Source organism: Helianthus annuus, chromosome 8, assembly GCF_002127325.2.
Source record: "Helianthus annuus cultivar XRQ/B chromosome 8, HanXRQr2.0-SUNRISE, whole genome shotgun sequence".
In the NCBI taxonomy this organism is placed as follows: Eukaryota; Viridiplantae; Streptophyta; class Magnoliopsida; order Asterales; family Asteraceae; genus Helianthus; species Helianthus annuus.
Genome location: NC_035440.2, coordinates 95541194 through 95685372, shown reverse-complemented (window position 1 = coordinate 95685372; position 144179 = coordinate 95541194). Strand labels below are relative to the sequence as shown.

Sequence of the window (144179 nt, the reverse complement as noted above, 5' to 3'; positions counted from 1 at the left end):
TTGAATTGATCAATGGGTTTGGATACCCATAGTGTGTCTTGAGGTAATGCGTTTTGTTGGAGAATCATGGCGCTGATCAATCTTGGGTAAGGAATCATTTTGCGTTTAAACGATTCTCGTGTATCCCATGTGTTAATCATAACAATTTGACACCACACGAGAGCTTGGGCGTCCCATATAACAATGCATGCACCACCCGACAGTCGGGTGCCTTCACCGTTCCACGGTCTCCAAACCGTACCATAATGTTCTCCAACGAGATACCTTGCAATATCTTTCCCATCAGAGACATATCTGCCCTTGCGTTACCTGAACCCCCAGAACCGGGTAATGTATCCTCCAAGAGAGTCACTGGGTCAGCATCATTCCTCTTGTTATCCAAAAACTGATCATACCCATAATAATCGTATGCGTCGACCCCAAGCGAGTCAAACCTCGCTATAGCATTCATATGCTCGAAGGACATCACCATTTGATTTTTCCCAATGTTCCCAATCAACTTCCACCTATGGGCTGGTCTATCGGAATGTTCAAAACGAAGAGTGGATAGCCACTCACAAACTGCCGCCAAGTATACCATATTGGTGATATCATCACACCAATCAATCACTCGCTCCCAACCGAGTTTCTCGAACCTCTGCACTATCCCAATCTTCCTAAACTCTTCGACATCCACCGTACGTTCACAAACCGCCCTGTCGGGTACGGGTTTTGAAATGCCCGTAACCATTTTCATCTTCCACATCTTGGCTTTCAACTTCTTATTATTGTATCTAGAAAGAGCCTTTGTTTTCTCTTCCTTCCATTTCGAAGCCGACCCACTATTCTTCGCCTCTTCCCAAGCCCAATCTTGTCTTTCAAGTTGACCATCGCCTTCTTCTACATTACTAAGTTGTTCCCATCGTCTTTGATAAACCCCAGAGCCCGAACCGGCTCCCGAAGATGAACCTTGACCGGAGGTCTTTGCCTTCTTGCTTCCACGCAACATGACTACAATCACAAGACAAACAATAACAACAATTAGTACATTCCAACCTTCAACAATCTCAAACTTTGAACATGATATGTAATGTTGAACTTTAATCCAATTTTGGATGAAAAATCGCTTTTTAAACTTCTAAAGTCGCTCATTTTATCATCTATATTGACTAACACGTTTATTCCTAAGATTTTTCAAGAAAAAATCTCGGTTCAACCATGTTCAACATCACTACTATGTTCAATCATGCCAAAATCTTAGTGTAATCACATCACTAAAACTAAGCATGCTCAAATCCCACCCAAATCAAGCAAACACCCTTGAATTTATGCTTAAACATCCTACATTATGATAAACAACCTACTCTTAAACAATAAGTCTAAAATTTCGGAAGAAATCACAACAACATATGAAAATCATGCATAAATGGAGTGAAAGTTCATACCTTTAGTGAAGATTGACAAGAATAACCAAAGAAAAGTGTAAAAACAAGAACTTGGATGAACACTCTTCAAGAACCCTAACACACACGTCCAGAAATCTTACAATCAAGCAAGAATTGATGGAATTGGTTATGGGGGTTTTGTTCTTCTCTGAAAATCACTCAGGATGGACTCAAGAATCAAGCGATTTGGTGGAGATTTGAGAGAGTTATGAAGAAAAGAAGATTTAGGGTTTTAGAAGGAAGTTGGAGAAGAAGATGAAGTTAAAAGGCAAGAGATAGAAGAAAGAACGTATGAATCTGAAGTGGAAGTGACATTAGGTTAATTTTGGGTCAAATGTGTGGTTAAAATTCGTCTCGGGTCAAGTTGGAGTACCAAATGCTAATTTGGATCCAATTAAGAGCCACAAAACACGACCAGCGTCGGCTGGATATTGAAGAACCGTCGGCGACGGTGAGGATGTCCGTCGGCGACGGTCGTTGGAATTGGACCCTGTGGCGACGGCTTAACTCCCTGTCTACGGAAGAAATGGGGCGACGGAGAAATGCAGGAACCGTGGGCGACGTTGGGACCTGCCGTCGGCGACGGCCCTTATATATTTCATTTTTTTAATTTAATTTTTTAATTTTTTTTTTTTTTGAAAATATGAGGAAAGTTATGAGATTTTAATAAAGAGACTATGTACACTAAAAATTCCTAAAAATTATTAAAAATCTTTTTGTGAGTTTTTATAAGTTAAAATTTTTAAAACGGACATCGTTAATGGCCCTACCACCCCCCAAAAATTCGTGTATTGTCCTCAATACACATAAACAAGTCTAAAAACATACCTTGTATCTTCATGACCCGTTCGTAGTGTCTAGACTTCACACAATCAAGAAGGATTAGTAGGAATTGAAACGATAATCCGGGAAGCACGCAAACAATTAAACAAGTATACATAACTTTACAAAAAGTGTTACCGGTCCTTTTACTTCACCTCATATGTTGGCACGCTTACCAAAAAACATACCAACTCCGCATTTGCGTCCTTTTTCTCTTCGTTACCATCAAGGAACGGTTTAAGGCGGTGACCATTAACCGTTTGCTTCGACCCGTCCTTCGGGTCCTTGATTGTAACATCTCCAAGTCTTCCGACCCGTGTAATCACATACGGGCCCATCCACTTACTCTTGAGCTTTCCGGGAAAGTATTTAAGCCTTGAATTGTAGAGCCAAATCTTTTGACCCACTTCAAACTCCTTGGGCTTCAACTTTGCGTCATGTGCCCTCTTCATGTCATCCTTGTATTTTGATGCACACTCGTACGCTTCTTCCCTAAGCTCCTCCAACTCGCAAAGCTTTAACTTTCGCTCCTTTCCTGCATTGTCATATTTCATGTTAACCTCTTTTATAGCCCACCAAGCACGATGCACAAGCTCAACCGGTAAATGGCAATTTCGCCCATAAACTAAGCGATAAGGAGTGGTTCCAATAGGTGTTTTATGAGCCGTTCTATAAGCCCATAAGGCATCATTCAACTTCGTTGACCAATCCTTTCAGTCGGGTCGAACGGTCTTTTGCAAAATTTCTTTTATTTGCCTATTGGAAACCTCAACTTGACCGCTTGTTTGTGGGTGGTAGGGAGTAGCAATTCGATGGTCAACACCATACCGTTTCAAGAGTTTGCCAAAATTAAAGTTCTTGAAGTGAGATCCCCCATCACTAATGATAACCCGGGGAACCCCAAATCGAGAAATTATATTCGTTTGAACAAAATTGCAAACAACGGTGTAGTCATTCGTTTTGGTGGCAATCGCTTCGACCCATTTGGATACATAATCGACCGCCACCAAAATGTATAAATTGCCATGCGAATTAGGGAATGTGCCCGTGAAATCGATCCCCCATACATCAAAAATATCTACAATGGGCATTTCACCCCTTTTTGATATACTCCCTAACTTTTGACACTCAACACAATTTTTAGCGAAATTAAAAGCATCCTTAAAAATAGTCGGCCAATAAAGGCCACTATTGAGCACTTTGTGCCCGGTTTTGTGACCACTAAAATGGCCCCCACAAGCAAATGAATGCAAGTGCATCAAGACACTAGGAATCTCCTCGTCGGGTATGCATCTTCGAACGACTTGATCCGGACAAAACTTGAATAAGTCCGGTTCTTCCAACGTGTAATACTTGATTTGAGACAGGAAGTGCAACCTCTTCCTTCTATCCCAATGAGCCGGCAAGTCACCTGTAACCAAATAGTTAACAATATTAGCATACCATGGTAATATTCCAACTTTTAAAATTTGCTCATCTGGAAAAGTCTCATTAATTTCTTCACGGGAAGAATCCTCTACACTCAACCGCGACAAATGGTCCGCGACCACATTCTCGCTCCCTTTCTTATCTCGAATCTCTAGGTCAAACTCTTGTAGCAAGAGAACCCATCGGATTAGCCTCGGCTTCGCATCTTTCTTGTCCATGAGATACCTAACTGCAGAATGGTCAGAATAAACAATGACCTTAGTACCCCATATATAAGCACGAAACTTATCCAACGCATATACCACCGCAAGTAGCTCTTTCTCGGTGGTTGTGTAATTCAATTGTGCATCCGAGAGAGTCTTACTTGCGTAGTAAATGGCAACCGGTTTCTTGTCTACCCTTTGACCCAACACGGCCCCCACCGCATAATCACTTGCATCACACCTAATTTCGAATGGTAACGACCAATTCGGTGATTGCAAGATTGGGGCCTCAACCAACTTCTGTTTTAGCACATTAAAGGCATTTTGACAATCTTGGTTAAACTCAAACGGTTGATCTTTTAGCAATAATTTACATAGGGGTTTGGTTATATCACTAAACCCTTTTATAAATCTTCTATAAAACCCTGCGTGACCCAAAAACGATCTAATACCCTTAACATTCGTGGGATAGGGTAAGGTAGAAATAACTTGCACCTTTGCACGATCAACCTCTATCCCACGACTCGACACTACATGCCCCAACACAATCCCTTCTTGAACCATGAAATGGCTCTTTTCCCAACTCAAAACAAGATTCTTTTCAGCACATCTTTTCAAAACTTTTTCAAGTTGGTCAAGGCATGTATCAAACGATGACCCAAATATTGAGAAATCATCCATGAAGATTTCCAAAGACTCCCCCACCATATCTGAAAAGATACTCATCATACACCTTTGAAAGGTGGCGGGGGCATTACAAAGTCCAAACGGCATTCGCCTAATGCGAAAGTACCGTATGGACAAGTAAAAGTAGTCTTTGCTTGGTCTTCCGGATGTATAGCAATTTGATTGTATCCGGAATAACCATCCAGAAAACAATAAAATTTTTGTCCGGCCAATTTCTCAACTATTTGGTCAATAAATGGCAAAGGGAAATGGTCTTTGGAAGTTGCGGCATTCAACTTCCTATAGTCAATACAAATACGCCACCCGGTTACCGGCCGAGTGGCGACCTCTTCACCTGCGTCGTTTGTGACGACTTGAATACCCGCCTTTTTAGGAACTGTTTGTGTCGGGCTCACCCATTGGCTATCCGAGATAGGGTATATAATACCCACATCTAGCCACTTCAATACTTCCTTCTTCACCACTTCTCGCATATTCGGGTTTAATCTTCTTTGTGTGTCGTGAGAAGGATTCATACCGTCTTCCGTGATGATCTTGTGCATCACCACCGAGGGACTAATTCCCTTCAAATCCGCAATGGTCCACCCGATAGCAGCTCTATGGGTGACCAATACCTTCATCAACTTTTCTTCTTGCTCCCCGGTTAAATTGGATGCAATAATGACCGGGAGCGTGCTACCTTCACCCACATAAGCATATTTAAGATGCTTGGGTAGCACCTTCAACTCTAATGCCGGAGGTTCTTCCAATGACGGCTTCAACTTCGTGTCTGTGCTTTCCGGAAGACTTTCCACTTGATGTGTCCAAGTGGGTCTTCCTTCTTTTGCCGCCAAAACCTCCAACTCTTTCATCTCTTCATCCATGCTCCGATTTGTTTCTCCTTGCAACCTGTCAAACATGAAACACTCCTCTATTGTGTTTTCCTCTTCGACACTAGTGTCACATAGAGGTATACACTCGTCAACGATGTCCGCCATATAACATTCATCGCCAACTAGAGGATCCGTTAATCCTGAAAAGACATTTAACCGCAACCGACGGTTACCAAAAGTCATGTCGACCGTGCCCGATTTGCAATTAATTTGGGCATTCGATGTTGCCAAAAATGGTCGACCAAGGATCACCGTTGGTTGCTTGGTTCGGTCCAAAGAAACATAATCTAATACAAGAAAGTCCACCGGATAGTAAAAGTCCTAGACCTTGACTGTTACATCCGTGACTATCCCACGGGGTAGTTTAGGGGTCAAGTCGGCTAACACCACGGTGGTGTTCGACACTTGAAGTGGACCAAAATCATATTGGTCATATAAACTACCCGGCAAGATACTCACACTCGCCCCAAGATCCAAAAGTGCCCGTGTTATTTTGAATTCACCCACTTGTATTGAAATAATGGGCGCCCCCGGATCTTGAAGTTTTGGTGGAAGTGCACCCGAAAGAATCGAACTCACATTTTCGGTTAAATCAAGTTTTTTAGGAAATTTGTGAGTTCTCTTTTGGGTACATAAATCTTTCAAGTATTTCGCATATGAAGGAATTTGTTTGATAGCATCTAAGAGTGGTAAGTTAATTTTAACTTGTTTAAAAATTTCCCACATCTCTTCTTGATGTGGGCCTCTTTTGTTTACCACTTTCTTAGATGGTCCCAAAAGAGCTTCGGGAAAAGGGGCGGTATTACTCTCCACACCCTGGTCCTTAGCCTTTGGGATGGGAACGGTCGCAACGGGTGTATCTTTGTTGAGTTTTAATTCATTTTTATTTTGACCCGTTCGACCGTTATTCTCTTCATCATCACTCGCATCTTCCACCACCCCTTCAACAAACTTGGGTGGTGGTGGCTTAACACCATTATCTATCACTCGACCACTACGTAAAGAAATTTTATTTATTGGTACCTCACGTGTGTTTTTCGAGCTCGACCCATGATGCTTAGGGTTCACCGTGGTGTCACTTGGAATCCTCCTCCGCTTCCTCGAACTTGAGCCATCTCTTGAGCCAATTGCCCCACTTGCTTTCCCAATGCTTTTTGGGACTTGTCTCTCACCTCGAACTCTTTTTGCATCTCAATCTTTATCTCTTGATTTGAATTCCGCATTTCCGTTCGAAGTTCTTGATGCGAATTGGTGATAGTGCTCATGATAGCATCTAGTTTCGAGCTAATTGAATCGTCACCTTGGGAGTTAGATGTACCACCTCCATTACCACCTTGGTTGTAACCCTTTTGATAATTGCCTTCACGATTTTGATGTCCTTGGTTACCACTTTGGTTGTAGTTCCTTTGGTAACCCCCTTGGTTACCACCTTGACGATTGTTGTATAAGGACCCACCTTGACCACCTTGATTACCTGATTGGAAATTCGGATTCATTTGATTTGAGGCGTTACCATACCGGAAATTAGGGTGATTTCTCAAACCCGGATGGTAAGTGTTGGAATTCATGTCGTATTGCTTCCGATCCCCATACACTTGATTTACCTCCTCGGTGTAGTCACTCGATCCCGTTGGGCATTGCTTGGTGCTATGCCCAATATCACCGCAATCTTCACACACTTCAAATTGAACCGCGTTCACCTCCTTCTTTTTCTTCAATTGAGCTATTTCCCGCTCTAAGGTGGAAATCCGATCCTTGAATCGAGATCGGGAAGTGACCGGGAAACCGGATGCCTTTTTGCTCTATCGGCCGATTCTTTTTGTTTGGATCGTTTGCTCATCCTCTCCAAAAATTCCCAATCGTCATCCTCATGATTGCTCAAGAGTGTACCATTGCTTGTCGTCTCAAGCCGATTCCAAGTTGCATCATCCAAACCCCGTACGAAACATTTCACCAATTCCCATTTTTCTATTTGGTGATGTGGGCATCTCCTCATGAGTTCTTTGAATCGGGTGAATGCTTCATGTAGAGGCTCACTTGAAAGTTGACGAAATGACCGAATTTCATCTCTAGCATCGTCGGTCTTGGCCATGGAATAGTACTCATCCAAAAACGCTTGTTGCATTTGTTCCCAAGTTCGAATACTATTGGCCGGAAGTGTAAAGAACCACTGTTTTGCTTTATCTTTCAATGAAAATTGAAATAGCCGAAGCTTCACTTCCTCTAGTGCGAAATTATGTCCTCCAATAGTATCACAAATAGATGAGAACTCCGTTAAATGGGTGTACGGCTCATCATTGGATCTCCCGTTGAAATGAGGAAGGATGTTGATGTAATGCGGCTTACAATCAAACATCCTCCTTTCGCATACTATTGGAGAGTTGTTCTCGGTCACTATTGGTCGGAAACGGTCATTTACTCCCCGTGGAGGTTGTTGACGACGTTGTGGCCCTTTAACTTCTTGATCGACCGGTCTTCGATTATCCCGTCTTTCATCCCTTCGCTCCTCTCTTCGATTATCCCTCGGGTTACCACCTCCCACAAAATGAGGAATCCGGTCAGGGTTTACATTGTTGTTGTTATTGTTGTTGTTGTAAAACCCTTCATTCCGGTTCCGTTGGTTGTTGTTTTGTGGTTGACGGTTGTTCCCATAACCATCGTTTCTTCCACCTCCGTACCCATAATCATCTTCCCCAACATAATTGGCGTTTTGAGACCCAAACTCCTCATCGTCGTACCTTCGAGCATTGTATACGTTTCCCCTATTCACGTAGCCCCAATCTTCATCATCATTAGCTCGATCATCGTAATACCCCCCATCGTCCGAATTTTCCGTATGAATGCTTACGTGTTCCGGCGATTGATAACCGGGAACACTATATGGTTCGTCATCGGGAATTGCATTCCTTAAATCGTCGATGTTGAAAAGCGGGTCTTCATTTACGGGATTGCCGCGATCACGGTTACCTCTTCGATCGGAGTTGACATTCCGATCATCAAGGTTAATAGGTAACGATGCTTGTCGGTGAAGAGGTTGTTGTTGAGGTGTTCGTTGGGTGTTGTTGGTGTTTTGGTTTCGGAAAGGTGGAGTGGGTGGTCTTGCATTGGTGTTACCACCCGGTTGCTCTTGAGCGGGATAAAAGGCTCCTCGGGATTGGAATTGATTTGGGTGGAGGTTTTGGTTTGGGTTAAATTCTTGGTTGGAATTGTGGTTTGCCATTGAATCGGTTTCAATGGTCGGTGTGAGTGGTGGTGTTTGGTTGGTTTGATTAGAAGGAAGAGTTGCTTCTAACCGGCTTGCTAAGTTTCTTCTTGCGAGTCTTTCAATTTCCGGTTCGTAGACTAGAGGTGAAGTCCTCCTGGAATTTCGTGTACGCATGCACTACCTGTAACCTGCACAAGTAACACACCCCGCGTAACAAGAAAAAAGACAATACAAAAAGAAAGCAAAACAAATTAAACAGTTAATCACACAAAATCAAACAATATCCAAACACAAAGCGCACGCACTCCCCGGCAACGGCGCCAAAATTTTATCGGAGAGTCGCACTCCGGTCAAAGATAATATTTATATACCCTAATTACCCTTAACAAATAGCTAGTGGTAGCAAGGGGTCGAACCATGAAGAGTATGTGGTTTGTGTGCGGATTTGATTGAATTATGAATAGTTGTCACTTTTATGAAGCTTGCTATATTGTTTTTGTATGTTTTTGTTTGATTGGAAGTTGTGAATTAGAATAACTAAAATGATTAGCTAAATTAATTACTCACGATTACTAAACGCAAGAAGTGGAAATGATTGTTTGAACAAAAATAAGAAAACAAGGTTCACACCCGGTTCAGTAATTGCATTCCTAGGGTTCCTACACGTTTTAAGATTGATTCAATTGCAAAAACGATTAACGAGTTTAGTGTTACACGGCTTAGGTGCCAAGAGCTATCAACGTTATAAAGAACAGACCACAATGCACTTCGTTACCAAGAACATGTAAACTCTAACCTAGACAAGGCATAATTGCACATAAACATTTCATAAAGTCAAGTTTAATCTTCACTCGACGGTTTACGAATTCAATACAAATGCAAGACAATTATCATAAGTTTCAAATCAAGAAGCAATTTGTCACAAAATCAATCCAAGAACAATGTTTTAACCCTAGACTTACAATTAACCTACACCGGGGTGAAACCTCCGAGGAATTAGCCGCGCATGATCGAAGAAACTTGATCACCGGATGTTGTAGACTTGAATTGGATCATCATGAAGCTTTAAGGTGAAGGAATGGTTAGGGTTTGTGGTGGAGAAATTGAATGGATGGAAGGTTGAAGAATGATTGTAATGGTGATGAAACTAGGGTTTTGATTCGGATGAGAATTCGGGTTGTTGGATGGATGGTAGATGGAATAGAGATGAAGTGTGATGAAAGATGAAGTGGTAGCTGATAGATGGCTCCAAGAATTGTTTTTCAAAACCAAAATAAGGTGTAACCCCCGAATTGATGGCCAACAACCCCCTTTGATTCGTTCCAAACCCCCAAACAAACAAAATTCGCGATCCAGCAATTGACGAGCCGTCGCCGACGACCTGAAGCCCCGTCGGCGACGGTGCCTGTTTGTTCACTTCTGGCCGACGGCCTAACTTCCTGTCTACGGTGAAACTCAGCCTACGGGCATATGTGAAAACCGTCGGCGACGGCCCCTATGGGCGTCGGCGACGGTGCTTGGATGTTGATCTTTCTGTTTTTCGCATTCCTTGCTTCCGGTTGACCCGTGTCGCTTCCCGGTGTTTCTGTTTTCGCTCCGGTGACCCGTAAAGCTCCCGAAAAGCTCCTTAAACTCCAGTAAACCTGTGAAACACAAATCTAATCAAGAGTAGGCAATTCGAAACTAAAACTTGTGTAAAAACATCAAATTAAACAATCACAAGCACCGGTTTTCAACCACGTATCACTCGGCAATCTATCAAACGAAATTACGGTACCAAGACCATATATCCGAGAGATGTGCCACACACGTTACGCAGTTCATTATGTTTATATACCAAAGACAGGTTCTTATTTACGCGTAAAACCTACCGAAGCAACGTATAATGAAGCTGTCATAGTTAACGGTTAATTTTATATATATAACCATAGTCCTGCACCAGATACGACTAACCGATGTACTATCATTTCCCTTATATCTCAACACGACTTCATTTTAATTTTTTTCAAATGTTTTTGTATTTTTCTGAAATTTATCCTACAACTAAGTAAAATATTTTTGGAGTTTGTCAATTTTTCGAAAGCGGTAAGAACTGTACAGAAAAGATAAAATAAAGTTTCTATGCGAGTTTAGAAAGCATTTTACTCTGGGTTGATCATGCCAATCATTCAGACCAGATTTTCAAATCTAGCCCGATCGAATGTTTTCGTAAACAGGTCGGCAAGATTATCCAAGGTGTCTACCCTAACCACTTCTATTAAACCCTTTTCAGCACAGTCTCGAATAAATTGATGCCTAACGTCTATGGGCTTAGTGCGTGAGTGATTAACTAGATTGTTTGTTATGGAAATGGCAGAGTTGTTATCGACAAGGATAGGAGTTCGAGTAAAATTCAAACCGTAGTCCCTCATTTGCTGCTGAATCCACAAAACCTGAGCACAACAGCTTGAAGCAACAATGTACTCGGCCTCGCACGTGGATAGAGAAACGGCAACTTGCTTTTTGCATTGCCAAGAGACAAGACGATTCCCAAGAAGTTGTGCGCCGCCAGAGGTTGACTTTCTGTTCATCGGGCACCCTCCGAAATTTGCGTCAGTATACGCCATCAAATCCAGACCACCTTCAGCTGGATACCACAATCCAAGCTTAGGCGTCCCTTTCAGATATCTAAAAATACGCTTGACTGCTTTCAAGTGAGACTCCTTTGGAGTTGATTGGTACCTAGCACACAAAAAAACAGAGAACATAATATCTGGTCGTGAAGCAGTAAGATACATCAGTGAACCTATCATTACTCGATATAGAGTCGGATCCACTTCAGGATCTTTCACATTATCGGGTGAACGCTTGAGATTTGTTGGGAGAGGCGTATCATAGGGTAAGCTATCTTCCAATCCAAATCTTTTGAGAATCTCGTGGACATACTTTGTCTGATGCACGTACGTCCCAGTTTTTCCTTGACTCACTTGAAGACCAAAAAAGAATGATAACTCGCCCATCACGCTCATTTCAAATTTTGACTTCATCACCGCCTCAAACTCACGACACAATTCTTCATTTGAAGAACCAAAAATTATGTCATCAACGGAAATTTGAACGATCAGAAACTAACTTGTAAGGCCTCCTAATCCAAGATCTCACTCAGCTAAAGCCACCAACAGGTGTGCGGAATCCACCTGATGATTAACCACTGCAGATGAAACACTAGTATGCAAAGATTTGTGAGAGAAATCAAGAACACACTGAGTATTCTTGATGAGGAAGATGAATGACGTCACTCACACAAAGCAGCCGCCAGACAAAACACACACAATGATTAGGGTTAGGTGCACAGAATTTCACACGGAATCGCCACCTTGTCTATTCCACATAAAGGTATATATACAAGGCAAACCCTGGACTTTCAAGACAAACTAGAAAGCCCGGACAAAACAAACTACACAAAGCTCAGACTTTTTGTCCTAAACAAAACTCAGACAAAGGACTATTCTAAAACTTGGACAAAATGTCCAAGGTTAAAACTAGGACTATCTTTCAATGAATGTACAATAAAGACCCTACAAAATGGGAGACATGCACTTATCACCTAAAGTGCATTAACAAACTCCCCCTTGATCAGTGCATGGTCTTCATTGGTCTTGAGATCTTCATCCTCTCTTCGAGTAGTTGCTTCCTGCCCAGACCTTGTTCTTCACACAGAACTGAACCACCTTGATGAACTAGTCCGCTATAACACGATCTTCTTCAAGGTATTTTAAAGGCAGGCGTCGAAGCTTCTTCAACTCTTCCATCTTGAGATGAACGATCCAGACGCACACAGCTTCTTCAAATCTTCCATCTTGTGATGAACGATACACGCGCACACAGCTTCTTCAAATCTTCCATCTTGTGATGAACGATCCAGACCTGAAACACTTAACACCGTATTAAGAATCTTAACTTCGGAGACATCGGCCCAAACCTGGATCCCAAAAATAAATTCCAATACCCCAAAGTAAACAATTGAAATATTAAACAACCAACATTTAATAACTTATTTAAATAATTTTCACAACCCTAGAATATACTTAATAAAGATAACTCGCACATAGAAACTAGAGAGCAAAATCTTGTTGTGGTTTTTCAATTTTTGACTGAAATGGAGATAAAACCTACGAACGTATTTACACTAATTATCTTTTTGTGAAATCGGAGCAAAGGAATCATATCGGTTTTACTGTCAGTATCCGACACAAGAACCATAGCATTTAAATTTAATCTTTTAGAATGATATTGATAGTTCAAGACGTTCAACGGTATTATGGTCCACTTAAGTTTTAGCACGCTTTCGAACACTGTTTTCGAGATACGGAATTAAGTGTATTAATAGCTGACAGTAACTATGTTCACCCACCTCAGAATATACTCCCGTATCAAGGTATGCACGAGAGATCATCTTACTGGTGAGTATACCATTTATCATCTGTTTTTGACGTATAAGCTAATGTGAGATACTCACTTATTTGGTATTGAAAACAAGTCCTTTGTGATAGAATCACTTATTGAGGAGGAACTTGAACTTCAAATGCAAAGGGCACAGGAGCAAGTCCGTGAACAGGTTAGTACCATCATATAGACAAAGAGACGAACTTGACACCCGCATGATTTTGTGGGACATGTGATTGTTTATCACTTATTTGGGTCGAATGCATCATGAATTAAGGATATTTACACGTATGTATGGTATCATGGAAGATCTAGACTTGCGTCCCCGTTATGTTCCGGTAAAAGAAACAACCATGATACCCAGATGATAAACAGCATAAAGACCACGTATCTCAGAGCCTCGGCAATCTATCAAACGAAATTACGGTACCAAGACCATATATCCGAGAGATGTGCCACACACGTTACGCAGTTCATTATGTTTATATACCAAAGACATGTTCTTATTTACGTGTAAAACCTACCAAAGCAACGTATAATGAAGCTGTCACAGTTAACGGTTAATTTTATATATATAACCATAGTCCTGCACCAGATACGACTAACCGATGTACTATCATTTCCCTTATATCTCAACACGACTTCATTTTAAATTTTTTCAAATGTTTTTGTATTTTTCTGAAATTTATCCTACAACTAAGTAAAATATTTTTGGAGTTTTTCAATTTTTCGAAAGCGGTAAGAACTGTACAGAAAAGATAAAATAAAGTTTCTATGCGAGTTTAGAAAGCATTTTACTCTGGGTTGATCATGCCAATCATTCGGACCAGATTTTCAAATCTAGCCCGATCGAATGTTTTCGTAAACAGGTCGGCAAGATTATCCAAGGTGTCTACACTAACCACTTCTATTAAACCCTTCTCAGCACAGTCGCGAATAAAATGATGCCTAACATCTATGTGCTTAGTGCGTGAGTGATTAACTGGATTGTTTGTTATGGAAATGGCAGAGTTGTTATCGACAAGGATAGGAGTTCGAGTAAAAATCAAACCGTAGTCCCTCATTTGCTGCTGAATCCACAAAACCTGAGCACAACAGCTTGAAGCAGCAATGTACTCGACCTCGCACGTGGATAGAGAAATGGCAACTTGCTTTTTGCATTGCCAAGAGACAAGACGATTCCCAAGAAGTTGTGCGCCGCCATAGGTTGACTTTCTGTTCATCGGGCACCCTCCGAAATATGCGTCAGCATACGCCATCAAATCCAGACCACCTTCAGCTGGATACCACAATCCAAGCTTAGGCGTCCCTTTCAGATATCTGAAAATACGCTTGACTGCTTTCAAGTGAGACTCCTTTGGAGTTGATTGGTACCTAGAACACAAACAAACAGAGAACATAATATCTGGTCCTGAAGCAGTAAGATACATCAGTGAACCTATCATTGCTCGATATAGAGTCGGATCCACTTCAGGATCTTTCACATTATCGGGTGAAAGCTTGAGATTTGTCGGGAGCGGCGTGTCATAGGGTAAACTATCTTCCAATCCAAATCTTTTGAGAATCTCGTGGACATACTTTGTCTGATGCACGTACGTCCCGGTTTTTCCTTGACTCACTTGAAGACCTAAAAAGAATGATAACTCGCCCATCGCGCTCATTTCAAATTTTGACTTCATCACCGCCTCAAACTCACGACACAATTCTTCATTTGAAGAACCAAAAATTATGTCATCAACGTAAATTTGCATGATCAGAAAATCTCCCCCTTTCTTCAAAATGAACAGTGTGGAGTCAATCGCACCATGCGAGAACCCATGCTCCAATATATTCTTTGACAACGTCTCGTACCATGCTCGAGGGGCCTAATGGAGACCGTAGAGAGCCATGTCCAACAGATAGACCTTGTTGTCTAACCCTGGAGCTTCGAAACCCGGTGGTTGGGACACATACACAGTTTCATGTAATTTCCCGTAAAGGAACGCGCTTTTCACATCCAACTGATAGACTTTGATACGCATGTGTGCAGCAAAGGCTAGAAACAAACGAATAGCTTCCAGTCTTGCCACCGGTGCATAAACTTCTATATAATCAATCCCTTCCTCCTGATTGAAGCCTTGAACAACCAACCGTGCTTTGTTTCTTACAACGACACCCTTATCGTCTTTCTTGCACTTGAAAACCCATTTCGTGTTGATTGCATGCTGGCCCTTTGGAAGATCGACCAAATTCCACACCTTTAACTTGTCGAACTGAGCTAACTCTTCTTGCATCGCCTCACACCAAGAATTATCCTTCAGAGTCATTTGATAGTTCTTCGGCTCTATCTGAGAGATAAAACATTCATGCAGGCTAAGATTGTAGATTTCTTCTTTCTTGATAGCAGAGAACAGACATTGCATCTCTGAAATACTCCTTCGTGTTTGCACTCCCGCATTTGGATTCCCAATAATATTATCAACAGGATGATGAACATTTGTTCTTGGAACTGGGATTGCCGGAGCTTGAAGATTGTTTCCTAAATTCGATTGAATCTCCCCCTCAGCATTTGCATTACTACTAGAAGCTTGATCATTACCAGAAGACGCATTAAGGGATATGCTGAAAAGTCAACGTATAGATCTCCACTTGTAGTTTGTGCAGCTGCATTGGGGATCTGCTCAGCAACAACATCATTTTCGTTCAAAGAATCAGCGACTGGAACATTCGAAGACACATTAGTAGGAATACTAGCTCTCCAACTCGCATCCACTTCATCTTTGTTCACAAGATGTGTGTATACAACCTCCGAATCTTCTTCTGAAACATCAGGAAGATCAAACGAATCAAATAATTTATCATAATCATAACCACTTTTGGGACCGAATTCGGACGGTGGAGGATCAAAACTCAAAGGAGTTATATCAAACACGATCTCCATTGTTCGCTTCTTTATGTTATAAACGCGTTTGTTTGGAGTCCCATTGGCATATCCCAAAAAGAACCCCACTTCACCAACTTCCCCCATTTTAGGAGTATCTTTGGTGCGTTTGATAACACACTTAATCCCAAAAGGTTGAAAACCAGATAAGTTCGGTTTCCTGTTTTCAAGTAATTCATAACACATTTTATCTTCTCTTTTGACAGTAAGCACATGATTTAACACATAATATGCAGTGTTTACCGCCTCGGCCCAGAAGAAAATTGGCAATTTAGATTCAGAAAGCATAGTGTGGGCCGCCTCAATTAGGGTACGATTCTTCCGTTCTGCAACTCCGTTCTGTTGAGGAACATATGGAGCGCTGAACTGATGAACTATTCCCATTTCCCGACATAACTCATCCATATAATGATTTTTAAACTCAGTGCCGTTGTCACTTCGGATTTTCTTAATAGGAAGTGAATAATTTTTCTCAAGTTGTTTGAATAAGTCTCTTAAAATACCAGCAGTTTGATCCTTTGTTTTTAAGAAAAATACCCATGAGTAACGTGAGAAATCGTCAGTGACAACTAAGCAATAAGACATCCACCAATGCTAGCAACATGGATCGGGCCGAAAAGATCCATGTGAAGCAATTCAAGTGGTTTTTGGATTGAGTTAACTGTTTTCGGTTTATGAGGCTTTCGTTTGATTTTTCCTTTTTCACATGATTCACATTTGTTGTGCATATTGAAACTACGTAAAGGAACCCCCAACACTAAGTTGTTTTTCACTAAGCGGTTCATTTTTCGCAGATGCACGTGGCCCATTCTCCTATGCCAGAGACACGATTGATCTTCAGTCGCCTTCGAAAGTAGACATGTCGCTGGAGCAGACGAGTTAACCAACGGGCGCATGTCCATGACATATGTGTTATTCACCCTTGGATCCCTCATAACGATCCAATCTTCAGGGACAGCAAATCCCGGACGCAAAACGAAGCAAGCTTTATCAGTGAACAACATCGTGTACTTGTTATCACAGATTTGAGAAACCGACATCAAGTTATGCTTCAATTCTTCAACGTAGTTCACTTTATGCAGCGTGATTTTTCCATTTGACACAGAGCCTTCACCGGTGATGTATCCACCCTTTTCACCGGCAAAGTTCACATAACCACCACGAATTTGTTTAAAATTGTTCAATAGCTCTTTATTTCCTGTCATGTGTCTGGAACAGCCACTATCGATATACCAAATATAGATAGCCCTCTTCAGCTGCTCCTACACTCCCCAACAAAAAAAATTTAGTTAGAGTGTGGGACCCAAGCCATGATGGTCTTGGGTCGTCCCGATTCGTCAACATAAGAAAACTCTTTGAAATAACCATCATCGCCTCTGAGTCCACCATTTCCATTTCGGAAATTGTTGGAATGAGTCCCCGCCAATCATGGATTATACGGAGTTGACGATCTGTTGGTATAACCAGAGTTTCCATACCCTCGGCTTCCATAGTTTTGGTAACTGTAATTTTGATTCCTGGGTGGCTCAAAATTCCTACCAAATCTAGGAGCATCTTCGTGTCTTGAGAATGATCGTGGATGATTATCTGAATGCGGTCTTTGATTTGGAAATCGGGGGGGGGGGGGTGACGCAGTTTGACCATTCACGAATCTGTTCTGTGCATGAGGTCTAACATAGTTGTTGTTCGAACCTCCAGAGCATTGGTCATTCTCAACTGTTTGGAATGTAACATGATTTTGTCGTCTGTGAGGGGTTTTCTCACGAGTATCATGTCTTCGAGATGTATTTTCCGATCTGTCCCCACGGTTAATAACAACAGGTTTCTCCTCTTGATCCTGATTTTGTTGTGATTTAACATTTGGTTTGACAACTGGTTTTACTTCTTGTTTAATCACTTTGTTTTTCTCAACCATCTGATTGTTACCATTTTTCTTTTCAACATTAACTGCTTCATTTTGTGGTTTTTCAACAAAAGGTTTCTTTTGATCAGGATCAACGATTTACCCCTGTCATCTGGACAGTCTGCTGCTAAGTGTCCTTTCCCACGACACTTATAGCATTTGCGAATTTTTGCAGCATTCTTTGGGCGTTCCTCATGAGTGGTCGAAGATGATGAGTCGTTGGTGGAATTTTTCAAAATTTGCTTCACAAACTGAGAGTTGGAACCAGTTTCGATCTTTACCTCTTCTTTGACAAAATCCTCCCCTTTAACAAACTCAATTTTAGGGATATTTTTCAAAGCCTTTATAGATTTCCCACGTGACTTTGGTTTTGACTTCACATTTTGAACTTGATTAAACATTTCCAAAATCTTATTGCATATCAAATTTTCAATCTTTTCAAGATTTACTTCATTTTTCTTTGAAACTCCACTCATCTTCGACTGATCTGAGTCAGTAACTTCATCTGGCTCAGATTCTGACTCACTTTGCGGTTCAACCGTCAGAGGGGTCTTTGGCACAAAATTTGCCAATTCAGGATCAATGCTTGGCATCGATGTATAGTTATGGTTTACCGGTGGAGGCACCTTACTATATCCAATGCCGAACATTTCTTCCTCTGATTCTTTGAGACGTTGGCTGTTAATACAGAAATTCATCACTTCGGATGAATCCCCGAACTTCTCAATCTTTCGTTGCAAATCTAAAATCAGATTATCTTTTTCCAAAATGATTTTGTTCTTTTCCAAAACACAATTTTGATTCATTTCAAGTTCAGATTTTAATTCCTGATTTTTAAGATTTCCCTGAGCCACAAGTCTCTCAAATTCAGAGATATCATTTTTCAGCGCTTTTATCTTAATTCGGTGTTCTTTATCCGAATTAGACAAAACAGCAATGAGTTCTCTGGATTTTTCTAAATCTGCAATTAAGTTTGTGTAATGAAGTGCATATCTATCAATCTTAGTCACAAACTCAACACATCTAGCACAACGCTTATCTACAGAAGATGATTTTACCTCAATGCCAGCCATGAATGCACAAGCCTCGTTTTCAATGGAGTTTTCTTCCAACCTTTTAGCTTCTGCATCCGCAAATTGCTGCATTTCGGCTGTGGAGATGTTGAATTCAAAGCGTTCTCCTTTTTCTCCATCTTCTGTCTTGTTTGACTTTTCAACAGTCTCTTCAATCGACGGATTTTCATTCTCAGCAACATTCCCCGAATCCAACTCTTCCCCAAAAACCTCAGCTACAACCGCAAGCTCCTCAATACTGGTCTCTTCGACAACCTCTTCATACACTTCTTCGTTCACAATTTCAGCTATAAATGCTTGTGACACAATAGCTCCTGAGATGTCTTCCAAGGCACAACCCCAGTCATAAGGCTCAGTCACACTCTGTAGAGGTTGAGCCACCATAGCATTGTTTGTCGAAGGTGTAAGATTTTCAGACCTACTCGAACGAACACTTGAGTTAGAGGTAGCAGCTGATGCATTGTTGTGAGGTCTTGAATTATTTCCTCGAGAGTTGTTGTCTCTATCAGATCTTTCCATTTTCGGCTTTCGACAATCACGTGCGAAATGCCCGTAGATACCGCAGTTGTAACATTTTACTTTGGACATGTCGATTCCCATTCGAGTCTTTGTCTGACCTCCTATGAACTTCCTACCCGTCTTCAACAGAAACTTCTTCGCTCTACGGACTAACAGTGCCATATTGAGTTGTAGATCAAGTTCTTCCATTTCGTCTTGATCTATCTGATCAAAGTCCTCATCGAGACTTGACGGTTCAACGAGCTTTCCAAGACAGAAGTTCTCGTAGGCAGTCATGAAGGACGCCAACAGACTCATGTTTTCTTCAATCAACTTCAAACAGCTTGCATCTATCTTAGGAATGTTCAAGCTTGTTCCTTGAGATTTCTGAGCTCCACTAGAAGAGTACATCCCTTGATTGGAATTGGTTGTTCCACCTGAACTGTCATTGTTGCTTATAAAGGCGTGTTCACTTGCAGAACCTTCATTCTCCGAATACAAAGCAACACCGACTCCACCATTACTACCCTTCTCCGTTGGTTTCGAAGCCTTGTATAACTGATGATCTTGGATCTTCTCGAAATCAGATGCTTGATCTTCCATATTCCACGCATAACCCCTCAGTTTTTGGACAACTTCTTCCAATGAAAGCTCCTCATAGAGAACACCCTCTCTAATCAAAGCGGTGTACATATTCCATTCTCTGGAAAGACAATTCAGAAACTTTTCAACCTTCTCAAATTCAGTGTAGATACCCTTTTGACTTCTATCAAGTTCGCTCAACAGATGATAAAATCGGTTCACTGTGTCATCAAATGATTCATTTCTTAAAGCCTTGAACACAATGAATTGAGTCTTCAAACGTTCGAGACATCGCTTCTTGTACATTTCATTTCCTTCATATCGCTGGATCATACTATCCCACAATTCCTTTGAGCTACTTCTCTTACGGAACGTATGAAGTATAGATTGTGTCATAGCCATCGTTATCATTGACATAGCTTTCTCTTCACAGTCATAAAATTTCTTTTGGTCTTCAGTGAGTGCCAAATACGTATCAATCGTCAACGTACGTACTGGAGTAGCTCCACATCCTTTCACGATACACAACCAGATTTTGATGTCTTTTGCTCGTACATATCTTTCGAAACGCTCCTTCCACTCAGGAAAATCAAGCTCGTTTATCAAAAAGGGAGGTTTGTCGTTACTTCCTACCTCAGCATTGTGCTTGAGGTTTTGCACCATTGCAGTCAGATTGTTGTTTGCCATTTCAGAAAACAACAGTAGGTTTCCAAGTAAGAACTGTGTTACAGAAGAGATTTTCTAAGTCCAAACTCGGAGAGAAAACACGGAGTGAAATGTCTGAGCTTTTAATCAGAATGTAACACCCGGATCACAAAAACCTGAAATAAAACACAAACAGAAAACCTTGGACACTACTGTTAGTAATTTAAACTCAGACCACCTACTAAAAGATCAGACTCCCTAAGAACATAAAATTCGGACTCTAATGAGGTTAAAATACGGACACAGTGAACTTTGGACTAAAAATCGGACTTAACTAACAAATTCTATAAAATTCGGACTCCTAAGAATAATAAATAAAGAATGAAAATCGGACTAATAAAAACCTAAGACTCAGACTCAAAGGAACCAAGTAAAAGTCGGACCTAATAATACTAAATAATGACTCAGACTCAAAAGAACTAATAAAAGTCGGACCTAATACTAAATAAAAAACTCAGACTCAAAAAGAACTAATAAAAGTCGGACCTAATACTAAATAAAAAACTCAGACTCAAAAAGAACTAATAAAAGTCGGACCTAATACTAAATAAAAAAACTCAGACTCAAAAAGAACTAATAAAAGTCGGACCTAATACTAAATAAATTCGGACTAACCTAAATAACTAAACAAGAGTTCGGACTAACCTAAATAACTAAACAGGAGTTCGGACTAACCTAAATAAATTCGGACAAAAAACTCAGAGATAGTGACCAAATTTGGACTAACATAAAACTAAAACTCAGACTCTAATAACAGATTAAAAGTCGGACTCAAGGGAAACAAGTAATGATCGGACTAGACAAAATTCGGAACTAAATAAAGGAGAAAATTCGGACTTAAGCAAACTTAAAACTCAGACCCAAGTAACTGAAACTCGGACCAGAGTAAACCTGAGGTTAAAATTCGGACTACTAACCTAATAGCATAAAGTTCGGACAAGTAAGGAGTTTAAAAATCGGACAAAAGTTGAAGATTTGAAACTCAGAACAAGTAGAGTTTCTCAAAACTCAGAAGAACCAATCTCCGGACTATCTCCCCAATGTGACTTCACACTGGTTCAACAATACCCCGGAGACACAAACACAGAATTTAAACCACGGACAAATCTTCCAAAGATCAAACTCAGGAATCTTTTTCAACTTTCAACACTGTATGAACAAGAACCAAAACCCCTGTAAAACCCAGATGAAGAACAACACTAAAAATCACCAAACTACTCAAAATCCATCATCAAATCACTAGAGATGAATGAAGAATCATGAATAAAAAACAAAAACTCACTAAACACTCACTAAACCCTATCAAAGTTTGAGCTTTTCTCACAAAAACCTTCAAACTAAGAAACACATACAGTAGTATGAGCACACTGCTCTGATACCACTTGTAAGGCCTCCTAATCCAAGATCTCACTCAGCTAAATCCACCAACAGGTGTGCGGAATCCACCTGATGATTAACCACTGCAGATGAAACACTAGTATGCAAAGATTTGTGAGAGAAATCAAGAATACACTGAGTATTCTTGATGAGGAAGATGAATGACGTCACTCACACAAAGCAGCCGCCAGACAAAACACACACAATGATTAGGGTTAGGTGCACAGAATTTCACACAGAATCGCCACCTTGTCTATTCCACATAAAGGTATATATACAAGGCAAACCCCAGACTTTCAAGACAAACTAGAAAGCCCGGACAAAACAAACTACACAAAGCTCAGACCTTTTGTCCTAAACAAAACTCAGACAAAGGACTATTCTAAAACTTGGACAAAATGTCCAAGGTTAAAACTAGGACTATCTTTCAATGAATGTACAATAAAGACCCTACAAAATGGGAGACATGCACTTATCACCTAAAGTGCATTAACATTCTGATATCGAGAACTGTCGGAGAAGGCTCATCGTTTACCGTGGAATGCATCCTTAAACTAAAATCTCGTAACTGTGAATCTCTTCCCTCTAAAACCACCACCTTGTTACGTATGGTCTCCTTGAGCCTAGATTCTTGCTTAAATGATGTTCTGATATCGAGTTATACGTTACTTGTAAAAGTTTTCTGGGACTGTTAAGACTTTGGGTGATGATGAAGGTTCGTTTGGGTAGATTGTTCTGGAAATTGAAGGAAAAGGACTTTGTTATGGTTTGGTAGGTTTTATTTTGAAACGTTGTGTTTAAGGTTTCTTGTTATGAAAAGTCCTTAATTAATGTCCATGAACCATGAAACAACTCATCTCCCTTTTGTTACACATATATACCCACCCACGCTAAGCTTTTGGTATTTATATAATATCCATTATCCCCTTGGTGGTTTCTGTACCCATCCCCTGGCGACATGGCGTCTAAACCCTTCAATCCCAACGCTTCTCCTTACATTACTCATCATTTCCTAAATTCGAGTTCGTTAAGAAGCAATGACTTCTGACTAATTGCAATACTGTTTGTCGGGCTTCCAACGCTCACACAAAGTGATAAACAACGCTGATCTGGAATTGGAGAACCGTTGTGGGTGGCAGTTACCCGGTCCTCTGCCGCCTTGGTAGTTGTTACCATATCCACTATCCCTTTGGTAGTTGTTACCATATCCATTATTTCATTAGGTTAAGCTTGATCTTATCTCATATTCTGACAATTTATAATGATGAACGATTGAAACTGTACAATAATAATGATTCAACTGCTGCTATTAAGTCTTCCATGCTTGTTGATTGATGAACGGTTGAAACTGTACAATAATAACGATTCAACTGCTGCTATTGAGTCTTCCATGCTTGTTGATTGTTGAATGGGTTAAAACTGTACAATAATAATGATTCAACTGCTGCTATTGATTCTTCCATGCTTGTTGATTGATTAATGATTGAAACTGTACAATAATAATGATTCAACTGCTGCTATTGATTCTTCCATGCTTGTTGATTGTTGAGTGGCTTGAAACTGTATAATAATAATGATTCAACTACTGCTATTGAGTCTTCCATGCTTGTTGATTGTTGAACGGGTTAAAACTGTACAATAATAATGATTCAACTGTTGCTATTGAGTCTTCCATGCTTGCTTTATGTTTATCAACTGGTTGTTTGTCTGAGTTTTCTTTCTCTTTAATGAAATGGGATTTGTTTCAAAGTAAAAAGAAAACTGAAACCAGTTTTCCTTGATAGTTAAAAATCGCCTTTCATCGGTCGGCGCAAGGGAAATTGGTGGAACCCAGGTTTTGCGGTGTTGCGGTCCACCATCTTGATAATTGGTCAAATGAGATTTGGTGTTGAACATAGACTATTTGGAGCTTGTTGGTGAAAGATGAGAATGGCTAGTTCTCTCTAATGTGTTTTGGAAACTTTAACCTCCTCATCTATAACCCCTAGTGAAAGATGAGGAGGTTAAAGTTTCCAACATTTTCTCAATAACCATGAGTTTTCTCCAAAGACTTCCATTATATATAGGGATGGGTTAACGTATAATATTCTTTACGTACATTACGTACGAGATGAAGTTACACACGTTATAAAATTCAAAAGCCTAATCACGCATGAACATGATTACGCATGTACCAAATCATAAATTACACATAGTGTAAAAAACCTAATCACGCATAGTGATATAACCCTCATAACCCCTCTCTTACAGTTTTTTTAGTCATTTGTCACATAACCACTCATCAAAGAAGATTATATAGTATTACCACTACACATGTATATGCTAATTTTGGGACACAGAAATAAGTAATTCAACCTAAACGTTGTTATTTAGGAACATGCATTCCTATCAATATCAATTTATTTTTAACCTTTTCGCCTTTTTGTTTTGAACGGTAAATTTTGATAACTGAAGGACAGTGACGAAGTTTGAGATTTCTGACCGAGGAGGGCGGAAGTCATCGGAATTAAAAATTTCTATAAAACTAAGGGGTCGAAAACATATATACCCAAAAATTATATACGAAAACTTCAACTCTCTACTACTGAGCGAAAAGTTCATGGGGTCGGCTGCCCCCTCCCGCCCTTAGAATTAAGCTTCGCCCATGCTAACGGACCAATTGAGTATCATATCATTAACACGTTTAACGCCATTTTTTCCGTACATACAGGCATGGATTTAATTTGAATATTTATAAAATCATTTTCTGATATTCTTTAATGTGCATGTACAAAGTTGTATAGATGTTGCATACTTGATACTACACATTCCATATGTACGATAAATTATTTTTTGGTTTATTTTATTTTATTTATTTATTTATTTTTTTTTTTTTTTTTTTTTTTATTTTAATTTTTTTTTTTTTTTTTGAGATACGAAACACCTTTCTTTTCATATATTATTTTATGAATAAATTATGTTTCTAACACAGCCCACCATGCTCGAATCTGCAACTATGCCTTCCACATTCTTCTAGGAGTTTTCATGTGAATCATATATTTTAGAGAGGATTTTGATAAGTTTAAAAAAAATAATAAAAATAATATACATCAAACAGTCTTGTTGGTGGATGGGAATCTAAATGGGCTCTAGGCTCTTTGCTAACATCCAAAAAGTTAGCACTCCACAATCGTAAAACTCCCATTTTGCCACTGGTTCGCTGAATATGGAAAGATACACCATGAGCAGTTTGGTAATTTTGGTTGCTACAGACAGTAACCTCATGAGTTGGTACAAAATGGGCCTTTGTCTGCTGGGGACCTCACTTCATTAGAAAGCTAGGAAGAAAATAGTAGGAGAAAAAAAATAACCACCTCAAGAATTAAACACCATACGTACGTGTGTGTATGTATGTAATCATAATATTACACGAGTTTATGCACATATGTATGAATGTTTTCGTGTTCATCCGTACATATGTATGTATATAACTAATTCATAATCACTCAAATGCTCACATGAATTGGCAATACAAATACAACTTGAGAGAAAAGAGAGAATATTGATACTTACTTGATTCACTTGATCTTTGTAAGCTAGCTAGGTCAAGGGACCACTAGATAAACTACTACTATTTTTTTGGTTTCAATGTGTATGTTAGATAAAATAGTAGTAGTTTATCTAAATTTTTGGTTTCAATGTGTATGTTAGATAACTACTACTATTTTTTTGGTTTCAATGTGTACGTTAAGAATTACAAGAGACGTATCAATATAGGCGCGTTACCACAAAAATATGAATTGTTTCTTAAGGTGGCGTTTTTTAGGCTTAAAATTCGACAAGACCCCTAAAGTGTCACATCCTTAGACTACCGCCATTTTCACGATGATTAAGCCACCCCAACAACAATAAATCTCCAAGACCCTAAATAAACCAATGTCTTAAGACATAACTTTTGCTAGTGATGACAATTTTGGCATATGGTTAAGAGTAGTTATATTCTATTTAATTATTTATTTAAATTTATTGTCCCCTCTCTTACTTATGTATGTTTCCTTTTTTTAGATACTCATTTTATCTCTTATGGTCCCTATTTGACCACAAATCGTTCATATTCCCACTCTTATCATTAACCTCTTCGAATATATATGACTACCAATTCATGTGTTCTTCAACCCAAACCCAAAGCCAAAACCACATCAATGGCTTCCCACTCACAACCCATCTTTCTCTTCTTCTTGATTTGGGCAGCATTTATCTTCCAAGGTCAACTTTCAATTCATTCTCCTTTTTTTTCTTTTTCTTTTTTAAACTTTCTATCCACACCTTATCCTCAATTATCAAATACAAGGTTGTCTTTAAACCTTCACAAATTATTTACATTCTATATTCTTCTTGAAAACCGAATAAAAGCGCATTAAATATGCGAAGTAATAGTTCATGTTTACTTCAATTTACACTTGGTTCACTTCATTGAGTGCAACATCTTATATATTTGCTAGAATGCACCAATATTGGTGCAGTTTTAGACTACTTTATATACTTACAAGTACTAAAAGCATCTAAAGTGAATGTAAAATTGTACAATTTCAGGAACTGCAGGATCCAGAACACTAGTTCTACTTCCTCAACAGAACACTGCAACAACAGAAAAACAGTTAGACTTGCAGGTGAAGAAAGTACATGTAAACTCATGCACAATTACATTAAGTAGGTTTTTTTCCAGAGTAAAATCAGTAAAATCCAGAAAAAGCTACACCAATATTGGTCTGGATTTGTCCATTTCATCTCTGGAATGCATTACAACATTTTAATTGAATATTATTATATATACGTTACAAATTTACATCGAGATAGTTGGTAAACGGGCAACAAACTGCGCCGCTACCCCTTTTTGAATAACAAAACTAAGTCTTTTAAAAACTACGTCCATAGATCTCGGGTCATAACATTACTATGCATGGCGAGGTTTGTACCATTTTGTTTACTAAATAATACTAACCCATCAATGATTTTTGGAATAACTTAGATTGCAAGCAACACAATGATGAGGAGAAGGTCAATGATCGGGTCAGTGAAGCCAACTTGCACGTACAATGAGTGCAGAGGGTGTAGATCCAGATGCCGAGCTGAGCAAGTTCCTGTTGAAGGAAATGACCCCATAAATAGTGCTTACCATTATAGATGTATTTGCCATAGGTAAGTAAGTTTTCAGTTTTCTTTCTAAAAATGGAAAACTAGAGTCAATTGAACTGAATTCCTTGTTAAAAATATGGAGTTTGTAAATTTTGTTTGATTTGAACGATGTGTATGATTCTGAGCCCTGTGAGTTTTTGGGGTTTTGTGTTATCTTTCAGTTCTTGGAAAGAGGTCATAATGATTCTTTGCTTCCTGCTTTGTTTGTATTATGATTTGTATCAATCTGCATAGATTTAATAGTCTTGGAAACAGTTATTAGTTCTTTCTATGTAGAATGTACATTAACAAACAAACAAACTAATGTGTCTGGTAAGATCCCACTCATAGCAGGGTCGGGTCTGGGAAGGATGAGATATAGGCAAACATGTTCTTATTTTAAAAGACAGATATGATGCACCCACGGAGGCCCGTCTCATGTGCTAAAATGTACATGCCAATACTTAAATCATTGTAGAAGGGTATAGATACAACCATTTATAGAAATAGTTGAATAGAAATGTGGGCCTCTAGACATTTGATGTGTTTATTTTGGTATGAAAGTAAGCTAGAAGATAATAATCTTTGGTTTTTATACATTGTAAAGCTTGATTTTTGTGTAAAAATGGAGGAAAAAGAATTCACTGCAAATTTGCACATGGAAAGTGGTCCCAGTGAGTCACATGAGGCATCCTCTTAGATATAATCCATTTTGCATTAGAATACAATCTATGCATATATTCTAATACACATATATAGATTGTTTCATGTTTTGCCAAAAGATTGAGAAGAAGAAGATGGACAGGTTTTATTGTAAGCTAGAATTCCATTTAGTGGATAATTGTTTGATAGGTAAAAGAAAAGAAACTAGGATTCAAATTCGTATTTTTAGCTGGCAAAAGGAAGGACTTACTTCTATCAAATAAATGATTTGGAATGAATTCTTAACAAGATGAAAAGAATGTATTATGTGTATAATAATACTAGTAGTTATTTTTTTAAATTAGGGTAAATTACACTTTTCGTCTTTTATGTATGTACCGGATTGCAATGGATACCCACAGTCACAGTCTTTTTTTTTGTAAAACTCATTACATTATAAGTCTTTTATCACTAACCAGGTCAAAATTTTCAGTCAAATGTATTCACTTAAGGGTATTCTTGTCATTTCATGCTTTTATTTAAAATGTTTCTTACTAAATAAAATCAAAAAAATTATACATCATCTTCCCCAATTATCCAACCCTGGAACACCATCATCCTACCACCAAGGACCAACCCCACCAACCATCACCCAACCACCACCAAATTAGGTCGAAATCCCCAAATCACAGATATCAAAACCACCGTCAATGATAGCCGCACCAAAACCCAGATCTACGGCCTACAACCACCATCTTCGTCCGGCAAGAACGAACCCAACCCATCGCTGGTCAACCTTTCTTCTATGGCAGCTCACCTACACCAAAACGGTTCTGGAACAATGGAGGTCAGACATGGAAGATGAAGAAACAACAAAATTTACATAGTGAGTTTACAATATTTACTCCTAAATGCACTTCTATCCTTTCCCTCTTTAAGACCCAAAAAGCTACTACACGGCAATCTAAGCCCGGAAAACATCGTTCTCGATTCGGAACTCTGTCATAAACTACGCATCTTCATATTCTCTAAACTGGTCAACAAGGAACGTTCTGGTGTCGTAGTTTCCGCCAATACTCCGAACCGTCTTCGAATGGAAATTATTTGTTTACTGATCCGGAGATTCTTCAAACAAGGGATTTGACATCAAAATCTGACGTGTATTCTTTTGGGATGATTATCTTGTGGCTACTCACGTGTAGTTGGGCATCCGGGTTAGCTAATATAGTCTTCTTCTGACATCTCCACCAACCTCACAAATTAAATTCATTTCTAACAACATAACACAGACGAATTAATGGCTCCTTGGTCTCCTGTAAATCCCCGAATTGTATTCTGCAATGGTAGTTGCTTGCGAGATGGCTTGGTGGCGTCCAAATTTAGTGGTGGTGGTGGAGGTTGGTTAAAGAGAGAAAAGAGGGAGAGAGATGGCTGATAGAAGAGAGGGTTTGATGGTGTTCTAGGGTTGGGGAATTGAGAAAGATGATGTTGTGTATATGTATTTTTTTAGTTTTATTTATTAATAAATCATTTTAAATAAAATCGTGAAATGACCAGAATACTCTTAAGTAATTACACTTAACTGAAAAATTTTAATCAGGTTAGTGCTTAAAAACTTATGGTGTAATGAGTTAAAAAAAGATTGTGACTATAATTATTAAAGTAAAGGATATCCATTGCAATCTGTTACACACATAAAGGACGAAAAATGTAATTTACCCTTTAAATTATATTAGTAATAGTAATTACTTTAAATTATATTATAATAGTGTATTGTTATTGTTAAATAGTTACTATGAATACTATTCAACAGTACTGACATTATTTATTTGTCTTTATTATTGTTTTTCAAATTTAAATATTTTTATGATACGAAAAGATATTATATTATATTATATTATATTATATTATATTATATTATATTATATTATATTATATTATATTATATTATATTATATTATATTATATTATATTATATTATATTATATTATATTATATTATATTATATTATATTATATTATATTATATTATATTATATTATATTATATTATATTATATTATATTATATTATATTATATTATATTATATTATATTATATTATATTATATTATATTATATTAACTACAATTTCAAACACAATGATCACCAACAATCTTATTATTTTTGTGTTATTACAGTAAGAGCATTCACAACAACTCCAACGTATTCTATTGTATAATTTAAATAAAAATCATATTTTTTTTTTAAATTAATCCCTCATTCTAAAAAAACACTCACATTTAAACTGATCTCTCATTTTAAATAGTTATTATCAATACTGTTCAATAGTACTGACATTATACTAGTTGATGATATAGTTATTATGAATACTATTCAATAGTACAAACATTCTCCTATATATTAATTTATGAGTGAAATGAACAGTAAAATCCTATATATTATTAATTAATATTAACAAATGAATAAAATAACACTATAATATAATATAATATACCGTTTTTTTTATAGTTTTATTATTATTAATACTATAACTCCTTTACTTTTTAAGTCTGATAAGTTTGGTGTTAACCGGTATTTGTATCGAATATACCGGTTCGTTATGGGTACATTAAGATAAAAACCAGCTCCAGCCTGGTACATAAAACGCCAAAAGTCGGTACCGGATTGACTTTAATAATCTTTTAGTTCGAGAAATTTGGTACTGCTACCCAGTATCATTTGCTCATTCCTGATCACGGGTCCCGTACGAACACCAACGGTACCGTACAACTTTTTTTTTTTAGTTTCAGGGGTAGGGATGAGCTCGGTGCCAACTGATACCGAATCTGTATTGGTACCGAAAATACCGCTTACGGTATCGGTGTATGAAGGTAAAAACCGGTAGCGAACCGGTACCAGGAACGCCAAATGTCAGTACCGAACTGGTACTTAGGATCTTTCGGTTCAGGAAATTCGGTACCGGTACGCATTACTATTTGCTCATCATTGACTACGGGCTTCTACCGAACAACATCATTACCATACAATTATTTTAGTTGATTTTCTTTAGGTTATTTTTAGTGTTTTTTTCTACATTTTCTTTTTATTCTTGTCAGCGATTCCGTGTGCAACGCGCTCGTAGTGATTTTAAACACATATAAAAACAGACAAAATAACAAAAAAAGTTCGCCGCAACGCGGCGCCGATTTTTATAACTAGTTATACTTGATGATTATAAATCGTATCTGTCACACCCCCAAATTACCACCTAGGGCGTGTCCCTAATGGAGGTGTGACGATTCAACAGAGAGCCACCAATCATATCAAACACAAGTAATAATGTATTGTTTGTAGATTAAACCAAAACCAAAGTATTGAGCGGAAGCATAAAGGTATAAGTGTGTAAATGTATGAAAACCAAATCAACATAATCGTTTATTATGACCATAACCACTCCAGCAGCATCAGACGGCAAGCTCCCAAGTTCCTTCAGTAATTACCTACAAGCATGTAAACAAGTGTGTCAGACTACGCTGGTGAGTTCAAGGTTTTGTTAACAGGTTATGTTACCATATGTATGTTAATGCGATTTAATGTTGCGTTACGATGTTGCTCATGTTAGATACCCTAGGGAATGTGCCCATGTGTATCCGGGGAGTGGGTACCCCTTAACGACCGTTTGCTATGTTGCCTTCGTTAGATACCCTAGGGAGAGTGCCCATATGTATCCGAGGAGTGTGCCTTTAACAACCATAGCCCTATCCAGATAATTAGTTCACGTCCGTCCTTACGGCCCGGTGTGAGGTTTCCCACCTAATAGCGCTATCAACTAAATACCTCCATTGCCCTCCAGGCAATAACCAAAACCGATTAAGTTATTTACCCAATGTTTCCCTTCCAAATGTTTACCAGTTGTCCCAAACCACCGGGACGCATGCTTGAGAAAAGTGCAGTGAACTCACCTTTGATTTGCTCGGTAAGATTAGACAAAGAACTCGTTAATTTATTCAATACTCGTGACCTAAGAGAGTGGTTGGTGTTTATCAGTTTCACAATTCATTTTCGCGTAAGCCACATCAAGTACTATCACACAAGTCACGTATAACAGTTAAACAGGTAACGCACATAATTGCTAAATTCGCTGATGTCTTTAATATCAAATGATACGTTGAACCACACAATAATTCCCACAAGTATAGACAGTATAGTTTGGGTCCTTGCACACTTAACCCTTTCCCATTTATCACACACACATTCACATAATTAATTCATGCATCACTAGTGGGCTCGATGGCCACTCATAACCATCCCCATCCGGTTATCAGTTCAAGTGGGACGGCCCAGATTCATGGCCCGTTTCTCACATTACATGTATGCCTAATTAACAACATTATGCAGTACTATGATTTATAAAAAAAAAGTTCATATTGTTTCATTAATCCCAGCCGTCCCCCTCCTATTGGGCCTTTGTTCGGCCCAATAAATGGTCAACACATGTGTCCATTCAACTAAACTCATCAAAGTCACATGCATATTATAAAACAGTGGCAACAAACAATATATAATAAATCATCAGTGGGCGGCAACTTATAAACAAGTAATTCCTATTGGTTGAACATGCAATGGGCCGCCCCTTATGACCAATCACCAATCACCCTATTGTTTATTTTATTGTTACTTGGCCGCCTATAACCACGAACCATACATCATGCTTTACAAACCAGATTTGACTATCGATTAATGTTTATTATTCCTATTCTGATTATATTTCCAAATCAAAAATCCCTTTTTGAATCACATGCAACTTTGACTATTACAAGAAGTTCACTGAACCATTCCATTTAATTGGACCTCCATATTGAAAAATGATTCCCTAGTCATCTTAATGGCCGACAAGAATAAATGAATACTGAACAATCCTATTTCCTACTTCATGCACATGGGGCGACAACTTCAATTAGTGGTAAGGATTCATTTGGCCTCTCAACTCAATCACATGGGCCGCCAAACATTAATGTGATCTCTATAATCATCATCATCCATTACCAAACACTACATCATGCACACATGCTTACTGACAAGCTTATCCTTTAATATGTATAGCCTCCTTGTCAAAAGTAATCTATGTATATTGTTCGATTTGATCCACATGCGCCGCCCCTTTTAGTCAACCTTACACACATTCCATTGGACCGTTTATGCTACTGCCAACTAAACTAATTAATTCATATGTGATAATTAAAACAAACCCATCAACAACCGATTTCATTAACATATTGCACATGAATAACAACAATAGCAACACATATCATATTCTCACTATCCGACGAATCTAACATACATACAACCCTACTTATTCATTACCAAGCTATCATCCTAGCTCCTCTTGATAGGCTCAACAGAAAGTTTAATAACATATTTATTGCAATCTAATATCATGCGATCAAGATCTCACACAACAAGGTTTTCAACACAAATTTAACATGAGAACTTACTAAGCAAACAAGGTTGATCCAATACTGTAATGTCTCGAAGGAGGGGGGGTTTCTTCAGTCGAACGTGATTAAGAAAAAGAGAGTAGGGTTTGTTTTTATTGGTGAAGTAATCCTAATCATATACGTATACCTATTGGTACCAATTTGGCCGACTTGTATGGTTATGGTCATAAGTAATCATAACCGGTTTGGGCCTAAGCCCACATTAATATCAAATAATCTAATTTTAATCGGAGAACATGGGCATAAGAATGCTTAGTGGGCCGAGTTATTTGCTATACATCAAGGAGTTATTGGGTCGAGACATTAGCTACTAAATTAGTGCACCGATCCATCTAATAGAGTTTTAACGTATTAAAGGAAGACATCGAAGAGTAAGGATCGAAAGATGGAACGTTACTTGCCTTTAAAGTTCGGGTTGTCACAATCGAAAGATGGAACGTTACTTGCCTTTAAAGTTCGGGTTGTCACAGTATCTTTCTCAGTAGCGCCCAAAATTTCCTTGCAACCCTGTCATGGAGGAATTAAATGTGGTAAATCATACACCTTATCAGCATAACGATTGGGTGGTGCGGCTTAGCGCCCTCTGCCACCTCACCCTCTTTGGCGCCCCATGGCGCCTCTCCCCCGTTCCCCTGGCACTATGGGGGTGGGGGGTGGGGGGGGGGGGGTTATGGGCAATTTTGTTACCACAATTGCGAGCCTATAGGGGTATGCATGTGGGACCTATTCATTCTCATCAATAAAATTTCCTCCTTTTTTATTTCCTTTTTCTTTTTTATATTGTTTAAAGGGGGCTTTAAAGAGGCGTTATCCCACACCGAAGTTAAAGATAAAGCACCTCGCTTATGTGCCGCTAGGAGCTTTATACCACACCACATAGCCTAATAACAATAGTAGTAAGCCAGAAACTAAGAGCAAACAATATCAGTGTGTATATGAATCGAGAGTCTAATGGTTGGTAATTGGATCCAAGACCGATTACGATCCAATAAAGGATCAAGGGAGATTTCATCTTGAGAAAGAAAGAAATAATGAGTTGACTCGTTCAATATAAGAATAATTTTATATATGTTGTGTAATTACTAGAACCTATTAGCAATGTGTAGAAAAGAATGGGAGATGAATTTCTTATTGATATATCTCATACAAAATACATGAGCCACTATATATAGGCTATAACATTAATACAAACATAAATGTGACATGGGAGTTAGAAATGTGGATAGTCACTAATAATGGATGCATTCATAACACTCCCCCTTGACTATCCACATGATGATATACTATTCTTTAATACGCTTGGTGATGCTGCCTCGTTAAAAACTTTGCTAAGAAAATCCAGTGGGACAAAACCTCAGCTAAGGGAAAAAGAGTGCAGTGCGTATTGTCTCCCCCTAATACTTCTGGATCCGGTATGTTGCCTCATTAGAGAAAAAGAGTACATACACTGTGTATATTATGGGTACGTTACTCCCCTCAATTTTACTTGTATATCTTGATGATGTTGAATCCAATCTTTTGTGACAATTGCTTGACTTGATATTTGCGTAGTCTTCTTTGATTTGGGTGTTGTTGTCTACATTGTCTTCATACAGTATAGCTTGAGCTTCTCTTGATCAACTCTAATCTACATACTTCTTAAATATGCTGAAATCTTCGACCTTCATAACTTGTATCTGGATTGAGATCGAACTCTATGCGAGTCTAATATATATCAATCATAACCCAGGACGCCATATTGTTCTTGTGGAACTATCCCGTGTCTCGAGTTTGTAAATATGTCAAGTAATTATTTAATGCGCTTTATAATTCTGTCCCGTTAAAAACCATGCCAGGAAAACCCAATGGGACAAAACCGTAGCTAAGGGAAAAGAGTGCACTACGCATTATACATAATTAACAACATGATTTATGATGATGTTAAATTAGTACTTCGGGACCTATAAGATAAACTGATACTACTGCATCAGTTATGTTGTCTCGTTAAAAACCTTACCAAGAAAAACCCAATGGGAAAAACTTAGTGAAGGGAAAAAGAGTGCAACATTTGAGATTAGAACTGTAATCTTACCAATACAACGTAATATCAGATGTTGTCTTGTTTGCAAGATACGTCAATGCTCTGATCGCAATTAAGTATGGTACTTCTTGACTAAGTAGTTCAACATCCTTTTCTTGGGGTTGATAAGAATATTTTTTCTATGTCAAGCGATCAGACAATCGTTCATGTACTCAACGAATGAGCTTTTTCTATATAACATCTTCTAGATGTAGTTAGATTGATGAGCAAAAATAGTACATATATACTTGAAACTACAGGTCGAGGATAACTACACTTTGTAAAGGTCATTCAAAATTTTCCTCTTCAGTTTGAGAGTTCCCTCTCGATGATGTTTACATTATCACTGTAAGAGTGAAATCTTGTTAAATAGATGTAGCTCCTTTTATCAAAATTATACCTCTCTTTTCAGAGTATAGTCGACTGTACCACATACGAGTAGTTTCCTTTAAGATTCATATATATAACACATATGGGGTTATTGTTTCATAATGCTTTGAGCATTTTTAATCCTTCAGGGGTTTCATACAGATGTCATTTGCAATTGTCTCGTACATGTATACGGTGATGACATCCATAAGTTGTTTTATTTGAAGTCATTCTGAGATTGCGAGGCCGCTTAAACATCTAAAGATTATCGCATCTACTACAGGGGTATACGTTTCCTCGTAATCAACTGCTGGGATTTGGGAAAAATCTTTATGTTAAAATGCGTGCCTTACATCGCAAAAACTCATTATTTACATTTCCTTTTATTTAAAGACACTCATTTATAACCTACTGGTTTGACGTCTATGGGTGTTCGAACTGCTGGTTCGAAAACGTTTAGTTTGTCGAGCAAATTTAGTTTAACCTTAAGTCATGTAGCCATTTTGGCTATTTGTGTGCGTACACTCTTGCACACTTTCTATATATGTAATCTTTTTTTCATTGATTACATCTATTGCTATAGCATAATCAAATATATCATTTTACACGTGTTTCTTTACGGTTCCATATTGTACTTATTTTGTACATAATTCATCGCGGTCTCATATTTGTTTGGTACTAGAGTTTCTTTTAGAACTCCATTAGCCTCTTTTGGGGTTTTGAAAACAAACTTCTTTAAGGTTTAGTATGCAACCACTTCTGGGGTTTTGTATGCAACCACTTATGGTGTTTTGTGTGCCACCTCTTTTGGGGTTACACCAACTGCGTTACTCTGCTCTTTTTGTGTTTGTGGGTTTTATCTTTTTGGAACCGATTTATCTCTCACAATTTATTAATATGATAATCATTTTGTGACTACTTCCATTCGAGCAAATAAGTTTAAGCTGGTATATGTGACTTTGTCACCTTATTTGTGCTAGTGAATGCATCTTGTATTTCATTTGTTATTTATTTGCAAATACACGCTCTTTCTTTTGGACTTCAGATTTGCATTGACCACTTCAGGAGTCGATATATAATATGATGCATTTTTTTATGTTACCAGTCTTTCATTTTCTTGTCTCCCCCTAAGACTAGGAATACGATATACATATCCCATTTTATATGTTATGGTGGTGCTATTGGTACATAGGCTGCACAACAAAATATATAAAAAAATGGCAACTTGGTTCTCTTCAGGAGACCAGTTGTAATGGGGAGTATTTGTGATAAGCAGTTGGTTTTGAATTGATATAATCAATCGACGAATTCCGTCTCGACTACGTATGCCTCTCACTATATTTCACATTGTGCCCAACAATGGTCCCTACAATTGGGTTGTCAAAGAAAAGTGTTAAACCATGTCAAAAAAAAACAACGTTCCATAGTGTTGGGCATATGCTACATACGGGTAGCTAAAAACTCACATGTAACCATGTATGAATGCCACAATCCACACAACTGTACATTTCAATGGTCTCATATAAGAGGGATTGTTTGTAGGAGTCTATTGTTTGGAAGGGCATAAAAATTTATTTGACACAAAACAAAACAAAAAAAACCTAACTAGACATATGATAAGGCATTTCGGGAGCAATGTTTTTAGATTACTTAGAGGTGCTAAGGTACCGGTTAGCATGTTTGATTGTTTAGCATATCATGATGCTATCTTGATGACCTATTTGGTCATGCCATGTGGTGAACGTATAAATATTATAGTAACTTCTGGTTACTCACCATATTTGATTTAATGGAATATTGTGGAAAATTAGTATCATTTCTAGTAACTTCTAATATAGTCTTCTGGCCATATTTACTATATGATATATTTTAGATATTTAGTACATTTTCTTTTACACCATTCCAAGGTGGTGACTTTTCATTCAAACATAGTGGAAACTTAATAAATTTCTTCGATATACATTAGAATATGATGCATTATGAATTAAAATTCGATATCAGCGGGTAAACTATCGATGCTCTTCTAGAGCATTTAATATGCTATTAACACGTGAAATAGTATCAATAGCGTCTCTACCACGTAAAATATTATAATTTAGCCTTTGTTTAGAGGGAAAACATGTACTATTCATAAGGTTTTCCATCGCTAGGCTATATGTTAGCTAAAAACGCCAAGTGCGATGAACTAAAGTTTGGGTTGAACTTGAAAAATCATTATTAAAAACAAACGGGACTTTGTATACTTTTGGGAGAACTTCGGGTTCTCATCATTGAATTAGGATTCATGTGAGCATCAACACTAACTCAAATGAATTATTATCTATCAATTTAAGTAACTAACATCAGAGTAGTTTACTTAAGCTAAAGTCCACTAATTATTTTCATAGCTATTTTTCATCATTTTCATGTGAGGGCACATTTCTAATGACTATATCAATGTCTATTAATATTTGTTTAGCAACAACAAGCAATTAGAAGAATAACCATACAATTAATTATGTTGACTATGCATAGCATTGTAACAAGCTGAAATATCAAATCACTAAAGCATAACAATGTTTATCTCAGCGTAGTTGTTTTGGTAACCAGCTACCAATGAAATTTGTATTAATTTATTTAGCACATTTAACTTGTCAAAAGGCAATACATATAACATATATGCTATCTAAAACAATGAGACTAACAGAAGTATTGCTAAATAAATGAAATCCGTAATATCTACCCATAAGAAAGTTATATGCATGTTAATTATTCACAATTTATATGCATATCAATTACATATATAAATCACACACAATCCTAGGACATTATACGTATACATATGTGTGTGTGAGTGTTAAAAAGATTAAGCTCATATTAATTTGCTTGTCATGTCTAGAAAAAAAATATTAAAGATCATTTAAAGTAATAAGAATTAATCAAATTTCTAATTAAAAGATATTAATAAGAATGAATTAAAATTAATAAAGAATGAATTAAACGGGAAAATGATATTTAATGACTTTAATTTCTAAGCATTAACCAACATCATATATATTAATATCCATGTTCATAACTCCATATAATTTAAGATTGTAATTAAATGGATATTAAAGGTCATTTAAAGTAACGTCCCCATTTGTTTATGACGTGTTGTGTAATTTATGCATAAATGTAACATGATATAGCCAATCACAAGTATATCATATATACACATATTTGTCACTATAGTTTAAAACATAAACAAATGTCACTATCAACTTTCTCGATCATATAATAACATATGAATCTTTATTACTCGTAAATGAGCTTTCTTATATTAATAAATTTTGTTGCTCAAGAAAATATAACAGGCATCTTGAGAATTTTAGTGTCATGTTAATTTGCAAATAATATCTTTTACCACACAAATATTTCATAGAATCAAATCACATATTTAAATATCAAATAGCAACTAAAAGGCTTATACAATTGCAATAACAATGATATACAACAAAATTAACTAAGTAGTTGTCATATTATAACATATTATCATATAAACATGTGCATTATTGTAAATTCATTAACAGAATCGTACTAAAGATTATCCTCAAATATAACTATTAGACATCACCTTTTAATACAAATTGTATTTTGGTAGTCATCATAAATTGTATAAATACTAATAACAAAAACTAATTAATGGACCAATCAAAACTCATAACCATAATAATAAAAGCACATAATGATATCAAAACTCATAACCATAATAATAAAAGCACATAATGATTTAGAATTTGTAAAGTCTCTTTGAGACGTAATTTGTTGTATAAAATTTAGAACAACAATAAAAGGCTATTTAATTACTATTTACTAACCATAAAGTATAATAAAAACAAATTATTAGAACAACAATAAAATGCTATTTAATTACTATTTACTCATTTCGTAAATTGAAAAAAAAAAGGTAAATATACATCAACATGAATTAATGATGAGGAAATCGGAATTAATTTTATAATTAATAATATTCAATCCACACTCATAAGTTATATATTAGAACTTTAATTGAATGTATGCCATATTATTTAAAACTAAATAATATATATAACTTTAAAATATATATAAATAATATAATCAACAAGTAAATGCAAGATCATGGATATCATAATACAACTTTTCTTTTCAAGGTTTATCTATTAAAACTGTTGGTGCATCCGTCTGTCGTCTTCGTCTTGTATCGAGTCATGTATAGAATGTACTAGATCAGGGCACGAAAATCGAGAATAGTGAATTAAGAAGTGATTCCGCTCGAAATGACAACTTGTGACAACTTGTCATTTCAATCGAAATCAAACAAGAACCTGATTCCGCTCGAGATGTTTAGACAGATTTCGCTTGAATGTTTGATGCTGATTTCGCTTGAACTGAACATGCATGTTCAAGCGGAATCAATTGGCCTATATATAGTGGTCATTCGAGCGAAATCATAATCAGTAGTTTCGGTTTTGCCACGAAGTGCTGCCGAAGTGTCGAATTGCTGTAAACGTCATTCTAATCAATCAAACGACAGTTTAAAGTGTATTGCTTGCTGAATTGAACTCAGTTTCTTAGTTTCCGCCTCTGAAACTGAGATAAACTCTTCTGATCGACTCGTTCGGGTCTGAAAACGATCCTACAAGTGGTATCAGAGCTCAGGAAGAAGAGTTCTATACAATTCAGCTGCCAATTCTGTTTCTACATCTTTCTTTTTCTAATCAAAATTTTTCATGGTTAAAATCGGCTGATTTTCACATATTGTGTTCGCAAACATGTTTTAAAGAATCCTTGAAAGTTTCAGCTTTAAATTCCATCTAAAACTTGAGTTTTTCGTAATTCTGCTTGAAAATGCTCGATTGATTGATGACGTCAGCAACATTTCATCGTGATTCCGCTTGAAATATTTTGTGATTCCGCTCCAAATCCAGGTTCCGCTTGAAAGTTCTTGGTTGATCTCTCTTGAAGTTCTTATTCCGCTTCAGTTTAAGGTTCCGCTTCAAAGTTTAGTTCTGATTCCACTTGAATCAGTGATCCCGCTTGAAAGTTATTGATTGATTCCGCTTGAATCAAAGTTTGTACCTCAAAAGTGTGATTTCGCTTGAACAGTTGATTAAACCTTATATTTCGCTTGAACAGGCAGTTTTTGAAAACTTTGAAAAACCGAATTATGGACGAGGATTTTTATAATGCCTTTGCTACCCCGATCACAGTTGCTCAGCAGGCAATGTTGGAAAACGAAACGGCCACTATGCAAAAACCACCCAAACTTTTAAACATCGAGGAGTATAAGAGTTGGGAAGAACGTTTTGAGAATTGGGTACAAGCTAATTACTTGGATGCTTGGGAATGCATTGAAACAAAATACGTTAGACCAATTAATGACGATGAAGATGTGATTCCTATCAAAGTTCTTAGTCCCGATGAGAAAAAGAAATACAAAAATGAAAAGATGATGACTAGCTTATTGCAATAGGCAGTCAAAGAGGATATCATGGTTTTACTGCAACACATTGGGAGTGCTTATTCGATTTGGAAAGCATTGCGATCTAAGTTTGTTGGAAGCCAAGGAATGATCAAAAACAAGAAATCACTTCTGAAAAAAGAGTTTGATTTATTTCGTGGTTTGAAAAACGAAAGCACAAAGGAGATAATTGAAAGATACTGTAATTTATTGGTGAACATGAAGAGGGCTAGTATCACCAAAGAGAATGAGGAGTTGATTGAAAAACTAGTTGATGCATTGCCGCATGAGATTTGGGGCACATACTTGATGATGCTAAGAAACAAAAAGGGTTTCAACAATCTAACACTGAGCAAGTTTATTGAAAAGATTGAGGCTTAAGAAATGGAACGGATAAAGATTTCAAGAATGAAAGTGTTTGATGGTGAACAAGACATCGGGTTGTATTACAAATCAGGGTTGAATGATAAAACAACCAACATGTCACCAAAAGTTGAAACTGCATTCAATGCAAAGAACTCATCTGGAAGTTCATCCAAAGGATCAAACAGTAACACAAGTTTCTCATCGTTCCAATCATTTGATCTGAATGTTTCAACAACAAGAAATGGAAAAAGCTTCAATGTAATATTGTGTTGAATATTGAAAATGATCAGGAATATTCTGAGGAGTTAGCCAAAAGCCATATGTCTTTGTTGGGAACTGTTTTAGAATCTTATGGTAGTTTTGTTGCAAGTCGGATCGGGAATCCAATGCTGACTAAGGAGGATTACGACCAGATCGATGCTGAAGAGATGGAGCTAATGGATATAAAATGGTGTTTGGCTAGCGTGTTGAGGAGAGCTGGGAAATTTAAGCAAATCACAGGAAGAGATGATCTTCGTGAGGCTAATGTTTCTACTTTAGGTTTTAATAAATCTAAAGTCACTTGTTTTCGTTGCAGGGAAAAAGGACACTTCAAGAGGGAGTGCACTAATCGCAAAGCAAGTGGAGCTCAAAATCCATTCAACAACAATGATTACTACCGAAAAGCCATCTACCGTCAAGTTGCCCAACAACCAACTCAACAACATCAACATCAGGCACAAACTGCATATGGAAGAAATGTGATTGAAGATTCTTCAAAAAGAGCTTGTGTGGTTAATCAAGAAGAGAAGAAGCCATCAACAGGGTTCAACTGGGATAAATATATTCCAATTGATGCTCAAGCATGTGTGATTGATCAAGATGATGAAAAGTTACCTGAAGGGTTTAGCTGGGAGAATTTTACTTGGGATGATTATATTCCTGACCAAGCTCCTGTTCACACAGCTTTTGTTGCCCGAGTTGAAGAAGATAGTGATGATGATACTGAGTATTATGCAAGAAGAATGGCAGAACATTTGAAGACGAGAAAGCTAAGAAGAATAGGAAGAAGATTAAGACACCAGTGAGCAGTGATGATGAAGCTCCGGTGGTGAAAAGAAAAGTTAAAGAAGTTCCAAAGTTCAAAATTAGTGAAGATGTCATTGCAAAAGAGATTCTTGTGAATTGTGAAACTTGTGAAATCATGAAAAAGAAAAACAGTGAGTTGATCAACAATATGAACAGGTTGAAGGAATCTTACGATGTGCTGAACAAAGCAATGAACATGTATAATGACACAAGTGAAGAACAGGCATCTGCTATGAAAACTCTTCAAGGAGCATTCATGACGAAGCAAAAAGTTGTGAATAACTACATTGAAAAGTGTGCTGTTCTTGAACGGAAACTGGAGTTGCAAAGAATTGAGACTGAGAGAGTAAATCGTTTGTTGAAAAGTTACTCATGTACTTCTTATGTCAATGACAGGATCTATCCAACTGTTGAGGGCATGAAGGCATTTGAAGAGGATGAATTAACTGAAGAAAAGAATGCTGAAAAAGTTTTTGGAGAAAAGACTCCAGAGACAAAGACTGAGAAGAAGAAAGACACTAAGAAAAAGGCTGACAAGAAGAATTCTGGTAAGAGACAAGGTGTCAGTTACAACAAGTGTCCACCCCCGCTGGATAGTGGATATTTGCCCAGAAATCCAAATGATGAAAGAGTCAAAAAGGCCACAAATTTACAGTGGGAGTCGGAGTCTACAGTCAATTTGCCAGATAGTATTGATGTCACGTTTACATTGTCTGACACTAATCAACAATCTCAATTGATGAAGAAAGTGGTGGATCATGTGTTAGATAACGATGAAACAGAGGAGTCAAAGTCGGAGTCCGTGTCGGAGTCAAAGTAAAAGTCCAGCACTCCGGGTCAAAAAGAAAAACAGGGCAAAAGAATTTATAGTAATGAATTTCTGTTATCAAAATCTAATTTGAATGATGAAACATTTAAAGTGGCATATACTTTGAATGATTCGGACAAATTATATTCTGATGAGGAATTTCCAATAAGAGGTGTTAAAACCGAAATGATCAAAAATGTTTTCAAACTAACCGAAATTAATATTTCTGATATAAAAGATGAAAATCTTATAAGAAAACCAAGACCTTACACCTCAAGAGTACAACAAAGATTAAACAAGAAAAAGGGTTACATTTCTGGTTCTGGTTTTCAAAAGAAACCTAATCATGGTAATTTCAAAAAGAAAGGGTTGGGTTTTACTCCAACAGAAAAACAGAAAAATGAAAAATATGTTCGTGATTTTAAATCAAAAATGACATTTGTTTCAGGTACATCATCAGAAGAAGAAGAAGAAAAGAAAGCATTTTGGAGACAGTCAAACAGAGAGTTCCTTGCAAAGAAGCAAGAAGAAATGAATAATGCTAATCAGAGAAAGAAAACTCGAACCTGTTTCAAATGTGGAAGAATTGGACATCTTGCGGTGAACTGTTCGCAAGCAATTCAAACCAAACAGGGAGTTTCTAAACTCAAAGAGAAAGTGGTTGAGTTTGAACCACCAATTGACAGAACAAAACTATTCAAAAATTCAAAATTTGAAATTGGTGAATGTTCAAACAAATTTTACAACAAAAGAGCTAAATCTGACAACCAGAAATGGGTTGTTAAAAAGTCTGTTGATAGCTCTAGCGATGATTCTGATAGGTCAAAATCAGAGGAGCTATCTTCTGGCGATGAATCTGATTCCACAAAATCAGAGGAGCCACAGGTTGCAGAAAATGGTGAAAAGTTAGTAACTCAGATGGATGATGAAAATTTTCCACCATTGAGTGCTGAAAATTTAAAGAAGAAAATTGGTAAAGTGGAAATTTCAAACCAATTTTATGATGATAAAAAGGTTTTTGATGTTGAAAAGGCCTTTAACCCAAAGGTAAAACATATCTTTGGAAAGATGATTGATCGAAAAGTCAAAGAGGTTAAAGAGTTCTATGAGAAGAAGAGGGGAGGTAAGAAATCGAGTGATAATGACTCGGTAACACCCAAGGCTGGTCAGGCTTGGGTGGATATATTCTTTGAATAGAAAAACCTGACTTTTCGGAGTTCCCAGGTTGGTAAGCGTGGAACATGAATCGGCATCATTCTTTGTATTTGATTATGTTTTTTTTTCGTGCAAGTGATACAGAGGTTGATTCTTAAAAAGTGATTAATCAAGGTCATTAAGTTGAACTTGATGAAATCCTCATACAAGTGGTTGAAGACAATATGATGAACAACATTCCCATACCTACAAGTGGTAAAATCAACAAAACTTATTTTCCTGAAAAACCATTTTGATTAAAACAAACTTAAGTGTTTTGAAATTTTAATGGGAAAATAGTTTGTTGTGAGAGGGAGTTCTGATTGTTTATGCCTAGTGAATGGCGAATTGAAGCGATTTGATATCGGTTGTCAAATTTCTGTATAGTTTGTTTTCAAATTTTCTTTAAATGAGTTTGCATTTTAGGGGGAATAACTATCAGAAAATCTAAAAACATTTGAAAATTTGAAAAAGACAAAAACATGATAAAATCAAAAATGAGTTTTGTTGTGAAAAAAAGGAAATGATAGTACATCAGTGGACTATCACAACATGCTAAAGAAATGTAGAGTCAAAATGTAATAAATAATCTCGCTGATGATATGCCAGTAGGTTTTACACATCTAGTAGATTGTGACGAAATATAAACCTAAATTTCTAACTTGCTTATTTCGTGGGTAACAACTTCTTGGATATATGGGTAACCCCCGAAATCTTGTTTGAAAGGTCCCTCTTTCTGAGATATTAGGTCTTTATACTCAGTGATATCTGGGGTATTATCCCGGGACTTCTGCTGAATGGAAATTCTGACCTAGTCCCCGTATAATACTTTCTGCAAATGCTTTGAAATATAAGCTCGCCCTCAACAAAATGATGAAACAATAAAATTGATAATCATTTCTGTTGAAGAAAAGATCCTCTAAAGGGGACACACCAAAAGTCGAACCGTCATCTCTCTGCTGAACGGAAGTTCTGACCTGAGCTCTCACGGTCTCGCAATTTAACCCCTTTACAGATATCATCTGTAGTAAACTCACCTGTAAGACTGAATATTGGGATCTGGATACGGGAGTATATTCAAGTAGTGGGACACGCGAATAAGTTTAATTTCTTAAGACATTAATTTTGTATCTCGAAACAGTTGAACTTTGTGTGAAAAATTAAGTGGACCAATATACTGACAATATAGGTGAATTGTTTAGAACTTAAAATGAAATGAAGCTTAACGGTGTTGTTGATTTGTCTCAAATACTGATATGATCCTCTTTCACAAACTCACAAAAATATTGTTTGTAAATATCTTTTTACTGCATTCCTCATATTCAAAAATCCCAAAAAGATTTTAGTGTGTTTTAGCATAAATTTTGAAAAATTCAAAAAGATTTTCGGCAACTGGTGTTGAAGAGCTGATTTTCAAAATTCAAAGTGCTAAATATGACGACAGTTGGTTTGGGAGAGTGTGTTTAAGGTTTTAAATCTTACAAGTAGTAATCAAATGTTGTTGAAAAAGGATACTCCTGCAAGTAGTTCATCAGAGACTAAATGTTAGATCATTTTATGATTTTCACAAGAGGTGTCTGAGTGAGTTAAAAGTTTATATTAGAAAAACTTATGTTTGAGGTAGAGATTGTGCAGATAACCTGAGCTGGAGGAGAGCTAGGTCATGATCTTGGAATGGATTCTGAACCTGTGAAAGCCAGATTGCGATCCTAGCTGACTGAAAGGGGGAGTCTGAATGACAAAGAGCTGAGCCAGATTTCTGATCCTGAGATTGTTTCTGCCGTTGAATTTAAAGATTCAACATTTGAGAGGGAGTGTATGTTGGTGCTGATAGAGAGAAGAGATCAACATCCGAGAGAAGATAGAAAGAGAAGAGAAGATAAGGATTGAGGATGTTTACAGCGCCAGATACTTCAAGAAAGAGAAGCCCAAAGACAGATAAAGACTGAAGATGCGAAGACTCGACACTGAAGACTCCGTCAACATCCGAGGGGGAGTTTGTTGGTGCATCCGTCTGTCGTCTTCGTCTTGTATCGAGTCATGTATAGAATGTACTAGATCAGGGCACGAAAATCGAGAATAGTGAATTAAGAAGTGATTCCGCTCGAGATGTTTAGACAGATTTCGCTTGAATGTTTGATGCTGATTTCGCTTGAACTGAACATGCATGTTCAAGCAGAATCAGTTGGCCTATATATAGTGGTCATTCAAGCGAAATCATAATCTGTAGTTCCGGTTTTGCCACGAAGTGCTGCCGAAGTGACGAATTGCTGTAAACGTCATTCTAATCAATCAAACGACAGTTTAAAGTGTATTGCTTGCTGAATTGAACTCAGTTTCTTAGTTTCCGCCTCTGAAACTGAGATAAACTCTTCTGATCGACTCCTTCGGGTCTGAAAACGATCCAACAAAAACATGCATAACAAGAATTTATCAAACTATATATCAATTTCTAAACCAAGGAATAAGCTTGCAATATAACTAACATATAGATAAGATTAGACTTAATAAATTAATAACAAGTATTTTCTCATTGGGTTTCTGTAACAAGTGTCCATGTATATTTTAAACTTATATTTCCTATTTTTTTCAATACCGTGATGATCATTTATTCTAGAAAAGGTCATTGAAAATGAAAATGAAAATTATGAGTAGGATTTGAACATCCCCTGTTCAACTGACTTTCAAAAATCTCATTCTCGTTAACGATTATTCTTATCATGGTAAAATCAAGTTGAAAAGATAAGGTATATTCAACAAGAAACAATATAGGTATAAGAATAGTACCTTATGTAGATAAACATGTATGGTGGAAAAAAAACTTACCTTGAAATAACTAAAGGAAATAGTATCTCCATCACTTTTCAATCGCCATGTCTACGAAATTCAATCTTCCTTGGAAACACCTCGGGCCACTAAAACTTTTATCAACAAAACATCATCAACGACATGGGTCAACCGAGACTTTAATCAATGATTAAAACCAATGATGATTTGAGCACTTTCGTGCTGATAACGTGTTGTGTAATAACTAGAACCTATTAGCAATGTATAGAAGAGAATGAGAGAATGGGAGATGATTTTTTTATTGATATATGTCATACAAAATACATGAGCCACTATATATAGGCTTTAACATTAATACAAACATAAATGTGACATGGGAGTTAAAAATATGGATAGTCACTAATAATGGATGCATTCATAACAATATATTAATATAATCAATACAAATTATTATTATTATTATTATAACTTTCAAAAGTTAATATGGATGTTTCATGTTATTTATTATTATTATTATTATTATTATTATTATTATTATTATTATTATTATTATTATTATTTCGGTTCCAAAACTAAATTTCTTATTATAATAATCATTTCAATTTACATGGATTCAACACATTTTGTTTTTTTAGATAAATTAGAGTTAATTGCCCGGATGGTCCCTGTGGTTTTCCATTTTTTCACGTTTAGTCCTCACCTTTTTAAAATAGCATGTTTGCTTCCTATGGTTTGCTCATTTGTTACTCCGGTAGTCCCTAAAGTGGATGAAGGTTAGCTTTTTCAGTTAAGTCTATGCGAAATTACTAAACCACCCTTAATGATAAAAAAATAATACTAAAATTCAGGAAATAGATGTGTGGGCCCCATCTTGTATATTTAAAACCTAAAACATCGTTGGCCCTTCTTCTCCATTACCAACACCATAAACCATTTACCACCAACCCCACTGTCACACCCTCAAAATCCACCCACGGAGCATTACCGCGAGGCGTGTGACGACCAGGATCTTAGCCACTAATTATTTTGAACGGATTAGGTATTGTCACAAATGAGGGTATAATTAGCGGCCAATTTAAGTTTTTCAAAACATAGTTTAAGTTTGCAGCGGAAAGGAAAGGAGAGCATATCGTAATTTAAAACCACAAGTTTATTAATTGTGCAACTTACAAACCACGCACTCCAGCCGATTACAATGCCCGTCCTAAACTGTTTCGAGCAACCTGCAAAGCATGCAGTAGGGTGTCAACATAAAGTTGGCGAGTTCACGAGTTGTCCAGTTTTAGTTTTTTCGAAAACGTAAGTTGCTTAGATAAAACATTTATAATCACGTTATGGGGAGCTACCCCATCTGTAAGCTTACTAAACTGGCGATACCGAAACTGTTGACGAATAGTTGTTGTGCCCCGAGTCAATGTCTATCATCATTGACCAAGATGCAAGGTCTACTAGTTCACGCCCGATCCCCCTCGGTCACGGTGTGAGGTTGTCAAACCTAATAGCGCTATCAACTAATAACCCGTTCGCCCCCGGCGATTAATTGGTACTGTAAGCAGGGACTTAATATGATAGAGTTTCATTTAGCTTTGCTAGTTGTGCTTTATAAATAATATCCAAATGTATCTCCCCAGAGACAGTAATTTAAAAGTACCCATTCGTATTTCCCCCGGAAATAATAGTTCGAAAGTAATTTTCCAAACATCGCAGTTTGTCCGTGTCCCTCCCCGGGACGCATGCTTTTAGTGTGTGAACTCACCTTGGTTTGCTCGGCAGACAATTTACTTGTGTTAGGTTGGTCAACCATACCCTATAATGGTTATACATATTTATTAGGTTCGTGTGCAAGTAACGTCTCGTATAAATTACATGTATCTAACACGTAGCACGTAAATCCACATTTCATATAATACACACACATTGTATAATGTATAGTAATGGCAACAGTAATACGTATCATACCAGCATATATGTTTTTGGGCCTCTCTTAGCATGTGAACAGTCAAACAGTAACAGTTAAGCAACAACAGTAGCACACAGTCCATAACATCAGTTGGTGCGGCCCAAAAAATAAGCAAAGGAGTCCAATTGAAACCGGGTGGTCTCGACTCGAGAACACGAGGTCTCGAGTCGCAACCACGAGTTCCTGAGTCGAAATCAGATGGTCTCGGGTTGTGCGTAACTGAGTCGCTACCTTAGAGGTCTCGAGGCAGATCTCGAGTCGAGATCAGGAGATCTCGAGTCGTAACCAAGCTGGTCTTGACTCCTGGAGTGTGTTGTCTGGTTTCGAGTTGCCAATCAATGGTCTCGAGTCGCAACCATAAGGTCTCGACTCGCAGCAATGCAGATGCTTCCAGAATTCCTCAGAATAGTACTAGCCAATCAAATTCCATAAGCATATACTATCCAATTACATTTCATTAACATGTTCTACCATACCGTACAATCATCAAATCAGATCAAACTAACATATTTCAAATATTTTCATGTCATTCAAGTTGTTTATCATTTAGAGGTTTAAACATTTCACAATCAAAACAATCAATCAGTCATAATCATTAAGGGAATATTACCATAACTATTATCCTTTCATACATGAAGGATCCATATTTCATTCTCCACCAATATCCATTTAGCAGACATAAACATAGCCGAGCTTAAAATAATATGACAGTCAGTTTGTGCTCGTCATTCAAAAAAAGAAACAGTTAACACATATGTAATCAGCCAGAATCATCAATGCAATATCACCCTAACTGTTTACCTTAGTTACTCCTTCAAATACTCCAAACAGTCTTTAAAAGAACAACTTTTGGGTCTTATCCATATTCAAAATCAATCAAACTTATGCACATACCAAACAAGCAAACTGTTGTTAGTTATTTATTGATTTAACACTTCATCTTTTGCTATGTATATTATTCAAAAATCACCCAAATTCCATCTCAATTTGTTTGTACAGTACATAAATCTTATTCATTCTAAATTCACAGTTATGCATATGGTCAAGAAGCACAAGCAAATTTCAATCGAATCATTCACTGACCGAGGGTTTGTGACGCAACTAGGTCTGTGTGCTGCTACCAAGAGGTTCCACCACCACCCATGCTACTGTTGTCTTCTCTGTCGTCGGCGCCGTTAGCTGGAACCACCTCCATCAGCACAAAACCTCAAAACCCGAGCTGCAAAAGGGGCTTGAACTGACCCGAAACGGAATACGGCTCCTGAACTGCTCCACACCACTGCGCCGCCACCGCTGATCCTCTCTCTGTCTCTGCGTCTCTGTTGTGTGCCACCGTGCGCCCCCACCGGTTGGTGGTGGCCGGTCGTCTGCTCGAAGTAAAACAGGGGCTGGGGTGTGTGCGTGAGGGTAATGAAAGGAGGGAGGGTTGGGTGTGCTCGTTGGAAAAGAAGGGAGCGTCGGGTATTGTGGCTTGAACCGGCCGGGATGTCGCCGCCGGTGGGTAATCCGGTGACCAGAGAAATGATGGGTCAGAGGATTTGAGTGTTGTGCGGCTGTATGTGTTTTTAGGGATTAGGGTTTCTTTTTGATAAAATGAATGGGTGAGGGGTTTAAGTAGTATTATAGATGTCTAGAGTTTAGGCTTAGGTTAGTTGGGTTGGGCCTAGCCCAAGTGCGTGAACCCGTTTAAACAACTACGCGTTTCGCTCAAGTGCACTGGCTCGATTATTTAATATAATGTAATTGTAATCCAAATCGTTATTTTAGTAAATAATACTTATAATAATAATAAACTCGAATATAAGTCGAATATTCTTCTCTCGATGATTTGGATCGAGAGTTCAGGGTGTCACATTCTCCCCATGTTACAGGAATTTCGTCCTCGAAATTTAAGCTAAGATATACGATTCATTAATAACCTTATTGTTATACCTAAATACATGTAGTTCACGAAAGTTAACAAAATGAACATGTAAGCCACATAGCACATAAGGTCGCACAGCACGGATGTAAGCCACATAGCACATAAGATCACACAACATGTAAGGTCACGTAGTATAAGGTTCACAAAGTTAGTACGTATCTCTCATAGTATGGGTTTTCACGAAGTTAGTTATGCATCAAAGAAACATGCAGGGAAACCCGAAGTGCCACATTATCCCCAAGTTCAAAGAAATTTCATTCCGAAATTTAGCGCGCACTGACCAGCTAGTATGCTCAAACGTTTTCGCGGGGCATCACATCATCCCCCCGTTGGTTGGAATTTCGTCCCGAAATTCTATTGTAGCCTCAGTGCTGGAAGTTTTGCTTTTGAACAACTAGGGATACCTGTGCATCATCTGGTCTTTTCGTTCCTAGTTACATTCTAGGCCATGGCGCAAGTTCGAACGAACTCTGTCTATTGACACCTTGTTACACTCGAGGGTCATGGTCTCAACTGGTTCCGCAATAAGGTGGTAGTGTCGAGTCTATTAACTAACATCGAAAATCACACCAAAACATGGAGAGGTATTCCTCGTGGGGATAGCAGTCTAAAAGGCATCCCACCCAGGAACAGTAGTTCGAAAAGTATTCCCCCCAGGAATAATAGTTCGGCTGTCTATCCGTATTCGGGTGATAAGCAATGCTTATGTTTAACTGAGAGCCAAAGGAATTATACATAGCCTGTCACAACTCGGAAGTAAAACGCGGATCTCGATCAAAGATAATAGAGGTTGGCACCCCGTGCCTAGCAACTGCTTCTTAACAAGTAGACGACTGCAAGTTTCGAAAACCTGTCATTTTCCTGGTTCACTAGGAAGTGCGCAAACTTGGTTAAACGATTATAGTGTAAGATGGAACCCAGATACGTTCCATAGTGTAATGAGCACAGTTGCCCTTGAGTTTGAGCGGCTTTTCCATGCCCCGCATGGGCTCAGCCAAAGAATTTTCCGCTTGCAGAGTTTCTACTAGAGCGTTTCAGGCTTGATCAGGAGGTTCGAAGGAATGGTAAACTGTAACACACCTACCTGCTTAGGTTTAGTCTCTTGTTGGCCTAGTCCGGATGATGTCTGATCGCGCATTCATGATCGTTGAGGAGTTCGACCCCGTCGGTGCTGTCGCGTGTTCAAAGACTGTGCTGGAGACTCTCGTGATCGGTGTAAATCGTGCAGTTGGTACCGTACGAGTAATGTCTCCTCATTTTGAGCGTAAGGACTACGGCTCCCAATCCTGAACCGAGTGTAGAGTAGCCCCCTTACGGGAACTTTGAGTTGACGAGAAACGCAAGCGATCGAGAAAAGCGGGCCTTGCGACGCCAAAAGTCGAGCGTTGAAAACTTAGCGTAAAGCGGTTTGTGTCGTAGAGATTCTAGAGTCGTTCGGATCCCCTACTGGTTCTCGGAGTAGGTTCAGATGTCGTCGAAGGAGTCAGGCGTCAAATTTTGACAAGGTGGGATAAATTCGAAGTCGCGACTGGGTGTTGATCGTATCAAGTTCGAAGGACTGTGCTTGCGATATCTTTACCTCCGGGGCATCCTTGGCTCGTTGCTCCAACGAGTAACGTTTGTAGAAAGTAATTCGTCCAAACGGAGGTTTGTGCAGAATAGGGTAGGATAAGGATCATGGAATTTGTGAAGCGTAACGCGGGTAGCAAGAAATTATGCAAGAAGGCTAAGTAGCACTGAAACGGGTACGGGATCGGGGTACGGGGACGATACGGGAACGAGGAACGGCAAAACTCAAAATTCCAAGATACGGGTACGGCAATAAAAAAATAAAAATACATTAAACAAATTCCAAAAATACTACATCTTCCAAAGGTAATTAATTATCAATAATCAATTCATTTTCAAATTCCGGTTCATCTAGTGAGAGCTCGGCAATCGATAGAGAATTAGAGATGATGAGACTTGAGAGTTTAGAGATTAGAGAAGCCAAATATGATAGGTCTATTTATTTAATGGCCGGTTGTGGAATTTGAAAGGGTAAAAAAAACCTAAAAATAAATGGAAACGGGTTGGATACTTATATCAGATACGTCCCCGACATTGGAAACGTTTAGGAAACGTCCCCGACAAGTACCCAAGACGGGTACGGCCACATAAATGGAGTCCCCGTGCTACATAGCAAGATGGGTAGTCGCAATCGACGCATTCAACTTGGGACAAACATAAAGGCTTTGGGATCAATAAGGATTTATCTGATGTTGATGAGGTAGCTGGTCGTACACAGGTTGTATGTGGTTAAAATAAAGAACATCGCTTGCCAACATGGAGTGTTACGTCAATGTGGTTGGCACAATAAGAAGTAGCTAGAGAGGGATGGTCGTCGTGCAGATTTGTAGGTTTTAGGATTTACTGAAACGTCTGGCAGGGTGTGATTTCTCAAAATGGTAAGAAGCCAAGTTCGAGCGGATTGTTCTAAGTCGTGCAAATGAGTTCGAAGTAGCGCTTGCGTCGTCGAGGGGTTTCGATGTGAAATTGCGAAAACAGGTTTTCGGGAAACTATGATTGAAGTAGCACGTTGCTGAATTTCAAGAGCTAAAAAGTTTGTCGACTAAAGGTCGAGTTTGTTGAATTCACCAAACTGAAGAGAGGTCTGATCAAGGCTTCTATATGAAGAAGCGTGGATGTCGTGATAAAGAAACGCCGATAGTGAGGATACCGCCCTAAGCAATAATTGTTGGTTCGTATGAAAGCTAGCGAAAGGATTTCACAGGATCAGAAAAGTCGTCAAAGAATAACGGCTCTGGAAAACGAAGGACAAGGTAAGCATCTAGGTCACCGCGCTCGTCGGTGGGTTGACTGGTTTGTGTCTTCGTCACGTCACGCCTCCACATATGCCGATTTGTAAGAAAGATATCAATTTGCGGAGTTTTGGGGCGTGCTAGGTATAAGGTTGGATTTGAATAAGAGTTAACCATGTAACAAGGAATTTGGGGAAAACAGCTCCGTGATCGCTAGGATAATGTGATTCGATTATTGACACTGTAATGTGAAGCATACACCGTGCATGATCCTCGTGTTCGAGACGTGCAAACAGAAATCCTGAAAGTGTAGGCTTACTAAAGTGCTTCAAGAATCCTGGTTATCTGTTGGATGAGGGAACAAGTCTCACCACTTAAGTCGGGAAAAGAAATGCGTGAGTAAGAAGGGTGTGAACGATGTCGTCGTTCCTTCTAACGTCACATGATATAGGGATGGCTCCCATTCGTCGATTCGTCCTCGTAACTTCCTTCCGAGGTCCGTAACAGGCCTCCTGTAAGCATGTATATCGTGTAAACGTTTCCCGCGTCGATTCGTCATACCCCAGGGATGACGTCAGGAAATGTGTGGGCGAGGACTTGGAATAACTGGTTCCTTGCCCTCAATGCGTCGTGATTTCGAATCAAGGTTAGGAGATTCCACTCTCGCTTAGCGCACATCAGGGTTGCGTAGTTTTCGTATGATTTACAGTACTGAATACCAACTGTATAGCTACGTATTTATGCACATATGCTACATATATACATACACATTTACACATATATGTGTGCACAAGTAAATGCCGATGACTATAATTACCATGTGAGTACCTGAATCTGACGAACCTTGCAATCCGGAGTGTGGTGTCGTGGTGGTTTTCATTAAGGAACGGTTATAGTCTGGTTTCCATATAAAAACATTTTTCATCTTAAAATATTTTATATCTCAAACCTAGTTCACTATAACCAATGGCTCTGATACCAATCTGTCACACCCTCAAAATCCACCCACGGAGCATTACCGCGAGGCGTGTGACGACCAGGATCTTAGCTACTAATTATTTTGAACGGATTAGGTATTGTCACAAATGAGGGTTTAATTAGCGGCCAATTTAAGTTTTTCAAAACATAGTTTAAGTTTGCAGCAGAAAGGAAAGGAGAGCATATCGTAATTTAAAACCACAAGTTTATTAATTGTGCAACTTACAAACCACGCACTCCAGCCTATTGCAATGTCCGTCCTAAACTGTTTCGAGAAACCTGCAAAGCATGCAGTAGGGTGTCAACATAAAGTTGGCGAGTTCACGAGTTGTCTAGATTTAGTTTTTTCGAAAACGTAAGTTGTTTAGATAAAACATTTATAATCACGTTATGGGGAGCTACCCCATCTGTAAGCTTACTAAACTGGCGATACCGAAACTGTTGACGAATAGTTGTTGTGCCCCGAGTTAATGTCTATCATCATTGACCAAGATGCAAGGTCTACTAGTTCACGCCCGATCCCCCCGGTCACGGTGTGAGGTTGTCAAACCTAATAGCACTATCAACTAATAACCCGTTCGCCCCCGGCGATTAATCGGTACTGTAAGCAGGGACTTAATATGATAGAGTTTCGTTTAGCTTTGCTAGTTATGATTTATAAATAATATCCAAACGTATCTCCCCCGGAGACAGTAATTTAAAAGTACCCACTCGTATTTCCCCCGGAAATAATAGTTCGAAAGTAATTTTCCAAACATGTTTGTCCGTGTCCCTCCCCGGGACGCATGCTTTTAGTGTGTGAACTCACCTTGGTTTGCTCGGCAGACAATTTACTTGTGTTAGGTTGGTCAACCATACCCTATTATGGTTATACATATTTATTAGGTTCGTGTGCAAGTAACGTCTCGTATAAATTACACGTATCTAACACGTAGCACGTAAATCCACATTTCATATAATACACACACTTTGTATAATGTACAGTAATGGCAACAGTAATATGTATCATACCAACATATATGTTTTTGGGCCTCTCTTAGCATGTGAACAGTCAAACAGTAACAGTTAAGCAACAACCGTAGCACACAGTCCATAACATCAGTTGGTGCGGCCCAAAAAATAAGCAAAGGAGTCCAATCGAAACCGGGTGGTCTCGACTCGAGAACACAAGGTCTCGAGTCGCAACCACGAGTTCCTGAGTCGAAATCAGATGGTCTCGGGTTGTGCGTAACTGAGTCGCTACCTTAGAGGTCTCGAGTCACATCTCGAGTCGAGATCAGGAGATCTCGAGTCGTAACCAAGCTGGTCTCGACTCCTGGAGTGTGTTGTCACACCCCCAAAAATCCACCTGCGGAGTATCACCGCTTGGGAGCGTGACTGACCAGGATCAAGCCACCAATCATACAGAACATTGTATAAAGTAAAAGTAATCACATTATAATCCAAACCATTTCCATATGAAAGGTGTTTCCAAAAACATAAGTAAGTTAACATTGTTTAGCGGAAGCGTATTATTGTAAAACCCATAGCAAATAAGTATCAGACATCAAAAGTGTTTAACAAGGTGATCATGATCCAAGCCCCACAACGACCAGCTCCTCCGTGTGCAAGCTCCAAGTACCTAACGATCTGCAAGGCATGTAACAGAATGATCAACAAACTAGTTGAGCGAGTTCACATAAAGGAAATGCGTAATAGTAAGTTCATTTGTAATAGGTGGCTCTACTGGGCCGTTTGTATATTTTACTGTGGTGGTGTTCCACGTTTTCCTGTGGTGGTGTTCCACGTTTTCCTGTGGTGGTGTTCCACGTTTTCCTGTGGTGGTGTTCCACGTTTTCCTGTGGTGGTGTTCCACGTTTTCCTGTGGTGGTGTTCCACGTTTTCCTGTGGTGGTGTTCCACGTTTCCCTGTGGTGGTGTTCCACGTTTTCCTGTGGTGGTGTTCCACGTTTTCCTGTGGTGGTGTTCCACGTTTTCCTGTGGTGGTGTTCCACGTTTTCCTGTGGTGGTGTTCCACGTTTTCCTGTGGTGGTGTTCCACGTTTTCCTAACCACTAGACTACTCGTAATTATAGGTATCCTTCACAACCGAGGATAGTGATGTGGTAGTCTAGTCATAGTGTCAATAGAGTATCTAATCAACCTTCCAATCCCATTCCCAACCCCGGGAACCCCATGCCTTGGTAAGAGTGTGAACTCACCTTGGTTTGCTCGGTATGCTAAATAAGTACACGCGCTCACAGTTAATCAATCACGTCCTATTGTATACACGTATAGCAAATCAGTTCATGGTCGGAATATTACGCATGCAATTAATTGTTCACACAGCAGTCAGTTTGCATATCAGCACAACACGTAGTATTACACAAACATGTTCATCACCAAGCATGGTATGTAAATAAATTCAACATATGTTCAATTGTTCAAGACATTATGCAAAACCCTAGTATCTTTCGATCACAATTATCCTAATTATCTATCGAGTCCAACACTTAACTTTCGGACCGAAATGCTTTGTTTCGAACCATTGTTATCTTTCGACCAAAACCATCTTTCGGTCAAGGGTATGGTTCGGTCAATGCTATCTGTCGGTCAAACATCTGTCGGTCAATCTATCCTTCGGTCACTAACGCTATGGTTCGAAGGATAGGTATCTTTCGGTCCAACAATGGTTCGATCAATAAGTATCCTTCGGCAAATAACAGTTACGTTGATCCGATTAACCATTAACACAATTTTCACAAATCTGTTAACATCAACAAGATCAAACAAGCATGCATCTCATGTTTATCAAGAACCCTAATCTTGAAACAAGGTCATTCAAACTATTCGATTAACACACATAAGCCGATTACATAAGCGTGTCCGATTACAATATCTTAAATCACAAGTTATCATCGAATCGTATCACCAATCATCCATTAAACAACATAAATTTCCTATCCGATCGATCACCCTGACTGGATTAACTAACCGATTAACAACACGATTCGAAATCATGAAATCATTTAACCATAATCACAACATATCCAATGTGCATACAAATTCGATTAATACCCATACGCAATCATCATACAAATCAGTTAATATACAACCAGCCTATTTACATACGATTTGATAATTCCAGAAATCATGTATTGTGGACACTAACCGGGGTAGAAAATAAGAGAATCGATCAGCAAAAATCTTCGTATGAGTTGTGGTTGCCGTCACAGATCAAAAGTGTTCTAGGGTTTTTCTTAGAATAATAACTATCAGTTTACATGCATCCTTATATATACGTATCACAGTAATGGGCCAAGCCCAACAGAACAACTGGGCCGAAACATATCGAAGGATATGTTTCGTGATCCTTCGGACCGAAACAAGGTCGAAGGATATGTTTCGGAGTCTTCGAGTCGAAGGTTATCCTTCGAGGTCCTTCAAGTCCTTCGACTGTATTTTATCTTTCGGACAAAATGTTATTATGATATTTATGATAATAACAATAATAATAATTCTAATATTATTATCTATCACAGCAAATAATCACATATAGGCAAAAATGACAATACATTTCAGTAACACACAATTCGTACAATTTAAGTCTACAATCCAAACAACTAAACAGTCAAAGTCAATGCGCATTTAATGTGAAGGTGAAAGTCAAAAACTCGAGTTGTCACATTATCCCCAACTTAAAAGAAATTTCGTCCCGAAATTTGGTACGCACTTACTGAGGAAGCTAGGTATCGTTCACTGGTTTTCCTGGGGTGTCACATCATCCCCCCGTTGATTTGGAATTTCGTCCCGAAATTCAGTAGTAGTAGCTTCAGCCTCAGAAGTGGATGCATGGTTTTCGAATAACTGGGGATACTTTTCTTTCATCTGGTCTTCGCGTTCCCATGTATACTCTGGGCCACGCTGGGAGTTCCAACGAACTCGCACAAGAGGGATTCTCTTGTGTTTGAGGACCTTAACATCCCGGTCCGTGATTTCAACTGGTTCCTCGACGAACTGCAACCGCTCGTCGATAGTGAGTTCCTTAAAAGGAACTATGAGGGTCTCATCTGACAGGCACTTCTTCAGATTCGACACGTGAAATACATTGTGAACTGCACCGAGTTCAGGAGGTAGGTTTAATCTGTAGGCTACCTTGCCAATCTTTTCTAAGATTTCGAACGGTCCGACGTACCGCGGATTCGGTTTGCCTCTTTTACCAAAACGAACCACACCCTTCCAGGGTGAAACTTTCAATAAAACCCGGTCCCCGACCTCAAATTCCAATGGCTTTCTACGCTTGTCCGCGTAGGCTTTCTGACGGTCGCGTGCTGCCGCCATGCGTTGTCGTATCTGTGCTATCTTTTCTGTGGCGTCCACAACAATATCTGGACCCGTAATCTGACTATCCCCCACCTCTGCCCAACAGAGAGGTGACCGGCATTTACGTCCGTACAATGCCTCGAATGGAGCGGCTTGAATGCTGGTATGGTAACTGTTATTGTACGAGAACTCCACCAAAGGGAGGTGCTTTTCCCAGCCGTTGCCGAAATCGATAACACACGCTCGAAGCATGTCTTCTAGAGTTTGAATAGTTCGCTCAGACTGCCCATCCGTCTGAGGATGATATGCTGTGCTCATGTCTAATCGTGAGCCGAAGGATTTGTGCATCGCTTGCCAAAGCTCTGACGTGAATCGTGCATCGCGATCCGAAATAATAGAGGTGGGCACTCCGTGCCTCGAAACGACTTCCTTCAAGTAAATGTCTGCTAAAGTAGAAAACTTATCCGTTTCTTTGATAGCCAAAAAGTGAGCAGACTTTGTGAGTCGATCAACGATTACCCAAATAGTGTCATTCCCACGCTGGGATCTAGGTAAGCCCGTAACGAAATCCATGGAAATTTCTTCCCATTTCCACTGCGGTATCTTGGGCTGCTGAAGTAGACCAGCTGGCTTCTGATATTCGACCTTGACCCTCGCACAGGTCAAACATTTTCCAACGTAAGTAGCGATGTGAGCCTTCATACTAGGCCACCAATAAGTAGTGCTGATGTCGTGGTACATTTTATCCGACCCTGGATGTACCGAATAGCGAGACTTGTGAGCTTCATCCATTACAAGTTCGCGTAAACCGCCATAAAGTGGGACCCAAATACGCCCCGTTACATAGTAAGCACCGTCTTCCTTTTGTTCCATGCGTTGCCTTGAACCGCGTAAGGCTTCAGCTTTAATGTTTTCGGGTTTCAGAGCTTCCATCTGAGCAGCTCGTATCTGTGCAGGAAGACTGGCCTGAATAGTAAGCTGTAGCGCTCGCACGCGCTTAGGTAGAGTGTCTTTCCGACTAAGGGCATCAGCCACAACATTGGCCTTGCCTGGATGATACTTGATGGCGCATTCGTAGTCGTTCAGAAGTTCAACCCATCTTCGTTGACGCATATTCAAATCCTTTTTGCTTAAGAATATGCTCGAGACTCCTGTGATCGGTGTAAATCGTGCACCGGGTACCGTACAGGTAGTGTCGCCATATCTTAAGCGCGAAAACAACAGCTCCCAGCTCTAAATCGTGCGTCGTGTAGTTCCGTTCATGAACCTTGAGTTGCCGAGAGGCGTATGCAATAACTTTATCCCGTTGCATCAATACACAACCAAGCCCTTGTATCGATGCGTCACAATAAACCACGAAGTCATCCGTGCCCTCGGGCAGTGAGAGAATAGGCGCGCTGCAAAGCCTATCCTTTAAGTACTGAAAAGCGGTCTCCTGTGTATTACCCCATCTGTAAACGACACCTTTCTGTGTAAGCATAGTAAGTGGTTGCGCGATCTTGGAGAAGTCTTTAATAAATCGCCTGTAGTAACCCGCCAAACCCAAGAATTGGCGTATTTCTGTCGGTGTACGTGGTGCTGGCCAGTTTCGGATCGAATCTACCTTGGATGGATCGACATGAATCCCATCCCTGTTTACCACATGGCCTAAGAAGTGGACTTCACGAAGCCAGAAGTCGCATTTAGAAAGCTTGGCGTACAACTGTTCCTTCCGAAGGAGTTCCAAAATAAGACGAAGATGCTGCTCGTGCTCCTCCTGACTCTTGGAGTAGATCAGAATGTCGTTGATGGAGTCAAGAACATTTTGTCTAGGTAGGGTTTGCACACTCTGTTCGTAATGTCCATAAATACGGCGGGTGTGTTCAATAATATCAAACCATTTATCACATCAATCATAAAATATAGTAGTTGAAATAATTCATAAAACCCAAAACATTTGATGTTCAAACCAAACTTTGTTCGAATAGCGGAAACATAATAATGAAAAACCCCAAAAAGAAGTCATAAGTTCAATTAGCGTTCATTGCGTCTCCTCCTCCTAACATGAAAACTCGACCTCTTGCCTCGTTGCCATTGTTATTGTTGTTTCCCCCGTTGTTGTCGTTGTTCCCGTTGCCCTGGTTATTGTTGTGGTTCTGATTCTGGTTCAACTGAGGACAATCGCGTTTGTAGTGTCCTTCTGCCCCACACTGGAAACATCCCCGGTTTCCACGCTGTGGTTGCTGCTGCTGGTTCTGTGGAGCTGGCGGTGGGAGTTGCTGGTTCTGATTTGCAGGCCGTGGACTCCTACAGTCTTTGGCCTCATGACCCATCTTGAGGCATCTTTGACAACGAACCTTATTACACTGGCCACTGTGATGTTTGTTGCAGGTGTTACACTTTGGAAGGTTTCCTCGATACCCTCCTTGTCTGTGGCTGCTCGATGAGTGCTGACTGGGACTCTGGTAACTATCCGTCTTTCGCTGCTGAGCCTGTGACTGTACCGATGCTGATCCCTTGCTAGAATCCCCCTCCCATTTTCTCTTACTTTCACTGGGAGTAGCAAGTGTAGTAGTAGCAGTAGTGGTAGCGGTAGCACCGATACGCTTTGGCAGCTTGCCCTGTTCTACTGCCTGATCTGTGATGCGGTGAGCGAGGCGCTGAATTTCTTGAATGTTGTTGAGGTTAGCCGACGTCACGTGGCTCTGGATTTCTGGCGCCAAACCCTTGAGATACAACTCAATGCGCTTGTATGGTGGGTCTACCATGGTTGGACACAGCACAGCCAACTCATTCGACCTCTTGGTGTAAGCTTCGATTTCTGAACCCACCATCTTCAAATTGTACAACTCATCCTCCAACTTGTGGATGTCTTCTCTTGTGCAATATTCCCTCTTAATCAGTTCTTTGAATTCATTCCAGGGTGTGGCGTTAGCAGCTGCCAACCCTAAGATCTGTACTTGCGCATTCCACCAGGTGAGCGCAATCCCTTCAAGAGTGCCAGTGGCGAACTTCACCCTGCGAGCCTCAGGGCATTCACACATTTCAAAAACCGACTCGAGCTTTTCAAACCAGTGGAGGAGTCCAACTGCCCCCTCCGTGCCACTGAACGAGCTAGGACGACAGTCCATGAAATTCTTGAATGTGCACCCAGGTTGTTGCTGAGCGGGTTGACCTGCTTGGGCGGCTGCAACTGCCGCAGCAACGAGAGCCTCTAGCTGGGCTTGAGTCATGGTAATTCGTGCGGCCATTGATCTTCACATCAAAGGCAACATAAGTGAGAAAAGTTCGCGAATAGTGCGATGACAGAAGAGTGTAAGCACATAAGTATTCTCATGCTATGACAAGTTGTGAGCAAGGTAATGTAAGCATACTACGAGCAAAGTTCTAAGCAAATTCTAGCATGTAGGCAATAAACATAAACCTTATTACCTAAGAAGTTGAGTCTTGCACGTGGAGCGAAGCGTCGTTGTGGATCGTTGAGAGCACTGTTCTGGTTATAGTCTGGTTTTAATAAAAACGTTTTCCCCTTATTAAAACCAAGTTCTCTATAACCAATGGCTCTGATACCAATCTGTCACACCCCCAAAAATCCACCTGCGGAGTATCACCGCTTGGGAGCGTGACTGACCAGGATCAAGCCACCAATCATACAGAACATTGTATAAAGTAAAAGTAATCACATTATAATCCAAACCATTTCCATATGAAAGGTGTTTCCAAAAACATAAGTAAGTTAACATTGTTTAGCGGAAGCGTATTATTGTAAAACCCATAGCAAATAAGTATCAGACATCAAAAGTGTTTAACAAGGTGATCATGATCCAAGCCCCACAACGACCAGCTCCTCCGTGTGCAAGCTCCAAGTACCTAACGATCTGCAAGGCATGTAACAGAATGATCAACAAACTAGTTGAGCGAGTTCACATAAAGGAAATGCGTAATAGTAAGTTCATTTGTAATAGGTGGCTCTACTGGGCCGTTTGTATATTTTACTGTGGTGGTGTTCCACGTTTTCCTGTGGTGGTGTTCCACGTTTTCCTGTGGTGGTGTTCCACGTTTTCCTGTGGTGGTGTTCCACGTTTTCCTGTGGTGGTGTTCCACGTTTTCCTGTGGTGGTGTTCCACGTTTTCCTGTGGTGGTGTTCCACGTTTCCCTGTGGTGGTGTTCCACGTTTTCCTGTGGTGGTGTTCCACGTTTTCCTGTGGTGGTGTTCCACGTTTTCCTGTGGTGGTGTTCCACGTTTTCCTGTGGTGGTGTTCCACGTTTTCCTGTGGTGGTGTTCCACGTTTTCCTAACCACTAGACTACTCGTAATTATAGGTATCCTTCACAACCGAGGATAGTGATGTGGTAGTCTAGTCATAGTGTCAATAGAGTATCTAATCAACCTTCCAATCCCATTCCCAACCCCGGGAACCCCATGCCTTGGTAAGAGTGTGAACTCACCTTGGTTTGCTCGGTATGCTAAATAAGTACACGCGCTCACAGTTAATCAATCACGTCCTATTGTATACACGTATAGCAAATCAGTTCATGGTCGGAATATTACGCATGCAATTAATTGTTCACACAGCAGTCAGTTTGCATATCAGCACAACACGTAGTATTACACAAACATGTTCATCACCAAGCATGGTATGTAAATAAATTCAACATATGTTCAATTGTTCAAGACATTATGCAAAACCCTAGTATCTTTCGATCACAATTATCCTAATTATCTATCGAGTCCAACACTTAACTTTCGGACCGAAATGCTTTGTTTCGAACCATTGTTATCTTTCGACCAAAACCATCTTTCGGTCAAGGGTATGGTTCGGTCAATGCTATCTGTCGGTCAAACATCTGTCGGTCAATCTATCCTTCGGTCACTAACGCTATGGTTCGAAGGATAGGTATCTTTCGGTCCAACAATGGTTCGATCAATAAGTATCCTTCGGCAAATAACAGTTACGTTGATCCGATTAACCATTAACACAATTTTCACAAATCTGTTAACATCAACAAGATCAAACAAGCATGCATCTCATGTTTATCAAGAACCCTAATCTTGAAACAAGGTCATTCAAACTATTCGATTAACACACATAAGCCGATTACATAAGCGTGTCCGATTACAATATCTTAAATCACAAGTTATCATCGAATCGTATCACCAATCATCCATTAAACAACATAAATTTCCTATCCGATCGATCACCCTGACTGGATTAACTAACCGATTAACAACACGATTCGAAATCATGAAATCATTTAACCATAATCACAACATATCCAATGTGCATACAAATTCGATTAATACCCATACGCAATCATCATACAAATCAGTTAATATACAACCAGCCTATTTACATACGATTTGATAATTCCAGAAATCATGTATTGTGGACACTAACCGGGGTAGAAAATAAGAGAATCGATCAGCAAAAATCTTCGTATGAGTTGTGGTTGCCGTCACAGATCAAAAGTGTTCTAGGGTTTTTCTTAGAATAATAACTATCAGTTTACATGCATCCTTATATATACGTATCACAGTAATGGGCCAAGCCCAACAGAACAACTGGGCCGAAACATATCGAAGGATATGTTTCGTGATCCTTCGGACCGAAACAAGGTCGAAGGATATGTTTCGGAGTCTTCGAGTCGAAGGTTATCCTTCGAGGTCCTTCAAGTCCTTCGACTGTATTTTATCTTTCGGACAAAATGTTATTATGATATTTATGATAATAACAATAATAATAATTCTAATATTATTATCTATCACAGCAAATAATCACATATAGGCAAAAATGACAATACATTTCAGTAACACACAATTCGTACAATTTAAGTCTACAATCCAAACAACTAAACAGTCAAAGTCAATGCGCATTTAATGTGAAGGTGAAAGTCAAAAACTCGAGTTGTCACATGTGTTATCTGGTTTCGAGTTGCCAATCAATGGTCTCGAATCGCAACCATAAGGTCTCGACTCGTAGCTATGCAGATGCTTCCAGAATTCCTCAGAATAGTACTAGCCAATCAAATTCCATAAGCGTGTACTATCCAATTACATTTCATTAACATGTTCTACCATACCGTACAATCATCAAATCAGATCAAACTAACATATTTCACATATTTTCATGTCATTCAAGTTGTTTATCATTTAGAGGTTTCAACATTTCACAATCAAAACAATCAATCAGTCATAATCATTAAGGGAATATTACCATAACTATTATCCTTTCATACATGAAGGATCCATATTTCATTCTCCACCAATATCCATTTAGCAGACATAAACATAGCCGAGCTTAAAATAATATGACAGTCAGTTTGTGCTCGTCATTCAAAAAAAGAAACAGTTAACACATATGTAATCAGCCAGAATCATCAATGCAATATCACCCTAACTGTTTACCTTAGTCACTCCTTCAAATACTCCAAACAGTCTTTAAAGAAACAACTTTTGGGTCTTATGCATATTCAAAATCAAGCAAACTTATGCACATACCAAACAAGCTAACTGTTGTTAGTTATTTATTGATTTAACACTTCATCTTTTGCTATGTATATTATTCAAAAATCACCCAAATTCCATCTCAATTTGTTTGTACAGTATATAAATCTTATTCATTCTAAATTCACAGTTATGCATATGGTCAAGAAGCACAAATATACAAAGCAAATTTCAATCGAATCATTCACTGACCGAGGGTTTGTGACGCAACTAGGTCTGTGTGCTGCTGCCTAGAGGTTCCACCACCACCCATGCTGCTGTTGTCTTCTCTGTCGCCGGCGCCGTTAGCCGGAACCACCTCCATCGGCACCAAACCCCAAAACCCGAGCTGCAAAAGGGGCTTGAACTGACCCGAAACGGAATACGGCTCCCGAACTGCTCCACACCACTGCGCCGCCACCGCTGATCCTCTCTCTGTCTCTGCGTCTCTGTTGTGTGCCACCGTACGCCACCACCGGTTGGTGGTGGCCGGTCGTCTGCTCGAAGTAAAACAGGGGTTGGGGTGTGTGCGTGAGGGTAATGAAAGGAGGGAGGGTTGGGTGTGCTCGTTGGAGAAGAAGGGAGCGTCGGGTATTACGGCTTGAACCGGCCGGGATGTCGCCGCCGGTGGGTAATCCGGTGACCAGAGAAATGATGGGTCAGAGGATTTGAGTTATTTGTTTTTAGGGATTAGGGTTTCTTTTTGATAAAATGAATAGGTGAGGGGTTTAAGTAGTATTATAGAGGTCTAGAGTTTAGGCTTAGGTTAGTTGGGTTGGGCCTAGCCCAAGTGCGTGAACCCGTTTAAATAACTACGCGTTTCGCTCAAGTGCACTGGCTCGATTATTTAATAATAATGTAATTGTAATCCAAATCGTTATTTTAGTAAATAATACTTATAATAATAATAAACTCGAATATAAGTCGAATATTCTTCTCTCGATGATTTGGATCGAAAGTTCAGGGTGTCACACCCACCGACTACCACCACTTACCACCACCTGCTACCATCCCCTCCAACCCAATCCACTCATATCTCTCTCCCAACAGTTAATATTTAAATCCCTAAAACAATCAACAATCAACTCCCACAAACAATTAGTCTTCTTCCTAACATCAAATCCCTAAAACAATTAACAATCAAGTCCTAAAAATGTCTCAGCAAACAATTAACCAAACAAAAGTGAGTTAGCTGGGTAAGAAAAGAGGAGAAAAATAAAATACAGAGCCGATAGAGTAGAGGGCGATGGCTGGCGTCTAGGGGAGGCGATGAGCGGCGAGATTCGGAGCATCGGTGGCGATCTCCGATGGTAGTTTTTGGTGGCAAACGGCGACAATTGAGGACGCGCCACTGTGGAAAGAATTTTTCTGATCTACTTAAACCCGCAAACATGACCCACCGGCTCCAACGGATCCGGTCCCGCTCCACCAACCGCAACCGCTTCACTCTTCGGCAACCCTCTTTTTGGGTGTTTATGATGGTTTATGCGCAGTTTGGTGGGTTTGGGGTTGTTTGGTTGAGAGCGGAAGAGTGGTGTGGTGGTGAAAGGAGGTTGTGGTGGTTGTGGTGAAAGGAGGTGGTGGTGGAGGAAGGAGGTGGATTTGTAGGTGCTTGTGTGGAAGGTAGAGACGGTGGCTGGAGGCGGTGGTTATAGAGAAGAAGGTTCAGGGATGTTTTAGGTTTTAAATATAAAAGATGGGGCCCACACATCTATTTTCTGAATTTTAGTATTATTTTTTTTATCATTAAGGGTAGTTTAGTAATTTCGCATAGACTTAACTAAAAAAACTAACCTTCATCCACTTTAGGGACTACCCGAGTTACAAGTGAACAAACCATAGGGAGCAAACATGATATTTTGAAAAGGTGGGGACTAAACATGAAAAATGGGAAACCACGGGGACTATCCGGGCAATTAACTCCATAAATTATTATTACTACATATTACTATATAGGCAAATTGCAAAATAATAATCCCACCATTGTGAAATTGGCCAATAATAATCCCAAGTCAGGAATTAGCCATTAATAATCCCATCTCGTCCATTTTTGGCCAAAAATACTCCAAATGCTGACTTGGCTTATACAAAAAAATTAACTGTGGAGTATTTTTGGCCAAAAATGGACGAGGTGGGATTATTAGTGGCTAATTCCTGACTTGGGATTATTATTGGCCAATTTCACAATGGTGGGATTATTATTTTCCAATTTGCCTACTATATATTATTATTACTATATATTACTAAAGAAAATGAAATGAATAGTGATTTTAATATTATAATAATATATAATATTTTTTAATACTTTTATTATTACTATATTATAATAATAGTTATTTTTCTTTACTTTTTTACTTTAATCTTTTTTTTTCTCATATCAGGGGTTGGTATAAACTTGGTGTCAACCGCTATCGAACCAGTATTGGTATCGAAAATACCGGGACGGTCCTGTTCGGTATCAGTACATGAAGGTAAAATCCGGCACTAATACAAAAAACGTCAAAAGTTGGTGTTGAATTGATTTTGAAAATCTTTTGGTTCGGGAAATTTAGTGCTGCTACCTGGTACCATTTGCTCATCCCTAATCACGGTTACCATACGAACACCGGTATCGTACAACGTTTTTTTGTTGATTTTCTTCAACTTTTAATTTTTTCTTTTTTTAGTTTCAGGGTAGGGATGAGCTCGGTGCCAACTGATACAGAATCGGTACTGATACCGAAAATACCGGTTACGGTACCGGTATATGAAGGTAAAAAACGGTAGTGAACCGGTACCAGGAATGCCAAAAGTCGGTACCGAATTGGTACTTAAGATATTTTGGTTCGGCAAATTTGGTACCGGTACCCAGAACAATTTGCTCATCTCTAACCATGGGTTTCATACGAACAACAACGTTAACATACAACTTTTTTTGTTGATTTTTCTTTCGGTTATCTTTTAGTGTTTTTTTTCTACATTTTCTTTTTATTCTTTTTAGCAGTTCCGTTCGCAACACACTCGTAGTGATTTCAAAACACATGTAAATACAGACTAAATAATAAAAGAAATTCACCGCAACGCGACGAACTTATTTAAACCTAGTTCTATTTATTTGAGAAACAGTATAGTACCGAATCAACTACCCTTAATTTTGATATATGGTGATTACATATTTAACATAAAACAAATAAAGGAATAATAAAAACCTATATCAGGAAGGAAGGCAATGAGAATGTAACTTCTTACACCATGCGTAGTCGTTGGTGTGAATAATGTCTCACCTTTAGGCGTTGTTCGCCACGTGTCTTCCTAGTCAGCAAAGAGGCGTTATTCACAAAGGCGCGTAGTGGTGATAAAGCCCAATAATGCCCTGTTAATCATTACACATGATTTAATTAAATAAAACAAAAACCATCAAAAAATCTTATTAGACAAAGAATATGAAGATGATGGGTGATTGGACAAGCAAATTGGAGCAAGGCGTTGTATATTCCACGCCAAACACAAAAACACCCTAAAAGGAAGGAATACGTATGGTCTTAATTAAATCAAGCAAGCTGACTACTTTGATTTGATAAAGTAAAAAAATAGAAAGACGTGACTCCAATCATCACTTTGTTTCCAAGTACCTGTTAAAATTACAGGTTCTCTTTTTACCATAAAAAAACAACCAATTTGATTGTTATTTATTTCGTTACGGTTATTACATATTTCTTGAAAAAATAACAAAATATATAGTGGTAAAGGAAGATGCCTTGCAAAAGGACCACACGTAGGAAGTAGACGTTGCCGGCGATCTAGCAAACCATATAATGAAGTAATGAAGCATGCACTGCACGGGGAGCATGCTGATCATGATGAACTACAGATTATACTTTCTTTTCATAGTTTGTCTGATTATAAATCTTGATGCTTACCAACTTATCTTATTGTAAAATTATTAGTTACTTTAAAAAAAACAGTTTAAGAATGCTTGTTTCATACCAATTTACAACTATACTTCTTTTGGTTATCATAAGTTGATGACACCCTTAAACTAATATGAATTCCATGGTACGGATACTATTTTGAAAATAAAAAATCAAACCCTTTATTAACTGGTGAGCTAGGAATTTTTTCTTATGATGTTAATTCTTTTTTTGGTACTTAGACCTGTGTCAAAATTTACGGTGTCAAAATTTTCGGTTCGATACAGGTTGGGTCGGCTCAAGTCACATAATAAAAACCAGTATTGTAATAAAAGTACAAAGTCTTTGTAAAAAAAAACTCGATCACTCATGCCTCTTCAGTTGAACGGAATCGTCTTTGAGTTACACTTTGTAACTCTTCTCAACTTATGCTCTTCTTGTGACTCTTTAGTTCCTTAGTGGGTTTTTTTTTTCTAATTTAGGTTAAACAATTGGAATTAATTATTTGGATCAATAATTGATTATTGGGTTAAAAGTTAAAAATAAGACATGGCTTTTAGTGGTTTAAACTTTAAAGTGGACTAATTATATATTAGATTAAATTTAAGTAATTTAGCTTAACTAATAAACCATAAAAATATGTAATACGTTTGAATTATTATTTTTATTTACTAAAATATATAATATAGTTTTTTCTTCATGCCAACTAGTTGATTTTATGTCCGTGCGTTGCGGCGGGGACCCAATGACTGCAAAACGCGTGTCAGCAATGGCAAACAGCTACCGAATATCAAAAAATAAATAAAAATGACATGGTAAGTATAGTCACTCCGTTCTAAAAAAGATTTTAAATAACCTAATATATAATAATAGGACCAGCTACCGAATATCAAAAAATAAGTAAAAATGACATGGTAAGGATAGTCACTCTGTTCTAAAAAAGATTTTAAATAACCTAATATATAATAATAGGACCCGACACATCCTACACGTTGGAAATTCGGTTGTTTTCAGTTCAGTTATTTCGGTGCTAACACGTTAAAATATGGATGAGCTCGGTACCGGTAACGGCACCGAAAGTACCGATCCGGAAAATCATCGAAATTAGGTACCTGCACCGAAAATGCTCGGTACAATACGGTATGGTATTTGAAGGTAAAAATCAATAAATGCAGGTATGGTGCTAGACCGGTGTTGAACCGAAAGTAACGATTCTGAAAACGCCAAAAGGTGGGTACCAAATTGGTGCCGAAAATGATTTGGTATAGTAAATTTGGTACCGATACGATACCGGTTTGATTACAGGATTTGATACGATTTGCTCATCAATAATCTAAATATCCAAGTTAATTTTACATGCTATAATTCATTCATTACAGAAAAAGACACAAAAGGAAGCAAAATAAGTTGTTGTGTATATAAAACCTCATTCAAATGAAATACAATTTACTTACTATGTGTATGAAAAGTAATCTAAACGGTACAATTACTTGCATTGTTACGTTGCTACAGGATTTAATGAGCTCGATACCAACCGTTACCGAAATCCCCAAAAGTGGGTACCGGTACTGAATATAACTGGTACGGTACGGTTCGGTACCGGTCGATACTGTTACGAAACTGGTATTTGAGGGTAAAAATCGGTGAATATCGGTGCCGAACCGGTACCGAAAATACAACCGGTTTGCTAAATTTGATACCGGTACCAGTACCCGATACCATTTGCTCATCACTTAGTGATGTTACTAATGATTTAATTCTATTTTTAATATATAGGCCCAAAAGTGGGTACCTGTATCAAATATATCTGGTACGGTACGGTTTGGTAATGGTCGGTACTGGTACGACATCGGTAATTGAGGGTAAAAACCGGTGAACATAGGTGTCGAACAGGTAACGAAAATACACCCGATTTGGTAAATTTGATACCGGTACCGGTACTCGATACCATTTGGTTATAATTATTATTATTGTATTAATAGGTTATTATAATAATAATATAAAACTACTATTCATTCATTTGGATTATTATCATATAGTAAAGTAATAATTGGGTCAACTATTTCGATTCTTTTAATAAAATCAACGATGACAATCATTAAAAAAACATTTTTTTTAAAAAGCTAACTTCATTAGAAAAGAGCACACCAACCTGAGAAAACCGGGCATCCAAAACAAACAAGAGACACTTACATAATTACAAAACTACACCAGTTTTTTCAAGACAAAGTTTTTAACTTTGTTCTACTTCTAACCCATAAAAACCCGTCTTTATCTCACTAATGATGTTCTCGACCCGAGCCGGTTTGTTTGCGAACCTAAACTCGTTCCTAGCTTTCCAAATGCTCCAACAACAAATGATAATAATACCGTTAAGGATGGTTTTTTCCCGCTCATTAAGACCCGAATGGTTGTGAATCTCCATCAAATCTCTAAAAGAGAACACAAAACAATTTGGCACACGACACCAGTTGCTGACAAAATTCCAAATGATCGTCGCCGTTCTACAAGCTGTAAAAATATGTTCAATTGTCTCTTCCCTGTCGTTACAGAAAGGACAGTTCACATCTTCGACGTAGATGTTCCTATTCCGCAAAGCCAAGGTCGTAGGAATCCGACCCATTTCTGCCCGCCAGGCAAAAACGTTACACTTTGTGGGTAACCATTTACACCATTCTAAGATGAAATTACTGCTGTGGTCATTGCCTTTAGCTAAAAGCCGCTTGACAGCTCCCACGCTAAACTCTTTCGAGTCCGCCCCGATCCGTTCCCAAGTATCCCCTCTGTCATTTATCTCAAAGTTACTCAGCAAATCGTAGATTTGTGCCAGCTGCTGTTTTTCAGGACTAACAACCAACGATCTCTTTCAATTCCAAAAAATACATTGGTGTCATTCGAAAAAATTCTATTACATGTTTCATGTAAAATGCGAAATAAATTAGTGTCAGGTGGCACCTATGCTCTCTATGTGGCTCCGCCACTTCCTATTTTTGTTTCTAGATGTAATTATGGTTTTACGTACAAAAATTACAAAACTATTTTAACAAAGTGATAAAAGAAAATTTGTTAATTACGTAAAATAGAGTGTACCATTTAATTTCATTCTCCTTATATTCTCAATTTTGGAACACGTGTTGTTGTTCATATCTTCAAAGGATAGTGTCAGCACAATGCGATAGAGAGCAGAATACACTAACACTAACATAGTTATCGACATGCCCGGCCCGTTAGGCTTACCAATCTAGGTACGGGTCTAGGGCCACCAAAAATCAAGGGCCTCCAATTTTTAGTAAAGCTTTATATATTGTATATGTATCAAACTCAAATAAAAAGCAAAACTAAACCATGTTTTTTTTAATAAAGGTTATCGGCTATCACTAACGGTAATCACTCATGACGTTGGGTCTGTTGGGATTGGAGGAGAATTTATGGGCAAAATTAGGGCTAATTTCTAAACGTAGATTAACTTTAACAGCTAATTTTTCTATTAATCTCTATACGTTTTGCAAAAGGGCCTCCACTTTGTAGTACGCATAGGGTCTATAAAAACGTTGGAACGGCCTTGGTTGTCGATAAAGTTTTTGAACAATTAACTGGTGAAGTATCATATAAATTTGAAGGTTAATAAAAGTATATAAAATAAAACAAATATGAAATTAGATAAAATAAAACCATTTTTCTAGAATTTAGTTAACCAAGAAATTGATTGTTTACGATATTAGATTTCTAAATGAATTTCTTTATTAATTGTAATAACTAAAAAAATGAAGTTGTAATCTAACTAATTTATGTTATTTATACTCAATATTATTTGTTTTTTTATTTATTCACATAATTACCATGTGTGTAGCATGTTCGTGTTCGTTCGTTTAAGTTTAACCGGATAAACAATCGAACATGAACAATTAAACAACAGGTTTTCATGTTTGTCGTCATTTGTTAAGAAAATGAGTGTGCTTGGGTTTGTTATGGTATAAACGAATGCTTCATGAACGTAAGCGATTTACATAAGTGAATAGAAATGAATGAACATAACTGAGCTAACACCAATCAAAAGTAAATATGAATAACAACGTTTTTTCGCCTAAAAAGTTAATAAAACTATCATTGTAAGACCCGTCTCAATTTAATACGATCATAACATTAAAATACGCATTTTATACTAAAATGCGACTTTAAAAAACTTTTGTTATATCAACATTCATACATGTTACATGTTTCGAAACATTCAAAATATAGTTTGTTTACTAGTTCACTTTTAACGAAAACAAAATAAGATCATCGCGGAAGCTTTAATTGATATGTGTTCGGTCCTTGTTCGTTGCTTGATCTTCATCCGGAAACTCTTGACATTCACCTATGATCAAAACCAACTTAAAAGTTAGTTTTGATAGCTAAATAACAAGTTCAAACAAGATTTATGGGTCAACAAACAAAATAAATGAAAAATGCCAGCAACCATGTCTCTCGCATGCCGCGAGAGACTTAGCCATTGTTCTCGCGGGCCACGACGCTCGTTGCGTCACGCGACGCTAATCCCCCTTCGTTGTCGCGTAGCGCGACAACCCACTTTCGACAGAATGGTTGTTTTTGTTGCTGCATTTTTTGCCCAGCTATGTTTTTCAACAACTATCAAGCTTAAAATTATCATAACTTTTTATCTACTTATCCGATTTGCGTGATTTTTTTCCTATGTGTCCGTAATTTAATTACGGTTCGTTTATCACCTTGATTCACATCAAAATCCGAATTATAAGCAAATGGATTAGAAATCCTTCATGCCATTATTCGACCCGTTTCATTTATCCACATATTACATGTTTATCAACAATGATTGTTTCTAACCCCTTTTTACCCATTCCCGGGCTTGTCAACATTAGTGTTTTCGCTCCCAATACATGGTTCGCGTACACGTTATCATCATGCTTATTGTCTACAACTTTAAGCGTGCAATTAATCAAGACAAAGGAAATCATGCTTCTAAGTTTTAACCCAAATCCAAGGTTTCACTAAATCAATTTGGCGTGTCCGTTTCTCGGCTTACGCGCTCATTATACCAATTTATCGAGTGACCTTCATGTCACATCGAAACACTTATCATTTAAACATCATTTTGACCCGTTTTGGATGTCGAGTGAAAACCATCACTTCTACGACATACCAAACATACTCTAACCATTTATTTTGACCCGTTTGGTTTTCGAGTGAGCTTCGTCACTTCTTTGACATACTACATTTATTTTACCCGTTTAATTGTCGAGTGTGCTTCGCCACTTTTACGACATATCAAACATACTTTAACCATTTATTTGACCCATCTGGTTGTCGAGTGAGCTTCGTCATTTCTACGACATACCAAACATATATACTATGCTATAACAACATTATAATAATATAACCAATGTATATACACAATGTAACAAAACTACGAGTCGCGTACCTTTCAAAGCATATCCTTCAAGCGCGCGTCCACTCCGGCTTGTCCGCTTGAAGATTCAATTACCTGCCTATAGAGTTCAACCAACAACGTGTTTAGAACTCATTTCACTTCATTTTACGCGTAATTTTCCTTATTATTCAATTACACATTTCTTTCAAAATTTCAACATATTAGTGTTCGCTTAGACATTCTAACAACCACCTTGTGGGCATGATTTTCATAGTTTCATCGATTTAGCTCCTAATTAACTTTTAACCAAGTTTTATTCACAACAATCAAGCTCTTATGCCTAGTTTTCATGCACAATATCAAGGCTTTCATCATAACATCAGTTTTATACCATTTGGACATTGAATTTCATGTGTTCATCATCTAGTTATAATACCCACTTGAGACATGCATGGGTAATAATCTATTTCACAATTTTCATCATTAATTTATCAAATTTTTTACTAGGGTTTGTTCCTAAACATGGATTTATCTTAATTTCACTCTTACCTCAAACACTCAAGCAATAATTTCGTTTATGATAATTCACCATGAATTCAAAACATCACCAAAAATGGAATTCGACATATCTTGTGATCCTCTAACCCGAGTGATCACTAATATTAGCTTGGTTTCTTGCTTGAATTTGGTTGATTTTGAGTGATTTAGGGTTAAAGGGAAGAACCCTTTTTTGGTCTGTGTATTCAATCGACCAGAACAAACACACATAAGTGTGTGTTTTGGTGTTTTATTTTTATTAAATTAAAACCTTTTTCACTTTTGTCAACTTTAGCCTCTTCTAACTATTCAAGTTTATAAAATACCAACTTTTCAGGTTTTCTTTATTATTAGCTAGATATTTTTAACTAGGTTAATTAATCACGTTATTCTTTGGTTATGGCCAACATATATACCATATGTGAATAAAGATTAATTTCTAATGTTTTCGGGGTGTTACAATCCTAAATTGCAAAGTCGTCCCTAAGGATTTAAGTGCCTCGGTCAAGATAAAAAAAGGCCCTTTGGCCTATTGAATTCTAAAAATAATGTTTTTTTTACGATGATTAACGTTATAGCAATAAAATTAGCAAAAAAATACGGTTGCTAAATTAACGGGTTTCTAATGTGTCAAATAACTTCAACTCTATATAAAGTTCACCACCATTGATGTGTGTAAAATGCAACATATAAATTACATCAATTAAGGCATAAAACTAACCCTTTTTAAGTACTAATGTTGGAAAAAGAGTGTTTTTGTCTTCCTTTTGTATTTTCAGGATGAAACGAGCTCAAATTCACAAAAGAAGCAAAAAGACAACTAATTCTAGCATAAATACAAGAAAAGGAATAAAAGTAGACTGCCCGAACCCTCAATGGCATCCTCCAAAGCAAAGAAGAGAAAACAGAAGCCTGAACACGCCCCGTGCTCAGCCAGCACGGGGCCGTGCCCAAGAAGCAGCAGAAAAGACAAACTTGTAGAAGCTTCTATTGCCCACCACGGGGCCGTGTCCAGTGAGCACGGGGGCGTGGTGAAAGTATAGCAGGCGCATTAATTGTAATTGCGAATTACAATTAATGAGGAGAGAGAGTGTCAGACGGACACGGGGCCGTGTCCAGTGGACACGGGGCCGTGCCCAGCCTTCTGTTCAGCCTATAAATAGGAGTGCTTGGTTTCATTCCATCTCATCCCTTGGCACACCACCTCTCTCACACTTCATCCACCACTCACCACCACCATAACACCATCATCCACCACCATCATCCATTGTCCATCGTAGAGTGTGTGAGTCGTCTCGGGATCCAAGATCGATAGTAAGAGTTCTTGACAATCAAGGCCATGTTTGCCTAAGTCTCTTACATCACTTGGTGAAGACAAGTGTTTAGTATAATACTTTTTATTTTTAATCTTTTGCACTTTTTATTTGGTTTTGTATTAATGACTTTAATAACTAGTTGCTTATGTTGAAGGTGATCTTTCCTTATCGTTTGTCCGTGGTGTCTTGGCATTATTTTACTGTCATATAAAATAAAAGATTTTCACCATTCATATATCCACGGTCTATATGGAGGTATGTTGGCTACCTGGTCGGGGGTTAAGGGAACGGTTTGGTAAGGGTCTTGCCCTTGTTCAGCGTTTAGAGGTCCTGCAAGGGACCTGGGTCAAATTTAGTAGGATCTCCTTCAATACGCATAGGTATTGGATGGCGGGGATCCAAACTCTTTGACCCCCTCATAAGTTAACAACTATTAATACTATAACCCGGCTATTTAGGACTGTATCCCTGCTGACTCAGACTACTTAGCTGAGGGTAACGTCACCGCCAAAAGCGGGGCCTGCCATAATTTGCATTAATAACTTAATTCATTATCTTCCAATAATCCAACCCTTTAGGATTGTATCCTTGCTGACTCAAACTACTGGGTTGAGGGTAACGTCGCCTTCAAAAGAGGGGCCTACTACAATAACTAAGATAATCTCTTAAACAAGTGCAAAAGTGCGAAAATAATCAAAGGTTATACTAATACACGAGTCGGATCCAAGTGATTCATCTTGTCTATCTGTTTTTATTTTTATTTTATTTTTCAGCATTCAGTTAGTTTTTATTTTCTTAGTTTAAAAACATTTTTCTCACTTTTTGATTTGATTAGACGTTGAGGATAAACCGGTATTAAAAGCTCTTGTGTTCTTGGACGACCTCGGTATCTTACCAACACTATACTACGTCCACGATGGGTGCACTTGCCCATATGTGTGTTTAGTGTTAGTGAATATCGTGTTTTATAAATTTAAAACTTAGCTAAAGGTGTAAAAAGGGCTTAATTATACATCTAAATTATATATACACCGACACACATCAAGTTTTTGGCGCCATTGCCGGGGACACAAGGATTTTAAGAAAGTTAGGAATCAACGGCCTAATCATATTTTTTATTTTTCTTTTTAATTTTTAGGATTTTCTTAGTTTTCCAGCTTCTGCAGAGCTCAGCACGGGCCGTGCCCGCTGAACACGCCCCCGTGCTCAATCATTGGAACTGGCAATCCTGTTTTAAGTCAGACAGTAGGCTGAACACGGGGCCGTGTCCACTCAACACGCCCCCGTGCCCAAGATTCTCTTACTGAAAACAGAACCGTTAGATCCGGCGGTTGGTAATTTCTGACACAAACATGAGTGATAGTAATTCTTTTTACTTTCGGCACTCTTATGGTATGTGGTGTCAATTATGTGGATGCGAACATGAAGAATTAAAATGTTATTTTCTAAATTATAGGCCCCACTATATAGACCCACTGATTCCTTATAACCTTAAGAGGGGCGAAAGTAAAAATAAGCACTATCTCTCCCTTGAATGCGCCCAGCCAGATATTCTAGGGGAAATGCTCCTTGACGAGTTATTTCAACTAGAAGAACTAATTCTAAATTGGTCAAAGGAACTTAGGAAGGATTTTATTGATCCGCCCCAAGAAGATGGCCATGAGGAAATGTTGGAACCGCATTCTGACAACCTCGTTGCTCCCGAAAATACCTACATACCTAGAAAAGACTTGGACGATAGTCGTCCCTGTGCCGATTGTGCCGTGAAGGACTCTCCATCGACTTCGTTCGGTGCATACATAGACCTGAGCGATTCGGCATACACCTTCTTTAACGAGAGCCCGGGAAAGGGTTGGACTTGTCCACCTAGAATGAAAATAGGAATTACCCTCACCGACAACCTCTTGCATTCTCGCCTTAGTATAGGACAATTAAGGTATCTTAGGCACTTTGGGGTTGTTCCAACAAATCAAGAACCACCCGATATAAATAAAATCCTTAGGAGCAACAAAACTCCATAAGACAGCCTCTCAACACGGGGCCGTGTCCGGTCAACACGCCCCCGTGCTCACCCAGAAGATTCTCTGCTGATTTTGTCAGAATACGGACAAAATGTGTCAGGATTTTCTCTGCACACGGGGCCGTGCCCAGCGAACACGGGGACGTGTCCAGCGTGCTGTCGTTTTCTTTAAATGCAGCCTGATTCCTGCTCATTTTTTACCACTTCACTAGACAGAGATTCCTGGGATCTTCACATATACCATCCTAGGTAAGTGCTAAAAGAAGGTTCCCAAGGACCATCTTGTCCCTTCCACTTTTGTTCATTTCCCCTTCTTTCAAAATTTTTCAACATCTCCTCCATGGAAGCTTGGAAACTTCATGATTCCAACCTTCTATGTGGAGTTTGTAAGATTACTTGCTACGGATTCTTGTTTAAAGTTAATTGTATAACTTTGTTTTAAATTATCTAAGCTTAAACCACAGTTAAAGGTTATAAACATAATTTAAAACCCCAAGAATCCTTAGCCAAAAATCCTGCAGACAACTGAACACGGGGCCGTGCTCAGCGAGCACGGGGCCGTGTTCGAGGTACTGTTTTGCAAAAATTTAGTTATCTTCGGTTTCTTTCACAGAAAATGGCCAGCAGAACTAGCGGATCATCTTCAAGAAATAACCGAAATGGGAGAAGGTCATCCACAGCAGAAGACTCCCTAGTGAACTACGTTTACGCCTTAAGGGAGGCCATAGACGAAATGACGGGAGTAGAAGAAGCGTTAGTGGACCGTATTAATCATCTGACGGTGGGGTTGGAAGGCTGTCTTCGAGAAGTGAACCTCCTGCACCAGAGGTTAAACCTTCTCGCCTCCCCGCCTTTGGTTCCCGCAATAACCCAAAGAGCGTGGAATGTAGTGCCCGAGGTCATCATTCCGGCCGAATGGTATGCCATGCACCAAGGACCTCAGCAAAGGGTGGTGCAAGGAGTCCCGGTGAATGTTCCTCCTCAAGCCGTTGAGGAGAATGAAGCCGCTTTCTTCCTTCCAAGGGAGATAGAAGAATGGCTTTGAACAATAACCGAGGAACCATTGGCTAAAGGTCTTACTACATCGGGAAACTATTCCCGAAATTTTCTTAAATAAGTAGAACCCTTTATGATAACCTCATGTATCCCCCTAGTCAATTAGTTAAGTTTTTAATTTATTTTAAAATTATATGTAATTCTGTATGTTTGCAATGAAGTGATGGTTTCTAAGGTTTGATGGTTTATAATGAATAAAACACACTCATGGTGGTAATGGATGAAAAAGGGAATGAGAAAAATGGCCCCATGCACAAAGAACGGAGCAACCCGACACAAATCTTCATCACAGAAGGCTCAACACGGGCCGTGCTCAACCAACACGGCCCCATGTTGAGCCACCTGCAGAAAAACGCCCAGTTCAGGTAACTGGACACGGGCCGTGTTCACCAGACACGCCCCCGTGTCCAGGCTTCTGTCTCATTTCTTTAATTTCTGTTACTGGCACCTGAACACGGGGCCGTGTCCGGTCCCCACGGGGCCGTGTCCAGACTGCCAGTAACATAAATCTTTGCTTTCTAACACCACATTACACATCCAATCAACCTAAAAATTTATTTTTGGGACACATTGAGGACAATGTGTAATTTAAGTGTGGGGGGAAGCTAACACTTTGAAATTTTGCAAGTCCTAACAACAAGCCTTACACAAAACTCTATTGGAACCGCTAAACACCCCAAATTTTTTCAAAATTTTTTCATTTTTTTACTTGTCTAAAGTTTAAGTTAGGAATCACAAGATTAATAAGGTTATATTTTTATAAAATTTACAACCGAGAGCGTCGTGATAACAAGAACCAACATAAGAAAATTATGAACGGCATAACAAGTCTAGTTAAAATTCGATTATATATACTTGATCACATTAAAAAACCCATTCCCACAAAAGTGAGTTTTGAGCCTTTATTGAGCATACAAATTTACATCTTTAGACTAAATGCTCATTTTTCGTTTCATGTGTGAATAGCCGCTTGGTTCTTACAACTCTAGAACTTGCCACGACGATTCATTCCCGGTCCTTACCAACTTAAACCCAAGTAAGTAAATGATGGAGGCATTAGGACTAACCATTTTTCTTTCTACACCATTATTTTTTAATTTTTTTACCACCTACCCAAAATCCCCCTAGTTAACCCCTTTGAGCCTAAACCTTTCATTTCATTACCCTAAACCCTTTTTACCCACCAAAAACCCTTTTTATTTTTCACCCTTTATTTTAGTAACAAGCTCGGTTTTTCGCAAGCTCGTTCTTTTATGTGACTAATCAAAAAAAAATGAATGATGAAGTTAAAAACAAACAAAGCTATACAAACAAAAGCTTGTTTGGAGAAATACTTCAAACTAAAAAGTCACTAAAAACAAAGTGTGTTACGAAAACCGACGCTTTTACGCTTTTCGCCCTTTTACTAACCACTAACCCAACCACCCACCTTTAAGCCCAAGCCTAACCCTTCACCCAAAAAGTCCTCTTGATATTTACAAAGGTATAAAAGTTAAAAAGGAGGAGGATTGATTGCTTGGCAAGCCTATGGAAGGAGTAAGTTCCATGCCGCTCTCGAGTGATTCACTATAAAAATACACCTTCGGCCGAGTGTTGAGTGATTTCTCCCGTGAGGTATGTGAACTTGTATATAGATGAAATTTTAAAAAGGCATGCTATGCCCTAGTAAGTAATCTATCTTATGAAACGTTCTAAATAAATCATAACGAATAGGATTGTAAATAAATAAAAATAAAGCCCAAAAAGATCTTGGATTCCCGACACTCTATGACAAGCCAAAAACCTTCTCTTCTACCCATTCCATTTGGGAGTGAAAGCCACATTTAAAAGAGTTTTGCTTGAGGACAAGCAAAAGTTCAAGTGTGGGGGTATTTGATGTGTGTAAAATGCAACATATAAATTACATCAATTAAGGCATAAAACTAACCCTTTTTAAGTACTAATGTTGGAAAAAGAGTGTTTTTGTCTTCCTTTTGTATTTTCAGGATGAAATGAGCTCAAATTCACAAAAGAAGCAAAAAGACAACTAATTCTAGCATAAATACAAGAAAAGGAATAAAAGTAGACTGCCCGAACCCTCAACGGCATCCTCCAGAGCAAAGAAGAGAAAACAGAAGCCTGAACACGCCCCGTGCTCAGCCAGCACGGGGCCGTGCCCAAGAAGCAGCAGAAAAGACAAACTTGTAGAAGCTTCTATTGTCACACCCCGGCCGCGTAAAACAACAAACCGCGGCGGAAACGCCGGGGAGGTGAGTGGCGACAGAATTATTGTTTCAACAACCATGGCAATTAAAGTTATGTATTATTAAAATTTAAGTTACATTGCCTTTGAGTTCACACTAAACTAACATAATAACTGTCTTTTAAGTCACTAAGGCCCGAGTCCGCCTAAGTGAAGCACAAGCATCATCATGCATTATGTGACACTCTAGGTTTTTCCGAACGAACACCTTGTAATATTTTGTGTATATATAAATATATTATATTATTAAATGGAAACGTGACTTTTACATGATATGTGTGAAATATATATATATATATATATATATATATGTATGAGAGTCGAGACCACGACTCGAGACCATGACTCGCAACCACCCGGTTGCGAGTGGGCCACTCGGTCTCGAGTGGGCCTTTGGGCCGTAACCGGTTTGGGCCGAAACCCCCCCCCCCTAAGCTTATTTTGGAACCTTGTATATAATCCCACCTTTCCCCCACTTCCTTCATTTTACACACACCAACACTTCCATTCTCTCCCAACTAGAAAACCCCAAAACAACAACCCATTCTCTTCCTCCAACTTTCGGATCTCACAAGAATCTCGGTCAAGGAATCTCGGACAAGATCATCACTCGGACACTTCATCTTCTCTCATTTCTTCCTTTGTTTCGGCTCATTCTCCTTCTTCTCAACCGGTTAGTGTTACTTATGTGTAATGGTTGCCTTGAATGCTTGATGAATAAAATGTTTATAAACTAGAAAATGGTTAGTTATAATTGTTATGCATGACTTTTAGGATGATTTGTGAAGTTTGGCATTATGTGTACAACCCTTATGTAAGAAGCTTGATAACATGTTTATAATGGCTAAAGAATAATGGTTTATGAATGATTAGGGCCAACCGAGTTATGTTTAATGTCACAAAGTGTATGTTTTCTTGTTTGTGCATCATGATCTTGTTAGAAATATGTGATTTTCGGTCCAAAATGTATGATTTTGTTAAAGTAAAAACCCTAGAAAACTATGAATATAGGATGAACTTGTTGAATGTGGGTTGAAGATTCAAAAATGGCAAAGTTTGATTTATTTGGTTTAATAGTCAGATTAGGCAAAGTGTTAGTGGAAACCTTATTGGTTGTTTCCTGATTTGGGCCTGATTGCATAGTACATATTGGACTGATGTATCTGCATCTACACGTGAACATGAAAGGGACAGCATTACGACTCGCAACCGCACCGTTGCGACTCGCAACCATGGCATGACAACTCGAGACCACGCAGTTGCGACTCGCAACCATAGCATGACAACTCGAAACCTCACGATTGTGACTCGAGACTACGACGGTTGCGACTCGCAACCACAGCATGATGACTCGAGACCACACGGTTGTGACTCGCAACCATAACGTGACAAGCCGAGACCTCCTGGTTGCGACTCGAGACCACCTTGTTGCGACTGGGCTGTCCACTTTGGTTATTGGGCCATTATGTGGCTACCTGTTAACTGGACTATGTGATGCTGTTTGACTGTGTTACTGTTAGGGCCGGCCCAATAACCCACCGTCTAATTATATGCATTATACGTGTTAGTTATGTGTAAGTTTTTACGTGATTACTTGTACACCGAACCTGACCTATACCGGTAACCATGTTAGGACGTGGTGACCAACGTGTTTGACAAGTAACACAAATCTACCGAGCAACCCAAGGTGAGTTCACAACTTAAAAGCATGCGTCCCGGTGGTTTGGGACACGAGACTAAAACAACCCTATCCCCTTGTAAAGGGGATACCATTTACATTCCTTCCCTAGTTACTGGGAACAAACTTACTTTTCCTTCCCTTGTATTGGGGAAACCTTTTAGTTAATTACTGTTTATACGGAATGCAACCAAACGGCACTAAACGAAACTCTATCACTCAAGTCCCTACTACATAATACCGATTAGTCGCCGGGGCCAGGCGAACGGGTTATTAGTTGATAGCGCTATTTAGGTTTTACCAGCCTCACACCGTGCCCTGGATTGGGATCGGTCGTGAACTAATGTACTCAGGCATCCGTCAATGATGATAGAACGTTGACATCGGGGCATCCTGCGGAAACGCAACGGTTACCTAGTGTTCGGTATTGGAAAAACAGTTTAGTCGCTAACTTTTGGGGTAGCTCCCCATGGCATGTATAAACGGATAAATTAACTGGTGAAACAAGTTTGGTAATTAAAACTGGACAACTAGTGAACTCACTCAGCATTATTGTTGACCCCTTACTGCATGCTTTGCAGGTAACCTTTGACGAAGGAGCTTGCTGCTTGGGAACGAGTAGTGTCTGTCCACCCTTGTGTTGGGTGTTATCTTATTTTGAACTATGAACTTGTTTAACTACTACTTTACTTATGCTTCCGCTACTTATTACTGTTTGAACTTGAAACCTTAAACTCTGAACTTGATATTTGCTAATCCTATGGTTAGTAAGTATTACTTTTGTTATCAACTTAATTATTCAGTATAATTGGTGGCTGGATCCTGGTCAGTCACGCCCTCGAAGCGGGTGTTATCCGCAGGTGGATTTTGGGGGTGTGACAGATTGGTATCAGAGCCATTGGTTATAGTGAACTTGGTTTTAAAAAGGGGAAAATCTTTTAAGAAAAACCAGACTATAACCCGTGACTCGCGACGACACTACACTCCAAGTACAAGGCTCAGCACTTTTGACCTCATAGCTCGGACCAGTGTTTACTTGTTTGCTTACTTTATGTTTCCTGTTTTGCTATACGTACTAGTATGCCTAAATTAGATAGATACACCTCTCTCTTCTATCTCATTCTCGCTACACTACGGCATCACACTCATACTGTGTTTTCTGGTTATGAAGACAATGAGTGGACGTGGAAGAGGAAACATCAACATGACTCAGGCTCAGTTCACTAACCTGCTCAACACAGTGGCTGCAGCTTTCGCAGCTCACCCTATAGGTCAGCATGCACCTGCGCAACCACCCGTGTGTACTTTCAAAACCTTCATGGATTGCAAGCCTCTCCCTTTCAACGGCACTGAGGGTGCCATAGGTCTTCTACATTGGATTGAGAAAGTTGAAGCTGTCTTTGCTGTCTGTGAGTGTCCCCCTGCGAACTGGGTGAAGTTTGCTACTGCTACGCTTGAAGGAAACGCGCTTTCTTGGTGGAAGGCGCAAATTCAGATGTTTGGTTTGGAAACTGCTAATGCTACTGCGTGGGAGGATTTCAAGGACATGATTAAGGAGGAATACTGTCACCGGGATGACATCCATAAGCTTGAGAACGAGTACTATGCGCTTAAGATGGTTGGGTCAGAGATTGAAACCTACACCAAGCTGTCCAATGACTATGCTGCTCTTTGCCCGAACATGTCTCGACCTATGTACCGAAGAATCGAACTGTATATCAAGGGTTTGGCTCCAGAAATTCGAAGCCATGTAACTTCAGCCAACCACACTACCATTCAGCCGATCGTTCGACTCGCTCACAAACTTACTGATCAGGCCGTAGAAGAGGGCAGGTTGCCCAAAAGGATCAGTGCTACTGTCGGAACTTCTAGTGACAGCAAGCGTAAGTGGGAAGGAAGTCAAAGCAAGGATGCTAACCCCACTCAGGCCCCAGCGCAACAAAGGAAAACTGAAAACAACAAAGGCACTCAGCAACAGGGTGGCTACCGGGGAAGCTACCCTAAGTGCAACAAGTGTAACAGACACCATAATGGGGCATGTAACAAGGGCCAGTGTCAGCGATGCCACAAGATGGGGCACGAAGCCAAGGATTGTAGAAGTCAGTTCCCAGCAAGACAGAATCAGCAACAACCCCAACAGCAACAGCAGCAGGGAAACGACCGAGCATGTTTTAAATGTGGGGCAACAGGGCACATGCGAAAGGATTGCCCTGAACTGAATCAGAATCGCAACAACAATCAGGGAGCTGGAAACAACGATCGGAACAACAATGCTGGGAATGGTGCTAGAGGAAGGGCTTTTGTGATTGGAGCTGGAGAAGCAAGGAATGACCCCAATGTCGTGGCGGGTAAGTTCCTACTCGATGATCGTTATGTTTCTGTATTATTTGATTCTGGAGCCGATGCTAGTTATGTGTCCCTACGTATTAGTAAGAAGCTTAAGCGTCCGCTTTCATTACTAAGTTCTCCTCATATCGTCGAGTTAGCTAATGGTAGAAACATCGAGGCCTCACACGTTATCAAAGGCTGCAAACTAGAGTTGTCTGGTCAGACATTTAGTATCGATCTTTTCCCTGTTACTCTTGGAAGCTTCGACGTCGTTATTGGTATGGATTGGTTATCCAAGCATCGCGCTGAGATCCTCTGTCAAGAGAAAGCAGTTCGTATTCTCCGTCGTTCTGGCAAACCCCTCATTGTACAAGGTGGCAAAGGCGGAGAAATCTCCGGCGTTATCTCTTTCTTGAAGGCCCAGAGGTGTTTACGAAAAGGGCACACCGCTATCTTAGCGCTTGTCACCAACACGCAGGAAAAGGAAAAGAGGATTGAAGATTTTCCGGTAGTGCGTGACTACCCAGGGGTATTTCCTGAGGAATTACCTGGACTCCCTCCCCACCGTCAGGTCGAATTCCAAATCGAGCTAGCTCCTGGAGCAGCGCCCATAGCTCGTGCGCCTTATCGACTAGCCCCCGCAGAATTGAAGGAATTCTCTACTCAACTACAGGAACTATTGGATAAAGGGTTTATTCGCCCTAGTTCATCACCCTGGGGAGCACCGGTACTCTTTGTCAAGAAGAAGGATGGCACGTTCCGAATGTGCATTGACTATCGTGAGCTGAACAAGGTTACCATCAAGAATCGTTACCCTCTCCCGCGAATCGACGATTTGTTTGATCAACTGCAAGGATCGAGTTACTATTCTAAGATTGACCTGCGATCAGGCTACCATCAGCTAAGGGTCCGTAATGAAGACATCTCCAAAACTGCATTCAGAACTCGCTATGGTCATTATGAATTCCTCGTTATGCCCTTTGGAATGACCAACGCGCCTGCAGTGTTCATGGATCTTATGAACCGAGTGCGCAAACCCTACCTCGACAAATTTGTGATCGTGTTTATAGACGACATCTTGATCTACTCGAAAAGTCAGGAAGAGCATGAACAGCACCTACGCCTTATCCTCGAACTCCTTCGCAATGAGCAACTGTATGCCAAGTTCTCGAAATGCGACTTCTGGCTTCGAGAAGTCCATTTCCTTGGGCACGTGGTTAACAAGGATGGAATCCACGTCGACCCTGCAAAGATCGACTCTATAAAGAATTGGCCTACCCCTAAGACTCCGACCGAAGTCCGCCAATTTTTGGGACTGGCGGGATACTATCGAAGATTTATCATGGGATTTTCAAAGATCGCTCAGCCTCTCACGGCTCTTACTCAGAAGGGTATGGTTTATAAGCGGGGTGAAGCTCAGGAAACCGCGTTTCAGACACTAAAGGATAATCTCTGTAGTGCTCCTATTCTCTCGCTGCCTGAAGGCACTGACGACTTCGTGGTTTACTGCGATGCATCTATCCATGGGCTCGGATGTGTATTAATGCAACGCGACAAAGTTATTGCTTACGCCTCTCGACAACTTAAGACGCACGAAAGGAACTACACTACGCACGACTTGGAACTAGGAGCAGTGATCTTTGCGCTTAAGATATGGAGACATTACCTGTACGGTACCAAGTGCACTATCTACACCGATCACAGGAGTCTCGAGCATATCTTTAAGCAAAAGGAATTAAACATGCGACAACGTCGATGGGTCGAACTTCTGAATGATTATGAATGCGCCATCAAGTACCATCCGGGCAAGGCCAATGTCGTGGCAGACGCCCTCAGCCGAAAGGACACCATACCAAAGCGCGTGCGAGCGTTACAACTTACCATCCAGTCTAGTCTCCCTACTCAGATTCGAAATGCCCAGACTGAAGCCCTGAAACCGGAAAACGTCAGGGCTGAGTCCCTGCGAGGATCGAGACAACGATTAGAGCAAAAAGAAGACGGCGCCTACTATGTGGCAGGGCGCATTTGGGTCCCGCTCTACGGAGACCTACGAGAACTGGTGATGGACGAAGCCCACAAGTCCCGTTATTCAGTACATCCTGGTTCGGATAAGATGTACCACGACTTAAGGACTACTTACTGGTGGCCTGGCATGAAAGCCCACATAGCAGCATACGTTAGCAAATGTTTGACCTGCGCAAGAGTCAAGACTGAGTATCAGAAACCAGCAGGCCTACTCCAACAACCCGAAATCCCGAAGTGGAAATGGGAGCAGATTTCCATGGATTTTGTCACAGGACTACCTAGATCCCAACGCGGGAATGACACTATTTGGGTGATAGTAGACCGACTGACTAAGTCTGCACACTTTCTGGCCATTAAGGAAACAGACAAGTTTTCTACCTTAGCAGAAATCTATTTAAAGGAAGTAGTCTCCAGGCACGGGGTGCCAACTTCTATTATTTCCGACCGAGACGCTCGTTTTACTTCCGAGTTGTGGCAAGCTATGCACAAATCCTTTGGCTCACGTTTGGACATGAGCACCGCTTACCACCCACAAACGGATGGGCAGTCTGAACGCACCATCCAAACCCTGGAAGACATGCTTAGAGCATGTGTGATCGATTTTGGCAAGAACTGGGAGAAACATCTACCGCTGGTGGAATTCTCCTACAATAACAGCTACCACACTAGCATTCAGGCGGCACCTTTTGAGGCATTGTACGGTCGTAAATGCCGATCACCTCTCTGCTGGGCGGAAGTCGGTGATAGTCAACTCACAGGCCCAGAACTGGTGGTAGATACAACGGAAAAGATTTCCCAGATAAGGCAACGCATGGCGGCAGCTCGTGACCGTCAGAAAAGCTACGCTGATAAGCGTAGGAAACCGTTAGAATTCCAGGTCGGGGACCGGGTTCTACTTAAAGTCTCACCCTGGAAGGGTGTGGTTCGTTTTGGTAAACGAGGCAAGCTGAATCCACGATATGTTGGACCATTCGAAATTACCGAGAAAATCGGTAAGGTTGCTTATAGATTGAACCTGCCTGCAGAGCTGAGTGCAGTGCACAATGTCTTTCACGTGTCCAATCTGAAGAAGTGTCTGTCAGATGAAACACTCATAATTCCTTTCAAGGAACTCACTATTGATGAGCAGCTACACTTTACTGAGGAACCGATTGAGATTACGGATCGAGAGATCAAAACCCTCAAACGTAGCCAGATACCTCTCGTGCGAGTTCGTTGGAACTCACGACGTGGCCCAGAGTTTACCTGGGAGCGGGAAGACCAGATGAAGTCCAAGTATCCCCAGTTGTTCCCAAACGAAACCCCCAGCACTGAAGCTACAACTGAATTTCGGGACGAAATTCCAAACTAACGGGGGGATGATGTGACACCCTGTTGAAACACGCTAGCTTGGCAGTGGCTGCCTTAACTTTCGGGACGAAAGTTCTTAAAACTTGGGGATAATGTGACACTCTAGGTTTTTCCGAACGAACACCTTGTAATATTTTGTGTATATATAAATATATTATATTATTAAATGGAAACGTGACTTTTACATGATATGTGTGAAATATATATATATATATATATATATATATATATATATATATATATATATATATATATGTATGAGAGTCGAGACCACGACTCGAGACCATGACTCGCAACCACCCGGTTGCGAGTGGGCCACTCGGTCTCGAGTGGGCCTTTGGGCCGTAACCGGTTTGGGCCGAAACCCCCCCCCCCTAAGTTTATTTTGGAACCTTGTATATAATCCCACCTTTCCCCCACTTCCTTCATTTTACACACACCAACACTTCCATTCTCTCCCAACTAGAAAACCCCAAAACAACAACCCATTCTCTTCCTCCAACTTTCGGATCTCACAAGAATCTCGGTCAAGGAATCTCGGACAAGATCATCACTCGGACACTTCATCTTCTCTCATTTCTTCCTTTGTTTCGGCTCATTCTCCTTCTTCTCAACCGGTTAGTGTTACTTATGTGTAATGGTTGCCTTGAATGCTTGATGAATAAAATGTTTATAAACTAGAAAATGGTTAGTTATAATTGTTATGCATGACTTTTAGGATGATTTGTGAAGTTTGGCATTATGTGTACAACCCTTATGTAAGAAGCTTGATAACATGTTTATAATGGCTAAAGAATAATGGTTTATGAATGATTAGGGCCAACCGAGTTATGTTTAATGTCACAAAGTGTATGTTTTCTTGTTTGTGCATCATGATCTTGTTAGAAATATGTGATTTTCGGTCCAAAATGTATGATTTTGTTAAAGTAAAAACCCTAGAAAACTATGAATATAGGATGAACTTGTTGAATGTGGGTTGAAGATTCAAAAATGGCAAAGTTTGATTTATTTGGTTTAATAGTCAGATTAGGCAAAGTGTTAGTGGAAACCTTATTGGTTGTTTCCTGATTTGGGCCTGATTGCATAGTACATATTGGACTGATGTATCTGCATCTACACGTGAACATGAAAGGGACAGCATTACGACTCGCAACCGCACCGTTGCGACTCGCAACCATGGCATGACAACTCGAGACCACGCAGTTGCGACTCGCAACCATAGCATGACAACTCGAAACCTCACGATTGCGACTCGAGACTACGACGGTTGCGACTCGCAACCACAGCATGATGACTCGAGACCACACGGTTGCGACTCGCAACCATAACGTGACAAGCCGAGACCTCCTGGTTGCGACTCGAGACCACCTTGTTGCGACTGGGCTGTCCACTTTGGTTATTGGGCCATTATGTGGCTACCTGTTAACTGGACTATGTGATGCTGTTTGACTGTGTTACTGTTAGGGCCGGCCCAATAACCCACCGTCTAATTATATGCATTATACGTGTTAGTTATGTGTAAGTTTTTACGTGATTACTTGTACACCGAACCTGACCTATACCGGTAACTATGTTAGGACGTGGTGACCAACGTGTTTGACAAGTAACACAAATCTACCGAGCAACCCAAGGTGAGTTCACAACTTAAAAGCATGCGTCCCGGTGGTTTGGGACACGAGACTAAAACAACCCTATCCCCTTGTAAAGGGGATACCATTTACATTCCTTCCCTAGTTACTGGGAACAAACTTACTTTTCCTTCCCTTGTATTGGGGAAACCTTTTAGTTAATTACTGTTTATACGGAATGCAACCAAACGGCACTAAACGAAACTCTATCACTCAAGTCCCTACTACATAATACCGATTAGTCGCCGGGGCCAGGCGAACGGGTTATTAGTTGATAGCGCTATTTAGGTTTTACCAGCCTCACACCGTGCCCTGGATTGGGATCGGTCGTGAACTAATGTACTCAGGCATCCGTCAATGATGATAGAACGTTGACATCGGGGCATCCTGCGGAAACGCAACGGTTACCTAGTGTTCGGTATTGGAAAAACAGTTTAGTCGCTAACTTTTGGGGTAGCTCCCCATGGCATGTATAAACGGATAAATTAACTGGTGAAACAAGTTTGGTAATTAAAACTGGACAACTAGTGAACTCACTCAGCATTATTGTTGACCCCTTACTGCATGCTTTACAGGTAACCTTTGACGAAGGAGCTTGCTGCTTGGGAACGAGTAGTGTCTGTCCACCCTTGTGTTGGGTGTTATCTTATTTTGAACTATGAACTTGTTTAACTACTACTTTACTTATGCTTCCGCTACTTATTACTGTTTGAACTTGAAACCTTAAACTCTGAACTTGATATTTGCTAATCCTATGGTTAGTAAGTATTACTTTTGTTATCAACTTAATTATTCAGTATAATTGGTGGCTGGATCCTGGTCAGTCACGCCCTCGAAGCGGGTGTTATCCGCAGGTGGATTTTGGGGGTGTGACAGATTGGTATCAGAGCCATTGGTTATAGTGAACTTGGTTTTAAAAAGGGGAAAATCTTTTAAGAAAAACCAGACTATAACCCGTGACTCGCGACGACACTACACTCCAAGTACAAGGCTCAGCACTTTTGACCTCATAGCTCGGACCAGTGTTTACTTGTTTGCTTACTTTATGTTTCCTGTTTTGCTATACGTACTAGTATGCCTAAATTAGATAGATACACCTCTCTCTTCTATCTCATTCTCGCTACACTACGGCATCACACTCATACTGTGTTTTCTGGTTATGAAGACAATGAGTGGACGTGGAAGAGGAAACATCAACATGACTCAGGCTCAGTTCACTAACCTGCTCAACACAGTGGCTGCAGCTTTCGCAGCTCACCCTATAGGTCAGCATGCACCTGCGCAACCACCCGTGTGTACTTTCAAAACCTTCATGGATTGCAAGCCTCTCCCTTTCAACGGCACTGAGGGTGCCATAGGTCTTCTACATTGGATTGAGAAAGTTGAAGCTGTCTTTGCTGTCTGTGAGTGTCCCCCTGCGAACTGGGTGAAGTTTGCTACTGCTACGCTTGAAGGAAACGCGCTTTCTTGGTGGAAGGCGCAAATTCAGATGTTTGGTTTGGAAACTGCTAATGCTACTGCGTGGGAGGATTTCAAGGACATGATTAAGGAGGAATACTGTCACCGGGATGACATCCATAAGCTTGAGAACGAGTACTATGCGCTTAAGATGGTTGGGTCAGAGATTGAAACCTACACCAAGCTGTCCAATGACTATGCTGCTCTTTGCCCGAACATGTCTCGACCTATGTACCGAAGAATCGAACTGTATATCAAGGGTTTGGCTCCAGAAATTCGAAGCCATGTAACTTCAGCCAACCACACTACCATTCAGCCGATCGTTCGACTCGCTCACAAACTTACTGATCAGGCCGTAGAAGAGGGCAGGTTGCCCAAAAGGATCAGTGCTACTGTCGGAACTTCTAGTGACAGCAAGCGTAAGGGGGAAGGAAGTCAAAGCAAGGATGCTAACCCCACTCAGGCCCCAGCGCAACAAAGGAAAACTGAAAACAACAAAGGCACTCAGCAACAGGGTGGCTACCGGGGAAGCTACCCTAAGTGCAACAAGTGTAACAGACACCATAATGGGGCATGTAACAAGGGCCAGTGTCAGCGATGCCACAAGATGGGGCACGAAGCCAAGGATTGTAGAAGTCAGTTCCCAGCAAGACAGAATCAGCAACAACCCCAACAGCAACAGCAGCAGGGAAACGACCGAGCATGTTTTAAATGTGGGGCAACAGGGCACATGCGAAAGGATTGCCCTGAACTGAATCAGAATCGCAACAACAATCAGGGAGCTGGAAACAACGATCGGAACAACAATGCTGGGAATGGTGCTAGAGGAAGGGCTTTTGTGATTGGAGCTGGAGAAGCAAGGAATGACCCCAATGTCGTGGCGGGTAAGTTCCTACTCGATGATCGTTATGTTTCTGTATTATTTGATTCTGGAGCCGATGCTAGTTATGTGTCCCTACGTATTAGTAAGAAGCTTAAGCGTCCGCTTTCATTACTAAGTTCTCCTCATATCGTCGAGTTAGCTAATGGTAGAAACATCGAGGCCTCACACGTTATCAAAGGCTGCAAACTAGAGTTGTCTGGTCAGACATTTAGTATCGATCTTTTCCCTGTTACTCTTGGAAGCTTCGACGTCGTTATTGGTATGGATTGGTTATCCAAGCATCGCGCTGAGATCCTCTGTCAAGAGAAAGCAGTTCGTATTCTCCGTCGTTCTGGCAAACCCCTCATTGTACAAGGTGGCAAAGGCGGAGAAATCTCCGGCGTTATCTCTTTCTTGAAGGCCCAGAGGTGTTTACGAAAAGGGCACACCGCTATCTTAGCGCTTGTCACCAACACGCAGGAAAAGGAAAAGAGGATTGAAGATTTTCCGGTAGTGCGTGACTACCCAGGGGTATTTCCTGAGGAATTACCTGGACTCCCTCCCCACCGTCAGGTCGAATTCCAAATCGAGCTAGCTCCTGGAGCAGCGCCCATAGCTCGTGCGCCTTATCGACTAGCCCCCGCAGAATTGAAGGAATTCTCTACTCAACTACAGGAACTATTGGATAAAGGGTTTATTCGCCCTAGTTCATCACCCTGGGGAGCACCGGTACTCTTTGTCAAGAAGAAGGATGGCACGTTCCGAATGTGCATTGACTATCGTGAGCTGAACAAGGTTACCATCAAGAATCGTTACCCTCTCCCGCGAATCGACGATGTGTTTGATCAACTGCAAGGATCGAGTTACTATTCTAAGATTGACCTGCGATCAGGCTACCATCAGCTAAGGGTCCGTAATGAAGACATCTCCAAAACTGCATTCAGAACTCGCTATGGTCATTATGAATTCCTCGTTATGCCCTTTGGAATGACCAACGCGCCTGCAGTGTTCATGGATCTTATGAACCGAGTGTGCAAACCCTACCTCGACAAATTTGTGATCGTGTTTATAGACGACATCTTGATCTACTCGAAAAGTCAGGAAGAGCATGAACAGCACCTACGCCTTATCCTCGAACTCCTTCGCAATGAGCAACTGTATGCCAAGTTCTCGAAATGCGACTTCTGGCTTCGAGAAGTCCATTTCCTTGGGCACGTGGTTAACAAGGATGGAATCCACGTCGACCCTGCAAAGATCGACTCTATAAAGAATTGGCCTACCCCTAAGACTCCGACCGAAGTCCGCCAATTTTTGGGACTGGCGGGATACTATCGAAGATTTATCATGGGATTTTCAAAGATCGCTCAGCCTCTCACGGCTCTTACTCAGAAGGGTATGGTTTATAAGTGGGGTGAAGCTCAGGAAACCGCGTTTCAGACACTAAAGGATAATCTCTGTAGTGCTCCTATTCTCTCGCTGCCTGAAGGCACTGACGACTTCGTGGTTTACTGCGATGCATCTATCCATGGGCTCGGATGTGTATTAATGCAACGCGACAAAGTTATTGCTTACGCCTCTCGACAACTTAAGACGCACGAAAGGAACTACACTACGCACGACTTGGAACTAGGAGCAGTGATCTTTGCGCTTAAGATATGGAGACATTACCTGTACGGTACCAAGTGCACTATCTACACCGATCACAGGAGTCTCGAGCATATCTTTAAGCAAAAGGAATTAAACATGCGACAACGTCGATGGGTCGAACTTCTGAATGATTATGAATGCGCCATCAAGTACCATCCGGGCAAGGCCAATGTCGTGGCAGACGCCCTCAGCCGAAAGGACACCATACCAAAGCGCGTGCGAGCGTTACAACTTACCATCCAGTCTAGTCTCCCTACTCAGATTCGAAATGCCCAGACTGAAGCCCTGAAACCGGAAAACGTCAGGGCTGAGTCCCTGCGAGGATCGAGACAACGATTAGAGCAAAAAGAAGACGGCGCCTACTATGTGGCAGGGCGCATTTGGGTCCCGCTCTACGGAGACCTACGAGAACTGGTGATGGACGAAGCCCACAAGTCCCGTTATTCAGTACATCCTGGTTCGGATAAGATGTACCACGACTTAAGGACTACTTACTGGTGGCCTGGCATGAAAGCCCACATAGCAGCATACGTTAGCAAATGTTTGACCTGCGCAAGAGTCAAGACTGAGTATCAGAAACCAGCAGGCCTACTCCAACAACCCGAAATCCCGAAGTGGAAATGGGAGCAGATTTCCATGGATTTTGTCACAGGACTACCTAGATCCCAACGCGGGAATGACACTATTTGGGTGATAGTAGACCGACTGACTAAGTCTGCACACTTTCTGGCCATTAAGGAAACAGACAAGTTTTCTACCTTAGCAGAAATCTATTTAAAGGAAGTAGTCTCCAGGCACGGGGTGCCAACTTCTATTATTTCCGACCGAGACGCTCGTTTTACTTCCGAGTTGTGGCAAGCTATGCACAAATCCTTTGGCTCACGTTTGGACATGAGCACCGCTTACCACCCACAAACGGATGGGCAGTCTGAACGCACCATCCAAACCCTGGAAGACATGCTTAGAGCATGTGTGATCGATTTTGGCAAGAACTGGGAGAAACATCTACCGCTGGTGGAATTCTCCTACAATAACAGCTACCACACTAGCATTCAGGCGGCACCTTTTGAGGCATTGTACGGTCGTAAATGCCGATCACCTCTCTGCTGGGCGGAAGTCGGTGATAGTCAACTCACAGGCCCAGAACTGGTGGTAGATACAACGGAAAAGATTTCCCAGATAAGGCAACGCATGGCGGCAGCTCGTGACCGTCAGAAAAGCTACGCTGATAAGCATAGGAAACCGTTAGAATTCCAGGTCGGGGACTGGGTTCTACTTAAAGTCTCACCCTGGAAGGGTGTGGTTCGTTTTGGTAAACGAGGCAAGCTGAATCCACGATATGTTGGACCATTCGAAATTACCGAGAAAATCGGTAAGGTTGCTTATAGATTGAACCTGCCTGCAGAGCTGAGTGCAGTGCACAATGTCTTTCACGTGTCCAATCTGAAGAAGTGTCTGTCAGATGAAACACTCATAATTCCTTTCAAGGAACTCACTATTGATGAGCAGCTACACTTTACTGAGGAACCGATTGAGATTACGGATCGAGAGATCAAAACCCTCAAACGTAGCCAGATACCTCTCGTGCGAGTTCGTTGGAACTCACGACGTGGCCCAGAGTTTACCTGGGAGCGGGAAGACCAGATGAAGTCCAAGTATCCCCAGTTGTTCCCAAACGAAACCCCCAGCACTGAAGCTACAACTGAATTTCGGGACGAAATTCCAAACTAACGGGGGGATGATGTGACACCCTGTTGAAACACGCTAGCTTGGCAGTGGCTGCCTTAACTTTCGGGACGAAAGTTCTTAAAACTTGGGGATAATGTGACACTCTAGGTTTTTCCGAACGAACACCTTGTAATATTTTGTGTATATATAAATATATTATATTATTAAATGGAAACGTGACTTTTACATGATATGTGTGAAATATATATATATATATATATATATATATATATATATATATATGTATGAGAGTCGAGACCACGACTCGAGACCATGACTCGCAACCACCCGGTTGCGAGTGGGCCACTCGGTCTCGAGTGGGCCTTTGGGCCGTAACCGGTTTGGGCCGAAACCCCCCCCCCCCCTAAGTTTATTTTGGAACCTTGTATATAATCCCACCTTTCCCCCACTTCCTTCATTTTACACACACCAACACTTCCATTCTCTCCCAACTAGAAAACCCCAAAACAACAACCCATTCTCTTCCTCCAACTTTCAGATCTCACAAGAATCTCGGTCAAGGAATCTCGGACAAGATCATCACTCGGACACTTCATCTTCTCTCATTTCTTCCTTTGTTTCGGCTCATTCTCCTTCTTCTCAACCGGTTAGTGTTACTTATGTGTAATGGTTGCCTTGAATGCTTGATGAATAAAATGTTTATAAACTAGAAAATGGTTAGTTATAATTGTTATGCATGACTTTTAGGATGATTTGTGAAGTTTGGCATTATGTGTACAACCCTTATGTAAGAAGCTTGATAACATGTTTATAATGGCTAAAGAATAATGGTTTATGAATGATTAGGGCCAACCGAGTTATGTTTAATGTCACAAAGTGTATGTTTTCTTGTTTGTGCATCATGATCTTGTTAGAAATATGTGATTTTCGGTCCAAAATGTATGATTTTGTTAAAGTAAAAACCCTAGAAAACTATGAATATAGGATGAACTTGTTGAATGTGGGTTGAAGATTCAAAAATGGCAAAGTTTGATTTATTTGGTTTAATAGTCAGATTAGGCAAAGTGTTAGTGGAAACCTTATTGGTTGTTTCCTGATTTGGGCCTGATTGCATAGTACATATTGGACTGATGTATCTGCATCTACACGTGAACATGAAAGGGACAGCATTACGACTCGCAACCGCACCGTTGCGACTCGCAACCATGGCATGACAACTCGAGACCACGCAGTTGCGACTCGCAACCATAGCATGACAACTCGAAACCTCACGATTGCGACTCGAGACTACGACGGTTGCGACTCGCAACCACAGCATGATGACTCGAGACCACACGGTTGCGACTCGCAACCATAACGTGACAAGCCGAGACCTCCTGGTTGCGACTCGAGACCACCTTGTTGCGACTGGGCTGTCCACTTTGGTTATTGGGCCATTATGTGGCTACCTGTTAACTGGACTATGTGATGCTGTTTGACTGTGTTACTGTTAGGGCCGGCCCAATAACCCACCGTCTAATTATATGCATTATACGTGTTAGTTATGTGTAAGTTTTTACGTGATTACTTGTACACCGAACCTGACCTATACCGGTAACCATGTTAGGACGTGGTGACCAACAAGTTTGACAAGTAACACAAATCTACCGAGCAACCCAAGGTGAGTTCACAACTTAAAAGCATGCGTCCCGGTGGTTTGGGACACGAGACTAAAACAACCCTATCCCCTTGTAAAGGGGATACCATTTACATTCCTTCCCTAGTTACTGGGAACAAACTTACTTTTCCTTCCCTTGTATTGGGGAAACCTTTTAGTTAATTATTGTTTATACGGAATGCAACCAAACGGCACTACTACATAATACCGATTAGTCGCCGGGGCCAGGCGAACGGGTTATTAGTTGATAGCGCTATTTAGGTTTTACCAGCCTCACACCGTGCCCTGGATTGGGATCGGTCGTGAACTAATGTACTCAGGCATCCGTCAATGATGATAGAACGTTGACATCGGGGCATCCTGCGGAAACGCAACGGTTACCTAGTGTTCGGTATTGGAAAAACAGTTTAGTCGCTAACTTTTGGGGTAGCTCCCCATGGCATGTATAAACGGATAAATTAACTGGTGAAACAAGTTTGGTAATTAAAACTGGACAACTAGTGAACTCACTCAGCATTATTGTTGACCCCTTACTGCATGCTTTGCAGGTAACCTTTGACGAAGGAGCTTGCTGCTTGGGAACGAGTAGTGTCTGTCCACCCTTGTGTTGGGTGTTACCTTATTTTGAACTATGAACTTGTTTAACTACTACTTTACTTATGCTTCCGCTACTTATTACTGTTTGAACTTGAAACCTTAAACTCTGAACTTGATATTTGCTAATCCTATGGTTAGTAAGTATTACTTTTGTTATCAACTTAATTATTCAGTATAATTGGTGGCTGGATCCTGGTCAGTCACGCCCTCGAAGCGGGTGTTATCCGCAGGTGGATTTTGGGGGTGTGACACATTAGCACCTGAAACACATGTAAAAATAGGTACGTCAGCATAAAAATGCCTGTGAGATACATAGGTTTTGTTTATGCAGATTCATGACTTGTATTTGAAAGGAGAGTTTAATAAAATGTAGTCATGAACCTTGTAAAATGTTTTCCTTTGTAAAACCATGTGAAAATCAATGAAAATCAAATGATGATGAAATGATAATGCATGGTTAAATGATTAACCAAGTAAAAGTGAATTTGTATAAAATATGTAATTTGTAAAACAATGTCATGTTTATGTATGAAATGTTTCATGTGTTGCCCAAGTGGTTTATATAACGCAACGATGTATAATACGATAAAAGCACTTATATATAGGAAGTACCAGCGGCGTATCCACCATGCTTTTATCATATGACACATAGCCCCGTTACATAAGTCACTTATCGATAACCAACCAAAATGTCTTGTTTCATGTCAAAATGTGTATGTGTAAACCGTGTACGATGTCATGTGTATCAGGTATAACCAATGAAATGCATAGCAAGTAGGAAATCATCTGCTTAACTATGTAATGATGTCTAATGTGAAAACAAATGTCATGTATGGTAAATAACTAGAAGTTACTCAACCCCATAGAAAATGTACAAAACATGTTTTTGAATAAACCTAAGTTTAAATCAAATGTTATGCTTTGCAGAAAAACAATGCTTTATGATTACAAACATTTATGCAGTAATGTTAATCGCATACATTCAAGCCATGAGACTGTGGCGACAAACCCTTAAACGAATTAAAGGTTTATCTAAATTATGTTGTCGGATTCTGTCATCCCCAACTTCCAAACAAACCCAGGAAGTCGGAAACGGGAGTTGTCAATTCCTATGGTACCATTACATAAGCCCGAACGGCGTAGCTAATGTTAATGAATGTATTATTGTCCCGATTGAACATACCAAATGTCATAACCAATGTAGCATGTGAAAACCATGTACTAGGAATGCTAAGTAAACATGCCTAGTAGAAATGTTCATGTAAAAGCAATGTGCTAGCATGCTCAGTAAACATACATAGCAGAAACGTCATGTAAAACAATGTGTTTCATATGCTAAGTAAACATATGCAACAAATGTGTAACAAATCAATGTGCTAGCATGCTTGACATACATAGCAAAACACAATGGAAAGCATGTACTATATATGTACTAGGTGAAAGTAGCATGTTTATGTCATAAAAGCATGAAATGCACGAAAGTAACATGTATGTACATGTGTATCACCCCAAAGTATTTGAAAGCGGTAAAAGAGGGGAACTATGTACTCACTTTGGATTGCTAATTAGTCTTGAGAATAAGACCAATTTAAGCTCCAAGAGTCACGGAATCAACCGGCACCTAGTATAGGTAACTATGTTAATAAACGGCTCCTAAATCGGGAGATAGGATAGAATGAGGTTCTATAAATCAAATGAGTAATTGAACTCATATGGTATGATTTATTAGTCCCAACATTCTAATTGGAAGGCCTACCTAAGTGCTTTTGACCCGTTTCGACACATTATGGTAACATAAGCTACTATAAGGCGTCGTTAGCGTAAAACTATGATCGGATGGTTAACTATGTGCTATGTCAAGTCTTACATGCTCAATTATCCCTAAACATGTTACTAAATCAGATTACATGTCAAAATTATGTTCACATAGTCAAAATACGGATTTATGCTTCAAAAGGGCATTTTGGTCATTTCCTATGGGCATACAAGCTAACAAGCATATGACTAACCAATCCTAGGTGATCATAAGGTTATAACCTCAGTGGTTATTCCCTATGAAACTATGATCATTAACTAAACTTGGTCGGATCCTAAAGATCGACCAAACGGGTCGGGTTCGAAAGTCTAAGCGGTTGTTTAGACCGCTTAACTTACGACCCTAAACAAGCACAAACTAATAGTGTCGAGTTAGACATGTCAAAACATGTCTAACCTACTGATTTGGTATCAAAACAAAGTGTTTTGATACCCTAAAGTAGTTTCGAGGCAAAATGCGTGCTAAAACACATTTTGACCGAAACTTTGACTCGACACTACAACTAGCTAACTTGGTAATCAGCAGCCATAACCGCGAAGGATTATAACTATCGTGATTACAATCACGTTTCAAAGTTCAATTGAACTTTGACTTGACCAATTGATGGTCAAAACCGAAAGTCAAACTGTTGGCCAGACTGTTTGACTTTCTACACTACATAAGGAAAAAAGCAAGAAAAAGAATGAAAGAAGCTCACTTAAGGTCCTTGCTATCTTTTCTACAAGAAGACAAAGTCCCAAATGCTTGAGAGAGAGCTCCAAAGCAGATGTGAAGAGAGGAATGAGTGAATGAGCAAAGAAATGAGTTGATGGAGCATGGTATTTATAGTTGGACATGAAGAACAAGATCACTCCAAGTGTTTTTCTTAGCCATTAAGCATGAAATCACAACCATACATTTGTTAGGAGCAGGTGCAAAGCCTTGGAGAGGTGGTAACTTGGTTACCACACAAAGAAATTGCAAGATTGGCCCCTGAATTTACAAACTGTTGCTGAAAACAGACTTTCTACCCAGATGTGACGCTCGCGTAGCGCGACGGCATAGGCAGTAGGTGCTCGCGCTACGCTACCATGTATCAGGTTCAGCAAAGTTTCAAAAAATGGCAGAAATGGTCCCTGCACGTGTTTAAAGCCTTTTTCGATGCGTTTAAACCCCGTTAACCTCATTTCAAGGCTCTAAAATGAAGTTAAAGTATAGGGGACTCAAAACATGCTCAAAAACATCTCAGATGTCGGTTCGTTTGATCGTAAAATTGCGTTGTTCGGTTAATTACGACGGAAGTCGTAACGAACGCAAAACCGATCCAAATTAAGTGACGAATGGAATTTTTGCATGCCGATCACTAAAATAAAAATATTTTAGTGTGTACAAAAATTTTGGATGTCCAGATGTGTCCAGAACGTAAGATATGCGCGAAAATGCAAACTTACGTCGTTTTTGACACTTTTAGTCCCTGTAAGATCATGTAAGCATGTTTTTGCACACCGAACCTATCAAAGCTTATTTCTAAGCCATGTTTAGGTTATTTATGGTATGTTTAACTTATGATCAAGTTCCAGACTGTACGTTGCCTTACGAAACGGCAGACTTTCGCAAGTTGACGCAAATAGTCCCTGAGAGCGAATAAACTTGTTTTTGCCATACCAAAGCCTTTAAAACTTATTTCTAAGTTATGTAAAGGTTATTTAAGGTATGTTAAGTTTATGATGATGTTCCGGAGTGTTTGTCGCGTTAAACTGATCGTGTTTACGCATCAGTTTGCGTATAACTTTCCAGAAAACGATATAGAGTTCAAAATCGATCAAAAATCAACATGGGCACAAAACCAAACATAAATGAGAAACATTGGGATCAAAACACACTGTTTTATTAATATTGTATTGTTCAGAGTTTGTAAAATGATATCACAAGCACAGATGTGACAGTCTCCCCTACTTCAGGAAATTTCGTCCCGAAATTTATTTAGAGGAACTTGTGAGAATAGATGCGGATATTTCGCTTTCATCTGATCTTCACGTTCCCAAGTAAACTCTGGGCCATGTTTAGATTCCCAGCGAACTTTGACCAATTTAATCCGCTTGCCTTTTAACTGTTTAAACGAACGGTCCACTATCTCCACAGGTTTCTCAACGAAGTGCATTGTATTATCAACACGAATTTCATCAAGTGGTATGTGGAGGTTCTCATCAGCTAAACACTTTCTGAGATTGCACACGTGGAATGTTGGATGAACATTTCCAAGTTCAGGAGGTAGCTCAAGTCTGTAAGCTACTTTTCCGATTCTTTCAACGATCTTGAATGGTCCAACATAACGAGGTGCAAGTTTTCCTTTCTTCCCAAATCTAATCACACCCTTCCAAGGGGATACCTTGAGTAGGACGTGATCATCAACTTGGAATTCCAAGGGCTGGCGTCGTCGATCCGCGTAACACTTCTGACGGCTTCTAGCTGTCTGAAGGTTTTCACGAATCTTCTTGACCTTATCTGTAGTCTCTAGAATGAGTTCAGGTCCAGTAAGCTGAGCTTCACCTATCTCATTCCAGCAGACCGGTGAACGACATTTTCGACCGTATAAAGCTTCAAAAGGAGCCATATTGATGCTAGAGTGATAATTGTTGTTGTAAGAGAATTAGATCAAAGGTATATGCGAATCCCAACTACCACCAAAGTCAATCACACACGCTCTAAGCATATCCTCCAGTGTCTGGATTGTTCTCTCAGATTGACCATCTGTCTGCGGATGGTACGCTGAGCTTAAATGAAGTTGAGTACCCATGGCAGATTGTATGGTTCTCCAAAAGCGAGACGAGAATCGAGCATCTCTGTCAGATATAATGTTCAAAGGAACACCATGTCGAGATACAATCTCATTAACATATATCTTGGCAAGATCGTCAGCAGATAGACTCTCACGGATTGGCAAGAAGTGTGCTGACTTTGTAAGACGATCAACAACAACCCAAATGGCGTCATGACCCTTCTTAGTGCGCGGTAACTTGGTAATGAGATCCATAGAAATGTTTTCCCATTTCCAAACCGGAATCTCTGGTTGCTCTAATAATCCAGAGGGATGTTGATGTTCTGCCTTAACCTTAAGACAAGTAAGGCATTTTGAAACATACAAGGCAATGTCTTTCTTCATACCCGGCCACCAGTACTGGGTTCGAAGATCCTTATACATTTTGTCTGCACCAGGATGAATAGAATAACGAGACTTGTGAGCTTCATCCATAAGCAAAGTGCGAAGATCGTCTATACTTGGGACCCACAAACGGCCCGTGTAATAGAAAATCCCAAAATCTCTCAGTTCAAGCTCAGGATTAGTATGACAGGGTAACTCTTTACCCATCAAGTCTTGTGTAACACAAGTATGTTGAGCCTGAATTATGCGAGATTGAATGTCAGATCGAACCTGAACACAGTGAAGCTTGACACGTTCCTTACGACTTAATGCGTCAGCCACGACATTCGCTTTACCAGGATGGTAGCGAATTTCGCAATCGTAGTCGTTTAGGAGTTCAACCCAACGTCGTTGCCTCATGTTTAGTTCTTTCTGATTGAAGATATGTTGGAGACTCTTGTGGTCAGTAAACACTACACACTTTGTACCGTAAAGGTAGTGTCTCCAGATTTTGAGAGCAAAGACTACTGCACCTAACTCAAGATCATGAGTTGTGTAGTTTTTCTCGTGCACTTTCAGCTGTCTTGATGCATAGGCTATAACTTTGTTTCTTTGCATAAGAACACAGCCAAGGCCTAAGTTGGATGCATCACAGTACACGACAAAATCGTCGTTACCCTCGGGCAAAGATAGAATAGGTGCATCACAAAGCTTCTGTTTCAAGGTCTGGAAAGCTTCTTCCTGTTTGGATCCCCACTCAAAAGGTTTGCCTTTCTGAGTTAAAGCAGTGAGAGGAACCGCAATCTTGGAGAAGTTTTCTATGAAACGGCGGTAGTAACCCGCTAGACCAAGAAATGAACGAACCTCGGTAGGAGTAGTAGGAGTATCCCAATCCTTAATCGCACTGATTTTGGCGGGATCTACATGAATACCTTGTTCGTTGACGATGTGCCCTAAAAATTGAACTTCCTTAAGCCAGAATTCACACTTGGAGAACTTGGCGAAAAGTTGTTCTTTCTTTAGGAGCTCCATAGTAAGACGAAGATGTTGCTCATGATCAGCTCGAGTCTTAGAATAGAACAAAATATCATCAATGAAGACGATAATGAACTTGTTCAAATAAGGCTTACAAACCCTATTCATCAAGTCCATGAAAATAGCAGGAGCATTTGTTAAACCGAAAGGCATAACAGTAAACTCATAATGACCATATCGAGTACGGAAAGCTGTCTTGGGAATATCTTCTTCGAGAACTCGAAGTTGATGATACCCAGAACGTAGATCAATCTTTGAAAAGCAAGTAGCACCCTGTAGCTGATCAAAGAGATCATCAATGCGAGGTAGGGGATATCGATTCTTGATGGTAAGCTTATTAAGCTCACGGTAATCGATACACATCCTAAAAGATCCATCTTTCTTTTTCACAAATAGGACAGGAGCACCCCAAGGTGAAAAGCTTGGACAGATGAATCCTTTGTCAGATAGCTCCTGAAGCTGCTTAGACAACTCTTGCATCTCAGATGGTGCAAGACGATAAGGTGATTTAGCAATGGGATTTGCACCAGGTACAAGATCAATGCGGAACTCAACTTGGCGCACAGGGGGTAAACCAGGTAATTCTTCAGGAAATACCTTTGGATAATCCCGAACAACAGGGATATCTTGAATTGTCTTACCCTTGCCTTTATCCTCTACGACATGTGCTAAGAAAGCAACATATTTCTTGCGTAGATATTTGCGGGCTTGGGTACATGACATGAGTTTAACGGGTTTCTCCCCATGAACTTCTAAGATCTCACCAGTCGAAAGCGGTATACGAACCAACTTCTCAAAACATACCACCTCAGCATGGTACTTGGATAACCAATCCATTCCTACTATAATGTCAAAGCTCCCAAGTTGCATTGGTGTGAGGTCGATAGGGAAAAAATTGTTATCGAGATTCAACTGGCAATTTCGAAGAACCGAGTCGAGGACAACAGGTTCACCACTAGCTACTTCTACTGTCAAGGGCTTTCCTAGTTTTGTTCTAGTCATCGCAAGCAAAGGCTCAAATGCTAAGGACACAAAACTCTTATCGGCACCCGAATCAAATAGAACAGAAGCAGGATGGTTGTTAACAAGGAACGTACCGTTCACCACTTCGTTATCCGCACGCGCCTCATTTGCATTCAGATTAAAAGCTCTACCACGAGCTGGTGCCTGATTTGCATTTGCCAACCTCAGGCAATTGTTCCTATAGTGGGTCAGATCCCCACAGTTGAAACATGAACCAGGCGGAAAATGAGGTCGTGCAGGATTCTGGGCTGGGTTTTGTTCTGCTGGATTTTGAGCTGCCTGATTCTGATTAGGAGCAAAGCGGCAGGTGTTTGCAAGATGACCAGACTTGCCACAATTCGTGCGATACGGCATTGCATCTGTGGCTGGTGGTGGCTGTTACATCTGTTGCACAGAGGTGCATTTCCCGCATACTGCCTCTTGGCAGCAGGTTGTGCAGCCTGATTCTGTGCTGCCTGATTGGTAGCAGCCTGGTTAGTGTAAGCAGTGACCGCGAAATTCTTGGAAGCCTTACGCTTCCTTGATTTCTTTGAAGACTCAGCAGCCTTCTTGCCCTTACTCTCCTTGGCGCTATCAGACTGTTTCTGCTTCTTGCCACCTTTCCTGTGGAGTTTACCCTTCTTGATTTGGGATTCAGTAAGGGTAGCAGCTAGCTCAATGGCCTGTCGGACGGTAGTAGGGTGACTGCCAGTTACAATATCCTGAACAGGATCTGGCAAACCGTCTATGTACCTCTCAATAGCCTTATCCAAAGGCGTGACCATAGTCGGACAGAGCAAGCTTAACTCCTCATATCTGTCAGTGTAAGCCCGGTGTTCACCACTGATTTGCTTCAGATCATTGAACTCATCTTCGAGTGCCCTCTGCTCATGTCGAGGACAAAATTCTCTCATCATGAGAGTCCTGAGTTCCTCCCAAGTCTGACCCAAAGCAACATCAGCACCTCTATCTCTCATTACCCCATTCCACCAGGTAAGAGCCCTCTTCTGGAATACACTCGAAGCAAACTCGACCTTACGGTAGTTCGGACACTGAACATGGCGAAACGTGCTCTCAAGACTCTCAAACCACTGGAGAAGCCCAGTTGCTCCTTCAGTACCACTAAACTTGAGTGGTTTAGCCGAGTTAAACTGTTTAAAGTTGCACAGAGCAGGTGCATTAGCATTGTTATTGATGGCTTGGTTTATTTGAGTTATGAGACCAGGTAGCATAGCAGCCATCTGCTGTGCTATAATAGCTGCCAGTTCGGCATCAGGTTGAGGAACGTTACGTCGAGGAGGCATTCTAAAAGAGGAAACATGAGAGAAAACGAGTGAGATGTTGTGATGAAAAGATGAGATAACAATAAAATCGACAAAAAGCAAGGAATGTGGTCATTTGTTTGTTACCACAAAGCAAACAAACAACACACAGTGACAAATCAAAGTAAATGAGTCATAATAATGTATTACTGAAGACATGCTCGCCTATAAGTGAACACTCACCCCAAGAGTTCCCAGGTAAGAGTGACTGGTCCGATACTGCGGATTTGTACGAACACTCTAGCCTTAGACAGAAAACTCAGGGTACAGGCATTCACTCTTCCAGTTTGCACGTGTTCACATTATTTAGACCCAAAACTTTGACGAGATTTTGAAAAATTGGAAGGCACAAGGCCGAAAGAAATCATCCAAGGATAGATGATTGATTTCAAAATCGTTTTGGAATATTATGTTCAAGTTTTGGTAATCACCTAAGGATAGGTGACGGGTATTGTTTTAAAATCTAAACACAAGTAAACTTGTGTTAGGGTCCTAGAAAGTTATAGTCTAGGTCAAAGCATTGCTAATAACCTAATTCCCTATAACCATTGGCTCTGATACCAACTCTTCTGTCACACCCCGGCCGCGTAAAACAACAAACCGCGGCGGAAACGCCGGGGAGGTGAGTGGCGACAGAATTATTGTTTCAACAACCATGGCAATTAAAGTTATGTATTATTAAAATTTAAGTTACATTGTCTTTGAGTTCACACTAAACTAACATAATAACTGTCTTTTAAGTCACTAAGGCCCGAGTCCGCCTAAGTGAAGCACAAGCATCATCATGCATTAGCACCTGAAACACATGTAAAAATAGGTACGTCAGCATAAAAATGCCTGTGAGATACATAGGTTTTGTTTATGCAGATTCATGACTTGTATTTGAAAGGAGAGTTTAATAAAATGTAGTCATGAACCTTGTAAAATGTTTTCCTTTGTAAAACCATGTGAAAATCAATGAAAATCAAATGATGATGAAATGATAATGCATGGTTAAATGAATAACCAAGTAAAAGTGAATTTGTATAAAATATGTAATTTGTAAAACAATGTCATGTTTATGTATGAAATGTTTCATGTGTTGCCCAAGTGGTTTATATAACGCAACGATGTATAATACGATAAAAGCACTTATATATAGGAAGTACCAGCGGCGTATCCACCATGCTTTTATCATATGACACATAGCCCCGTTACATAAGTCACTTATCGATAACCAACCAAAATGTCTTGTTTCATGTCAAAATGTGTATGTGTAAACCGTGTACGATGTCATGTGTATCAGGTATAACCAATGAAATGCATAGCAAGTAGGAAATCATCTGCTTAACTATGTAATGATGTCTAATGTGAAAACAAATGTCATGTATGGTAAATAACTAGAAGTTACTCAACCCCATAGAAAATGTACAAAACATGTTTTTGAATAAACCTAAGTTTAAATCAAATGTTATGCTTTGTAGAAAAACAATGCTTTATGATTACAAACATTTATGCAGTAATGTTAATCGCATACATTCAAGCCTTGAGACTGTGGCGACAAACCCTTAAACGAATTAAAGGTTTATCTAAATTATGTTGTCGGATTCTGTCATCCCCAACTTCCAAACAAACCCAGGAAGTCGGAAACGGGAGTTGTCAATTCCTATGGTACCATTACATAAGTCCGAGCGGCGTAGCTAATGTTAATGAATGTATTATTGTCCCGATTGAACATACCAAATGTCATAACCAATGTAGCATGTGAAAACCATGTACTAGGAATGCTAAGTAAACATGCCTAGTAGAAATGTTCATGTAAAAGCAATGTGCTAGCATGCTCAGTAAACATACATAGCAGAAACGTCATGTAAAACAATGTGTTTCATATGCTAAGTAAACATATGCAACAAATGTGTAACAAATCAATGTGCTAGCATGCTTGACATACATAGCAAAACACAATGGAAAGCATGTACTATATATGTACTAGGTGAAAGTAGCATGTTTATGTCATAAAAGCATGAAATGCACGAAAGTAACATGTATGTACATGTGTATCACCCCAAAGTATTTGAAAGCGGTAAAAGAGGGGAACTATGTACTCACTTTGGATTGCTAATTAGTCTTGAGAATATGACCAATTTAAGCTCCAAGAGTCACGGAATCAACCGGCACCTAGTATAGGTAACTATGTTAATAAACGGCTCCTAAATCGGGAGATAGGATAGAATGAGGTTCTATAAATCAAATGAGTAATTGAACTCATATGGTATGATTTATTAGTCCCAACATTCTGATTGGAAGGCCTACCTAAGTGCTTTTGACCCGTTTCGACACATTATGGTAACATAAGCTACTATAAGGCGTCGTTAGCGTAAAACTATGATCGGATGGTTAACTATGTGCTATGTCAAGTCTTACATGCTCAATTATCCCTAAACATGTTACTAAATCAGATTACATGTCAAAATTATGTTCACATAGTCAAAATACGGATTTATGCTTCAAAAGGGCATTTTGGTCATTTCCTATGGGCATACAAGCTAACAAGCATATGACTAACCAATCCTAGGTGATCATAAGGTTATAACCTCAGTGGTTATTCCCTATGAAACTATGATCATTAACTAAACTTGGTCGGATCCTAAAGATCGACCAAACGGGTCGGGTTCGGAAGTCTAAGCGGTTGTTTAGACCGCTTAACTTACGACCCTAAACAAGCACAAACTAATAGTGTCGAGTTAGACATGTCAAAACATGTCTAACCTACTGATTTGGTATCAAAACAAAGTGTTTTGATACCCTAAAGTAGTTTCGAGGCAAAATGCGTGCTAAAACGCATTTTGACCGAAACTTTGACTCGACACTACAACTAGCTAATGTGGTAATCAGCAGCCATAACCGCGAAGGATTATAACTATCGTGATTACAATCACGTTTCAAAGTTCAATTGAACTTTGACTTGACCAATTGATGGTCAAAACCGAAAGTCAAACTGTTGGCCAAATTGTTTGACTTTCTGCACTACATAAGGAAAAAAGCAAGAAAAAGAATGAAAGAAGCTCACTTAAGGTCCTTGCTATCTTTTCTACAAGAAGACAAAGTCCCAAATGCTTGAGAGAGAGCTCCAAAGCAGATGTGAAGAGAGGAATGAGTGAATGAGCAAAGAAATGAGTTGATGGAGCATGGTATTTATAGTTGGACATGAAGAACAAGATCACTCCAAGTGTTTTTCTTAGCCATTAAGCATGAAATCACAACCATACATTTGTTAGGAGCAGGTGCAAAGCCTTGGAGAGGTGGTAACTTGGTTACCACACAAAGAAATTGCAAGATTGGCCCCTGAATTTACAAACTGTTGCTGAAAACAGACTTTCTGCCCAGATGTGACGCTCGCGTAGCGCGACGGCATAGGCAGTAGGTGCTCGCGCTACGCTACCATGTATCAGGTTCAGCAAAGTTTCAAAAAATGGCAGAAATGGTCCCTGCACGTGTTTAAAGCCTTTTTCGATGCGTTTAAACCCCGTTAACCTCATTTCAAGGCTCTAAAATGAAGTTAAAGTATAGGGGACTCAAAACATGCTCAAAAACATCTCGGATGTCGGTTCGTTTGATCGTAAAATTGCGTTGTTCGGTTAATTACGACGAAAGTCGTAACGAACGCAAAACCGATCCAAATTAAGCGACGAATGGAATTTTTGCATGCCGATCACTAAAATAAAAATATTTTAGTGTGTACAAAAATTTTGGATGTCCAGATGTGTCCAGAACGTAAGATATGCGCGAAAATGCAAACTTACGTCATTTTTGACACTTTTAGTCCCTGTAAGATCATGTAAGCATGTTTTTGCACACCGAACCTATCAAAGCTTATTTCTAAGCCATGTTTAGGTTATTTATGGTATGTTTAACTTATGATCAAGTTCCAGACTATACGTTGCCTTACGAAACGGCAGACTTTCGCAAGTTGACGCAAATAGTCCCTGAGAGCGAATAAACTTGTTTTTGCCATACCAAAGCCTTTAAAACTTATTTCTAAGTTATGTAAAGGTTATTTAAGGTATGTTAAGTTTATGATGATGTTCCGGAGTGTTTGTCGCATTAAACTGATCGTGTTTACGCATCAGTTTGCGTATAACTTTCCAGAAAACGATATAGAGTTCAAAATCGATCAAAAATCAACATGGGCACAAAACCAAACATAAATGAGAAACATTGGGATCAAAACACACTGTTTTATTAATATTGTATTGTTCAGAGTTTGTAAAATGATATCACAAGCACAGATGTCACATCTATTGCCCACCACGGGGCCGTGTCCAGTGAGCACGAGGGCGTGGTGAAAGTACAGCAGGCGCATTAATTGTAATTGCGAATTACAATTAATGAGGAGAGAGAGTGTCAGACGGGCACGGGGTCGTGTCCAGCGGACACGGGGCCGTGCCCAGCCTTCTGTTCAGCCTATAAATAGGAGTGCTTGGTTTCATTCCATCTCATCCCTTGGCACACCACCTCTCTCACACTTCATCCACCACTCACCACCACCATAACACCATCATCCACCACCATCATCCATTGTCCATCGTAGAGTGTGTGAGTCGTCTCGGTATCCAAGATCGATAGTAAGAGTTCTTGACAATCAAGGCCATGTTTGCCTAAGTCTCTTACATCACTTGGTGAAGACAAGTGTTTAGTATAATACTTTTTATTTTTAGTCTTTTGCACTTTTTATTTGGTTTTGTATTAATGACTTTAATAACTAGTTGCTTATGTTGAAGGTGATCTTTCCGTATCGTTTGTCCGTGGTGTCTTGGCATTATTTTACTGTCTATATAAAATAAAAGATTTTCACCATTCATATCTCCACGGTCTATATGGAGGTATGTTGGCTACCTGGTCGGGGGTTAAGGGAACGGTTTGGTAAGGGTCTTGCCCTTGTTCAGCGTTTAGAGGTCCTGCAAGGGACCTGGGTCAAATTTAGTAGGATCTTCTTCAATACCCATAGGTATTGGATGGCGGGGATCCAAACTCTTTGACCCCCTCATAAGTTAACTACTATTAATATTATAACCCGGCTATTTAGGACTGTATCCCTGCTGACTCAGACTACTTAGCCGAGGGTAACGTCACCGCCAAAAGCGGGGCCTACCATAATTTGCATTAATAACTTAATTCATTATCTTCCAATAATCCAACCCTTTAGGATTGTATCCTTGCTGACTCAAACTACTGGGTTGAGGGTAACGTCGCCTTCAAAAGAGGGGCCTACTACAATAACTAAGATAATCTCTTAAACAAGTGCAAAAGTGCGAAAATAATCAAAGGTTATACTAATACACGAGTCGGATCCAAGTGATTCATCTTGTCTATCTGTTTTTATTTTTATTTTATTTTTCAGCATTTAGTTAGTTTTTATTTTCTTAGTTTAAAAACATTTTTCTCACTTTTTGATTTGATTAGACGTTGAGGATAAACCGGTATTAAAAGCTCTTGTGTCCTTGGACGACCTCGGTATCTTACCAACACTATACTACGTCCACGATGGGTGCACTTGCCCATATGTGTGTTTAGTGTTAGTGAATATCGTGTTTTATAAATTTAAAACTTGGCTAAAGGTGTAGAAAGGGCTTAATTATACATCTAAATTATATATACGCCGACACACATCAACCATCAATATTCGATCTTTAGTTTTTTGTTTTTTTTACATTTTTAACTTTTTATTATTGTTTACATTAGATAGATGTTTGATAATGAATATGGATCAAAATAAGAATAATGGGCACAATATGTTATAAGATTAACTTTTTTTTTTATAAAGAGAGTCCACTAAATTACATTCGATAGGTCGTAGATGTCTGGATAATGTGTATGGATCAAAATAAGACTAATCGGCCAAATATGTTATAAGCTTTTAGATATAGATAAAAAAATTATTTGGGTTCAATAAGTTGTAAGATTAATTTTTTTATAGAGAAAGTACAATAAAATTTTCAGATTCACATTTTTAATATATATATATATATATATATATATATATATAGAGAGAGAGAGAGAGAGAGAGAGAAAGTGTAAAATACAATAGCCCTTAACGTGCGACCAGTATGCGACAAAAAATAACATGGTTAATTTGTTGATACAACATACGTAATTAGTGTTCGTTTCAATTAGCCTGGGATTGATCAATTTCGTCCAATTCGTTTCAATTTTCTTTTCGTTTCAGTTCAAATTGGCCATTGTTCGGTCAATTTCATCGAATTGTGTTTAATTTTGAAAATTTTCATAAAAAATGACGACTCGAACAATGATCGTAAAACAGAGGATGCAGGACCATGACGAAACTTTGATTCAGAACGCAGAACAGAGGATGAAGGAACATGACAAAGCCTTGATTCGATTGGAGTCACAGGGCAGTAACAATGGTTTCAGATCGTAGAACAGGGGATGCGATTTTTGAACTGAGCGTTAGGGTATCCGTGATTATAGGTATATAACGTGCGTGATTTATGTTTCCAACATACGTGATTAGGGTTTTTGAGTTTTATAACGTGCATGCTTTTCAAATGAACGTGCGTAATTATAGGTCGTACCGGTCATACGTTAAGAGCTATTGCACGTTAACCTTCCTATATATATATATATATATATAGGGTGGGAGTTGGCTACAAAGTCCATTTTTTCTACAAAGTGTAAAAAGTCATAAAACACCATAATGTCACCCATAAAACACAATCAAACCCACCAATAACAAAGTGAAGATTACTTAAACGCCATATTTGTGGGTTTGATGTTGTGTTTTGAATGATAAAGCTTTAATTATTGAATGACTAACATTAGTGTGTTTTATGTTGATTATCATGTTGTGTTTTATATGCATAGTTCTACGATGGTGTGTTTGAAGTTTTTATAGACTGTTAGGGTTTGGATATTGTGTTTTAGTGATCTTCACTCTATTATTTGTGGGTTTTGAGTGTGTTTTATGGCCGAAATTGTGGTGTTTTATGACTTTGTACACTTTGTAGGAAAATGAATTTTGTAACCGAACCCCACCCTATATATATATACACACACACACACACACACACACACATAAGTTCTTTTTTAAATTTAGACCCCAAAAAATAAAGCCTCAGCCGAGGGTACGACTCACCCACCTCCAGGCGGGCATTGCTAAATTATAATGGATGATACTCAAATTTAATAAAACTATATTAAATTGTAGTGGTCTAACAAATTAAAATGAGTATGTGTGTGTATATATATATATATATATATATATCAATGTATGTAAACGAACGAACTAAAACAAACAACATAAATTAAATGATGGAACATAAAAAAATTTAATTAAATGATGGAACATAAATGTATCGTTCATTAAGTTGTTAAACTTAATGAATAAAAATTTATGTTCATGTTTGTTCGTTTATTAAATAATGAAAATAATTGAACTTTCTGCCAAACGCTTGATTGAATATTTGGTTCGTTTACCAGTATATGTGTGTGTAAAAAATTATTACAGCTGTCAACTTTAGCGGTGTTCAACGGTTCGACTCACGGTTAATTCATTTTTTTTTGCTTAACCGGAAACCAAACCGAATTAGAGAATTTTTATGATTCATTGTAGCTACACTAAAATGTGCACAACCCGAAGTTGTCTAAATCAATAGTTCAAACTCCAAACTAGTTGAAAATAAAAATAGTCATAGCATCGCATTTGGATTTTAGGGTTAAGCGAACGGCGGTTATGGATTCTTGGGCTAATAGCATGGAAATTTAAGCAGAATCACATAATGAATTATGGATTTGGGCCGCGGAGAACTATTAAATGGACATGGGTTGATGCTCTAAATACTAAGACTGAGAAGAAAATAACACACAGATACATATTGTTATGGGTGAAATTCTGAGCCCATATCCTGAGAATTATCCTGAATTATATCTTGGTTATATGATATCTGTTCACATCCGGGATGCTGATTCAGGATATTGGTAACATCTTGAATGGTATCCTCAGGATCACTAACGGATTATGTGCAGGTACGTGGATTAGAAGCTAGCAACGTTCATGAAGACCTTTTCTACTGAAGACTCGGTCCAAGTCGTTCACAAGAAGCCGTTGAAGCCGCATTACTCGGCCTACAACGTTCACTTTGGAATATTCGGAGCATCCCATGATTATAGGAATTTTAGTTTACATTTCGTTTCTATAAATAGATGGGTATACCAGATCGAATAAGACATGACAACAACATTCACTACACTCTCACACTTGTTCTCTCGCAACTTCTAGTTTCACACAAAGCATTGTAACACTTAGCGATCTGGTCAATATCCTGCACTGTATCATGAAGTTTGAAGCAATAAGATGAACTAGGCAGCTGCGATTGTCAGCTCCCGAGGTTTTATGCCGGCGATCTAGATTGATCAAGGGCTTTCCTCGTACATCTCGTGTCAACCCCTTTAACTTTTGCTCATTGTTTGATCGTAGATACAACTCAATATCCTGAGCCGTATCCTGAACACTGTTTTTCCAAACAACTTAACTAGCATATTTTCAACACACTTTTTAGCACACTACCTCACTTAACTAATTTGATCACTTAATTGCTTCGGTAATTTTTTACCAAAACAATTTGGCGCCCACCGTGGGGCAAGTGGTGCTATCTTTACTAAAAATCTTTGTGAAATCATTAATTGTTTTCTGTTTTCAAAACTTTTTGCCACATTGTCCACAATGGCCTCAAGATCAAGTATGAGCTCCTCCACTGTGTCTGCTACGAGTTCTGCTACTACTGGTCTGGTGCTTCCACCACCTCCTCCAAGGATGCCAGCTCCTTCACAACCTCAGGATGTTATCCCTACTCGGAGTTGGGATCTGCTCCGATCTTAGCTTCTAATGATGAAATTCTAACCTTATTTGGATGTGTGCAGGAACAAATGAGGCAGCAACAGGAAACAAACCAAATGTTGTTAAGAGAAATACAACTATTAAAGGCTGGCTCGAGCAGATCCACCGAAGATATCGTCACTCCTCTACAACCCAGAACTTTGAACTTCAGTTCGGCTGTGTATACTGAGGATAATAGGGGGAATATTGTGCCCAGCCTTCCTCAGAATCATACTCCTGAAATACCCTCCTCGGTCAGAATGTCAACCATGAGGAGCTCAGGATATGCTTCAGGATATGGGCAGAATCCTCAGGCTGGTAACGTATCTAATAATAATAATACTCTTGCCACTAACAGTGTTGGATCTTTGCAGGATATAGCTGTGACATCAGCGTTGTCTAGGGAGCTTCAGAAGCTAAAGGATATGATATCCAGTGTACCTGGGGTGGTTCAGCCATTTCCTGAAGTATCCCAGGATAGCCACAGGATATCTCGGTTTGTGCATCCTATTTGTGATGCTGAAATCCCAAAAAGATTCCAAACTGCCAACATGAAGCTTTATGATGGAATCACGGATCCTGAAGAGCATATTGCGCAGTATAGGGAACAGATGGAAATCAATCCTATCCCTCCAGATCTCAAGGAAGCATGCTTATGCAAGGGATTCGGTTCTACCTTGACAGGATCATCCTTAAAATGGCTGTTAAACATTCCTCCTCACTCAATTACTTCTTTTGCTCATTTGGTTAACTTATTTAATAATCAATTTTCTTGCAGTCGGAGCTTTGAAAAACTTACAAGTGACCTTTACAGGATAACACAGGGGCCTCAAGAGTCCCTAAGAGATTATGTGAACAAGTTCAGTCGGGAATCCTTAGACATTCCGCATCTTGATGTTGCAACAGCTGTGCAAGCTTTCAAGATGGGGATGCAAAAGGATTCTCAATTTTACCAAGACCTTGTAATGAACCCGTGCAGGAATCTGGACGAAGCTCGAAACAGGGCCCTAAGATATATTCGATTGGAGGATGACAGAAAGATGCAAGAGAGGATGAATGCATCCTCGACATATGAATCAACTAACAGGAAGTCAGAATCCTCGCACAAACTATACCGCTCTAAACCGTATGGTAGAAATGATAACAAGAGAGTGAATGCTGTTGAAGACGAGGATCCTGAAGAATATCCTGAGTTATCTGAATATTGCTTTTCTGTTAACATTCCTGAATTAATGTATGCCATGCAGGGTTTAGGAGACAAGGCTAGGTGGCCTCGAAAGAATCAACAAAAAGCTGATTGGAAAGATAAGTCAAAGTGGTGTGCCTTCCACGAAGATTTCGGACATGTGACTGAGGATTGCATCGCCCTAAGGAAAGAAATAAGATGTCTTCTGAGCAAGGGGTATCTGAAAGATCTCTTAGGAAGAAAGAAGAATAAAGGTCAGGATACTGAGAAGGATCCTGAACGAGCAGCCTCACCTCCCGTAGATGCCAAGATAATCAACTTCATTTCGGGAGGATCCGACATTTGTGGGACTTCGTATTCGGCGGCGAAGAGACATGCAAAAGAGGCTAAGGCTGAAAGGGGAGACAAACCTGTCAGGATGACTACCCTCACAACTGACAAAATGATCACATTTGATGCTGATGACAGGGATACCGTCCAAGATCCTCATCATGATGCTCTAGTAATAACATTATATGTGGCTAACCATTTTGTACGCAGGATATTGGTTGATAATGGCAGCTCCGTCAATATAATCCAACTAGAGACTCTGAAGAGAATGAATGTGTCTCGATGGATATCACTTCAAAGTCCACCGTGCTTGTTGGGTTCAATGGAGAGGCTAGGAACACAGTGGGTGAGATAAAGTTACCAGTATATGTTGAAGGAGTCAACTCGATACAGCGTTTCTGTGTGATGGATTCTCTATCCTGCTATAACATCATACTGGGAAGACCATGGATTCATGATATGAAGGCTGTGCCATCAACATATCACCAATGCATCAAGATCCCTACTCCTTGGGGAGTTGTGAAAGTTGATAGTGATCAGCAGGAAGCGAAAGAATGTTACTCATCCTCGATGAAATCCTCAACCAAGCCTAGTGCAGCATAGCAATTAAAGATGCGGGCCCAGGATATCGTGGAGGATCCGGAGCAGGATGTGAAGAAAATTATCCTGGATCAGGATAATCCTGATATCTCGGTGCTCGTAGGAACCAATATCCCTCAGGATATTGAGGAGCAGTTAACTAACTTTTTGAAATGCAGGATGTCAACATTTGCATGGAAGCATAAGGATATGACAGGTATATCCAAAGACATTATCACTCACAAACTTGGAATTGACAGGTCATTCAAGCCTGTACAGCAAAAGAGGAGGAAGTTCGCCCCTGAACGAAATGCAATTATCCAAGAGGAAGTTGAGAGATTATTGAAGTCCAAGATAATCAGAGAAGTCAAATTCCCTAGATGGCTAGCAAATGTGGTAGTGGTTCAAAAGAAGAATGGGAAATGGAGAGTTTGTGTAGACTACACGGACCTAAACAAAGCTTGTCCAAAAGACCCGTTCCCTCTTCCACATATATATCGACTCAATGGTGGATGCTACTGCCGGGCATGAAATGTTGAGCTTCATGGATGCATCCTCAGGATTTCAGCAGATTCAAATGGAACCTTCTGACCAGGAGGATACTGCCTTCATGACACCAACAGGTATTTATTGTTATACGGCTATGCCTTTTGGTTTGAAAAATGCAGGTGCAACATACCAGAGATTGGTAAATATGATGTTTAAAGACAAGCTGGGGGACACCATGGAGGTATACATTGATGATATGGTGGTAAAATCAAAGAGAGCCCAGGATCACCTCCAGGATATTAAAGGAGCATTTGATATCTTAGACCAGTTTAACATGAAGCTAAATCCTGCTAAGTTCCATTTCGGAGTAGGGGCAGGAAAATTCCTAGGATATATGGTGACCAAAAGGGGAATAGAGGCGAGCCCGGAGCAGATTAAAGCCATCTTGGATATTAAATCACCTTCAAATATGAAAGATGTTCAGCGATTAACAGGGAGAGTGGCAGCACTAAACCGATTTATTTCAAGATCCTCAGAAAAATGCAAAGAGTTTTATGATATCCTGAAAAAGAATAAGAAATTTGAATGGGGTGAGAAGCATGAAGCAGCCCTGCAGGATTTGAAGCAGTATCTTTCAACCGCACCCCTATTGATGAAGCCTGAGGATGGTGAACCATTATCCCTGTATCTTGCAGTATAGGGAATGCAGTAAGTGCAGTCCTTGTAAAGGATCACGAAGGTCAGCAGTATCCTGTTTATTATGTTAGCAAAAGTTTATTAAATGCTGAAACTAGATATTCTCACCTAAAAAAGTTAATATTGGCTCTAGTTATGGCATCAACAAAGCTTAGACATTACTTTGAGACACATAGGATTCATGTTAAAACTAATTATCCTGTTAAAAATGTGCTTAGGAAACCAGAGATGTCCGATAGAATGGCTAAGTGGTCGGTAAAGTTGAGTGCTTATGACTTAGTATATGAACCTAGAAATGCCATAAAGTCCCAGGCTTTAGCTGACTTTGTGGCTGATTTCAGTAGTGGCATTCAGGATGAGGTAGACCTAGAAGTCCAGCAGTTAGGAGAATCCTCAGGATCCTGGACACTATATACTGATGGTGCATCTAATGTAAGAGGAGTAGGTTTGGGAATACTACTAAAATCGCCACAGGGGGACATATTACCCCAGGCTATTATGTGTGAATTCCCTGCTACCAATAACGAAGCAGAATATGAGGCTTTGATTGCAGGATTAGAATTGGCTAAGAATATGAGTATCAAGAATTTGCAAGTATATGTTGATTCCTTATTAATTACTAATCATTTTAACGGATCCTATGCAGTCAAGGGTGAAAAATTAATCGAATACCTCGGTATTCTCAAAAAATTAGCAGGATATTTCGATGTTTTTACACTTGAACAGGTACCAAGGGAGGATAATGCTGAAGCAGATGCCTTAGCAAACCTGGGATCATTGGTCAGGATACCAGATGGGACCCAAATACCAATATTACATATCTTGTATCCTGCAACGAATCCTCAGGATAAAGAAGTAGCAGGTATTCAGGATCCTGGAGCGGAGTATCCTGAAAAGGATCCTAAATCCTGGATGACTCCAATCATGAGATATCTCAAAGAAGGACATATCCCCTGAGATGAAAATCCTAAGGCATTTAGGATGAGGGTATCACGATTCACTATTGTTAGGGCTGGATTTTTACAATACATGATCCTCACGTGTGATCCTAACCAGTGATCCTTGTTTCTTTGGCAGATAGTGATCCTCAGCAGAGTTCCAGGATCAGGATCACGGACCATCATAGGATCCTCATGCTAACAGTTGCTTTCGTTGAATTTAATGTTGTTTTGCAGGACATCTAGCAGGATCCGCTCTTAAGCATCACAACTAAAGGACACGTCTTTACAATTATAGCATGTGCTTAATCGGAGATGGACGTTGTGAAGGATATGGAAACTTGGCATGATTCAAGGGCGATAATTTATGCTAGATTTACTTTTATTTCTAAAGGGGTAATGAGCTGATTATTAGTCTTTTTACCTAAAATAGGTCACCTACACTTGTATATATAACACTCTTCCCCATTCGGAAGAACACACAACACAATTCTCACACGCTTAGACACACATTACGATAGTGATCCTTGTACTCAGCTCGTTATCATCCAAAGTTGTAACCATATTTTGATATATTGAAGTTGGTGATCGGTAGTTGCCATCACCCGAGGTTTTTTATGCCGGAGATCATACATTGATCAAGGGATTTTTCCTCGTATAAATCATTGTGTCTTTGCATATTTCTTACTGAAGTGATCCTTTACTTTTTCTATAAACCAAGCATCATACCCCATTTACATAAAGTTTGGTTGCATTATCCTAGTGTGATTTTTGACCAAAACAGTTTGGCGCCCACCGTGGGGCAATTGGTGCTTCATTCATAAGAAAACTTTTTGTTCGAAATCATTTCGAAGAATTACATGGCTTCATCATTGAAAAACATGTCCACGGCGATGTCTGCAGTCACCTCGTCTCAGAACACTCTGCCTCCTCCACCGGCAGGATCCCAGAAGAATGCTGAGAAGAGACAAACTCCTACTAACTCTAAACCTCCATCTTCTTCTGCTATGAATTCTTATATTCCCAGTACTAGTGATGTATTTACTTTGATTTTGCAGATGAAGGATCGCATGCAGCGGCAGGATGAAACTAATGAAAGGATCCTCAGGGAAATTGGAGATCTCAAAAGACAAAGGAGAACGGCAGAGGATCATTCCCCACTGATGCCCAAATCCTTGAGCTTTGATACTCCAATGATCACTTCTCAGCCATCGGAAATTCCAGACGTGCAAATTATGGGAGAATCAAGAGGATTGCACCTCGGATCAACAGCAATGACTCAGACATCAGGCTCACACTTTCAGCCGGCAGGATCCTATCCCCAGCATATAGGTTCCTTCATGAAATCAGGAGCCTATCCGGGAGCGCAGCAGCTTCAAGGATCCTACTTCGTTCCAGGATCATCCCAGGTTCAAGAATCCTCCTTCGTTCTAGGATCATCCCAGATACCAGGATCCCTCCAGATACCAGGATCCTCCCAGATGCTAGGATCCCTAAAAAGTTTGCAAACAGGAAGTCTAGATGTCCATCAAGGGGACTTCATTCCAATGCAGACCATTGCTTCCACTGGTCCCTCCGATATTCCAGAACCCCAGCAATATGGATTCACTAACTTGAACCCAATGGGAGGTAACACTTTAAACAATTACCTTACCACTAACCATGGATTCATGCAGGATACAGGTATCAATCATGCTATGGCCAGGGAGTTGCAGAAGCTAAAAGATATGATCTCAAGTGTTCCAGGGGTAGTCAAGCCTATCCCAGAGATTGCAGATGGAAGCCATAAGGTATCTCGCTTTGCACCACCAATTTGTGATGCAGAGGTACCCAAAAGGTTCCATATCCCTACTATGAAGCTGTATGATGGTACAACGGATCCTGAGGAGCACATAGCACAATACAGGGAAAGGATGGAGATCAATCCAATCCCGGAAAAGCTAAAGGAAGCATGCCTATGTAAAGGATTTGGATCCACTCTTACTGGATCAGCTCTTAAATGGCTGCTAAGTCTTCCCCCTTACTCTATTACTTCATTTGCTAATTTAGTTAATTTATTCAATAACCAATTTTCTTGTAGTAGAAAATTTGAAAGATTAGCTAGTGATTTGTACAGGATAACTCAAAATCATAATGAATCATTAAGGGATTATATAACTAAATTTAGTAAAGAATCCTTGGACATTCCCAACTTGGATATGGCTACGGCTGTTGAAGCCTTCAAAATGGGACTGCTTAAGGATTCATTGTTCTATGATGATCTTGTTATGACACCATGCAGGAATCTAGATGAAGTAAGAACTCGGGCACTCAGGTTCATCCGGCTAGAGGATGACAAGAGGATCCAGGAGAGACAAGTAGGATCCTCAAAACAGGAGAAGCAAGGATCCTCCTTCAAGAGCAATAAGTTCAAATCCTACCATAGAAACGACAACCAGAATGTGCATGCTGTTGACCGAGAAGAGGATGATGAAGATTATCCTCCAATCTCAGAATATTGTTTTTCCGTTGATAATCATGAGCTAATCCTTGCAATGCAGAATCTAGGAGAAAAAGCTAGGTGGCCCAGGAAGAATGATAAACCATCCGGGACTAAAGACAAGTCGAAATGGTGTGCATACCATGAGGATTTCGGGCATCTAACTGAAGAATGCATAGCTTTAAGAAAAGAGATTGGATATCTGTTAAGCAAGGGGCACCTAAAAGAATTGTTGGGAAGAAAAAAGCAAAAGACTCAGGATCCTGAAAGGATCCCTGAAAAGGCTCCAGCACCTCCGGCAAATGCACAAGTGATCAACTTTATCTCTGGAGGATCAGACATCTGTGGTACATCCTTCTCGGCGGCCGAAAGGCATGCAAAGGAGTCAAAAATGGATAATGGAGAAAGACCTATTAGAACATCAAGTGTCTCAGAAGGGAAGATGATAACGTTTGATGAGGATGATCGCATTAACATTCAGGATCCTCATCATGATAGTTGTTTTGGTCAAAAATCACACAAGGATAATGTAACCAAACTTTATGAAAACGGGGTATGATGCTTGGTTAATTATGAAAGTAAAGGATCACTTCTGTGATAAAGATACAAAGACACGATGATTTATACGAGGAAAAAGCCCTTGATCAATGAATGATCTCCGGCATAAAAAACCTCGGGTGATGGCAACTACCGATCACCAATTTCAATATAATAAAAATGTAGTTACAACTTCGGATAGTAATGAGCTGAGTACAAGGATCACTGAGTGTCTAAGTGTTTGAGAGTTGTGTCGTATGTCGTGTGTCGTCGTGTGTTCTTCCGAATGAGGAAGAAGGGTATTTATACAGGTGTAGGTGACTTATTTTAGGTAAAAGGACTAATTATCAGCTCATTACCCCTTTAGAAATAAAGACAATCTAGCCTAAATTGCTGCCCATGAATCAAGCCATGTTTCCATATCCTGTGCAACGTCTATCTCTGATTTAGCTCTTGCCATAATTGTGAAGACGCGTCCCTGGATCATGATGTCTAGAGCATATCCTGCTAGATGTTCCTGCAAAACAATATTATATTGAGCGGAAGTGGCCGTTAGTATGAGGATCACCATAATGTCCCATGATCCTGATCCTGAAGTTCTGCGGAGGATCACTGTCTGCCAAAGAAACAAGGATCACTGGTTAGGATCATGTGTAAGGATCACCTATAATAAAAATCCAGCCCTAACAATTGCCCCCAAAATATAAGGAGTTAATTGTAAAAAGACGAGTTATATTTTGTTTCGATCTTATCTCTAACGGGCGACTCCAAGAAACTAGCCGTTATGCTCGGACTAGCCGTTGTGATCATTACGTCAGAGATGTGACAATCCCTGCAAATCATCATTATAAATAGGAGATAGGGTTAGGATCACTCTGCATTTAAATTCGAGATATCTTCCCTTTATAATCGCTACCGAAGATTTGACCAGGTATCCTCTTCTTCTCTCTTTCCCTTCTTCCTTCTCTTTGCTCTGTTTCTTGCTTCTACTCTGTTTCTGTTCCAAACATGTTGCTCCGGAATTCTCCGCACAAGGATTCCAAGAAGGATAGTCCTTTAAAAAGCCAGGGGATTATCAAGGATTCTCCTACGGAGAGGTGTTGCTTTAGTGATGCTCACGTGGACAAAATTCGTCATTGCTTTCCGGCGAATGCCGTTTTTAAATCCTTTGATCCTACTGCTTTGAGCGACTTTGTCTCGGATGTCTGGGTGGCTTTTCCTGCTACCCCGTTTGCTATAGGGTATTCGTATCCTTTTCCAGACTTTACCCAGTCTTTCTTTTCCTTGACCGGCATCTCTTACATCCAAGCTATGCCGATGATCTGGAGGGTTCTTTATACCTTCGAGAGGATCATCGAGCAGGAAGGGATTGATCTGGGGATGGCGGAGTTAGCTGAGTTTTACGATCTCACCACCTTCGGTTCTCACCGATATTTGTTGAAACGGAAAGCTGGGGAGGATCACCCAATCTTCAAAGTTACTAAGAATGATACCAACTGGAAACGTCGGTTTTTCTTTGTTAAGAGGGATTCCATTCCGGATGGGAAGGATTTGCCCAAGGAATGGTCCACTCATGGTAGGGTAGAGGATCCTCGAAGGATCACTATCAGTCCTGTCTCATATGATGAGGATCACTGATGTCTTTTTTTCCTTTGTCTTTTATGCAGCTATTTCCATTGCTCGTCTGAAATTAACCCCTGCTGCAAAAGAGAGAGTGTTAGCTTTTAAAAAGCTTGATCCTGAAGTTAGAAGCTTCCAAATCACTATCCAAGATTCTCAAGAGATATCCTCTGCATCTGCCACAATGTCAAGTAAGTATCCTCATAAAAAGTAAGTTTTATGTAAAAGTATTTAATTTAACAAGGGAACTTATCTTGTTTTTGAATTGTGTAGGTGCTGGAAAATCTGCCAGGTCTGTTAAATCTGCCTCCAAATTTGGGATAAGTGATCTTGCCAATGTTACGTCTTCAAAGAAGAAGGCTCCTGCTGCCAGTCCTTCAGCATCAGCTCCCAAAGCGTCTATCCGGGGCAAGGGAAAAAAGAGAAAAATCTTTGAAGATCTCCAAGGATTTCCCCTCCTCCGTCAGCAATTCCTTGACTACGTGAATGAGGTAAGGATCACTGATATCTCCGGGATCCTTCAAGGATACTTCGATGTAAGGATCACATGCATGAAGGATCATGTTCACATGAAATATTTCTTTAAGTGAACAGCATTCCAGGCTCTTGGTAACAAGTTTCCTTCCATGGTTAGCAACCTGTATGCCCCCTTTCCTGCTTCAGCTTCAATCAAGTAGGGACCTTCCCATTTTGGTGCTAGCTTCCCGTCAGCAGGATTGATAGTATTTTGAAATGCTTTTCTTAACACCATATCTCCGACTTGGAACTTCCTTATCCTGACATTTTTGTTGTAGGTACCAGCCATTCTTTGTTGGTAGCTTGCCATCCTTATTCTAGCTAGATCCCTGATTTCCTCAATAGTATCCAAATCCTGAGCTAGGATTGCAGCATTTTCTTCAGGATTACGAGCAATTGTTCTAGCAGTTGGGATCACCATCTCTGTTGGGATCACTGCTTCTGCCCCAAATACTAAAGAGAAAGGTGTTTGACCAGTGGCATTCTTGGGAGTTGTCCTATCAGCCCATAGCACATAAGGTAACTCCTCTGCCCATTTTCCTTTCTTGGATCCTAGCTTCTTCTTCAGATTGTTGATGATGATCTTGTTGGATGATTCTGCTTGACCATTGGCTTGTGGATGAACTGGTGTTGATGTTATCATCTTGATTCCCCAACTGTCACAAAAGTTAGTGGTTCTGCTTCCAATGAATTGGGAGCCATTATCACATACAATTTCAGAGGGAATGCCAAATCTAGTTATAATGTTTCTTTTAATGAAGGATATGACTTCCTTTTCTCTGACTTGAGCGAAGGCTTCAGCTTCTATCCACTTGGAAAAATAGTCAGTCATGGCAAGCATAAATACTTTTCCACCAGGTGCTTTAGGGAGCTTGCCAACTATATCCATTCCCCATCTCATGAATGGCCAAGAGGATGGTATGGGGTGTAGTAATTCAGCTGGTTGGTGAAGGATATTGCTATGCCTTTGGCAAGGATCACATTTCTTAGCGTACTCTATAGCATCCTTTTTCATGGTTGGCCAGTAGTATCCTGTTCTAAGGATCCTCGAGAATAATGCCCTGCCCCCAGTGTGGTTTCCGCAATCTCCTTCATGGAAATCCTTCAACACTTCCTCGATTTCAGGATCCTCGATACATCTCAAATATGGTCCTGCAAGAGATCGCTTATATAATACATTATTCAAAGTTGTAAATTGAGATACCTTAATCCTGAAAGCTCTAGGATTTTCTCCCGTCGGGATCTCCCCATGTTGCAAGTATCTCATGATTGGTGAGATCCATGATCCTGAATGAGATTGGGCTTCTTCACTAGGGATCATTGCAGTATCCTCTTCTATTTCCATGGCCACCTGATTTTCAATAGCAGGAGCCAGGATATGGATGATAGGGATACTTATATCTTCTGGAATCTTCAAGGATGATCCTAGGTTGGCCAATGCATCAGCCCCTGTGTTTTCCTCCCTTGGTACCTGTGTCAAGCTGAAAGAAACAAAAGAGAGTGCCAATTCTTTGACTATCTCTAGGTATTTGGTTAGTTTTTCACCTTTAACAGCATAGGATCCGTTAAAGTGATTAGTGATCAATAATGAGTCTACATATACTTTAAGATACTTTACCCCCATATCCTTAGCAATTTGTAAGCCAGCAATTAAGGCTTCATATTCAGCCTCATTGTTAGTTGCTTGGAACTCACAGGCTATGGAGTGGGGTATTATGTCCCCCTGTGGCGATTTTAGTAGGATCCCTAGCCCTGTGCCTTTGATATTTGAGGATCCGTCAGTGTGTAGTATCCAAGGATCCTTGGTCTCATCCAGCTGCTGAACCTCCAATTCTGCTTCTTTTTGTAGATCACTACTGAAATCAGCCACAAAGTCAGCTAGTGCTTGAGATTTAATAGCTGTTCTTGGTTCGTATCTTATATCATGGGCACTAAGCTTTACTACCCACTTAGCCATTCTCCCTGACATATCTGGTTTCCTGAGGACATTCTTAATTGGAAAATTAGTTCTAACAACAATAGTATGGGTTTCAAAATAACGTCTTAACTTAGTCGATGCCATGATTAATGCAAGGATAAGTTTTTCGAGGTGTGAGTACCTGGATTCGGCATCAAGTAGACTTTTACTTACATAGTAGATAGGACATTGTGTACCTTCGTGATCCTTAACAAGGACAACACTTACAGCGGTTGAGGATACCGCCAGATATAAGGATAACACATCTCCTTTTTCCGGTTTTGCTAATGCTGGTGCTGAGGACATGTACTCTTTTAGGGCTTGTAAAGCATTCTCATGCTTCTCAGTCCATTCGAACTTCTTATTCTTCCTTAGGATATCGTAAAATTCTCTGCATTTCTCTGAGGATTTCGATATGAACCTGTTCAAAGCTGCTATCCTGCCTGTCAGTCTTTGAACATCCTTGGCATTGGCAGGAGATTTGATATTTATTAATGCTTTGATTTGTTCCGGGCTTGCTTCAATGCCCCTCTGGGTTACCATGTATCCTAAGAACTTTCCTGCCTTAACACCAAAATGGCATTTTGAAGGATTAAGTTTCATGTTGTAATCATCAAGGATATCGAATGCTTCTTCTAAGTCCCTTAGGTGATCCTCAGCTTTCTTTGACTTGACCACCATATCATCTATGTACACCTCCATAGTTTTTCCAATTTGATCTTTGAACATCATATTTACCAGCCTTTGATATGTTGCACCTGCATTTCTTAGTCCAAAAGGCATGGCAATATAACAATATAAACCGGTTGGGGTCATAAAGGCTGTATCCTCTTGGTCAGATGGTTCCATCTGGATTTGTTGGAACCGAGATGATGCATCCATAAAGGTTAACAGTTCATGCCCCGCTGTTGCATCCACCATGGAGTCAATGTGGGGCAATGGGAAAGGATCCTTGGGACATGCCTTATTTAAATCAGTGAAATCGACACATACCCTCCACTTTCCGTTTTTCTTTTGGACAACAACCACATTGGCTAACCATTTTGGATACTTTACCTCTCTGATCATACCTGCTTGAAGTAGTCTCTCCACTTCTTCTTGGATAATGGCATTCCTTTCTGGTGCAAACTTCCTCCTTTTTTGATGGATTGGTTTGATAGACCTGTCAATGCCAAGTTTGTGAGTAATAATATCCTTAGATATACCTGTCATATCTTCATGTTTCCAAGCAAAGGTAGATTTTCTTCTTTTGAGGAAGGATATTAAGTCTTCTTTCATCTTGCCAAGGATCCCTAATCCGATATAGATTTTTGATTCAGGATCACTAGGATCCAAGAGGATTTCGTCCACATCTTGTTCTCTTGCCTCCAAGACATTCCTCGGAGGATACTGTAACTGCTATTGCTCCCTTGGCTTCGAGGTTGGCTTCATGGATGAGGTATAGCAATCCTTAGCCTCTTGCTGATCACTGTCGATCTTGATTATCCCCCATGGGCTAGGGATCTTCACACATTGATGGTAGGTAGATGGAACTGCTTTCATGTCATGTATCCAAGGCCTGCCAAGGATAACGTTGCAGCAAGATAAACAGTCAATAACACAAAATTTTTGGTAATTATGTAATCCTTCCACGTAGATTGGGAGTTTGATGTCCCCCAGAGTTTTCTTCGTCTCCCCACTGAATCCTACAAGCACGGAGGATCTTGGTGTGATGTCTGATTCTGGGATTCCCATCTTCTTCAGGACATCAAGCTGGATAATGTTCACTGAGCTCCCTCCGTCAATAAGGATCCTGCGGACAAAATGGTTAGAGATAAAGAGAGTGATAACTAAACTATCATGGTGAGGATCCTGAATGTTAATGCGATCATCCTCATCAAATGTTATCATCTTCCCTTCTGAGACACTTGAGGTTCTAATAGGCCTTTCTCCATTATCCATTTTTGATTCTTTTGCATGTCTTTTGGCCGCTGAAAAGGATGTACCACAAATGTCTGATCCTCCGGATATAAAGTTAATCACTTGTGCGTTTGCCGGAGGTGCTGGAGCCTTTTCAGGGATCCTTTCAGGATCCTGGGTCCTTTGCTTTTTTCTCCCCAACAATTCTTTTAGATGCCCCTTGCTTAGCAGGTATCCAATTTCTTTTCTTAAGGCTATGCAATCTTCAGTCAGGTGCCCGAAATCCTCATGGTATGCACACCATTTGGACTTATCTTTAGTCCCGGATGGTTTATCATTCTTCCTGGGCCATCTGGCTTTTTCACCTAGATTCTGCATTGCAAGGATCAGTTCATGATTATCAACGGAGAAACAATATTCTGAGATTGGAGGATAATCTTCATCATCCTCTTCCTGGTCTACAGCATGCACATTCTTGTTCTCATTTCTATGGTAGGATTTGAACTTGTTGCTTTTGAAGGAGGATCCTTGCTTATCTTGTTTTGAGGATCCTACTTGTCTTTCCTGGATCCTCTTGTCATCCTCTAGCCGGATAAACCTGAGTGCTCGAGTTCTTACTTCATCTAAATTCCTGCATGGTGCCATAACAAGATCATCATAGAATAATGAATCCTTAAGCAGTCCCATTTTGAAGGCTTCAACAGCCGTAGCCATATCCAAGTTGGGAATGTCCAAGGATTCTTTACTAAATTTAGTTATATAATCCCTTAATGATTCATTATGATTCTGAGTTATCCTGTATAAATCACTAGTTAATTTTTCGAATTTTCTACTACAAGAGAATTGATTATTGAATAAATTAACTAAATTGGCAAATGAAGTAATAGAGTAAAGGGGGAAGACTTAGCAGCCACTTAAGAGCTGATCCAGTTAGAGTGGATCCAAATCCTTTACATAGGCATGCTTCCTTCAACTTTTCTGGGATAGGATTGATTTCCATCCGTTCCCTGTATTGTGCTATATGCTCCTCTGGATCCGTTGTGCCATCATACAGCTTCATGGTAGGGATATGGAACCTTTTGGGTACCTCTGCATCACAAATTGGTGGTGCAAAGCGAGATACCTTGTGGCTTCCATCTGCAATCTCTGGGATAGGCTTGACTACCCCTGGAACACTTGAGATCATGTCCTTTAGTTTCTGTAATTCCCTGGCCATAGCATGATTGGTACCTGTATCCTGCAGGAATCCATGGTTAGTGGTAGGATAATTGTTTAAAGTGTTACCTCCCATTGGGTTCAAGTTAGGGAATCCATATTGCTGGGGTTCTGGAACAACGGAGGGACCAGTGGAAGCAATGGTCTGCATTGGAATGAAGTCTCCTTGATGGACATCTAGACTTCCTGTTTGCAAACTTTTTAGGGATCCTGGCATCTGTAAGGATCCTGGTGTCTGGGATGATCCTGGAACGAAGGAGGATCCGTGAACCTGGGATGATCCTACCATAGAAACGACAACCAGAATGTGCATGCTGTTGACCGAGAAGAGGATGATGAAGATTATCCTCCAATCTCAGAATATTGTTTTTCCGTTGATAATCATGAGCTAATCCTTGCAATGCAGAATCTAGGAGAAAAAGCTAGGTGGCCCAGGAAGAATGATAAACCATCCGGGACTAAAGACAAGTCGAAATGGTGTGCATACCATGAGGATTTCGGGCATCTAACTGAAGAATGCATAGCTTTAAGAAAAGAGATTGGATATCTGTTAAGCAAGGGGCACCTAAAAGAATTGTTGGGAAGAAAAAAGCAAAAGACTCAGGATCCTGAAAGGATCCCTGAAAAGGCTCCAGCACCTCCGGCAAATGCACAAGTGATCAACTTTATCTCTGGAGGATCAGACATCTGTGGTACATCCTTCTCGGCGGCCGAAAGGCATGCAAAGGAGTCAAAAATGGATAATGGAGAAAGACCTATTAGAACATCAAGTGTCTCAGAAGGGAAGATGATAACGTTTGATGAGGATGATCGCATTAACATTCAGGATCCTCATCATGATAGTTGTTTTGGTCAAAAATCACACAAGGATAATGTAACCAAACTTTATGAAAACGGGGTATGATGCTTGGTTAATTATGAAAGTAAAGGATCACTTCTGTGATAAAGATACAAAGACACGATGATTTATACGAGGAAAAAGCCCTTGATCAATGAATGATCTCCGGCATAAAAAACCTCGGGTGATGGCAACTACCGATCACCAATTTCAATATAATAAAAATGTAGTTACAACTTCGGATAGTAATGAGCTGAGTACAAGGATCACTGAGTGTCTAAGTGTTTGAGAGTTGTGTCGTATGTCGTGTGTCGTCGTGTGTTCTTCCGAATGAGGAAGAAGGGTATTTATACAGGTGTAGGTGACTTATTTTAGGTAAAAGGACTAATTATCAGCTCATTACCCCTTTAGAAATAAAGACAATCTAGCCTAAATTGCTGCCCATGAATCAAGCCATGTTTCCATATCCTGTGCAACGTCTATCTCTGATTTAGCTCTTGCCATAATTGTGAAGACGCGTCCCTGGATCATGATGTCTAGAGCATATCCTGCTAGATGTTCCTGCAAAACAATATTATATTGAGCGGAAGTGGCCGTTAGTATGAGGATCACCATAATGTCCCATGATCCTGATCCTGAAGTTCTGCGGAGGATCACTGTCTGCCAAAGAAACAAGGATCACTGGTTAGGATCATGTGTAAGGATCACCTATAATAAAAATCCAGCCCTAACAATAGTTTAGTTATTACTCTCTTTATCTCTAACCATTTTGTCCACAGGATCCTTATCGATGGAGGAAGCTCAGTGAACATTATCCAGCTTGATGTTCTGAAGAAAATGGGCATTCCAGAATCGGACATCACACCAAGATCCTCCGTGCTTGTAGGGTTTAGTGGAGAAATGAAGAAAACTCTGGGGGACATCAAACTCCCAATCTACGTGGAAGGATTACATAATTATCAAAAATTTTGTGTTATTGACTGTTTATCTTGTTGCAATGTTATCCTTGGCATGCCCTGGATACATGATATGAAAGCAGTCCCATCCACCTATCATCAATGTGTGAAACTCCCTAGCCCATGGGGGATAATCAAGATCGACAGTGATCAGCAGGAGGCTAAAGATTGTTATACATCATCCATGAAGCCAACCTCGAAGCCAAGGGAGCAATAGCAATTACAGTATCCTCCGAGGAATGTCTTGGAGGCAAGGGAACAAGATGTGGATGAAATCCTCTTGGACCCTAGTGATCCTGAATCAAAAATCTATATCGGATCAGGGATCCTTGGCAAGATGAAAGAAGACATGATATCCTTCCTCAAAAGAAGAAAGTCTACCTTTGCATGGAAGCACGAAGATATGACAGATATATCTAAGGATATCATAACTCATAAACTTGGCATTGACAGGTCTATCAAACCAATCCATCAAAAGAGGAGGAAGTTCGCACCAGAAAGGAATGCCATTATCCAAGAAGAAGTAGAGAGACTACTTCGAGCAGGTATGATCAGAGAGGTAAAATATCCAAAATGGTTAGCCAATGTGGTCGTTGTCCAAAAGAAAAACGGAAAGTGGAGGGTATGTGTCGATTTCACTGATCTGAATAAGGCATGTCCCAAGGATCCTTTCCCACTACCCCACATTGACTCCATGGTGGATGCAACAGCGGGGCATGAACTGTTGACCTTTATGGATGCATCATCTGGATTCCAACAAATTCAGATGGAACCATCTGACCAAGAGGATACAGCCTTTATGACCCCAACAGGTTTGTATTGTTATATTGCCATGCCTTTTGGATTAAGAAATGCAGGTGCAACATATCAAAGGCTGGTGAATATGATGTTCAAAGATCAAATTGGACACACTATGGAAGTATACATAGATGATATGGTAGTCAAATCAAAGAAAGCTGAGGATCACCTAAGGGATTTGGAAGAAGCATTTGATATCCTTGATAAATATAACATGAAGCTTAATCCTTCAAAATGCCACTTTTGTGTTAAGGCAGGAAAATTCCTAGGATATATGGTAACTCAGAGAGGCATTGAAGCAAGTCCGGAGCAAATTAAAGCACTAGTGAACATCAAGTCCCCTGCCAATGCTAAGGATGTGCAAAGGCTAACAGGCAGGATAGCAGCTCTGAACAGGTTCATATCAAAATCCTCAGAAAAATGTAAAGAATTTTACGATATCCTAAGGAAGAACAAGAAGTTTGAATGGACTGAGAAACATGAGAATGCTTTACAAGCCCTTAAAGAATATATGTCCTCAGCACCAGCATTAACAAAGCCCGAAAAAGGAGATGTGTTATCCTTATATTTGGCGGTATCCTCAACCGCTGTAAGTGCTGTCCTTGTTAAGGATCATGAAGGTACACAATATCCTATCTACTATGTAAGTAAGAGTTTACTTGATGCCGAATCCAGGTACTCACACCTCGAAAAACTTATTCTTGCATTAATCATGGCATCAACTAAGTTAAGGCATTATTTTGAAACCCATACTATTATTGTTAGAACTAATTTTCCAATCAAGAATGTCCTCAGGAAACCAGAGATGTCCGGAAGAATGGCTAAGTGGGCAGTAAAGCTTAGTGCCCATGATATAAGATATGAGCCAAGAACAGCCATTAAATCCCAAGCACTAGCTGACTTTGTGGCTGATTTCAGTAGTGATCTACAAAAAGAAGCAGAATTGGAGGTCCAGCAGCTGGATGAGACCAAGGATCCTTGGATACTACACACTGATGGATCCTCAAATGTCAAGGGCACAGGGCTCGGGATACTACTAAAATCGCCACAGGGGGACATAATACCCCACTCCATAGCCTGTGAGTTCCAAGCAACTAACAATGAGGCTGAATATGAAGCCTTAATTGCTGGATTGCAAATTGCTAAGGATATGGGGGTGAAATATCTTAAAGTATATGTAGACTCACTATTGATCACCAATCACTTTAATGGATCCTATGCTGTTAAAGGTGAAAAACTAACCAAATATTTAGAGATAGTCAAAGAATTGGCACTCTCTTTTGTTTCTTTCAGCTTAACACAGGTACCAAGGGAGGATAACACGGAAGCTGATGCATTGGCCAACTTAGGATCATCCTTAAAGATTCCAGAAGATATAAGTATCCCTATCACCCATATCCTGGCTCCTGCTATTGAAAATCAAGTGGCCATGGAAATAGAAGAGGATACTGCAGTAATCCCTAGTGAAGAAGCTCAATCTTATGCAGGATCATGGATCTCGCCAATCATGAGACACTTGCAATACGGGGAGATTCCGATGGGAGAAAATCCTAGAGCTTTCAGGATTAAGGTATCTCAATTTACAATCTTAAATAATGTGCTATATAAACGATCTCTTGCAGGACCATATTTAAGATGTATTGAGGATCCCGAAATTGAAGAAGTGTTGAGAGACTTCCATGAAGGAGATTGTGGAAACCAAACTGGGGGCAGGGCATTGTTCTCAAGGATCCTTAGAACAGGATACTACTGGCCAACCATGAAAAGGGATGCTGTAGAATATGCTAGGAAATGTGATCCTTGTCAAAGACACAGCAATATCCTTCATCAACCAGCTGAATTGCTACACCCCATACCATCCTCTTGGCCATTCATGAGATGGGGGATGGATATAGTTGGCAAGCTCCCTAAAGCACCTGGTGGAAAAGTATTTATGCTTGCCATGACTGACTACTTCTCTAAGTGGATAGAAGCTAAAGCTTTTGCTCAAGTCAGAGAAAAAGAAGTTATATCCTTTATCAAAAGAAACATTATAACTAGATTTGGCATCCCCTCTGAAATTGTATGTGATAATGGTTCCCAATTCATTGGAAGCAGAACCACTAACTTTTGTGACAGTTGGGGAATTAAGATGATAACTTCAACACCAGTTCATCCACAAGCCAATGGCCAAGCAGAATCATCCAACAAGATCATCATCAACAATCTGAAGAAGAAGCTAGGATCCAAGAAGGGAAAATGGGCAGAGGAGTTACCTTATGTGCTATGGGCTGACAGGACAACTCCCAAGAATGCCACCGGTCAAACACCTTTTTCTTTAGTATTTGGGGCAGAAGCAGTGATCCCAACAGAGATGGTGATCCCAACTGCTAGAACAAGTGCTCGTGATCCTGAAGAGAATGCTACAATCCTGGCTCAGGATTTGGATACTATTGAGGAAATCAGAGATCTGGCTAGGATCAGGATGGCAAGCTACCAACAAAGAATGGCTGGTGCTTACAACAAAAATGTTAGGATAAGGAAGTTTCAATTCGGAGATATGGTGTTGAGAAAAGCATTCCAAAACACTATTAATCCTGCTGACGGGAAGTTAGCACCAAAGTGGGAAGGCCCTTACTTGATTGAAGCTGAAGCAGGAAAGGGGGCATACAGATTGCTAACCATGGAAGGAAACTTGTTACCAAGAGCCTGGAATGCTGTTCACTTAAAGAGATACTTTATGTGAACATGATCCTTCAAGCATGTGATCCTTACATTGAAGTATCCTCGAAGGATCCCGGTGATGTCAGTGATCCTTACTCTGGTAATGTCCTTATCTTAAAACTATTACATTTCCTTACTTTTTACCAAAGGATAAGGATCCTGTATCCTTCATCCTCTTCTCACGAACCATTTGAGTTATGATAGTTCAGGTATCTTCAGCACATCGTTAAAGATCTTCAAAAGCACCACAGATCCTTGGCTTCAACCCCAGTTATCTTTGGGACTATCCCCAGTTTCCGCCAGCAGCGCACGATGATCCTGATATAGTTCACGTCTTTGGGACCAGTACCCACTTCCGGGGCTGACAACCTCATCGTACTGGCTATACCCAGGATCCTACGTATAATGGTAGACGTACCATACATCCGTTCATAAGGTTTCTAACGTTTTCACGTTAGCTAAGGTTTTGACATTTTCATGTCACTAAGTTTGGATAGTCGCCAGTAAGGGCCATACTCCAGTTTACATACGATCCTTTGGGCTTGTCCCCGGTTATCCTTTGGGCTTGTCCCCAGTGATCCTTTGGGATCATCCCCAGTTATCCTTTGGGCATGTCCCCAGCTACTAATTTATCCTTTACATTGGCTTAGTCCCAAGTTATGTTCCATTTTTCAGGTTCTCGAAGTTAAACAAATAAGGATCCTTAATCCTTATTATCCGTTAAAATTTTACTTAAGGTTATCTTGATTAAAGGTTAGGATCCTAACTTGGATCCTCAGGTATGATCCTTAACTATTCTGATTATACTGAACAACCCTTACACTTTGACAACTAAGCCTATGATCCTTGAAAGTTTTCAATGATAGGATAATTGATCTAGGATCATATCCTAAATTTATTAAACATGGTTTGCTCAACTCTTGTTACTCTAACAAATATGTTTCTAAAAACTGGAAAATAAGAAGATAAATAAAGGATAACAACACGAGATAAGCCGGAAAGATTAAAGTTATATTATTAACAAAAGGATCTTAAACCCTTTCAAAAAGTTGTCAAAATTGCCAACCCACATTTCTACCAGCAAAACGTGGCCCGTCCACATGGGTTGGCAAAGGGTGTCCATTGTCTATGCGGTCTTAGCAGGTGCAGGAAATTAAAGGCGGCAGGATTACAAAGGCTTCATCCCCCAAAACAGAGGATCCCTCCACCATTTGCAATCCTACCTATTGTTCGAAGGATCCAGGATCCTTAGCCCGAAAAACTATTGTTCAAAGTACAAACCATCATTGTTTCAAAACATCACAACCACAAACAAACCACTACCAAACTTAAAAAATTGGGCTCCGGCCTAGTCTCGAAATATCCATCATCGCCCAATCCAGCAGCTCACACCTTTGCTGCTCCATCACCACCAGCTTCTCCACCCTGATCCTTGTCAGCATCACCGCCCTCCAGCATTGGGATCTCCTCAGCTTCGTCCTCATCCTCCAGCTCTGCCAACCTTGCCTTCCAACCCTCCACGTCCCATGAGCTTTTGTCAAAGGCAGGATCCTGAGCCTCCGCAGCCATTTGTAGTTGTATCTTGTACATGGCAGTTGCGGCAGAGACCTTGGCATCCTGGATGATCTCCTGCTTCTCGCCATCCATGTCAATCAGCCTTTGAGCAGCCTCATCCTTTGTAGCCCGGAGTTCCTTCTCAAGATCGGCTATCTTGAGATCCTTTAACACGCCCATTTGTTGGAGGTCGGCGATTTGGCTTTCCTGAGCCTCGACATGGCCAAGGTAGGTCTCAATCTCAGCAAGTTTCTGCAAAAGAGAAAAAAGGTAAGTTCAGGATCAGGTGATCCTCAAAAAAGCAGGATATACAGGCAGAATACACAAGCAGGATATTCGAGAAGGATAACCAACAGGGGCAATGATCCTTACCTCATTGACATAGTCGAGAAACTGTTGGCGGATCAGCGGAAATCCTTGGAGATCCTCACAAGTCTTTCTCTTCTTCCCCTTACCCCTAACAGGTGCTTTAGGGGCCGAAGCAGAGGGACTGGCAACAGAAGTCTTCTTTCTTGAAGACTTGACATTGGCAAGTTCATCAATCCCGAACTTGGAGGCAGACTTGGCAGACTTAGCAGGTTTCCCAGCGCCTACACAATCAAAACAAGATAAGTTCCCTTACTAACTAAACAGTCTTACATATAACTTACTTTTTAATAAAGATACTTACTTGACATAGTGGCAGATGCGGAGGATACTTCTTGTGAATCTTGGACGGTAACTTGAAAACCTCTGATTTCAGGATCAAGCTTCTTGAAAGCTAGAACCCTCTCTCTGGCAGCAGGGGTTAACTTGAGATGAGCAATGGAGATAGCTGCACAATAAACAAAAAACAAAGAAAGACATTAGTGATCCTCATCATGAGAGACAAGTCTGATGGTGATCCTTCCAGGATCCTCTATCCTACCATGGGTGGCCCACTCCTTGGGCAGATCCTTCCCATTAGGGAGGGTATCCCTCCTCACAAAGAAGAAACGACGCTTCCAGTTTGTATCATTTTTGGTAACCTTTAAAACAGGGTGATCCTCCCCGGCCTTCCGTTTCAGCAATATCGATAAGAACCAAACGTGGTAAGATCATAAAGCTCGGCCAGCTCCGCCATCCCTAAATCAATCCCCTCCTGCTCGATGATCCTCTCGAAGGTGTACAGGACCCTCCAGATCATCGGCATAGCTTGGATATAAGGTATGCCGGTCAAAGAAAAGAAGGATTGGGTGAAGGCCGGAAAAGGATACGAATATCCTATGGTAAACGGAGTTGTAGGAAAAGCCACCCAGGCGTCAGAAACAAGGTCACTCAAAGCAGTGGATGTGAATGACTTGAAAACAGCATTCGCCGGAAAACAATGACGAATCCTATCTACATGAGCATCGGTAAAGCAGCATCTCTCCGTAGGAGAGTCCTTAATGATCCCTTGGCTTTTCAGGGGACTGCTCTTCTCGTGATCCTTATGGGGAGAATTTCGGAGCAACATACTCATGGCAGAACAAAAACAGAGCAAGAGCAGAAAAAACAGAGCAGGAAAAGAAAGAAAGGAAGAGAATACCTGATCAATCTTCGGTGGAGATTATAAAGGGAGTATATCCTGAATTTAAATGCAAATCGATCCTTACCCTATCTCCTATTTATAATCATGATTTGCAGGGATGTCACTTCAGTGACGTAATGATCGCAACGGCTAGTCCGGTTATAACGGCTAGTTATCCGAGTTGTCCGTTGAAGATAAGATCAGAACAAAATATAACTCATTTATTTACAAAATCACTCCTTATATTTTGGGGGCAATTGTTAGGGCTGGATTTTTACAATACATGATCCTCACGTGTGATCCTAACCAGTGATCCTTGTTTCTTTGGCAGATAGTGATTCTCAGCAGAGTTCCAGGATCAGGATCACGGACCATCATAGGATCCTCATGCTAACAGTTGCTTTCGTTGAATTTAATGTTGTTTTGCAGGACATCTAGCAGGATCCGCTCTTAAGCATCACAACTAAAGGACACGTCTTTACAATTATAGCATGTGCTTAATCGGAGATGGACGTTGTGAAGGATATGGAAACTTGGCATGATTCAAGGGCGATAATTTAGGCTAGATTTACTTTTATTTCTAAAGGGGTAATGAGCTGATTATTAGTCTTTTTACCTAAAATAGGTCACCTACACTTGTATATATAACACTCTTCCCCATTCGGAAGAACACACAACACAATTCTCACACGCTTAGACACACATTACGATAGTGATCCTTGTACTCAGCTCGTTATCATCCAAAGTTGTAACCATATTTTGATATATTGAAGTTGGTGATCGGTAGTTGCCATCACCCGAGGTTTTTTATGCCGGAGATCATACATTGATCAAGGGCTTTTTCCTCATATAAATCATTGTGTCTTTGCATATTTCTTACTGAAGTGATCCTTTACTTTTTCTATAAACCAAGCATCATACCCCATTTACATAAAGTTTGGTTGCATTATCCTAGTGTGATTTTTGACCAAAACAACTATTATAAACAATGTTTTGTATAGGAAATCTCTTGCAGGACCGTATTTGAGGTGCTTGGCGGATCCTGAAGCCAAAGAAGTACTTCAGGATATACATGAAGGGGATTGTGGTAACCACACTGGGGGCATGTCATTGTTCTCCAAAGTATTAAGGACAGGATATTATTAGCCAACAATGAGGAAAGATGCTGCAGAATATGCTCGAAGATGTGATGCATGTCAAAGGCATACTAACATACTACATCAACCAGCTGAACCACTATATCTGATAGCATCCCCTTGGCCGTTCATGAAATGGGGGATGGATATAGTAGGGAAGTTACCAAAAGCTCCGGGAGGAAAAGTCTTTATGCTAGCAATGACGGATTATTTCTCTAAGTGGGTTGAAGCTGAAGCATTTGTCCAACTTAGAGACCAAGAAGTAGTATCCTTCATAAAGAGGAATATCCTGACCAGGTTTGGGGTACCAGCTGAAATCATTTGTGATAATGGGTCCCAGTTTATAAGCAAGAGGACTACTGACTTTTGCAAGAGTTGGGGAATCAAAATGATCACGTCTACTCCGGTGCATCCTCAAGCGAATGGACAAGCAGAATCCTCAAACAAGATCATTGTCAATAACTTAAAGAAGAGACTTGGAGCCAAAAAAGGAAGATGGGCAGAAGAATTACCCTTTGTTTTGTGGGCTGATAGGACAACGATAAAGAATGCGACAGGCCAGACCCCATTTTCCTTGGTATTTGGAGCAGAAGCAATGATTCCAACGGAAATGACGATACCTACTGCAAGATCTATCCTACAGGATCCTGTACGGAATCCTGAGGCCTTATGTCAAGATTTGGATACTATAGATGAAAAAAGGGATGCAGCAAGGCTAAGGATGGCAACATATCAACAAAGAATATCCAGAGCATATAACAAGAGTATAAGGACTAGGAGATTTCGAGTTGGTGATTGGGTGCTAAGAAAGGCTTTTCAAAATACCACTAATCCTACCGATGGCAAGCTAGCTCCAAAATGGGAAGGACCGTATGAAGTTGAATCAGAAGCAGGGAAAGGAGCATATAGACTCAAGAATATGGAAGGGGATATGCTACCGAGATCCTGGAATGCAATACACTTAAAGTTCTATTTCAAGTAAGAGTAAAATTTAATTTCTATCCGAATGGTATGTACTCTATCTCTTTTAAATATATTTATGTATTATCTTGAACCCAATACTGACTTAAGCATCGGAGGGGTGTTAGCCAGGCTAACACCCACCTTAGTTTATAGTTGTTTTGCAGCATATGCTCCAGGATATAGCTCCAGGATATTCACTCGGGACAAGTCGGAAGACTAGAGGATTGGCCCCCTCTCTCACGTTTAAGGGATCTCGATCCCTTCAAATGTTTAAAGGTATTCACCTTTCTTTCGAATTGGGTTTAAACACCTCGCCTGGAGCGCAAGTTATCTAGGTATAGTTCAAGGTAGCGGGACCAGTTCATGTAAAAGTGGCTGACAATTTCGTTACTGTTGGCTATATCCTGGATCCTGAAGGTATATGAGGATTGATCACCCTCTCTCACGAAAGGGTATTTTCATACTCTCTAAGGTTTAAAGGTTTTCACCTTTCTAAGACTTGGAGTTTATACACTCTCGCCTGTAGCGCATGAAACTTAGGGTTTATCTTCAGGATATTAAGGGTTTACCCCAGTATGCTAAGGATTCATTTCAGGATATCAAGGTTTTTGCCTCAAGGTGTTTGGAATTTATTCAAGCCAGAGCATGAATACATTTGCATTTCTGTGTCATACACAGGGGACATACATTATACTATTCAAAGGTTGGATCCAAGTTTATAACTGTGCACTGGGGACATTCCTAAGGTGGAAGATTGGAGTTGACTCTCCAAGGGTCTTTGGTATGATCTCTCCTTTTTTCAAAAGACTTAAGTTTTCTAAGTTGTATGATGATATCCTGACCAGGATATCTCTTAGGATACTTGTCAGGATATTCTCAGATGATGTTCCCATAATATTTCCAAGAATTCTCAAACAAAACAGTTTTCATAAGTAAAATTCATGTAATGAAAGGAATAAAGCCAAAAAAGGGTTATATTATTAACATAGCAAAAGATTATGCTTTTGGCTTCGTTTCAAACCGAGACCCATCCACCAAAAGCATGATTAGTTTTCTACCATATTCACTTAACAAATGAAGGCTTTGTCTTGGAACCCAAGATACCTCCACCTTCAATTGTTAAAAGTGTTCAAAATCAACCATACTAACTGATGACCAAGGGCTTCGTCCTGAAACTCAGGATCCCTCCACCTTTGGCCATCATATTGTCTACGTGCAGGAAATTAAAATTGTTCAACAGACAAGAAAAGTAAATTGTTCAAAACACCAACCATCAAATCTAAAAAAGTGGGCTCCGGCCTAAGCATCAATATCCATCATCGCCCACTCAGATGCCCTCACGCAGCGGCATCCTCTCCAACCTTCTCCGACTTCTCAGCACCAGCATCCTACCCAACATCCTCACCAGCATCCGCTTCAGCATCCTTCTTGTCTCCAGCCTGATCTGCCACCTCTTCTGATTTGGAGGACTCACCAGCTTCTGCAGAGAGTGGCACAGCTTTTCCTCCAAGCTCCTTCAGCTTGGCCACCCAAGAGTCAACCGGCCAAGCTGGGCACATGAGGCTTGTCTCCTTGGCCTCATAGGCCATCTTGATGCGAGCTTGTAGCAAGGAGACGATGGCAGAGGCTTTGATCCCTTCCCGGAAAGAAACCATGGCCTGTTCGTGATCCATTTCGGCGGTGGCAAGTTTGAGCTCAGCCTCTTGGGTGACCTTCTTCGTCATGCTCTCGTAGTGCCGGGACTTTGCTTCAGCAATGGCACCTTGGTCGGCAACAGTGATTTCGAGCTGTTTAATTCTGGCTTCGTGGAGTGCAACATACCGCAGACGTCATTATACAGATGGAGCAAATGCTGAAGGCCCTGCACATTAAATTCAGGTATGGGTTAGAATATATTAGTCAGGATATATATGCAGGATATGTAGCAGAATATTACCTTGTTGAGGAAGGATGTCATTGGCTCTAAGGAGTCAGAAAAGCTGAGCTCATCATAGGAGAACCCTTCGGAGCCTGGGGCACTAACTTCAGAGCCCTTCCTCTTTTTTGCTGTGGAAGCACGGGTCCTTGGATTAGCCTTAGGGGCCGGGAGTGGCTTGGAGCTGGTGGCAGCAGGTGTCTCTTCCTTGACCATGGCTGGGGTAGGATAGCCGTCGAGTTCGTCAAGGTCAAGAAGGATTGGAACTTTGCTGGAATCTGCACACAGGGAGTAAAAATTCTTTCCTAAATATTTTAAATAAAAGCATGTGTGCAGGATATTGAGCAAGATCCTTACCAGACATGTTTACACTGGAAAGAGGGCTTGGAGACGGTGGAGATGGGTTAAAACTTCTTTCAGCTTCGAGAAGGAGTCTGATAGCGTCAATCCTCTTCTGTGATTCAGCAAAGGGAGGTGCAAGCTTCCTAAAATCAGCTGTGTACAAGAAAATAACAAAGTCAGTTCAAGATATGTGGCAGGATATAAGACAGGATTGTCCTAAAACCCTAGGTCCTACCCTTTTTCAACCATTTCACCGGATAATCCGCCCCACCAGGGATTGAATCTCTTTTTACAAAAAAGAACTTGGATTTCCATTCCTCTTCATTCCTGGTGGCTCGGAGAATCAGTGGGTCACTGGAAGTGGAGTAGAACAAAAATCGACAAGAGCCATGACATCTAAGCCGGTAAGCTAAAGGAAGGTCGTGAACAGAAAGATCAGGGATATGGTTATTCTTGATTTGATCAAGAGCAGACAGGACCCGCCAAAGCATTGGCATTGTTTGACTAAAAGAAATCTTGGTGAGGTTGAAAAACTCG

The 144179-nt window shown here is 40.0% G+C and overlaps 2 protein-coding genes across 3 annotated transcripts; one reads left to right on the top strand and one right to left on the bottom strand.

Annotated features, from left to right (window-relative positions):
* Positions 1-25979: 25979 nt before the first annotated feature.
* LOC110873438 (EPIDERMAL PATTERNING FACTOR-like protein 9) lies at positions 25980-27492 on the top strand. 2 transcript variants are annotated; one of them, XM_022122364.2, is made up of 3 exons: positions 25980-26369; positions 26697-26773; positions 27133-27492. In XM_022122364.2, the coding sequence occupies exons 1-3, from the start codon at positions 26252-26254 to the stop codon at positions 27304-27306; spliced, it is 369 nt and encodes a 122-aa protein (XP_021978056.1). In that variant the 5' UTR covers positions 25980-26251; the 3' UTR covers positions 27307-27492. The 2 variants fall into 2 exon arrangements, with proteins under 2 accessions (XP_021978056.1, XP_021978055.1); XM_022122363.2 differs by having other exon boundaries at positions 25982-26369; positions 26697-26788.
* A 44562-nt stretch (positions 27493-72054) lies between these two features.
* On the bottom strand, positions 72055-143109 carry LOC118481011. The gene is made up of 2 exons (XM_035976084.1): positions 142837-143109; positions 72055-72684 (listed from the first exon to the last, which is right to left on the bottom strand). The coding sequence occupies exons 1-2, from the start codon at positions 143107-143109 to the stop codon at positions 72055-72057; spliced, it is 903 nt and encodes a 300-aa protein (XP_035831977.1).
* Positions 143110-144179: the final 1070 nt, after the last annotated feature.

Coding starts and splice junctions, on each gene's coding strand:
- LOC110873438 (XM_022122363.2), top strand. CDS start 26,252: ATGACTACCAATTCATGTGTTCTTCAACCCAAACCCAAAGCCAAAACC. Junction 26,370..26,696: donor GGCAGCATTTATCTTCCAAG/GTCAACTTTCAA, acceptor GTACAATTTCAG/GAACTGCAGGATCCAGAACA. Junction 26,789..27,132: donor TGCAGGTGAAGAAAGTACAT/GTAAACTCATGC, acceptor GGAATAACTTAG/ATTGCAAGCAACACAATGAT.
- LOC118481011 (XM_035976084.1), bottom strand. CDS start 143,109: ATGACGAAGAAGGTCACCCAAGAGGCTGAGCTCAAACTTGCCACCGCC. Junction 72,685..142,836: donor AGTCCTCCAAATCAGAAGAG/GTGGCAGATCAG, acceptor TGGAATTGAAAG/AGATCGTTGGTTGTTAGTCC.